Here is a 105,993-nt window from a genome sequence, read left to right as displayed (position 1 = left end):
CTTTGCACAATTTACTCTACTGTACTCTATATATTCTCATCTTTGAGCTTAGATTACAGGAAAACTGTAAGAGGTGACGCAGATATCTCACTGGATTATGACTCTGGGTGACCCCCACTCTGCACCCTGTGATCCACAGCAAAAATTACTGTACAGTTTTTGAGAAAATTGATAGTAAAATCTTCCCATTTTGCTTTACTGTACTCTACATATTGACATCTTTGAGCTCAGATTACAGGAAAACTATAAGAGGTGACGCAGATATTTCACTGGATTCTGAATCTAGGCTGTCGCCACTCTTCACCCTGTCATCCACAGCCAAAATTACTGTACAGTTTTTGAGAAAATTCATGGTAAAATCTTCCCATTTTGCTTTACTGTACTCTACATATTGACATCTTTGAGCTCCGATTACAGGAAAACTATAAGAGGTGACGCAGATATTTCACTGGATTATGAATCTAGGCCATCTCCACTCTTCACCCTGTGATCCACAGCCAAAATTACTGTACGGATTTTGAGAAAATTGATAGTAAACTTTGCACAATTTACTCTACTGTACTCTATATATTCTCATCTTTGAGCTTAGATTACAGGAAAACTGTAAGAGGTGACGCAGATATCTCACTGGATTATGACTCTGGGTGACCCCCACTCTTCACCCTGTGATCCACAGCCAAAATTACTGTACGGTTTTTGAGAAAATTGATAGTAAACTTTGCACAATTTACTCTACTGTACTTTTAATATCCTCGTCTTTAACCTCAGATTACAGGAAAACTGTAAGAGGTGACGCAGATATTTCACTGGATTATGACTCTGGGTGACCCCCACTCTGCACCCTGTGATCCACAGCAAAAATTACTGTACGGATTTTGAGAAAATTGATAGTAAACTTTGCACAATTTACTGTACTATACTCTATATATTCTCATCTTTGAGATTAGATTACAGGAAAACCATAAGAGGTGACGCAGATATTTCACTGGATTATGAATCTAGGCTGTCTCCACTCTGCACCCTGTGATCCACAGCAAAAATTACTGTATGGATTTTGAGAAAATTGATAGTAAAATCTTCCCATTTTGCTTCACTGTACTCTACATATTGACATCTTTGAGTTCCGATTACAGGAAAACTGTAAGAGGTGACGCAGATATTTCACTGGATTCTGACTCTAGGCTGTCTCCACTCTGCACCCTGTGATCCACAGCCAAAATTACTGTACAGTTTTTGAGAAAATTGATAGTAAAATCTTCCCATTTTGCTTTACTGTACTCTACATATTGACATCTTTGAGTTCCGATTACAGGAAAACTGTAAGAGGTGACGCAGATATTTCACTGGATTCTGACTCTAGGCTGTCGCCACTCTTCACCCTGTGATCCACAGCCAAAATTACTGTACGGTTTTTGAGAAAATTGATAGTAAACTTTGCACAATTTACTCTACTGTACTCTATATATTCTCATCTTTGAGCTCAGATTACAGGAAAACTATAAGAGGTGACACAGATATCTCACTGGATTATGACTCTGGGTGACCCCCACTCTGCACCCTGTGATTGCTAACCCAAATTCTGATTTCCCACCTTAAATAGCAGCATTCCTTGTCCTCAGCCAGAAGTTAGGGCTCCACTTGCCACTTTCCACCTCTGCCTTAGCCCAGCGGCTTTACCCTTGGGGTCCCATCTTCTTCACTTCATCTCACCCGTTAGTCTGAGCTCACCGGGACTGAGTGACGCCGAGTAATCGTGACTGTGCCTGCCTTAGGTTGTCCCAGGGTTTCGAGGTGGGATCTTACCCGTCATGGGCTATCCAGCCTTCCATACTCGCCTGATACGGGGGCCAAGTGGGCAGGGGTATGAGGGGAGGGAACACACTGGCTCTGGAGTGTAAGCTGCTTCCTTCATTGCATCTTATATTAAACTATCTCACTTCTGATTCTTTCCTAGAATAATTTCACATATGGCACTTTGTGTATGTGTGTTTTCTATTCATTAATGTAATTATCAGTTATTTTCTCTCTTCATTTTACTTTTTTATCTGTTTGTTTATAACGTTCTACTTTAGTTCTACTAAATCCTGATGTAAAAACAACACCCTTATTTCACGCACACACTCTGCAGTTTGCCTACGCACACACTTCTCTCTCAGACTTCCTTTTATGGGCATGTAACTTCCTGTCACACACACACAGGACGCAGCTTCTCAGAGCAGCTCAAGCTGCTTTTCTGTTTCTCCAGGCTAATCAAACTTATTTTGTATTTACAATCTACAAACCCTCTGTAATTCTACTAACTTTTGATCTAAAATGTAGCATCATTCACACAATGATTTCATAATCCTCTCACACACACACCTTTTTAAATAAACTAAACTCTTTGCATTTGTCAGCATTCACATCACAGCCTTCAACGTGCTCACTTTCACTCAGTACCAGACGCGGAGATGGACATCTCCTTCACCTAACATAAACTAAATTACCATATCAACATACAATTACTGCAATTCAAACTGAAATACACCGTCTGTTTTAATAAAGTCAAAGAGTAAACGGGTGTACCAAGTGTATGTACGTATGTGTTTTTAAACTGAAAGAAAAGAAACTCAAACTCTTATAACATCACTCATGCATCTCTTAAATTAAAAACACTTTCAAACTTTAAAACATCCTACTTTACATCACCAAAGAAATACCTCTCACACCTTTATTCATCATTCAAAACCTTCTAGTCACCGCCTTCACACACTTAAACTGTGACCAGAGTTGAGGAATATAACTCAAAACACACTTTCCTAAGAGTATTTTAGACATGCTTGTCATAATCAGAAAGAGCAAGTAAACAAAAACAAAGAAAAAACGATTGAATACCTCTATTAATTCTCACCGCACACACAAGAAATTAAAAAATAAAACACACCAGCAACTACTGCTGGAGAGAAGTAGTATGTTAGTTTTAAGTATATATAGTGCACTCAATATATTTATATATCTACATCCAAACTTAGTCAATTACTATACATCCACTACGGCAACTCAATACTTTATTTATAGTCCTCTAATGAACATAAATGGCATTTGAAACTCACACTCAACAATGTTTGCAGCAGTATTTGTAAAACCAACTGTGGTTTAAACAGTTCACTGCTTACTAATTTGCATTTTCACACTCACACACACTCCGTCTAAAAATAGCTCCAGCATTGCCTCAGACTCCTTTCACACAGAGATCCCTTATATTACAAAGACGTCTTATATTTACAATTACTGTCAGATCTGTCAGCTTTAGCGCCTAACCAATTTCGACAAATTTAAGTTAACGGTCCAACCGATAAAAGTCCAACTTTTTTGTAATCAATTAACCAGTATCTGTCCAACAGTTTCTGGCCTCATCTCTAAAGTCCCTAACTCAATTTAAAAGTGTCCAACACCCAAGGTCCAACCTTTGCTGCCCAAAAAAGCGCAGATTACCGTTCCAAACGGTAAAGTGGTCCAACCACTAGTTATTCTGGAGTGCCCCAAGCTCCACAGTGACCAACTGACTATCCCTCTTAGAGGACAATGCCTAAGCGTCCCTGGCATTGGCAAGCGTTACCTCTGAGCACTGCGCTTCCTAGAACCCCCACGGTTCCGTTCTAAGATAATTTATAATACTTTGAAACAACAATCAACACCCAAAACAAGTGTATGACTGAAGCAGGTCCAACCTTATAACCAAAAAATAACCAAATTCCCTAACATACTAAAATCATTGAGCAGTCCAACTGCTTTCCACAGTCCAACCGTATTAAATCCTTTTAGCGGTCCAACCGCATTCAATCATTACCAGCAGTCCAACTGCTTTTTACGGTCCAACCGTATTCAATCATTTTCAGCAGTCCAACTGCTTTTAAATCCTCAGTACTGTCATGAGATTCTCATCAAAATCAAAACAGACATCCACCAGTAATTTCAGTGAGTAGACTTAAATTTTATCATGTCCAATTTGGCACACTTTGGAAATAATTCAACAGGTAGTGCCTTACCTTTGGATAAGCCGGCTTATGCCCATTCACTTCGACCACTGGAATTCATGTCTGCCCGTCAGACCACCTAAAACCAAATTTCTCCATCTACACCTCCAATTCTCCCTCCTCAACCACCGGACGAAGCCCCCAAAATGTTAAGGTTCAAATATTGAGGAAGGAGAGTACAAACCACCATTGGTCCAGAAGATCTTGGTCAAACAATGATTTTTAATGAATACACATGTGTGGGAAGAACAGCTCTGTTCGCAGACAGGAACTGGTCTTCGACTTAATCAAAGCATACACAGATTTTTATAGCATCAGGGTTTGATTTACTGACGCCCCTTCATGCGTCACAGACAGGATATAGACATACGTCAATATCAAAACTACAATGACTTTTACCACCATTCGAAAGAACATCATCTTCTATTTTCATGGCTGGCACTTCCTGTCTACCTTTCAGTTCTTGTCTTGTTCCTCTTTTACCGAGACACTTTCGCAGTTCCAGCCAGACATGACTAACCTCTCCTCTAAATAAATCTAACTCATGTGTGTGTGTGTGTTGACCTCACATGCTCTTTGTGTCACCTCTTCACCTACTAACTGTCTGTGTCTCGTCCTCAAATGCTCTTTCTCAATTCACCTGTTGCACTTCTGACCTTTTACCAGAACAGAGGCTCATCCTTATGTGTTACAACCTAACTGAGACTATGTATATGTCATCTACTAAATAAATGTTTTAACCAAGAACCTCTACTAAAACCTTAATATAAAATGACCTGATATAAGTGTTTTGTAAGCATGTACGCAGTTTTAACCTTCTATAGCTCCAAGTCACTTACACAATAGATTGTCCGGACATCGCGCCGAACAAAGCTTACAACCTCCAATTAATTGACCGAGCTCCAACTCTTTAATAAGCACAGATATGCATTGTGTATAAAAAATACAAAGTTAACATCTTAAGGCCTTCTTAAAGCCATCTGTTACATTGTTACAGCCATGATCGTCTTAGCCTGCTGCTCAAAATAACTTTCTGCTTTCACTTCTGCAAACTCTCTGCAAGCCTGTTTCCTGTCAGCCTGTGACTTTTAGCCTTTCTGAAAGACACACTGTTTAAACCTCTGAATGCAATATCCATGCTGCAGATTATATTTATTATTTAACAATAGCAGTAAAATAATTTCCCTGCTCCACATATGTATAGGACAATTGGCCTCATCTAATATTTTGTATGAACCTGTCCAGCTGTGATTAAATGACAAGTAGATGGAGGCAGGACTCCACAGCAGGGGCATACTCCATAATGTGCTGTGCGTTATCATATGTATATTATATATATTGCTCACTTATTGTATTTACCAACATCAAGGAGTTATGAGCAAAGAAAGGCCACACCATAGTGCATGTTTAAATAGGGAAAGTTTATTGATCAAAATGTATTACGCAAATACGCATTACATTTTTTTCAGCCCCCCAGTCGAGAAAACAAAACCAATTACATGTTCAAAGCAATGGAACGGTGGCCCAATATCGGAGAGAACGCCACTCTTGAGTGAGCAGTGATGATTGAGCAGTCCGTTTTATTTTGCAGATTCAAGCTGCTCTTCAAAATTTTCACCACCAGATGTCACCGGAGAGGACTGTGTTGAAAAGCTTCGAGTAATGAACCGTTTTTCAATACAAGCTTCAGTGCTTCGGAAAGCTTCATTTGGCCATCACTATCGTAAACGGTCATGATGTGCCTGTTCACTGTACTCTGTACCCTATAAGAAATGTTGTAAGAGATTGAACAACTGACCTTCCGATTAGTGGAAGATGCACAGCCGCCCATAACAATCTTCTGTTTCTGCAAGTCCGAAAGTACAAAGATTTATTTCCTGGGAAGAGATAGCTAAAAGAGCAGAACTCTTTATGAAACTTCCCTTTGATGACATGTTTATTCCTTCACTTCACACGGGCCTGTGTCATGTCCCTGCTTGCCAAAATGTTAGTCAGAATATTCATGAATATGTTAATCAAATGAAGAAGCAATGAAATCAAATGAACAAGTAATGTTTTTTTGTTTACTGCAACTTTCCAGACATTATCAGCCTGTGTTTATGCACATGAGCACTATGTGTGAGTTAATGCATGTTCACCAGCGGATGTGGAGAAGGATCCCAGATGACGGAACTGGCCAAAATCTGAACTGTTGTTCTTTTCCTCCCCTGGCAGGAGACTTTTCAGCCGGCCAGTTAGTCAACTTTTCCACAGTAACTTGAAAGTTATTATCGCACATCTCAAAAAGAGGCATTTGTCTCAACTTTGCGAATCTCAACAACCTGACATGTTTGACAGGTTTGTGGAAGATAGATGTAAGCCAGAAATACTTTTTATTTTCTTTATTTTAACCCTCAAAAAGTCCAAAATTAACAAAATTCAAAAACATACTTTGCAGGCCCAGATCTCTACACTGTGTTCGGGGGGGGGGGGGGGGGGGGATTCAGGTCTCTATGGCAACAAAAGACAGCCTGTCTTTAGACATCTCCAGGCGAAAATGTGACTGAAATGATTCAGGCTTGAGGAATGGCAGGGTTTTTGTTACTTTTGATTTTCATGGAACACACACATGCAGGCTGCTGCAGTCTGCCAAGTGCTGCTCAGAATTATTTAATTGTGGTCCAGCTGACTGCAACAGATATTTGACTGATGTGGACACAGCATGATGGGACCACCCAGTAATTCCAACTACACAGACTATATTGATCCTTGGGGGAACAACCTATATATGGCATCAATCTCAATAAAATGTTGTAATAGAAACTGTACTGAATACCTCAATTTGTCATGCAAATCTTGCACCTATGGAATGGTTTGTGCGTGCTATTTTTAAGCTACAAGTTAATGCTACATCAGCATGGGTGCTCTTATCCAGTGTTAATTTCACTGACCAATTATTTTTGTCATAATTTTTGTCAGTTACCTTTGTTTTCATGATGAAAGGGAGACAATAACTAACTAAAAACTAGTGCACGAGACAAAAAAGTGCAATGGAATATATTGATACTTTGGTCTAAAAAAAAATAAAAAATGTGAGATCCAATCAGAAATATTTAAGCTGTGTACAAAGGCCCCAGGGCAGACCCAGGACACGCTGGAAAGATTATATCTCTCGGCTGGCCTGGAAACGCCTTGGTGTTCCCCCGGATAAGGGTCTGGGCCTCTCTGCTTAGGCTGCTGCCCCCGCAACCTGGCCTCGGATAAAGCGGATGAAGAAGATGATGATGATGATGATGATGATGATGATGATGACAAAGGCAGGACGAGTTTGGAAGTGACCCAATCAGATGTAATCGCCCTGTGCATAAAATGTAAAATGAAACCTGAGAGTGCTATCATGGTCAGGTTAAGAAACAATTATATCTTGCCATGTCTCCATGGTTGCTTTCGTTCACAAGTGGTCTCTGCTGGTGTGGGCAGGCCACGTGTAATTGTTGGCACCAGTGGTCAGTATTACATCCTGTCTTCACGACTCTGCTGCAGGGCTTGTCGCAGGAACTGGTTTGCTGACAATCCACGATGGCTGGAGAAACTGCCCAAAGGTTTACCAACCTTCTCCCTGCTTTTCTTACAAACAAAAAGGCCATCTGCAAGTCTGTTATGGATGAGCTCAGGAGGACTGGCAAATCTCCAACAGACATGGCAAACCAAATAAATGAACTCATGCACCTCAAGTACGAGCGAGCTCACCTGACGTACCTCCATGCCACAGGATCGGTCTGGGATTCTGAGGCAGGAGCTCATGCACAGAGGACCATTGGGCAGTTCCTGAGGAAGGAAAATAAGCCACAGGAGTTCAGGTCTTATGAAGACCCACATGCCTGGTGTGGCGTCTCTGTGTCCAGCCATTACCTGACTGACTGCCTGCTCGACGAATTCCGACGTCAACATCCAGCCATATCCAAACTCCTCCAGGGCACTTTTGGCCACATTTCCAGGTCTGACCACATCAGGAAGGTGGCACGAAAAGTCATGCTGGCATCTGGGGTCATGTCCAGTTATTCCATAATGAATGAAAACTGGCTGATTGTTTCGTGGGTCATGGTTCAGTCTGACACAGAAAGGTCCTTGGAGCCCATGTACCAGGGAATGGCCAAGAGGTACAGTGATGCAGGAGTGGAAAAGGCCGGCTACCACTGGGTGGACAGGTAAAAACCGTAATCATCGTTGTCATTCAAACTGCTAATCTGTCTGGAAAAACTGAGTTTTTCTTTTTCAGATCAATTTGATGCACACACATAATATTCCATATACTTACATGTATTTGTATTTCTTACATTTAGGGATTGCTGTGCTCCATTTAAGATCCCAGACTGCATCCCTGTCGAAAATCTATCGTGGGATGCCTGAAAAACCACTCCTGCTGTTGTTGCTGCGGCCACATCTGGACCAGTGGCAAACAGCTGTGCCTCTCGAACCCACTACAACAAGAACATTATTGTAAAACTGGACCTGTTCCACTGCCTGAGGCGATTTTTGTGGGAGTGTACCTCTGAGCATCTTCCTCTGTTCAGCACTTTCTGCCAGCTTCTCTCTGCGGCATTCTCAGTGGTTGATCAGGCAGACCTGAAGAGGCTCCAGGATGCTTATAAGTTCTGTGGCATCCATCCTGCTAATCCCACAAAGCAACACATAAGGGAGCACTGCAGGATCCAAATACCACAACCCACTGAGCTGCTGAACAGAGTGGAAAAGGTCCTGAACCATTTTCACCTGGCCACAGACCCCAACAACGTCCCACTCTTCAAGCCATCCATGCTGAAGACGTGACGCAGTGCACATTCTGCGTGGCTGCCTAAGTGACCCTGAACTCTCAGAGGGTGTAATGTTTAGGTACGGTGGGACTCTTCAGCTTAACCATGTCCCTGGTGAAGGTGCCAAGGTCCCCATCTGGATTCCTGTCCGAGGCACTTCACAGCAGGAGGGTTATCATTTCCACCAGGCCCAGTGGATCACCGGGACTCACGTTTCCACTGAACTATTCCAGGCCCAGGGCATCACAGGGGTGGCACGATGGAACTACCAACGACTGGTGGAGCTTAAGCAGCCAGGTGTCATGCTACCTTGTGTTTTTGATCCAGCTCTAGTGGTGGAGTTTAATGCAGCCTCCAGAAGAGTGACTGGTCAGGAGAAGTACACTGCACTTCACCTCTCTGACAGAGACACTGGAGAGCAATTTGGGCTTGAATACAGAGAGCCAGGCTGCCGTCCAGTCCCTCTGAACTGGGACAAACACAAAACTCTGAGAAAAGATGAACCAGCTGCCCTTCAGCCCCCACCCTCTGTTCCAAAACCTGTGGCTGCCCAGCAGCTGCTGTGGCAGTCTTTAACTGAAGGCAGTGAAACAACTAGTGTCCCTGTAGTCACCATAGAGCCCTGCCGTCTTTAACCCGCCTCCTCCTGCCCTGTCTACACCACTGACACAAGTCTCAATAGAGAAGATTGTGGAGGGCATCTTAGAAAGGCAACAGCAGCAGCAGCAGCCACAGCAGCCACTTGGCAGCTTATTTCTAAATCACTTCATGTAATGATAACAAGCCATCCGTTCTCTAGTGGGGTCTCACAGCTTTTATCTTCATAATCTTTCTGGTTGATTTGTAATATTAGAAACATGACTGCTGTCTTTTATCTGTGTGACTGTACAGCCTGTTTCAGACATGACAACCAGACAGTGTCTGAAGTTATCTTTAATACATGCAACGCAGCTGGAGATAGTCCAGACACTTTCTCACTTCTGATGATAATATTTTTGGTTTAGGTGTTGTTGCTTTCTGGCTTGAAGCTTATCTACAAAAGCAGTTCAATAAGGAGAGATCATGTGGAAAAACTGAGCATGATTTATTGAGGTACAGAAATAAATGTAACTGTTAGGCAGTTAAACTCCAATGACCCATCATAGCAGAAGAAATCTCAGCAGTGACAGGATGTGAGTAACACTTAAATCACTTACAAAATAACCAAAATGCTGTTATCAAACAATAAACTGCAATAAAGTTACAGAAAATGCCTTCAGTTTCAGTATTTTAGCTCTGAGACTTTGAATGGGGAGTTTTTAGACCTTGTGTCACTTTGAGGCAAATTGTGAAAAACCTGTAACTCGCACGATAATTATAGTGACACTGTCTTTTCAGCTCCTCCCGTAAATGAAGCAAGCCTCGATACGCGCATCGCGGAAACGCCCCCTCAATTACTCGACACAAGCTTTGAAGCCTCGACACAGAACGTCACATCACTAGTTCCTGGTACTGCTTTAGTACCTGCTCGGACGGGTTCCAAGCGATCCGAGCAGGTATTAAACTATTACGTCATCGGACAGCATGCCACTGATTGGCTGGTCAGTGGCATCACTCGATAGGTCATGAGAACATCTACTTCACAAAAAAATGAGAGAAATGTGTTCTGGGAATCCATGCGACCTCACAAACCATCCTACCTGTTGTTTCTGCGCATGTGCACAACACAAAATTAAGTGGCAACCCGCCCTATCTACTTAAATTTCTGCTGGAATTATTGTGTGACCGCAGGAATGTACACTATGACGGTTTGCTCCAAGAAACAACGCCATGCTCCCGGAATCTGACAAACAGCCCCCGCATTCATGTCACTGTGGCGGAGGAGTGGCCCCGGGCGCAGCTGCAGGGGAGGAGTGGAGCGGAAGGCTCAACAGGGCGGCGCTGCGAGGCCGGTAAGAACAGCTGATGTTGTTTATGCACTGATGATGGTCTCCCTCCGCTGTGTTTATAGTGAGACGAGGAGGAGCGGCCAGAGAGAGATCAGCTGGGCTCGTGAGCTGTCAGACTGTGTGACTGAGTCAGCTGTCAAAACAACATCACTTCAATAAATGTGGAAGTTGGCTGTACCTACCTGTGTGTGCGTCTGTGCCTGGTGTATTCCACAAGTGGTGCCGAAACCCAGGAAAGTGCCGGTGGGGAAATGTCCGACCCACAGGCCGCGCCACCCGCCCAGCCTCTGCAATTCTTGGCGCAGATGCTGGCGGAGATGGCGACGATGAGCCGGGATCAGGCGGCCGACCAGCGTGCCCACCTGGCCGCGCTGCGGGAGCAGACGGACCGACAGACGCAAGTTCTGGAGTTCGGGGCCGCTGCCACGCCGAAGCCCTCGCCACTGTCGGTGGCGGAGCCCCGGATGGGGGACGGGGACGACCCACAGGTTTTTTTGGAGACCTTCCGTGCCACGGCGGAGGCTTGCCAATGGCCGCGGGAGGAGTGGGCTCCGCGGCTGCTCCCCCTGCTGTCCGGGGAGGCACAAACAGTGGCCCTGAGTCTGCCTCCGGCGTCGAGGAGCAGCTTCACGGACGTGAGCCGGGCGGTGATGGACAGGCTGGGGCTCACCGCCGAAGACCATCGCCGGCGGTTCCGGGCCTGTCGGCTGGCTACAACGGACCGACCATTCGCCTGGGCCCGGCAGCTGCGCGACGCGGCGGTGCGCTGGCTGCAACCGGGAACATCGGAGGGGGAGACGAAGCTGGTGGACAAGGTGGTGCTGGAGCAGTTCACGGAGGGATTGCCAGCGGAGACGGCGAGATGGGTCCGGTGCCACCGGCCCGCAAGCTTGGAGGTAGCGGTGACGCTGGCGGAGGACCACCTTGCCGCTGGAGCAGGGGAACCCGGGGACGCCGGACGGAGGCCGAACAAACAGGCCCCAGTGCCGGCCCCGAGGCGCCGTGTGCCGGCACCAGGGCAGGCAGAGCGGCTGCCGGCGCTGAGCCCCACTAACCCTTTCGCGGCGTTGGTGCCGTCCAGGGCAGCCGAGCCAAGTGGAGCCGCCCCCGAGCCACGGAGAGCAGCACAGACGCCGGGGCCGGAGTGTTGGAAGTGCGGGCAGCCGGGGCACCTGAGGAGGGATTGTCCGCTTATGGAAGTGGGGCAGGTGTTTCGCGTTGCTGGCGCCCCAGCACCCTCCCCCGGTCCAGGAGGGACATACAGTATTCCGGTAAGGACTCGAGGGGACCAGGCGTTGGTGGACACGGGCTGCACGCAGACCCTCGTACACCAAAGCTTGGTTCGCCCCGGGGCATTGCTGGAGGCAGAATGGGTGGAGGTGAGGTGTGTGTGTGACACACTGTAATGTGTGGTCACATTATGTGATTTAAGCTTTTAGGTGTAGTTTTGTTAAGGAAGGGCCTTAATCTTGTGATTTTTGTTGGAGATCCAACATGTGGTGTGATCCCTAGTTACGCCACAAGGGGGCACTTCCGCCCCAGTGAGATGGTTTAGTGTGACGCTACTGCTCGTCTTCAGATCTGGCAGAAGCGAGAGAGGAAACACACTACCTGTCGTCCATCTCATAATTTATCTGTTTTTTTCAGGTTAGTAAGTAATAAGGCCACACATGTGGTCCACATAATTTACATGCCAAATAAGGGTAAAACCTGACCAGCAGTTTGTTTTGCTGGGATCTGTATTCGTCTGTTTTGCTCATTGAAATGTGTTACGATCGAGAGTAGGAGCTAGCTTAGCTCGCCACATCCTAGAGTAGCTGTTAGCTTTGTTGTTTTCTAAACTTAAGGCACCCTCTTGTAACAAAAGTACACCACGGCTCCTGTATATTTGAGTTAATGTGTTCGCAGAGACAGTTTGATATGTTGTCACTGTTATTGTCTAAAGTTAGTGTAATAACCTATAATAATTCTGATCGCTCTGCAATGTTGATGTGGAGATTTCCACTACACAGATACGCCATTAGTATATGGTACAATACTGGAATGTTTGCTTTATCAAACGATGTGTGAAAAAAAGTGTGATTTATAGCTCTTAGTAACAAACAACAGAGATGACTGTTTAGATTTTTGTTTATACTATTATTATACTATTTTAGTTTATTCTGATTTTGGGCTTTGGGAATGTGAGACAGAGATGTTAAGAAGTTTTTGCAACCTGTTGTGAACACATGAATGTGTTTAAATAAAGATCTGGCAGAAGCGAGAGAGGAAACACACTACCTGTCGTCCATCTCATAATTTATCTGTTTTTTTCAGAACCAGACATAATCTGTCAGCCGCCCTCTTGCTTGGGGTGTGTTACATGTGCATGGTGATGTTCACAGGTATCCCAGAGTGCCGCTGTTATTAAAGTATAAGGGCAAAACACATAGAGTAACGGCGGCGGTTAGCCCGCGCCTGTCGCACCCCCTGATTCTGGGTACCAATTGGCCGGGGTTTCATCGGCTACTGGGGCAGTACGCGGGGGTGCGATCACGACCGGAAGCGGGGTGTAGCGTGTGCGCGGCATGCAGCGGTGACGCGGGGTCGTCCGACACCGACTCCGGGGGGGAGGAGCCGGCGGGTCCCTCACGGGACGTCCCGCCGGCCCCGGAAGTGTCCCCCATGGGTGATTTCCCACTGGAGCAGTCTCGTGACGGCACCCTACACTCAGCCTTTGACCAAGTGATGGCTATTGATGGTCACGTGGTGCGCCCTGAGGCCGCGCAGACCTACGTTTCGTCTTATTAAATGACCGATTATATCGAGTGAGTCGTGACACTCAGACAGAGGAAACACACACCCAGTTGTTGGTGCCGCAGGGCCGCCGGGAAACGCTTTTCCAGGCGGCCCACTATAACCCCATGGCAGGGCATATGGGCTATGAGAAAACTCTGGAGCGAATAACGGCCCGATTTTATTGGCCGGGCATCCGAGCGGATGTGCGCCGCTGGTGCGCGTCCTGCCCGGACTGCCAACTTGTTAACCAGCCGGCCATACCGAAGGCGCCGCTGCGCCCTCTCCCCCTCATTGAGGTCCCGTTTGAGCGCATCGGCATGGACCTCATCGGGCCGTTTCACCGGAGTGCACGCAGCTACCGCTTTGTGTTAGTCCTGGTGGATTACGCAACGCGGTACCCGGAAGCAGTTCCGCTGCGCACCATCTCTGCAAAGAGTGTGGCGCAGACACTGTTTCAGGTCATCTCCTGAGTCGGAATCCCGAAAGAGATACTGACTGACCAGGGCACGTCGTTTATGTCTCGTACACTGCGGGAACTGTACGAATTACTGGGCATTAAATCTATTCGGACCAGCGTCTACCACCCTCAGACTGACGGGCTGGTGGAGCGGCTGAATAAGACTTTAAAGTCCATGATTCGGAAGTTCATTAACGAGGATGAACACAATTGGGATCACTGGCTAGACCCTCTGTTATTCGCAGTGCGGGAGGTGCCCCAGGTCTCCACGGGATTTTCTCCCTTTGAACTGCTGTTCGGCAGGAGGCCACGTGGGGTGCTCGACCTGATTAAAGAAAGCTGGGAGGACGGTCCGAGCCCCGCCAAAAATGAGATTCAGTACGTGTTGGACCTGAGAGCAAAACTCCACACTTTGGGGAGGTTGTCACGGGAGAATTTGCTCCAGGCTCAGCAGCGTCAGCAATGCCTGTATGACAGAGGGGCTAGGTTCAGGCAATTTTCACCGGGAGATAAAGTGCTTGTATTACTCCCTACTTCCAGCTCAAAGTTGCTCGCCAAGTGGCAAGGACCCTTTGTGGTCACACGGCGAGTCGGGGACGTGGACTATGAGGTCGCTCGGTCGGACAGGGGAGGAGCCACGCAGATTTATCACCTCAATCTCCTCAAACTGTGGCGAGAGGTTGAAACCGCTTCTCTGGTGAGCTTGGTGAAGGAGAGAGATGAGTTGGGGCCTGAGGTGCCAAATTCTATCATTCCCACCTCCCTCCCTTGTGATGACCATCTCACACAGGCCCAGAGAGCGGATGTTGTCGCGTTGCAACAGCGTTTTGCGGACGTGTTCTCTCCCCTGCCCGGCCGGACGTCCCTCATCGAGCACCATTTCGTGACGCAGCCCGGCGTGACGGTGCGTTCACGGCCCTACAGGCTCCCGGAGCATAAGCGAAAAATCGTGCAGAGGGAATTGGCGGAAATGCTGAGGATGGGAGTAATAGAAGAGTCGCACAGCGCCTGGTGTAGCCCCATCGTTCTGGTGGCGACAAAGGATGGGTCTATACGGTTCTGTGTCGACTATCGCAGGGTGAACGAAGTGTCACTTTGTCGCTTTGATGCCTACCCCATGCCTTGGGTCGACGAGCTCCTGGACCGGTTAGGCACGGCCCGCTTTTTCACGACACTGGACTTAACCAAGGGCTATTGGCAGATTCCCTTGTCTGCCGAGGCCAGGGAGAAAACGGCCTTCTCCACTCCGTACGGTTTGTACCAGTTCGTGACACTTCCGTTTGGCCTGTTCGGGGCCCCGGCCACTTTCCAGCGTCACGTCTAAGGACCTCAGTCCGTCTGCATTAAAGTTACAATGCTAATCTTACAAACATGTATGTACCACTTTCAACAAGGTACAAGTCAGAAATGTTAGCAGTTAGATTCACTAATAGTAATCCACAAGAAGGTATTTAGTTTGTTTATTCTGATACCTGAAACATTGGCCTCAGATGTGTTTTACAAGGAAGTTGTTTTATTATAACTAACTTTTTATAGGAATTTGATATTTTACATTTTGATTGGTTGTGTTTAACAGGCTTGACTGATAAGATGCGGGCTGATTTCAGCATCATGAAGGACTTGAGTACCCACACCAGACTGACCCCAGAGCAGAGGGAGGGACGCCTCAACAGATTTATCACTAATATACAGAGGTAGGTGACAGTCACTAGTATAATCACAATCAGAATAGAAATAAACGGATTGTTTTGAGTTATTGCCTAGGTGGTCTTTAATAGCTAGGCAATAATATATAAAACAATGATTTAGTGTTAACACTGGACTTGTCACATCTATACTGTGCTTAAGAGGAGAGGTGATTTTTGAGGCATATATTTTCAATTGATTATGACAATTAAAGCTCTGATTTTTTTTTTTTTTTTCCCCTAGAAGTTGTCTTCATCTCAGACACACTTTGGGTGTTCTGATAATATACTCAAAAGTTGACTGCAAATTTCTTCGTCATTATGTTCTGTCTGTAAGATTCCTGGCTTTGATTTACAGCTTAAATTATTCCACAGGAACGCTGACGCGCAAGCCGAGTTGGATAAGTGGGGACTCAGCTTTGATAACCAACTTCTAAATCTGGCTGGCAGAGTCCTCCCTGTGGAGAGGATTTACCAACGGTCAAGATCGGTATAATTTCTTCTTCTCAGTTAATTAAACAGATACATTTAAGGGCTCGTTTAATATGTTTAATACAATTATCACATAGTATGACTACAACCCCTGGGCCGCTGACTGGGCCAAAGAGATGCGTGGATTAGCTGTGATAAGCGCTCCTCCCTTGAACAACTGGCTCCTCTTTCACACCCGTCGTAACAGCAATGAAGCCAGTTCTCTTCTACAGAACCTCAGCAGAGTCTCAGGCCCACTGGGAATCACCATGGGAAAACCTGTCATGTGAGTTTAGCATTTTTAAGTATTTCTGCAACACATTTTTTTTTTATCACAATGGACTGTCATGTATGTAAAGTGAAATTTTTGACTGTAACACTTGTAGGTTTTTTTTTTCTTGTCTTTTAATTCACAAACGTTATCGTGCATCCTTGTTTTTCTGTAGGATACAGTATGAAGATCATCAGGAGTCTCTCCTCGCAGCCCTGCGGCACAGTGTCGGACCCCAGATAGAGATGGTTGGTGATGTGTGAAGTGCACACACTTGTACATTTACTTTTCAGTTTTCAGGTCTAAAATGTTTTTTATGAACCACATTTGCATTTAAATGCTCGAATTGTAGCCATTTTTTTTTATAACTGACAGAAACTGCAGGTCAGTGTATTGTAGTTATGTCACAATGCATTTTTGTCATCAGGGATCTTAATTTCGACGTTTCCCAAAGCGGTACCAGACCTCAGGGTGTTTCTGTTTGTTAGGTGGTGGTAGTCCTCCCCAACAACAGGAAGGATAGGTATGACAGCGTTAAGAAGTTCCTTTGTGTGGACCGCCCCACTCCCAGCCAGTGTGTGGTGGCCCGTACCCTCAGCCGACCTCAGGCACTCATGACTATAGCTACAAAGATTGCTCTGCAGATGGCTTGCAAGATGGGAGGGGAACTCTGGAGTGTGGAAATCCCTGTAAGTCCCGCACAAACTAAATACTTCAGATGTCAGAGATTAAAGTTTAAGGTGTTTTGGAAAGCAAAGAGTAGTAACTTTTGAATTGATTAAACTTTCTGGTGCTTTAGATGAGAATGTATTTTTTTTTCTCCTTTCATCCAAAACTGGTTTGATTGGGTTCACAATGCCTCTGACTGTCCTTGGGATGACTTCTTAAAAATAGATCCCCAGTTTGATCTCTGGAGGTGCAGAAATCATCTATGGTTCTGTAGCTGTCCAACATTAAGAAAAAGAAAGAAAATCTGCTAAGTCATACATCCGGAGCTACCTGCTGTGGCAACCCCTTGTGATATTGTCATGTTTGTGCAGCTCAAACAGCTGATGATCGTGGGCATCGACTGCTACCATGACACCGCTGCTGGGAAAAGGTCTATTGGTGCTCTAGTGGCCAGTCTCAACCAAAGCATGAGCAGGTTGGTTTCTGTAACTGAGGTGGGAATTCACACTGGGAGCAGTGCAATGCTCTCGGTTATGTTCAACATGTGCAAACAAGGCCTCACTTGGCGTTTTGTGTGTGTGTGTGTGTGTGTGTGTGTGTGTGTGTGGTTTCCCAGCCTTTAAATGCAATAGTACAGTTAATGATTCAAATGTTTTTCAAGGTGGTTCTCAAAGTGTGTGCTGCAACACAAAGGTCAGGAGATCATGGATGAGCTGAAGAAGACTTTGAGTGGCAAGTTTCTTTTGTCATTTCAAAAACTTTTACTTTTAAATACACAGAGGATCTCAGAAACTGTCTTAACACTTTGTTTTCCAGCTGCCCTGAAAGAGTATTTGAGGTTCAATGGCTGTCTGCCTTCACGCATCATCGTTTACCGAGACGGAGTGGGGGATGGGCAGTTGCACAGTGTGGTGAACTATGAGGTTCAGCAGATCATGGACTCCATCAAGTCAATGGGGCAAGACTACAAGTGAGTTTTTACATCTCCAACAGTTATGGTGTTTTTTAAATCTCTAAAAACCGTTGCCCTCAGAGGCAGTTAAATTTGCACTGTGGGGTTATTGATAATACAAATGGTCATACATGATTCCTTCCTTTGATTTGAGAATTGTAAGGACAGTAAAGTAAAATGACTGGTTGGAACATGGACGTTTTTGTAGTGCTGTTAGTATTTATTCCTGAGCATCTAAAGAACAAAGTTGAGATTATTTAGTAGAAGTGTCAGGTTTTCCCAGAGCCTCTGTCTTTTTGTTGTAGCCCAAAGCTGAGTGTGGTGGTGGTGAGGAAGCGCATAAGCAGCAGGTTTTTCGCCCACATAAATGGCAAGGTGTCCAATCCTCCTCCTGGCACCATCATTGACGCAGAGGTCACCCGGCCAGAGTGGTACGTCTTGTTTTGAGGGGGACGGGGTTTTTGTTGGTTTTTTGTTTTTAGCTGTTAACGGTCTTTTGATATTTACATAGGAGCAGTTGTATTGTGACAGTACTGTTGCACGTTTGTTTTCTAGGTATGACTTCTATATTGTGAGCCAGGCTGTTCGCAGTGGGAGTGTCTCACCAACCCACTACAATGTCGTGTATGACACCAGTGGACTCAAGCCAGATCACATGCAGCGGCTCACCTACAAGCTCTGCCACATGTACTACAACTGGCAGGTAGGCTGGCATCAGAGTGACCTTTTTGAGTAGAAATCTTTCTACACTGAAAATGTTGTCTTCATCTAAACCGGTCATAATCAGGCGTCTTTCTCCTCAGTGTTTTTAAGGAGTTTTCATTAAATGATGACGTTTTTGAATGATCGACTCTAATTTAAAAATTTACAAAGCAATACAATTTAATTTTAATGGAGGGAGAATATCAGTCAAAAATCAATGAGTGATATAATTATTTGATCCCCTACAACCCAGCCAGAATTCTGACTCAAATTGGCAAATTACAATCAATGAGTTGAAGAGTGTCTAATTATAAAGCACACCTGTCTACAGAATCAATTTCTTCAATTAATTATATTTTTCAGTAATTGAAAAAGAGCTGTCAAAGGACAAACGGGGAATGGGATGTAAGAAGGTGACAATTACTGGTGCAATTATCTGGAAATATAAAATGACCATCAGTTGCCCTCGGTTTGGAGCTCCACATACGATCTTTGCTCATGGGGTGCACAAGAAAGGTGGTCATCAGCACAAAACTACATGCCAGGAGCGTGTTAGAGATCTGAAGGCAGCTGGGACTACGGACACCAGGAAGGCACATGACACACCCATCTTAAGTTCGCCAGTGAACAACTAAATGATTTAGAGAAGGCTTGGAAAGTGCTGCGGTCAGATGAAACCAAAATTGAGCTCTTTGGCATCAGCTCAACCCGCTGTATTTGTAGGACAAGAAATGCAGAGTATTGCCAAAGAACATGATCTCTGCAGTCAAACATGAAGGTGGAAACTTTGTACTTTGGAGGTGTTTTTCCGATAAGAGCACAGAAGACTAAAGGTGGGTCCGAATTAGGGCTGCCACAAACAATTATTTTGATAGTCGACTAGTCACCGATTATTTTTGCGATTAGTCGACTAATCAGATCATGCATCCATTGGACGTAAAACGTACCGCTTATTGCACCAGCAGCATCTGCTCTTATATAACTATCATTAGTTTACAGCTTTAAGTGTTTATGGTATGTGCTAACTAAAAATAAAGACTAGATGATAGTTTATTAAAGTTTAATGAAATCTGCAGATTGTTTCGGTGGAGTATAATAAACTCAGCCGTTGCTCCTTGCTATCTAAAATATAACAGGACACCGGAGTATATTCTCGAGCATCTCACACTCCTGATAATCAGCTGTCTGCTTGATGTTTATTCAGCTGTGTAAAAACTATAACTTTAATCTCAGCCAAACCGATTTACTCAGGAACAAATAAAATACTAAAACAAAAAGCTAAACGATAACATTTTTAAGTTATCTAACTGATTTATATATGTTTAACCTGAGTAGTGAAAGACGGCATTGGGTTTGAAAACGATTTGCCGGGAGTCCGGTGTTCTCACCGGCTCTGGTGAGCCTTGAACCCCGGCTCGCTATCGAGCTGGTGGGTAACAGACTTCTCCGAAAACGTCGGAGCGCTTTTGAAAATACGTGGTGTCTTGATAAACTGAGCAGATATTTGAAGTTTACACAGCTACATTCTCGCCTGAAAATATGTTAAACGTTTATTTTGTGACCCAGAAAGAATAATAAGAGTAACATTAAAACTAACTAGCTGCCGCCATTGTTGGAAACTGAGCAGGGCTGCGCTACGAATTCTGGGACAAGGCTTCCTCTTCTTCAAGGTTTAACGGCAGCTGGCATCCTTGTACATGCAGTGCTGCCATCTTCTGCTTCAGTCCGTTATTACACCCTTAAATACTATTACTTATTCCTGCGTCTTTTGGGATCTTACAAAGCTTCAAACGACACATCAACTATTAAATTAGTCGTCGACGATTTTGATAGTCGACTAATCGTGGCAGCCCTAGTCCGAATCAGTCTTCCAGCATGATGATGACCTAAAACATACCGGCCAAAGAAGTAGTACATTAAGGTCATTGAGTGGTCTAGTCAGTTTCCAGACCTCAATTGTATAGAAAACCTGTGGAGGGAGCTTAAGCTTTGAGTTCCCAAGTGGCAACTGAGAAACCTAAAGGACTTAGTTTCTGTAAAAAGGACCGGGCCAAAATCACTCCAGAGATGTGTGCAAACCTGGTGACAGACTATACGGCTGTACTGGCCAAGAGTTCCTTCACAAAGTACCCACTTGTGTTTTACTTGTGTATCAAATACTTGTTTCACTCAGTGACATGTGAATCCATTCATAACTCTGATATAATGGGTTTTTTTCTGTATTTGTTAAAATAAAACTGCCATTAAAAATTAGACTTCATTTCTGTGTAAGTGAGCAAACGTATAAATTCAGCAGGGATCAAATAATTTTCCCCGACTGTGTAAATGTCACTGACTTTGGCATTGTGTTGGTCATGCCTGATTGTTTTTCTTTGTGCTTTAGGGGATCATCAGAGTGCCTGCTCCCTGCCAGTACGCCCACAAGTTGGCTTTCCTTGTTGGTCAGAGCATCCACAAAGAGCCCAATATGAAACTGGATGACCAGCTTTTCTACCTTTAATGGCTCATCTGTGAAACAGCTTATGAGGAGAAACAACTCGGTACAAAGATGACCGCAAAAGGCTGTAATTCTAAATCAAAATCATGTTTCCGCTGTCAGTAAATCTTCCTTAGGATGACAGAGTCATCGTAGATCCAACTAAATGCTTTTCCTGTCATTTTAAGAGCTGCTGCTTTTCTGTTCTACTTTGTGAAAACACAGAATACTCACATGTAGTATGAGGAAAACAATATTAAACCAGTAACACAACAGTGGGAACTTCTGTGCACCACACAAAAAAAACAAGTTAACTAGAAACACAGAACAACAAAGCAGTTAGTCCAGGTTTTTTTTTATTGCCCCGATTTACAACAACAGCCATCCCAAGTTGTTTTATATACTAAAGACCCTGCAATACAAGAGAGTTTGACTTTAACACTTTGTCTACTCAAGCTTGCTCTCTACTTAGTACTGAAATAAACAGACTTAGGTATTCTGTCATAAATGTAAGTAAGTTTGCATGTTTTTAGGAATACAGTAGATGTGATTTGCCTTAAAATACCATTTTTCAGGGAAATGTTGTTGTGTGAGTGCTGTCCATACTGAAGGCTTGATTTAAGTTTAGGTTAAGGTAAGCAACAGTATGTAAATGAATCTCAAGAAAGTAAATGGAAGTCAACATAAGAGTCCTTGGAAGTGAGAGAAACGCACTGTGGGTGATCATGTACAAACAGCTGGTCCTTTCAGCATTGCCCCTCCTCTGGTTACAGTGACTTCATCTTTGGGTTGTAGCCTGGTTGGCCAAGTGTATGTTTGCATATAGACCATATTAAAGAATGTTTGCTGTACATATCTGTGTGTGCAGTCTGTCTTCTGCCACCTACATGTACTGGGGGTTTCCTGACGTGATTGCTCATACACATTACACAGCAGAGAGTGGGCAAACCAGCCACCAAGAACTAGAGATGGACCGATCCGATATTACATATCGGTATCGGTCCGATACTGACCTAAATTACTGGATCGGAGAAAAATAAAAAATGTAATCCGATCCATTAAATATCACGAAAGCACCTCACAAAACTTGCAACACGCCGTAACTCACCTCAGAACGTTAGCACGTCGGAGCAGTATGCATCACGTGATAGAGCGGCTGTGGCATGCGGGACCTGTCGGTGGTCTGGATAGCATGTGGAGCTTCACTAGCAACCTGGCATTTCATCTCCGACAAAGTTATCCCCGAGAGAAGTAAAGCAAGTGTGTAAGTCCATCTCTGAATGTTTGTAAAGCATTCCTGCGTTAAGCTTAACAAGCGACTGCCTCTCGCTCTCCGGCTGCTACTTCAATCGTGAAATTGCTCAATGATCAGCTGATCTGCTTTTCTGTCGCGAGTCCATCTCTCGTTTGTTTTTGGCCCACTTTGCACCAGAAAGAGGAAACCAGCGGCTGAACAACAGCAGCACGTTTAAGCTTGATAAGCTGTTGTTAGAATTTATTTAATATTACTTTCTACACCAGGATCTTTTTCTACGTAGCTGACGCTGGTAACTGTGCAGGGGCAGATCTAGCAAATCAGAATCAGAATACTTTATTGATCCCTGGGGGAAATTATTTTTTGTTACAGTGCTCCATTTTAAACCAACATTAAGACAAGACAGACAATACACTAACTAAGAATAGTACAATATATACATATATATACATACATACATACATAAGTCACTCATAAATAAATAGTTGGAAAAGAAACGTGTAGCTGTAGCAGCAAACAGTGTGTTAAGTGGATGCGTTGTACAGGGAGATGGCCACAGGCAGGAATGATTTCCTGTGTCGTTCAGTGGTGCTTTTCGGTAATCTCAGTCTCTCACTGAACGTGCTCCTGTGACTGACCAGCATGTCATGGAGTGGGTGGGAGGTGTTATCCAACATTGTCTTTATCTTGGACAGCATCCGCCTCTCCGACACCACCTTGAGGGAGTCCAGCTCCATCCCCACAACATTGCTGGCCTTACGGATTAGTTTATTAAGTCTGTTGGCATCTGCGACCCTCAGCCTGCTCCCCCAGCATGCAACAGCATAGAGGATCGCACTGGCCACAACAGACTCATAGAAAATAGAAAATTTAGTAAATAAAAAGTTTAGCCAGGGGGGCCGATAGGGCATTAACTGGGAAAAGGGGGCACAAAGACATACTTTTCTTTCTTATTCTCATTTAAAATGTCGAGCTTTTAATAAATAATTATCTGACACCCAAAGTTTTAATTTGATGTAAAATGAATAGAAGTCAATTACTGTATATAGTGACTATTAAGTCTAATATATATACCAATACCCTAGTAAGCTATAGTACTTTTTACTTTGGGAAGGTACCATCTGTGCAGTCTGCAATTTTGTTGAAGAAAGATGTTGAATCTATTTAATATTTCTTGAAAAATAATTGATTTCTGTGCATTTTTTTTCACACTGCATCAAATTAAGGTTGATTACGTCGATTAAGCATCATGAGGTGGAGCGTGATGGAGGTTCCCTATTTTTTATTTATTTATGTTGTTGCTGGGAGTTGGAACCCTATTAGTTAGGTTGCTTAATATTTACGCTAAGTACTCTTTAAAATACCAGAATAGGGAGGATGGTGTAGGTTTAAGTTTATTAGATTGATCAGTATTGCTGAACTATGAATTATTTTTTTTTGCATACAGGTATAACAGAATAGCTTTAGTGTAGTTGTTGTTTTAAACTTGAGTATGAACTTGCAGACTTGCAAAATGCAGCAAGATATTTTAAAAAACAGTTTTGTTGATTAAAAAACACTATATCGGATTCATATCGGTATCGGCAGATATCCAAATTTATGATATCGGTATTGGACATAAAAAAGTGGTATCGTACCATCTCTACCAAGAACACACTGTTCTGTGGTCTGTATGTCATACACACACACACGGAAGGAGCTATGATTAAAGGCTTTGGTCTGCATAAACACCAGCTCCATTAGACTTCTGAGACATCCAACCCTTTTAGATCTCAGCTGCTGTCTGTCCAGTTTGTCCTGCATGCTTCAGTTCTGCTCTTCACTCAAGAGTCTAATTCTTAAACTTCTCAGACAAATTTGTTAAAGGAGCAGTTTTTTGAAATCAGCATAGATAACTAAACTAAAAGAGGAGTAAGCATATTAACTGGGAAACAATTGCTCTTCATTTTACGTTAAGAAATACGACTGTAATATGTCTTAAGCTGTTTTTGTATCTGCCCTGTACTTTTCTAGCCTTTTGAAGCCATAACCATTTGAATAATTGTCAGGAAAAAAAACCAAAAAAAACCCCAACATTCAGAAGACTCACTGTCACCAAGCAATCACTTGGTGACAGTGAGAAGAAGGGAAAAAAAAACTCCTTTTGAACAGGAAGAAACCTCAGGTTCAGTGAGAGGCAGCCATCTGCCGCAACCGACTGGCAGTGAGGGGAGGGAGACATGACAGAAGACAGATTAACCAATAGTGTGCAGTTTTCCTTCTTTCCCCAATTTTCCCAATCTGATATTCCGGGCAATATATTAGATTTACATTTGACTTTTGGACCATTTCACTAAGATTCCAAATACAATAAATGTTATGTTCCTTTGATTTTAACAGTTAATTGATATTCTTTAAAGGGGAAATTAGTACCCCCTTTAAAGTAGGAAAGTAGATATTGAATCATTCTAATGTGCCTTTATTTCTCCAGGGAATGACAAGCCTATGAAGGGCTTTCGTCAGGAAGACTTGGTGAACCAGCATCTGATCACAGAGCTGAGGAAAGAGTTTGGCATGACCTACGAGGAGTTCTACATGGTCCTCACAGACACTGACATGAGAGTCAAGGTAGAGACTTACTCTTTCTAAGCAGTATAGGAGGATTATGTGAAGGCTGTGGCTCTATAGTGTAGTGGTTTGCACATTTGCCTAACAGTGAAAGATCCCCATTTAAGTACCAGGAGGAGGAAAAAAAAATCCCTTGACAGCTGTGTCGGGAAGAGCATCAAATACGCCAAATTAAACACAAGTATACCTGTTGTAGTGACTTGTGAATAATTTAATTCAGGTTTAGGTAAATAGGGCCAGACCACAGTCACATCAAGGCATGTAAAATTGATAATAAAGGGGCAGCCAAAAGTAGCTAGTATGTGATGGGCAGCCCCATAACAGAATGGCCGTGCTGTGTAGATCAATTAACTTGTTGAATACTTAAATTAATGCGGTGTGAATTTGGAAAGCATGTAAGTCAAGCTGTTTTTTCACTCTAAAATGTAAAGATGTCCCCTAAATGAACCACACACACTCACGTCTTGATGCATTCTCAATCATCCAGGAGATGATTGGAGATTCACACACACTCACATTTTTGTTTTGAAAAGAAGAGTTATAAACATATACTCACTGAATGTGACGTTGTCAAGGAAGAAGGTGGTGTGGTGAGCTTTTTTGAGAACTGTGGTTTCACGCTGTGATGAAATTCTTAAACGTTACATGTTTTTGGGCAGCTCTTATATTTCACACCAATTTCAAGTCCTGTTGGAGGGACTTGGGAATGCATTACTGTCAATCAATATCCTCTCAAAGAGCCATATAAATATACAGTGGGGCAAAAAAGTATTTAGTCAGCCACCGATTGTGCAAGTTCCCCCACCTAAAATGATGACAGAGGTCAGTAATTTGCACCAGAGGTACACTTCAACTGTGAGAGACAGAATGTGAAAAAAAAATCCATGAATTCACATGGTAGGATTTGTAAAGAATTTATTCGTAAATCAGGGTGGATAATAAGTATTTGGTCAATAACAAAAATACAACTCAGTACTTTGTAACATAACCTTTGTTGGCAATAACAGAGGTCAAACGTTTACTATAGGTCTTTACCAGGTTTGCACACACAGTAGCTGGTATTTTGGCCCTAGTCTAGTCTAGTCTACCCTCTTCCTGACCAAGGATGGGATGTTTGCCTTCGTGCTTTTATGTTATATGACCCTTTTGACCACACACACACAGTATTCTTTGTTCACATGTATACCTATGTAAGATGCTATATGTTAATGACCCTATGCATATTCATGTAACCACAATAAAAGGAGTGCTATGGGGAGCCTGGCTGAGAGTCTGACAGAGGTCAAGTGGTGGGACGACACTTGGCTCCAGGCAGATCTCCCTCATGCATGAGTAAACCAGAGCCTTGTGTCTTGCTTTTTGCTGCGTAGCAGATTGTCTGCAAATTACCTGCAAATTAGGGGCATAATACTATAAATAAGACTTTGCCAGTGTGGTTCTTTATCACAACTGATCAAGATGGCAAAAGATTATCTGCTGTGAGGGCCATCCAATTGATTTTGGAAAAGAGAGGGGCTTCGGATGATGATGTTGACAAAGAGGTTTCAGAATATTTCACATTTCTGAAAATTCAGAGTCTGACAGGGACTTTGAAGAAGAGGATGAGGTTGAGCACCATTTAGTAACAAAACGAAGACGAGCACCCCATCTGCTGCCAGCTCCAGGACCAGAACAAGCCCACCAGACAGCAAGTGAAGAAATATGGATGTCAATAACTGGTGAAATTGAATGGTCTTCTTGCCCAAGAAATGAGCCACCCTGCAGAGCTGCTACTGGCCAGGGCCAACACGGCTGACAGTTACTCATGTGCAGGACATCAAGTCTTCATTTGAGCTTTTCATCCCAGATTCCATCCAGAAAATTATTCTGGATTGCAGTAATCTAGAAGGAAGGTGTGTTTTTGGAGAGAGGTGGAAGGAGATGGAACAAATTCATCTAAGAACCCCAAAGGCCTACTTTGGGGTTCTTATCCTTGCAGGAGTTTTCAGGTCCGAAGGGGAATCCACAGAACCCCTGTGGGATGCAGAAACTGGCAAGAACCTTTCCGTGCATCAATGTCTCTGGAAAACTTCCACAAAATTTCCAGGATTATCCGTTTTGATAACCGAGACGACAGACCAGCTCGACGGCAGAGAGACAAGCTAGCTGCCATCAGGACAGTGTGGGATAAGTGTGTGCACCACCTCCCCCTGTTTTACAACCCTGGGCCTAATGTCACCATTGATGAGCAGCTGATCCCATTTAGTTGTGAAACATATTGCTGCACGTGTAAATGTGTTGTGTCTTTCCACTCACTCCACTTGATTATAACTGATTTATTTTTTTTATAACATTTTATAAAAAAAACAAAAAAAAAACGAGAAGCACATTAATTCATAAATGTGATCTAACAAAGGGAAAGGGAAAAAAATTAACCATCTTTGCTGTTCATATGGCTTGTAATTGGGATGAAGTAAACATCTGTTGAGTAATTTAACATAAAATTGTTTGATAGTGTTAATTTGGAAAGCCAAAACTCTAGTGGGTCCACCAGACCCATGAACACTGGCTGAGTAACAAAAATATGAACACCACACAAGGGTTAAAGCTTAGACATCAGACTGCGTTACAGTCTCTTTTCTCTTGGATCTGTATAATGTTAGTGGGTGTGGAACACTGTTATTCAGCAGGTGGGTAAAATATCTAAGAGTTGGCTTAAAGGAACTGATAGGGAGCTAAAACAGCTATCAAGCATGTGCAAAGTAATAGAAGAAAAACATGGAGTTAGAGCAGCTAGTACCCTTTAGGTCTTCCTCCAGAAAACCTCAGTATTTAAATAAATGCACAAATTTATGACAAGACATCAGCGATTGTATTAAATTGCATTACTTGCACAGAAGTAAAACAACTTGCCATTTATTTTACAAGAAAATGCATTTACACGTGAGGATTTTAATGGCACAAACAACAATCTTTAGACAATGTTATTTTACAGTTTAACAAGAAAATATTCAAGCCCCAAGTAAGAGAGGCAGGGAGTTTGTGGTGCTGACAGAAAGTCAGGCATTAGTGGCAATTATGTCAATACCACTTATTCTGGCTCAGAAAATAAACAAATAAAAAAAATAAACTGCCTCTTCCACAGTACAATACAAACTGAATTCATCATAGTGTGGATAAAGATTCAAAATCACCACAATTTCAAACAAATCTATTATCAAAACAATCCTGAAACTGCAGTTTCTGGTCCTTAGACGTCCAGCACCAGCAAGCAGTCAAATAGCAGCATGTACAACAGGAATCATGTAAAGAAATACACTGTCCATAAAAGGAATCCATAATGAATCCAAAAGTATCACTTATTTTCCAACAAACAGCGTTGCTGGTACTTTCCCCCATATGAATGACAGCAGTCATCCACAGACAGGCACGTTTCCAAAATATACACATTTCGCTAATTCTGTTATTAAACACTTTGTTTTTAATTCTAGGAGTCTATCATATAATCTATCAACAGTATCTTTCACCGTTTACCTGCTTATCACTGTTCAAATAAATGCTTTCACAGACAATCTGTGACCATGTTCCATCCAGTCAATTGTCCAGTTCGATATCAGCAGCAGGAAAGATGCAGAGTATCCTCTGGATACTTGGGAGTGAGCTCTGTCATTACTACAAGGACTCTTCATCAGAAACACTGTCTGCATTTACCTTTGTCAGGAGATCGAGCTCCTCACTGTCCTGCAACACAAAAAAGAGACAAGGCATCAGAATGAATGAACAAGTGATCAAATCCAGTGGACAAATCTGCAGACATTGAGGCACTGTGCACATCTTTTTTCTGTTTTCAGAAAGTGGAGGGCAGTATTTACTCCCCGAAAAACACCGGGGAAGTACCGTGCATTTTAAAGCCACGGCTGCCAATGGAGAGGGTATTTTTGTTAGTGCTCTCGCAAAGAAACAAACACCTGAAACCTGGCATTTCACCTGAATTACAGGGTTTCTTCAATACAGAACAGGACGCTGGGGATGAAAAGAATTCCAGGATAGTATCCCCACAGACTACTGTATTGTTAAATAGCTTCTTCCATCAAAAAACACTTGACTACTAAAGGAATTCTATGACGTAAGGCTCCAGCATGAGCCTGGATGCTATTTTCATAGCTGGGAATCAGGTTTCCTCTTGCACTCAAGAAATGACATTACAGAGAAACAAGAGCCAAGTTTCCTGCAGAGCACTTGGTATGTGGGCGGGAGTAGAGGAAGTGGATATACATCGGGGTTAGGTGAGCGAAGTTGTGTGAGGAAAAGGAGTGTGTGGGCTTGTGTGCGTGACTACTGAGGATTTGTGGTTTGTCTCCTACCCCTCTTGACCTCTCAAACACCTCCCCGTTGATGACCCGTAGTTTCTCCCGCTGCAGGCTATATTCCAGGTCCTTGGGCCAGCTGGCATTGTAGATAAAGATGGCCAGCAGGACCGTGGGTGCCTGGAGGAAGAAGTCCAGCGAAGGGTGGAAGTCAAAGAGGAAGAGGGAGAGGCCTGTGACCAGAACAGTAGTGAACTGGCCAGTCAGCACATGGAACATGTTGTCTCTGAATTTTAAGATGAAGGCCACGGATAAGCCCAGGGCAGCTAGGGAGAACACAGAAGATTATGAGTTCTTCAAATGCATACTAGAGATAGATAAATGAACTAGTCCAGTTAATAACAAATTACACCCAGCAGCTGGATTAGTGTAACTTAGCACTGATGCCAGAAGCAGGACCAAATACCCACCAGGCTCTGTTGAAAGGCATAAAACAACTCAAGTACCAGCAGCTTACAAGATCACAAGTTAAGATGATTTTGTCTGTAGACGACAGAAATTGTACAAAGTAGTGGTTTTGCATGCTACAGTCTTTTGGAGCCCCCACCCCAACCCCTCCTCTATTTACGCCAGCTTTCATCTGATTGGCTGCCCCTACATCTGAGCTTCTACAAACAGAACCAGGTGCTGCACCACTTCCTCTGCTTATCAATTTGACAGACTTCCTTCAACCCAGCCATGCCTTCCAGCTCATCCTGGAGGACACAGTATTCCCCAAGCCCGCTGAGACCTCCTCCCAGTAGGACATGGCCAAAAACATCTCACCTACCAAGGAGTCCAGGAGGAATCCTGGTTAGATACCTCAACTGTCTTCTTTTGATGAACATATTTTCTCTTCCTCAAGCAACTTATATAATCCACATGGACATGTTTGCATATAATTCAAAGCAGCAAACTAATTAAATTAAATTAAATTAAATTAGAGTGGACATCTCCAGCAACAGAAATGACAGTAGGAGATCTCAGTTCAATCAACATCACACTTATGCCTGCTTGATATTCATCTTCCAGTCATATGCTGTATAAAACAGTATTCAAATGTCCCTCTGATGTGAGAATGATGCACTACAGTGCTGACTGAAGTTATCAATCTTGTGATAGGCAGAAACACCAAAAGTTAAAAATGGAACAGTCAGGTCACTAAACTGCTGAGACTGGAGTGGGGCTGGTGGAAACTGTGGCAGACCAGGGCACTGAAACATAGACAGACGGTTCTTTTGCAATGAAAACCATAAACACCCATGCTCCCGGTAGGTTTCCGCTGTGTCAGCTGTTTACATTATAGGTGCTTATGCAGTAACCATGGTAACCACGGACTCTGAGCGGCTGGATCGACGGAGGTCAGACAACAATTTTACATATATGATCTTCAAACAGGACACAGCCATTATCCGTCCTGGCCTCATATCAAATGTGAACGCAGACTGAGTCTATGTTTGACGTTTGCTTTATATCTAATCTTCCTCTCAAACATTTAAACAGTAGCGAGTCTGCAGCTGAGGGAACACAAACTCAAATTGTCGGAACAGGTTTGCTCGTTTCTTGCGTGTATTCATTTGGTGATTTATTAAATGTGTAACTGTTATTCTAATCTGCTGCTGAGTCTCTTACACTGATGAAAATGCAGAAAACACAGATCACGAACACCTGTTCAACCAATCACTTTCATTCCACTTTGATCTGCGACAAACTGACGGTTCATCTCTGTTACAGTGTTGCGTTAGACTGCTATATTTTTTTTGTTCTTTATGCTGTAGATTTTCACGTCTCTGGAATAGTTGGCAGTAATAAGGATGATCTTCTGTAAAATCATATTGATATGACCCATGACATATTCGTAGATGTCAGTTAGACTAGTCAGCTGGGAAACTGTTAACTCATAGAGCTGAAGATATCGTGGATATGCTGACCTCGCTCTGTGGTGTACAGGTCCGTTTACCCTCATGATTACTATTCACAATAAAAATATTAGCCGAACATCATGAAGTCTGTATGTGTTTCATAGTGTCGAACAACCTTTGTACAGTTAAAGCCAGCAGTTACTACATGACGGAAACACCAACATTATCTCATTTATACGTTTATACGCAGGTCACGCTGATTACTGAACAAAAACCCAAAGATCAGCTCTTAATCAAATTTATTTGCTCTCTCTCCTCCTTAAACATGTTTTTAATGTTAGTTATAATTCAGAATTGGCGACTGAACATCAGGAAATAAAACCCCGATAAATATAACCTCAGTAAAAGAAGTCAGTGTCAGCGGGGGTTATTACAGCTGTGTACCGGGGCCTGCGCTTTGTCAGTGGTAATAACAACTTGATTGCTTGCGAGGCAAACGGGTCTATCCTGGGCAGACATCTCCAAAATCATCGAAGCACTTTTGCAAAGAGGCTGTATCTTGACAAACCGACCAGACATATGAAGATTAAATCACTACATTCTCGCTAAAAAAAATATTAAAACGGTATTTGGTGGCACACAAACAGGGTTTTTCAAAGTTCAGTTCTGTGAGTTTCCACATGCTGGTTGTTGTGTGCTAAAAACAATGGCCACCAGGCCAAAGCAATGGTTTTGACTCGATCAGTGTTAACCCCGCCTCCTGAGTTTGATGGGTGAGGTTGACAGATAAAATTATTTCATGGTGAGACCTGAAGGAGTCAACTGTGCCAAAATGAATTAATTAAATACACAATTAAATAATTATTTAAATGTGGCAATAATTAATTAAAATGTGAAATAAATAAATAAATAAATAAATAATTAAATGTGTCAATAATTAATTAATTACATTTGTTGTAAATATTTATGTAATTAATTATTTCCGATAATTAATTAATTTGTGCATGTAAATGGAGAGTCCTCTTCACACACTGAGCTTAATTATGGAGTTCCACAGGGTTCAGTGCTAGGACCAATTCTGTTTACATTATACATGCTTCCCAGCAAGAGCAGCAGTCATCAGGAACAGAGGAGCTTTTAGACAGAACGCTCTTCCAGTGTAGCAGTAACAATGTGTGCCCTGATTCCCTTGGTAAGAGTTTTGATTGTTTGGACTTCTTTCATATATAATCATTTACTCCATCATGAACAAAACATATTTAATTTGTACCATAAACAGATGGTGAGCCCAGGTCAGGGTGAGGGTGCCGGTAGTGCCGGAGCCACAATAAGAGAAACTAAACAGGATTTGAAAAAGGAGGTGGAGCATCTACAAAAAGTGACATACCAGTTGCGCAAGAGAAAAGTATGTAATGTATGTTCTTGCACTTGTTTTTAGTGTTTTCACTGACCACTGGCCACGGAAAAGGTCAAAATTGTCCTCGGTTTCAATGCCTTGACCAAAATATGTATTCTTTTACATCAGATGGTCAGCTCATCTGAAATATGCAAGGAGTAAAGGTATTAAAGGTAAATGAGTTTAAATACCTGGGGTCATTTTAAGCAAATTGACTTCCATGTCTCCTCAGAAATATTAATATTTAGGTCATTTCTCCAAGATTATAACTTAGAAACTGATGTTTCTGGGGAGGCAGAGACAATCCAGTTATAGAATGTTGAAATTAAGCCTTTGTTACCACTTTTTTCCCCTCCACCATTAACTCCTCTAAATTAGTTAACTGGGGAAGGTTGGGAGACTGATTTTGCATGGAAGAAATGAAGCTTCAAATCTGTAAATGCTTAAAGAAGTGTTTTTGGAGGATTTGAAATTTTGAGGCTAAATCCTCAAATGGAACCATTATTCCATCACAAAAAAGATCACCCACTTTCCTAACACCTTTATCTGCCACATTTCCTGGTGCAAATAAGGCATTTTCCCCAAATAGGACTAAAATGAGAGAGATTATTCTTAATATTCAAAATTTCTTTTATTGTAAACCAAACTTCAATCATATTTCGGACTATAGGATTATTTGTTTCTTTCTTTAATTGTTTTGGCTGTGCAGAGTATAAGTACAAGTTTAATGGCATTTTAAGAGAATTTGCTTCCATGAAAAATAAAACATTATTGTCCTTAGATGAATAGCCAGATAGTACCAGTAAAAGTTGGGGCATTTCAACCCCCCTGTATCAAAGGCAAGATACAACAAAGACAAACAAATGCGGGGATGCTTCTTGTTCCAAATAAACTCTCTGATTAATGACGCTAGTTTGGTAAACAATCCAGCAGGAGGAGCCAGTGGGACATTCTGAAACATATACAAGAGTTTAGGTAATACATTTATTTTAAGAACACTTATAGATAGTGGTAAACTTATCCAACGCTCCAGATCTTTGGAAATTTTCTGTAGAATTGTATTATATTTAAGTACCACCACATCTTTTATTTTAATGCCTAGATGAGTGAATTCAGAATTAACAGTAAAGCCCTTGTTTAAGTAACATTAATGATGATTTTGTTACATTTACTTTATACCCTGAGAAGGCCCCAAACTGGTCTATTAAATCCTTTACAGCAGACACAGAAGTTTTTAGTTGCTTTAAAAATAATATGACATCATCAGCAAATAACGCAATTCTATGCTCCTTTCTACCAATCTTAACACCTTGTATTTGTCCACTGGTTCTAACCGCTATTGCCAGAGGTTCAATAGCTAAAGGGAATAAAAGTGGAGATAATGGTGAATCCTGCGGGCACCCTCATTGTTGCATTCTGAATTATATAGCGTTTCATAAAAAACTTTAAATGCATTGTTTATCTCGATTGGGTCTATTATGATATTTCCATTTGAAGTTTCAAGTTTGGTAATTGCCCTTTCAGATTGCTGCTGTTTTATACGCTAAGCCAGGAGTTTGCTGGGTTTTTCACCTTGGTCATAGGATTGTTACTTTAATCTCAATAAATGTACAGCTGCTTTTTCGCTTGTCATTTCGTTATATTGCGTTCTCAATAGTAATAATTCTTTGACATTGTCCTCCTTATTCTGGCCTGATTGAAAGCTGGTCTCTTCTAACATTTTTATTTTTTTATTCCAGATATTTTATCTTTTGGTTTCGTTCTCTTGTTTTCTTACTAGTATAGCTTATAATTTGCCCTCTTAAGTATGCCTTGAAGGCGTCCCATCTCACACTTGCCGATGTTTGATTTGAATTGTGCTCAAAGTATTCATTAATTTGCTTGCCTAAAACTCAAGAAACTGTTTGTCTTGCATCCACTTCAATTGAAACCTCCATTCAATTCGAGTTTTAATCAGTTTTGACTCTATGAAAGTCAAAGTAACGGCTGCATGGTCAGATATTATTATTTCCTTATACTGTATACTATATCTTTTGTATAAGGAGCCAGCTCAGTTGATACCAAAAAGTAGTCTATTCTGGAATACACTTTGTGTGTACCTGACCAGCAAGAATATTGTAATTTGGTTGGATTTTGATCGCGCCATATGTCGGTTATATTGAACTCCTTCATAAATTGTTTGATCACCTTTAGTGTTCTATTGTAAGTGTTATCCATGCCTGACGATTTATCCTTCTGTGGGTTCAAAGCAAATTGCAATCCCCAGCAATTATACATTTACCTTGTAAATCTGAAATTTTAAGAAATAAATTGCTATAAAAATGTGGATTATCTTCATTTGGGCCATAAGTATTAATTAAATTGAGTCTAGTAGATAGTAGGTTACCTTGTAGTATTAAAAACAAAACGTCCATTAGAATCTTGACGCACATGCTCAACATGAAAAGGTATGGATTTGTGTATCATTATCATAACGCCCCTAGAATTGGAGGAGTAAGGAGGTGATAAAATTTGACCTGGCCATCTGTGTTTGATTCTATTTGTCTCACTGCCTAGCATATGAGTTTCTTGTAGAAACACAATTTTGGCTTTCAATTTCTTGATCCTACTAATGGCTTGTTTTATTTTTACTAACTTGGGTTTCAACCCAGCCCACGACCACCACTGCGACTACTACAACAACCAGAGCAACTACAACGACAACCAGAAAACCCACCACAAAAAGGCCGCTGATCCATACTACTACAACCGCAGAGAGGGAACGGTACCCACCGAAAACCCGGAGATAACCGCACTTTTCATTGGAGCTTTTCAAATGAAATAGCTGTTTAGCAGCCAACATAACTCATTTCACCATCATTTTTTGTGTGTACAAAGAAAAGTTTACCACGACACCAGCTCAAGACCAAATCATTCTCACAATGTTTGAATCAGTGAAGAAAATGAAAAATAATATCTGCTTTTGTGCGCTGGTGTTGACTAACGAGTATGAAGACAAGTATGAGCCTAGCAAGCCAACAGCAAGCAATCCAGAGGAGTCAGAAGTCATCACTGTTATCACTCCTACCAGGAAGGGAAAGCACGATAAGCATGACAAGAAGAAGAAACCGAATGACAAGGGTGCCAAGAAAGCCGACAGAAGAGGAAAGCCAGGAAAGGAGGGAAAGATTGGGGGAAAGAAAAATGGAAAGAAGGCGTCAAAGTGGACTATCCAAAGCCCACTAAAAAGCCAACGCCACCACCAAAGGGTGCCCTTGCCTCCTTTCTGGATTACTTTGAAAACAGGAGGCGGCTGCTGGTGAGACGTAATAGCATGACATAATATTGACAGTTCATAAGAGGCTCTTTCACCTGGCAAAACTCCAGGCTTCGAGCTTTGGCCAGAGGGAAATGTCAGTACTCAGAGCACCATCGCTAAGTGTGAGGACAGGTTTAACATTTTGGCCAAAGTGCTTATTTGATTTCTTGCCAAAATACAGATGAATTCAAATGTCAGACTATGGGCATCTGGAACAGTTGCTTATTAGCCTATTATATTTCAAACACAGCCACTTCCTGATAAGCAGATAGCATGGACTTCTCTGCACCCAGCCAAAAAATGGCTCCAACAGATGAAGCATGATATGTGATTTAATTTCTGATTTAGCATTACCTCAGTAATTAATTGATGTTGCCTCCTTTCTGTAATAATCTAAATATCTCCTCAGTAATTAACTGAGTTTTCTGTCAAATACAACTATCAGCCAGCTTTATGCTAAGCTAACTGGCCAATAGCTGTAACTTAATATATTTCCCAAACAAACTCGAGAATGGGATCAATCTCTTCATCCTACTTGCAGCAAGGAAGCAAATAAGCAAAATTCCCTAAAATCTCAAACAGTTTCTTTAAAGAAAGACATCAGCACTACAGTAATGAATGCAGCTATAAGAGAAATTAAAAGACACAGCCATCAGTGATCCAACAGACGTGCCTGCCAAACTCATTAGTCAAACATGAAATTAGTGCTTTTTTTTCTGGACTTCAAATTTTGATCAACTGGATAGGTTTCGAGTTGGGAAGTTGAGCATTACACCATTCTGAATCACTGAGCAGCTGGCAGTGTGGAGCAGAAGGAAGTGACCTAAAGTTGGTGCGGCTCCAATAAGGAAAGACTTTGTTTTCCAAGACAGAGTACTGAAATGTTCTAAAGACTCACATCAGGACAAATAATTTATTGTTGATTAATTTTAAACTAGTCAACAAACAGGTAAGCACCTCTGTACAATTTATTGTACAGTGTCACTTTGTGATGGCATGCCACACATGGTAAGCTCCACACCTCACCACCCGCTGTTCACTTTAGTTTAATTTACAGTCACTACTTTAAAATATTCTACTTATTGTTCAATATCGTTTCTTTATTAAATGTATTCATTTTTCCATCACACCTTCCAATGTTTATATGGCGTGCACACATATTAACCTTGCAAGGTCAAAGTTCTGTTTTATGTTATATTAATACATCTTTCTTTGTTTGAGTTACCTGGGGGTTGGTGTCTCCTCCTGTCTGGCAAAAGGTGTGGCAAAGGGCTGGGAGACCTCAAGCACTACTGACAGCCTAATTGGATTGCACCACATGCTTCATTGCCTGGGGGGTGTTTCATGTTTGTTTAAATGTTTTGTATTAGTTGGTTATATGGCAGCCATCTTATTTTCCCCCGTGTGTGTCATTTGGTTTAGCTAAACCAGTATTTAAGTCCCCCTGTGTGTCATTTCAGCAGGTCAGTTTGTCATATGTTTGTTTGAGGTTCTGTTAATTATTATCTTGAGTTTATTGAGCTGACCTCTTTTATTGGTCTGCCTGTTTAAGTTTTGGCTTTGTTAAATATATATTTTCATATTTTTGGGTCAATAAAACCCATTTTTTGAATTAAAACCACCTGTGTCCTTTATGCTTTACTGCTTGGTCCCTGACAATTGGTGGCAGCAGTGGGATCATCCAGTATTGGACACAGGTAGTGATGGGCAGATGAAGCCTCATGAAGCACTGAAGCTTTTCATCCAATTGGTTCACCCCAACGCGAAGCTTCTTGAAGCTTCTTTTGCTCTAGCAGGACACCTACTGGACGTAAAAATATTAGTTGGCATGAATTTGAAGAGTGTGGCATTTTGCACACAGCCTGTAAATGTCAACAACAAAAGGAGTGTGTAAAACATCTATATTGTAGTGATGGCAGTATACTGTGTATATTTATGCTGGCAGTATGGAAAATGATTATTTGCGGCAAAGTTCGAACCGCTTCCTGAACCAGTCACGTGGTACAGCCGGGCAGCGAGGCTTCGGACGTCATCATTTTCAGCTCCTCCCATAAATGAAGCAAGCCTCGATACGCGCTTCGCGGAAACGCCCCCTCCATTACTCGACACACGCTTCGAAGCCTCGATACAGAACGTCACATCACTAGACACAGGTCTTTTTTTTTTTTCTTTCTTCTGTTTTCCCCATGAGGAAGAAGAATGCATCGTGGTGGCAAGAATGAAAAGAAAAAGGGATCTGCTCAGCAAACCTGCGAAGAGGAGGAAAATGGAGCCTCAGGAGTCACTGAAGTTGTGGAGAGAGTGGAAAAGGAGCCTACTTTGTCTGATCTAGTCAATATGCTACATGCTCACATGGAACAACAGGATGTCCGGGATGCAAAACAGAGTGAGTTAAATGCACGACAAGAACAGCGATTTAAAGCCTTTCAACATCAGTTTAGACTTCTGCAGTCAGAAATCCAAGTCAGAACATCACCATCAGATTCTGCAGAAGCTCGCTCTGAATCATTAGAGTTTGATATTCATCCTTCTTCCTCTGCTCAGCAGGCCCAGGCTGAACCAGTTATGACTAATTCCAATCCAGCCATTTCACCAGCATTTCAGTTTCCCCTACAAATAGAGGGCAGATTGGAAAGATTAACTGAAGCTGATGATATTGAACATTTCCTGATCACATTTGAACGTATGGCTACAGCTTATCGATGGCAGAAATCAGATTGGGTTTTTCATTTGATACCCTTGCTTACTGGTAAAGCTAGAGGTGCCTATGTTCACATGGACATTGATGATTCATTAGACTATGATAAAGTGAAATCAGCTATTCTGCCAAAATATGACATTAACCCTGAAACATATAGGCAAAGATTCAGATCCCTGGACGTTCAACCAGATGAAAGCCCTCGTGAGCTATATGCGAGACTGAAGGAGCTTTATGGGAAATGGATCCAGCCAAAGGGTAAAACTATTCATGACATTGGTGAAACTATAATCTTGGAGCAGTTTCTCAGAATGTTATCTCCTGAGCTTCAGGTTTGGATCAGAGAACACAACCCTGGTTCAGCAATGGAAGCGGCTCGGTTAGCTGATGTTTTTGTTGCTGCCAGAAAGAAGGGGCAAGCATGGAGCCATAATGCATGGAAGGCATCGAGGGACACCCGGAAGATATCTCAGCAAAACCATCTGGATTCAGCAAATACAAGCACCAGTAAGACCTCTCAGTCTATCACTAGACCACCAAAGGCCTCTGGTAAGAAGCTCATTTGTTATCTTTGTGGATTAGAGGGCCATACAAAACCTATGTGCCCAAGAAATTCTGCTAAAATGGTGCAAATGTGCTTTGCCCCTCGTTCTAATGCTGATCCTGAGCAGGAGAGTGACAAATCCATCAAAATGAGTCAGATTGAAGTGAATGGGGTTCTACTCAATGCCCTTCTTGACTCTGGCAGTTCTCGGTCTCTTATTCACTCAGATTTTGCCCCACCTAATATTGTTCGCACCAGTGATACAATTTCAATCTGTTTTGTCCATGGAGATGAGAAAAGATATCCGACAGCTGACATCTACATTAAAGTTCAGGACCAGATGTATCTGCTGAATGTGGGTGTTGTGAACAGTTTGCCTTACTCTGTCGTGTTAGGGCGTGACCTTCCTGTGCTTTTTGATTTGTTGGAGTCTGAGCAGACTGAGGAGTGTAATGTAGCTGTTACCAGAGCTCAGGCTAAGCAAGTCAGTACCCACTCTGAGATCCTGAGTGCCCTGCCTTTTTTTTAATGAGGAGTTTGAGACAACTGTGGTGAAGCCACGGAAGACCCGCAGACAAAGAAGGCAGGAGAAATTCAAATTTTCACCTGTGGATACACTAACAGACGCCGAGCCAACACCGTCACCCCTAGGGTTTAATATTCCAACTGAAATTGCTGAACTCCAAAAATCTGATCAATCTTTAATATCTCTTTTCCGGAAGGCCAAAGAAACGGAAGCTGGAGTGGAGCAGGTTCTTAACAGTGAGTACATCTTGCAAAATGACATTCTCTATCGTCAGCAGGGGTCTGTGCTGCAGCTGGTGGTTCCCCAGAAGGTTAGAAACGCCATTCTCACCTTAGGGCATTCTATTCCGTGGGCTGGCCACCTTGGTAAACACAAGACCACAGCTCGCATCAAACATCATTTCTACTGGCCAGGGGCCCGTTCTTCGTACCTCGCTAAGTAAGTTAGCTGGATTTGATTGTTGACGATTTCGCGTGATCTTGGATCGTTCGGTTCCCTGAAGCTCATCCGGGACTTGCTGTCATAGCAACAGAGCCGTAAGCGTAAACCTGCTCGGGAGCAGGTTTACTTTATGTAAACAGGATTAGCTCGCGGCCACTCGGGTATGTCCGCTTCATGTATACGAAAGCAACAGCGATATTCCACCACTGTTTCACCATAAATAAATAACATCAATGTAACTAAAGATAATGCAGCACTTGATCCTTGTATTGATGTCACACAGATACATACAGGTCATTTCCTACAAAAGGGAAATGTACTATTAACATTCTATTACATGTATGTGATTATTACAGATGTAATTCATATTTCAGAGTAGTAATTGTAAATTACTTCGTGTAATCAAGATGAGAGACCACGGCTATAAAAGCGAAGGTGGATTTGGGAAGCCTGTCGCAGCCATGTCCTGTCTGTTTACGCGAGCCACCCATTGCGGAAGGTGCAAATTAATAAGGAGAGTCCTCAGTATCCAGCGCATATTGCGGGACAGACAGGATCCTTTAGCTCAGCGCGACAGTGTGCTCATTGAGAGATATCAATTTTCCCGTGAGGGTATTATTTAACCAACTTGTTGACGAGGGGGTGCAGGACCACCACCTGTCTTTTGTTGCTCTGCCCTTTTCTTGGTTGCTGTTATGAACAAACAAACAGATTATTTCAGGGTCAAGAGACGAAAAGCAATATAAGTGATAAACATTACCGTTCTGTAGAATATTCTTATATTTCACTTTTACTTGTACCCATGTTCTAGTGGGTCCTGTTGTGGCTCTAATGTGAAAGGGGATATAATATAATATAATATAGTGTAATATAATAAATCTACCCTGCCGCCTACTGGTGTTGGCCAGAGGGGCCGATGGCGCGATATGGCAGCCTGGCTTCTGTCAGTCTGTCCCAGGGCAGCTGTGGCTACAACTGTAACTGCCTCCACCAGTGTGTGAATGTGAGAGTGAATGAATAGTGGTATTGTCATGCGCTTTGGGTGCCTTGAAAAGCGCTATATCAATCCACTCCATTATTATTGTTATTATTAAATTACTTACGAGTTTGATTTGTCAGTAACTTTCTGCCAGCCCTCTCTCCTTGCTTTTGCAGCCTTTGCAGTGTTCCCTTGCGTTCTGATTAAACTCCTGAAATCCCTCACTCAGGAGTTCTTGCTCTGCTGCCGAAAAATACCGATCGCTCTCCTTCGACATTTTCGCCGACCAATCAGAGGGTCGCCGATCAATGTTTCTACTATCGATGCGTAGCCCCTTTTACGACACCCAGTGATGTCACATTACTTCATCCAGCTGTACTAATCGTCAACAGCAGGTGTGTTCGGAGAACCGGATTAGCGAGCTCACGGTTAGCGCGATGATTTGATCTTGGATGTGTCATTTGATCTTGGATGTAGTAAGCGACGTACGAAGAACGGGCCCCTGGTCTTAGCAAAGATGTGGCTCAGTTTTGTAAAAGTTGCCCACAGTGTCAGATAACATCTGCTAAAATCCCCCATAGAGCTCCACTCCAACCTCTCCCTGTCATCGGCACTCCTTTTGAGCGTCTTGGAATGGATGAATAGGGCCTGTTGAGAGGAGCAAAGCAGGAAATCGTTACATGCTTGTTGTAACAGATTATGCCACAAAATATCCTGAGGTGTTCCCTTTAAAATCTATAAAGGCCAAGCCCATTGCATTTTGTTTAGTGCAGTTCTTTGCACGAGAAATACTAACTGATCAAGGCACTAACTTCATGTCTACTTTGTTAAAGCAAGTTTATCAGTTGTTGGGTATCCGGAGTCTGAGAACTTCACCATACCACCCTCAAACTGATGGGCTGACAGAACGGTTTAACCAGACATTGAAACAGATGCTCAGGAAGTTTGTCAACGACAGTGGTAACGATTGGGATCAATGGCTGCCATATCTACTCTTTGCTTATAGAGAAGTCCCCCAAGCCTCCACAGGTTTTTCACCTTTTGAGCTGTTGTATGGTTATGAGGTTTGCGGCCCTCTAACTCTGTTAAAGGAGATCTGGGAGGGAGACAAGGCGGAGGAGGGACCCAAGAACATTTTGTCTTATGTCATTCAGATGAGAGAACGGTTGGAGAAAATGAGTGAACTTGCTCAATCACATATGGTGGAGGCCCAGCAGCAGCAGAAGTCTTGGTATGATAAATCTGCTCGTCAGCGTGCGTTTGAGCCAGGACAAAAGGTGCTCGTGCTCCTCCCCAGTGACAACAACAAATTGTTGGCAAAGTGGCAGGGGCCATTTGAAGTCATGAGGAAGCTGGGACCCACCACATATGAGGTGTCCACCCCAGGGCAGTTGCGCTCAAGCAAGGTCTTGCATATAAACCTTCTGAAGGAGTGGGTGGAGCGTATTGAACACAAGGCAGATGCAATGCTCATACGGCGAGTGCCTGAAGAAGATGAAGCAGATGAGCAATATCTACCACCTGCTGGCTCTCTGGATTATGATCTCAGCCATCTCCCAGAGGACAAGCAGCAGCAGGTGAGAGAAATGTGTAAATCAGCAGTCTTTCAAGAGAATCCAGGGAGAACTGACATTGTCGAACATGATATTGTGGTACGAGAAGGTGCCTCTGTGAGACGATTAAGTTACAGGATCCCGGAACGTCTGCTGCCTTCATTGAAGAAGGAAATTGATTTGATGTTATCCCTAGGGATCATCGAAAGATCTAAGAGTGAATGGTGCAACCCTGTGGTCTTGGTACCCAAAAAGGATGAGAGTATGAGGTTCTGCATTGATTTCAGGTACCTGAACTCCATATCCATGTTTGACTCCTACCCGACACCAAGAATTGATGATCTACTTGAACGTCTGGGAAAAGCAAGGTACCTGACCACAATAGATCTGTGTAAGGGTTACTGGCAGGTCCCACTCACTCAACGGTCCAGAGAGTTCACAGCATTCAGAACACCATGGGGGCTTTTCCAATTTACAGTCTTACCATTTGGACTACATGGAGCTCCAGCAAATTTCCAACGGCTGATGGATCAGGTATTACATGACTGCTCTGACTTTGCTGCTGCTTACTTGGATGATATTGTTATCCACAGCAACACCTGGTGTCTCCTCCTGTCTGGCAAAAGGTGTGGCAAAGGGCTGGGAGACCTGAAGTACTACTGACAGCCTAATTGGATTGCACCACATGCTTCATTGCCTGGGAGGTCTTTGACCAACTCCACCATGAAAATCGACCACACATACGCACACACAGATAGGTGTGGGTGTGTTTGTCTCAGGTGTCCAACTCCAGGTTGTGATGGATCAGGCCACATCACTGGAAACTATGCTTCACATCGCAGGTGAGAGTTTGCCTCTCTAATCACATATTCGTTACAGACTACATCTGTTACTCAGTGTATTTATGTCACACTTTGGCAATAATAAAAAAAAAAAAAGTCTGTGTGTAGACTTATTTCCTTGGTCCCTACTGCTTACACAGTCCACCAGTCTCACTAAGACAGAAGCTGACATTGAGTGACAAACATTAAGCTAACAGAATATAATGTTCACATAAACTCACTGTAAATGTACTGAGTCCTTGTAAACTGTTAAAATGCACATTAAACAGAATCAGCCTCACCCATATTAGCTTACATGTTTCAAAATATACAAATGACTTTTTTACTTTTTGAGATCATTCTTTTAAAGAATTTTATTTAGCCTATGTTTAAGCAAAGCTTTGTCTTTTCTGTGTGGTCCACTTTCTTCCTCTGTGCCAGTTTGTCTGGATGCCCCCGAGCCAAGAAAAGTGGAGTCAAATCAACTCCTACCAAGGATGACAAAGAAGATTCTGAGCTGCTCAGGTTGGCAACAATAGCTCATTAGCACTGGGTGTGTGTTTGCCAGATTATAATTTGGTTTACTTTGGCTCAAAAGAAATGTATCATAGATATTAAGTATCAGAAGATGAATTATGATGATTCAGATGAATGATGGAGTTTTAGTTCTTACACCACCTTCAGGGCTGTCACAGGACAGCACACTGACCCTGTGAAGAGGACAATCCATCCATCTTCATCCGCTTTATCCGAGGCCGGGTCGTGGGGGCAGCAGCCTAAGCAAAGAGGCCCAGACCTCCCTCTCCCCAGCCACCTCCTCCAGCTTATCCAGGGGAACACCAAGGCGTTCCCAGGCCAGCCAAGAGATATAATCTCTCCAGCGTGTCCTGGGTCTGCCCCGGGGCCTCCTCCCGGTGGGACATGCCTGGAACACCTCACCCAGGAGGCGCCCAGGGGCATCCTTGTCAGATGCCCGAACCACCTCAGCTGGCTCCTTTCGATGTGGAGCAGTAGCTGCTCTACTCTGAGCCCCTCCCGGATGGCCGAACCTCTCACCCGATCTCTAAGGGAGAGGCCAGCCACCCTTCGGAGGAAGCTCATTTCTGCCGCTTGTATCCGCGATCTCATTCTTTGGGTCACTACCCACAGCTCGTGGCCATAGGTGAGGGTAGGGACGTAGATCGACCGGTAAATTGAGAGCTTCGCTTTTACACTCAGCTCCCTCTTCACCACGACGAACCGGTGCAGCGTCTGCATTACTGCAGCCCCAATCCGTCTGTCGATCTCCGGCTCCCTTCTCCCATCACTCGCGATAATACAAAGAATCTTGAGGTAACGGTTGTTATGATTTAGCACTGTATGATTAAAATTTAATTCAATTGAAAATACCAAGATGTACTGTCCCCACTGCTCTTCTGGGGCTACGTCCACACCTACGCGCGTATTTTTGAAACAGATATTTTCAGTTTTCTTTTTTTTTTTACTTTAAATCCCATCCACACATGCAGTTTTGAAAAATATCTCCATCTACATGTAAACGCAAAAAATAAAGTCAAACGCTGTCAAGAACATGGCAAATCCTAACCGTATAGAAATGTTGGCCAATCAGAAGTCTAGAAGCTTAAACAGGGTTTTGTGCCCTCACAAAACCTTAAGTACTTCTGAAAAGTTTTTGTGTTTTTTCTGGAAACACAGCTAATTTTGTGTTACTTTTCAAGCTTCTGTATCATTTCAAATGTTAAAAAGTAAAGACAGTATTTTGAATTTTGTCTCACTGGCTCTCTTGGCCAGAGTTTATTCAATTAAGAAAGAAACTGAAAATTTTACATTAGTCTGAGTGATTCATAATCATAAGTCACAGTGCTGTGAAATATGGCTAGTGTAGACTCAAAACTCAAAAATGGACAAAATCCATGCAGAATACATGATTTAATTATGTATTCAAACCCAACGACAGCGTTGGCATCAGGATTTGGGTTGTGAAAGTGTCTGTGCTGAATGTAGAAGCCACGTCCAAAGTTCACTCTGACGCCTCTGTCTTTGTAAATGGAGGGACAGTAACTGTGTTTTGATATGTAAGCGTGTAAAAACTGTAGATTGTAAGATTAACAGCAACAGTATTTTGTCTATATCCACCATTGTTGAAATTCATCTCATGTAAACAATAATGTGGCGCACACCTTTGACATTGCGTGACTAAATCTCAGTTTTCCTTGTCCACATGTAAATGCAAAAAATCTCCACCCTGGCAGGAGTTTTTAAAAATCTCAGTTTTCAGTGATCCAAAATGCTGTTTACGTGTGGACAAAAGGTCCAAACACATAGAAAAAGCTGCGTTTTAAAAAAAAAAAAAAAAAGGAAAAAAGAACCATCTACATGTGGACGTAGCCTGGATAGACCTCAACCTTCTAAGCCAGTTCATTAAGAGCGGATACAGATATCGTTTCAGGAGTGAAATGAGTGGAATAACCCTCAGCCACTCCTGTACAAGGATGTCATGAAACTATACACCAGGAGTGAGCAAGACATCAGTTAACTGTAGGTGATCCAAACCAAAGGGATGAAGTTCACAGAAGGTGCGATAGCATACGTGTAGCACAGCTCCAGGTACATAGGTACCCAACAGGCCAATGGGGACCATCATGAAGAAGCAAAAAGGTCAGTCACAGCCAAATATATCTATGCCCAGGATAGAGTCACAGTAAGATCCAAAAAGTAAGAGAGACACATTAAAAACAAGATCAATAGTAGGATTAAGGTTAGAGCTATTAATACATACATACGCTATGCAGATAACACCCAACTTTATCTATCATCCATAACACACACCAATTATTTAAACTGCAGGAAGGTCATAAAGACCTGGATGGCCTCTATTTTTCTGCTTCTAAATTCAGATAAAACTGAGGTTATTGTATTCAGCCCTGAACATTTTAGAAATACTGTATCTAACCAGATTCTTACTCTGGATGGCATTACCTTGGCCTCCAGTAACACTGTGAGGAACATTGGAGTCATTTTTGACCAGGATATGTCCTTCCATACCCATATTAAACAAATATGTAGGACTGCTTTATTTGTACTATATCTCTAAAATTAGAAATATCCTGTCTCAGAGTGATGCTGAAAAACTAATTCATGCATGTTTTACTTCCAGGCTGGACTACTGTAATTCATTATTATCAGGATGTCCTAAAAACTCCCTGAAAAGCCTTCAGTTAATCCAAAATGCTGCAGCAAGAGTACTGACAGGGACTAGAAAGAGAGAGCAGATTTATCCTATATTGGCTCCTCTTCATTGGCTCCTCACATAAAGGTCTTAAATAATCAGGCCCCATCTTATCTTAATGACCTTGTAGTACCATATCACCCATTTAGAGCCTCACCTTGAGGCAACAGTTGTTGCCTCAAGGTGAGGCAATCAGAGGCAATAGGTCTTATGAAGTAATGAGTTCAAATTTGGAATTATAAAAAAAATATTTTCAGAAAAGGTCAGGTGTAATAGTAGTTGTTTACAGGGAGTTGTATTTTTTTTTTTTTTTTTTTTTTTTTTTAAAAAACTGGAACTCTGTCATGGTTTAGTGGTACATTTCAGCCAGTAGGGTTGGAGATCTGGTCTCTTCCAAGTTAGATGTGCCTGGAACATTTCCAAAAGGAGGTGCCCAGGCTCTTTTTCACACGCAGAAACAGCTTTCTTCTGAAATCTTTCTGGATGTCTGAGCTCCCTAACCTTCTTCTAAAGCCGAACCCAGCCATCCTACAGAGAAAACTCTTGTGATGTAGAGGGACTGGTAAATTGAATGCTTTGCCTTTCAGCTCAGCTTCCTCTTCACTATGGCAATCCAGTACAATGCTCACATTACAGTTGATGCCACACCAATCTGCCAGTCCAACCTGTACTCCGTTACTCATTACTCATGAATAAGACACTTGAACTCCCTTGATTAAGGAGGCCTCTCACCTCTGACCCAGAGAGACCATTCCACTCTTTTTCTGGCAAAGAACCATGGCCTCAGACTCTTGGGTGTGCTGACTCTCATCCCAGACATTTCACACTCTGTTGCAAACTGCACCAGTGCATGCTGAAGATTGCGCTCTACTCTTCCACACCCTTCTCAACCTGGAAATGCCTTGCAATCCTGTCAATATAAATCAAGAATGTTAGAGACAAGGGGTTGAATCCAACACCTGCTGAAAACATGCTTAGATTTGTTACATTTGTTTGTTAAATTTGACAGCCCCACAATGTCAGTGTCAATGTTGAGATGCGAGGGTGAATCTCATCCAAACATGGTGCTCACACCCATGATTCTACAATTGCCAAAGCCACAGCCCTTTTGGTGCTCTGATACTGCTCTACTGCTTCACAACACCCCTGGTCCCACTGCCGTGACAGGTACAGATGAGCTGGATTCCTCCGAATTGGTCCTGAACATGGCCCATTATGACTTTATTTACCCCACCCTCCCCTGGGATGGGACTCACTCACTCACTCACTCACTGCACAGATTTCCAATAACATTGTGGGCACTGAAGTCTCTATAGAGAAACATTGCACCCAACCACAGTGCTTGCACCCATGGGTGGTGGATCCACAGGGTGGCAAAACTATGTTATTTTTGTGTGCTGTGCCCGAACAGGCCCCATGGACCCAGGGCTGGATCCAATGGTGGGCCACAATTTAAGGTTAACCAGCCCCAAGAACTCAGTTCCATGAGGGTTTTTTGAATTGTTCTTTGACAAATAATAAAGGTGGCCATGCAAAATATTTACAATAAAGCTCATTTGAAATGTACAAATTCTATTTTTGCTGTATTTTCATGTATGTTTGTACATTTAAATAAAAACCTATTTTCCATTTCCCTGGCAAAATCTGAAAAAGTGAGGGGTTGCTCAAGGTGTGTGTGTGTGTGTGTCTCCCTTCTCATCCATGTCCACTATTTCAGCCTTGTGTGAGAATGTAAGAGCTCTTGATCCTCATCAGCTGCTTCTCTCAGTCTGTCAGGTTGTCCCAGAGCATCAGCCAACAAGAAAAGAGCCAAGTTCCCTGGAGATGAGTATATCACTGCAAAGTTCAGAGCCAGTGATGGTAAGAAACCCTGATTATGCTGCCCTCACGACACGTGACCCTGTGAGGTTAGACAGCTAGCGAACAAATAGAAGAGGTCTTCCACACAAGGCTTGACTTTCTTGTTTTTATTGAAGATCCTTTTAAAGCCTTATGTCTCTCAAGGCTTCTCCTTGCTATTTCTTATTTGTAACTGAAACACAGAAAATAAAAATAAGTTGCTAGCTAATACACATCTTAATAACAACTTGCCGATTAGCCTAGCTTAACATGTACATTACATCAGCATACAGTTCGCTCCATGTAAACACATATAACGACTGTCTCTACACATGTCAATACTCACAAAGACGAACGTTTTCCGAGGTGCGAACGTGTAGAGCACTCTTAGTGTGAACATGAACTAGTCCCTATTTAATAACTGCCGGAGCACTTTTCACGACATCATAAACGAAAGGGTACATCAAAGATAGGTTAGTGAACAGGACGCTCCCTCGCTCCATTTCCGCACATAGGATACAAAGATCTCTTGTGGAAATGATGTCTCACTCTGAGCTTATTTATCACTCTGCTTATGTGGCTCAATCAGCACACACACCAACCGCTGACCTTTGACTCAAGGGCATAACACTGATGTTTCCTCTCTGCTCAAAATTATGCCTGTGTTACATTTGTTTTTCCTCCTATACTTCCCAATGAGAGTTACATTTTATTTATATAGCACTAAAGCAAAACAACAGTTGCCCCAAGGTACTTTATATTGTAAAACCACTACTATAACAGAGAGAAAACCCCAACAATCAGATTACAATTAGATAGTTTAAATGCTGAGTGTAATCCAAATAACAGGCTACCAACGCAGGACTATTAGTTGTCTTCACATTCATTTTGCTAATAGTGAATTTCTGATCTTGCTCAGTGCTGGACAATGATGAAGATATCAAGCAGCTCAATAAGGAAATCAACGAGCTGAATGAGTCCAACTCAGAGATGGAGGCCGACATGATAAACCTGCACACTCAGGTGAGTGCAGCTTTTCAGTCACTGCACAGCCAGCAGGACCCCATGTTCTATTCCAGATATTGCCATGTGACATTACACCCAGATGTGGTGTATTCCGACGCAGCTACCAACACTGGTAAAACATTCAACTCCATAACAACCAAGGAAACATAATTTATACAGTCCAAGTTCTTAAAAAGTTGAGCCACTGTGTAAAATATTAAAAAAAAAATAGGAATATCTGCAAATTTTACAGACCCGAACACAGAAAGCATATCAGATGTTTAAGCTGAGACATTTTACTATGTAAAGGCTGGAAAAGCAATTATTACTAAAAAGAAAAGAAAAGAAAAGAACAGCTGGAGGAACATTTTGCACTTAATTTGAATAGTTGGCCACAGGTTGGTAACATGACTGTGTGTAATCAGAGCATCTTAGAGACAGAGTGTCACCTTGTGCAAAAATCTGTTTTCAATTATGAAACAATTCCAGAATAATGTTCCTCTGTGTAAAATTGCAAATCTTTCAATATGTCATCATCTATATGTGAAAGACTGACCAACACAGCATTCTGTAACTGTTTGGTTACTGTTCTGTAACTATTGAGAGCATCCTCACTGGATTGAGAGCATCCTCACTGGATGCATCACCACCTGGTATGGCAACAGCACCGCCTACAACTGCAAAGCGCTCCAGCGAGTAGTGCGGTGCTCTGAACAGATAATTGGAGGTGAGCTTCCCTCCCTCCAAGACATCTACAGGAAGCGCTGCCTGAGGAAAGCGGGGAGGATCAGTTACAGGTGATAGGTCGTCATCTCTAGCGAGGGGGCAGCGCCTCAGTGTGTCAGTTTGAGCTCTCAGGTAGACACAGCAGCTGTAATGGGAAAAAAAAAATGCCTTCATTGATTTTAGTTTCCATGGAAACTAAGAAAATCAGAGTCAGCCTCCAAAGCTCTCAAATTTTCTGCTGCTATGAATCACACTCACCCCTAACCTGCACAGGTGAGAGTTTTGTCACTCCTTCTGAGGCTTAATAAAACGCCAGCGAATCCCAGAAAAGATTTCAAGGTCTTCAAGTTGGTTGGAATTGGCCAGGATTTCAAGGTGGCAACCTTTTCTGGGTCTGTCTCAACACCATTTTCTGAAACAATGTGGCCCAAGTATCGGACAGATGTCTGAAAGAATTAGCATTTTTCTGGAGAAAGTTTTAACCCAAATTCTTTCAAGCGATTCAACACTCTCAGCAAACGGTCTTCGTGCTCCTCAAGAGTGTTGGAGAATATGATCAAATCATCCAAAAACACCAGGACCTCTTTCAAGTGCAAGTCTCCCATGCACTTCTCCATGAGTCTTTGGAACGTTGAAGGTGCGTTAGTAACTCCTTGAGGCATTCGGTTGAACTCCCCAAACCCGATTGGTGTTACAAAAGCGGTTTTGGCTTTATCAGCTTCATCCATCTCTATCTGATAATAACCAGATTTGAGATCAAGCACAGAGAACCATTTCGATCCAGTGAGTGCTGTAAACGATTCCTCCAAGTTGGGCAATGCGTACGCATCCTTAATCGTTTGCAGGTTGAGTTTGCGGTACTCAATACATAGTCAAATGTCTCCATTTTTCTTCTTGACAACCACTATTGGTGATGAAAATGCTGCCGCTCCTGGGCCTGGTGCAAATTCTCTCAAAATGATCACCCCAAAGTATGCAGCTTTGCTCACAAGTCCAGGACATACTGAATCTCATTTTTAGCGGGACTCAGACCTTCCTCCCAGTTTTATTTGATTAGGTTGAGCAGCCCTGTAGCTTTCTGCAGAACAGTAACTTGAAGGGAGAAAATTCCATGGAGGCCCACAATCAGAGGGTCTAACCAGCGATCCCAACTATGTTCATTCTCATAAATGAACTTACAAATCATGGATTTTACAGACTGAAATGACCTGAAACAGCAGCACCTGCACCACTCTCTTTGCAGTGCACAGTGGCACTACTTCTGGGTATCACGTTGCATAAACCACTAGAACTAAGACAAAATGATAACTGCATCCAGTGAAATGGCCAGATCCATGCCAACAGGCTCAAACGGGACCTCCATTTATGGCAGTGGACGCAAAGACACTCCCCTGTGCAAGTGTCACAACTCACTCAATAAAGACTTGACTCCTTACGAGGATGCTGTATGTCCCTCAGGGACCGGGGAGGGTGCCGGAGCCCCAGTGATGCGGAACACCTGTCACACCTCAATCAGCAGACACTCCCACTTCAGGTGTCCTGGCTGCACTCACTCCCAGCACTCCTGCCCTGGTGCCCGTGCCATGGCTCAGAAACAGTGCCATTCGCTTCAGGACCCTCGGGGACAGAAAAAATGTTTTTTTTTCTCAGTACTCAGTGCCAGCTATGACGCCGTTTAAAATGCAGAAGGTTGCAGGGCCCTCCCATGGCTCGCTCATCCAATTATTTTCAACTCCTGTCACAAAGTCAAAGAAGAAGTGCAGACCACCCTAATTCATCACCTTGCTGCCAAGTGATTTCTTATGTTTATCTGTTCTGTGCCAATCCTTGTCACAGTTTTTACTTGTATACTAATCCCACTATGCATTTTGATGTCTTTAAAGCATAATCAAGCAAACAAGCGACAGAATGCTTTGGAGACCTTAACTTTTATAAAAATACAGTTTTGCTAATGTCCACTACACTGCCAACCTTGAAATCTTGACAAGGCTTTGTTTTTGTTTTTTTTAAATGAATCCATGCAGAATTCACTTATATGACCGTTGGGAAAACAATGGAATGTCTTGCCTTATCAAGACTTCTTTTTTCCGAGAGGTAAATTTACCAAAGCCTGCGTTGTTACTTCTGTCCTATTTTGGTTTATGAGTAATGTTGGTGAATGAGCTGAATACTACACTAGTTCACTCTGTTGTGTATATGGGTGTCCAGGTATTTGTATTCCTCCACCACATCACATTGGAGTATAGAGTGTGTTATACTTTTGTCACGATAATAGACACTGTAGCCGATTTGTATCTACAGGTATCAGAAAGAAGCCATAACCAAGGTACGTGGATTATTTCTTTTTATAACTTCAGGACATTACAGGTCTGCTAGTTATGTGACATACAATGCTGTTATGTCACACCCTCTGGTATTAAGTTCTAAATTCATGTAAGACTTCCAGAGTACTCTGATGACACTGAGAAGGGCCAGTTTAATAGTAAATGTTACATGGACTGATTCTTACATAGCGCTTTTCTACTCTCCCAGAGTACTCAAAGCGCTTTATACAACATGACACAAGCATGGCATCAAGTTTACTATAGGTCTTTACCAGGTTTGCAAACACAGTAGCTGGTATTTTGGCCCATTCCTCCATGCAGATCTTCTCGAGAGCAGTGATGTTTTGGGGCTGTCGCCGAGCAACACGGACTTTCAACTCCCGCCACAGATTTTCTATGGGGTTGAGGTCTGGAGACTGGCTAGGCCACTCCAGGACTTTCAAATGCTTCTTACGGAGCCACTCCTTTGTTGCCCGGGCGGTGTGTTTTGGATCATTGTCATGTTGGAAGACCCAGCCTCGTTTCATCTTCAAAGTTCTCACTGATGGAAGGAGGTTTTGGCTCAAAATCTCACGATACATGGCCCCATTCATTCTGTCCTTAACACGGATCAGTCGTCCTGTCCCCTTGGCAGAAAAACAGCCCCATTGCATGATGTTTCCACCCCCATGCTTCACAGTAGGTATGGTGTTCTTGGGATGCAACTCAGTATTCTTCGTCCTCCAAACACGACGAGTTGAGTTTATACCAAAAAGTTCTACTTTGGTTTCATCTGACCACATGACATTCTCCCAATCCTCTGCTGTATCATCCATGTGCTCTCTGGCAAACTTCAGACGGGTCTGGACATGCACTGGCTTCAGCAGCGGAACATGTCTGGCACTGCGGGATTTGATTCCCTGCCGTTGTAGTGTGTTACTGATGGTGACCTTTGTTACTTTGGTCCCAGCTCTCTGCAGGTCATTCACCAGGTCCCCCCGTGTGGTTCTGGGATCTTTGCTCACCGTTCTCATGATCATTTTGACCCCACGGGATGAGATCTTGCGTGGAGCCCCAGATCGTGGGAGATTATCAGTGGTCTTGTATGTCTTCCATTTTCTGATGATTGCTCCCACAGTTGATTTTTTCACACCAAGCTGCTTGCCTATTGTAGATTCACTCTTCACAGTCTGGTGCAGGTCTACAATACTTTTCCTGGTGTCCTTCGAAAGCTCTTTGGTCTTGGCCATGGCGGAGTTTGGAGTCTGACTGTTTGAGGCTGTGGACAGGTGTCTTTTATACAGATGATGAGTTCAAACAGGTGCCATTCATACAGGTAACGAGTGGGGGACAGAAAAGCGTCTTACAGAAGACGTTACAGGTCTGTGAGAGCCAGAGATTTTCCATGTTTGAGGTGACCAAATACTTATTTTCCACCCTAATTTACGAATAAATTCTTTACAAATCCTACCAAGTGAATTCATGGATTTTTTTTTTCACATTCTGGCTCTCACAGTTGAAGTGTACCTCTGGTGCAAATTACTGACCTCTGTCATCATTTTAAGTGGGGGAACTTGCACAATCGGTGGCTGACTAAATACTTTTTTGCCCCACCGTATAGACGCATCTTTGTTCCCTACAAGAATTATGAGGAAACACTACACAATGTGTTACTCTTCTATCACTCCCAGTTTCAACATTTTGCCCATTTTCTTCTGAACAATTTGCCTGTTGTGCTCGAGTCAGGCTATGAGTGCATTATCACCCCAGGCTGTGTTTCAAAATAGCGCTCTATAAGCAAAGTAAGTTTCTGGGGTGGCTGTAGCTCAGGTGGAGAGCAGGTCAGCCACTAATCCTGCTCGGTGGTTCGATCCCAGGCTGCCTCCTGGCTGCATGCCAAATATCCTTGGGCAAGATACTAACCCCATGTTTGCCTACTGGTGGTGGTCAGAGGGCCCGGTAGCGCCTGTGGCCAGCAGCCTCGCCTCTGTCAGTGCGCCCCAGGGCAGCTGTGGCTACAATGTAACTTGCTATCGCCAGTGTGTGAATGACTGAATGTAGTGTAAAGCACTTTGGGGTCCTTAAGGACTAGAAAAGCGCTATACAAATGCAGGCCATTTACCATTTAAAGTCAGGCAGGGGGGAGAACAAATCTGCAAACCGCTGCAAAATTGAGGTCACTTTTTCTTTTGTTAGATTAACAAGTTCAATGCGGCTCCCTATGTGGATGAGAGCAAGTGGTTCAGAAAATGTGGTAGATTGTGGTGCTTGGTCTTTCCCCCAGTGGTAGGACCTCTATGTACATTCTGATTAAGTTAAGAAGTTTATGTGAACTTATTAGCCTTATGATTTTACAACTGAAACTTGTGTAGATATAGGACCAAATGGCATCAAATGGTTTGACTGTATAGTACAACATACCCCAAAACTTCAACATTTACATACTGACATTATATCTTAGGCTTTGACTTTTACTTCTTCAAGAAGCATGTCTCCTTTCTTAATTTGACTGATCTCACATATGGTGGAATTATATAATGTCAAGTCTGAGAGCACCAGTGATTCCAGAAAATAAACGTGACAGTAACTCATTGGACACAGTATTAGATGATCACTTTTTATTAACAACTCTTTTATGTAATAAAAAAGTGGAATCTTCAAAAACAAATACATATATTATTTGATTATCATTCTATTTATATCATAGTGTTTTGGCCTGTGGAGTATTATGTACCTATACTGTGTTAAGGAATATCTTTTATTTATATTTATGTATTATTCACATTATTTTATTGTACAATGCTTTGGTGCCACGGGCTTTTAGCATGCCTCAATGTCTCACACATTCATGTTGCTAACGGAAGGTATCTCAGGAAGCTGGAAGCAGGCATTCACACGGGAAAAGTTCATCTTTTGTCTTCTCCACTGTAAGAGGAAGCAAGGGAGTGTGAACTTTTCTCTGGGGGAAGACCAAAGGTGTGAAAACAGCTGTGTACTGCCTTTTGGTTCTGTAGGAGGTGTTTATACCCAAGGCTCTGTTGGCTTTATTTAATGGAAAACTTTCACAACAACTGCAGTACATAAGTACATAACTCAGAATAAACTGTATCATCACAAACCAGACATCCAACTTTTAATACAAAGATTAAAGTTTAAACTATAATTCAGATACATTCTGTTGGCATAGAAAATGAAGCTTATGCATAATTTCAATAAGGAAGATGTGTAATAAGTCATTTGTCTGCTTCCCGGTGGCTGCCAGTTTATATCTATTCATTTTCCAGCACAAACTCAGCACTGACATCATTACTTTATTCCAGTTATGCTCTTGCCTGCCTTCACCGAGCATGCCAGCCTCCACTCTGCATGCTTTAAATCTGTTGCTCTTCTGCTTCTGCCATTCTGCGTTTCAGATCCTCAGCTATGCAGCCCGCCTCCTCTCCTTTCTCCTCCTCACCGTGGTCACTCAGAACCCTGTCCCAGCCTCCATCTTCATCACTACCAGCATTTTGACTCTGGGGTGTGGCTTGTGCAAAATCCTGTCACTGCTGAGATTTCTTCTGCTATGATGGGTCATTGGAGTTTAACTGCCTAACAGTTACATTTATTTCTGTACCTCAATAAATCATGCTCAGTTTTTCCACATGATCTCTCCTTATTGAACTGCTTTTGTAGATAAGCTTCAAGCCAGAAAGCAACAACACCTAAACCAAAAATATTATCATCAGAAGTGAGAAAGTGTCTGGACTATCTCCAGCTGCGTTGCATGTATTAAAGATAACTTCAGACACTGTCTGGTTGTCATGTCTGAAACAGGCTGTACAGTCACACAGATAAAAGACAGCAGTCATGTTTCTAATATTACAAATCAACCAGAAAGATTATGAAGATAAAAGCTGTGAGACCCCACTAGAGAACGGATGGCTTGTTATCATTACATTAAGTGATTTAGAAATAAGCTGCCAAGTGGCTGCTGTGGCTGCTGCTGCTGTTGCCTTTCTAAGATGCCCTCCACAATCTTCTCTATTGAGACTTGTGTCAGTGGTGTAGACAGGGCAGGAGGAGGCGGGTTAAAGACGGAAATGATAACCCTCCTGCTGTGAAGTGCCTCGGACAGGAATCCAGATGGGGACCTTGGCACCTTCACCAGGGACATGGTTAAGCTGAAGAGTCCCACCGTACCTAAACATTACACCCTCTGAGAGTTCAGGGTCACTTAGGCAGCCACGCAGAATGTGCACTGCGTCACGTCTTCAGCATGGATGGCTTGAAGAGTGGGACGTTGTTGGGGTCTGTGGCCAGGTGAAAATGGTTCAGGACCTTTTCCACTCTGTTCAGCAGCTCAGTGGGTTGTGGTATTTGGATCCTGCAGTGCTCCCTTATGTGTTGCTTTGTGGGATTAGCAGGATGGATGCCACAGAACTTATAAGCATCCTGGAGCCTCTTCAGGTCTGCCTGATCAACCACTGAGAATGCCGCAGAGAGAAGCTGGCAGAAAGTGCTGAACAGAGGAAGATGCTCAGAGGTACACTCCCGCAAAAATCGCCTCAGGCAGTGGAACAGGTCCAGTTTTACAATAATGTTCTTGTTGTAGTGGGTTCGAGAGGCACAGCTGTTTGCCACTGGTCCAGATGTGGCCGCAGCAACAACAGCAGGAGTGGTTTTTCAGGCATCCCACGATAGATTTTCGACAGGGATGCAGTCTGGGATCTTAAATGGAGCACAGCAATCCCTAAATGTAAGAAATACAAATACATGTAAGTATATGGAATATTATGTGTGTGCATCAAATTGATCTGAAAAAGAAAAACTCAGTTTTTCCAGACAGATTAGCAGTTTGAATGACAACGATGATTACGGTTTTTACCTGTCCACCCAGTGGTAGCCGGCCTTTTCCACTCCTGCATCACTGTACCTCTTGGCCATTCCCTGGTACATGGGCTCCAAGGACCTTTCTGTGTCAGACTGAACCATGACCCATGAAACAATCAGCCAGTTTTCATTCATTATGGAATAACTGGACATGACCCCAGATGCCAGCATGACTTTTCGTGCCACCTTCCTGATGTGGTCAGACCTGGAAATGTGGCCAAAAGTGCCCTGGAGGAGTTTGGATATGGCTGGATGTTGATGGTCCCGCAGTGAGAGCTCTGTACCAAGACAAGGAGTTTGTGCTTGTGTGCTACATATTCCCCCTATTACTGCCAGAGGGTGACAACCCGCAATTATGGTCAAAAACCTGCCAGATCTCTACACTGTGTTCGGGGGGGATTCAGGTCTCTATGGCAACAAAAGACAGCCTGTCTTTAGACATCTCCAGGAGAAAATGTGACTGAAATGATTCAGGCTTGAGGAATGGCAGGGTTTTTGTTACTTTTGATTTTCATGGAACACACACATGCAGGCTGCTGCAGTCTGCCAAGTGCTGCTCAGAATTATTTAATTGTGGTCCAGCTGACTGCAACAGATATTTGACTGATGTGGACACAGCATGATGGGACCACCCAGTAATTCCAACTACACAGACTATATCGATCCTTGGGGGAACAACCTATATATGGCATCAATCTCAATAAAATGTTGTAATAGAAACTGTACTGAATACCTCAATTTGTCATGCAAATCTTGCACCTAGTTCATGAATTCATTACATCTAGGCTGGTCTACTGTAATTCATTATTATCAGGATGTTCTAAAAACTGCCTGAAAAGCCTTCATTTAATCCAAAATGCTGCAGCAAGAGTACTGACGGGGACTAGAAAGAGAGAGCAGATTTCTCCAGTACTGACTTCTCTTCATCGACTCCCTGTTAAATCCAGAATTGAATTCAAAATCCTGCTCCTCACATACAAGGTCTTAAATAATCATCCCCACATCTTATCTTAATGACCTTGTAGTACCATATCACCCTATTAGAGCACTTTGCTCTCGCACTGCAGGCTTACTTGTTGCTCCTAGAGTATTTTACAAGTAGAATGGAAGAGCCATCACTTTTCAGGCCCCTCTTCTGTGGAACCAGTTTGGATTTTGGAGACAGACACTATCTCTACTTTAAAGTTTAGGCTCAAAACTTTCCTTTTTGCTAAAGCATATAGTTAAGGCTGGATCAGGTGACCCTGAATCCTCCCTTAGTCATGCTGCTGTAGGTGTAGGCTGCTGAGGGATTCCAATGAGGCATTGAGCATTTCTTCTTCAGTCACCTTTCTCACTCACTATGTATTAATAGACCTCTCTGCATTGAATCATATCTGTTATTAATCTCTTTCTCTCTTCTGTCTTTATCCTGTCTTCCTTCTCTCAGCCCAACCGGTCGCAGAAGATGGCCCCGCCCCTCCCTGAGCCTGGTTCAGCCAGAGGTTTCTTCCTGTCAAAAGAGTTTTTCCTTCCCACTTTCGCCACAGTGCTTGCTCATAGGGGGTCATATGATTGTTGGGTTTACATCTGTATGTATTATTGTAGGGTCTACCTTACAATATAAAGTGCCTTGAGGCGAATGTTGTGGTGATTTGCCGCTATATAAATAAAATTGATTTGAACCGAATTTTCTCCACAATAGATGTGTGTCGTTTGTCTTCAATGATGAGGTATCTGGAGACTGCTGTCTTCAAAAGTGTTTTGTCATGCTCAATGATGTTGTTTGACCACTGTCACTTTTCTGCAGCCATTGGTATAGCTAATTTGATTCCACCCCATGTTTTACAGGCAATCTCACTTTGGTTAAGTCACCCTAGCACTAGTGGTTTTAACTTAATCCAGATTAATTTAGTACAAGACTCAATAGTCCAGGTGGTAGTAATCACTGATTAGTCTGTGTTTCGGAAAGGGGATTATCAAGAACTGATTAACAATTATAGATTATATAGACGCATCTTTGTTCCCTACAAGAATTATGAGGAAACACTACACAATGTGTTACTCTTCTATCACTCCCAGTTTCAACATTTTGCCCATTTTCTTCTGAACAATTTGCCTGTTGTGCTCGAGTCAGGCTATGAGTGCATTATCACCCCAGGCTGTGTTTCAAAATAGCGCTCTATAAATGGTAAATGGCCTGCATTTGTATAGCGCTTTTCTAGTCCATAGGACCCCAGTCATTCACCCATTCACACACTGGCGATAGGAAGCTACATTGTAGCCACAGCTGCCCTGGGGCGCACTGACAGAGGCGAGGCTGCCGGACACAGGCGCCACCGGGCCCTCTGACCACCACCACTCTATAAGCAAAGTAAGTTTCTGGGGTGGCTGTAGCTCAGGTGGCAGAGCAGGTCAGCCACTAATCAGAAGGTCGGTGGTTCGATCCCAGGCTTCCTCCTGGCTGCATGCCAAATATCCTTAGGCAAGATACTAACCCCATGTTTGCCTACTGGTGGTGGTCAGAGGGCCCGGTAGCGCCTGTGGCCGGCAGCCTCGCTTCTGTCAGTGCGCCCCAGGGCAGCTGTGGCTACAATGTAGCTTGCTATCGCCAGTGTGTGAATGACTGAATGTAGTGTAAAGCACTTTGGGGTCCTTAAGGACTAGAAAAGCGCTATACAAATGCAGGCCATTTACCATTTAAAGTCAGGCAGGGGGGAGAACAAACCGCTGCAAAATTGAGGTCACTTTTTCTTTTATTAGATTAACAAGTTCAATGCGGCTCCCTATGTGGATGAGAGCAAGTGGTTCAGAAAATGTGGTAGATTGTGGTGCTTGGTCTTTCCCCCAGTGGTAGGACCTCTATGTACATTCTGATTAAGTTATGAAGTTTATGTGAACTTATTAGCCTTATGATTTTACAACTGAAACTTGTGTAGATATAGGACCAAATGGCATCAAATGGTTTGACTGTATAGTACAACATACCCCAAAACTTCAACATTTACATACTGACATTATATCTTAAGCTTTGACTTTTACTTCTTCAAGAAGCATGTCTCCTTTCTTAATTTGACTGATCTCACATATGGTGGAATTATATAATGTCAAGTCTGAGAGCACCAGTGATTCCAGAAAATAAACGTGACAGTAACTCATTGGACACAGTATTAGATGATCACTTTTTATTAACAACTCTTTTATGTAATAAAAAAAGTGGGATCTTCAAAAACAAATACAATGCAAAAGCCCTCAAATAAGGCATTTCTTGGGCTTACTGGGAGCAATGGAATAAATTGCACCTTATTTTCAGAGTCCTTTCCCCCTTCACTCATCTTCTCCAGAGGCTCCTGCTGTACTTTTTCTTTTCTCTTTCCTACTTTGGCTTCACTCTTCATCTTCTCCAGAGGCTCTGCCTGTATCTTTTCTTCCTTCCTTTGCCTTTTGCCGCTCATCTTCTCCAGAGGCTCTGCCTGTATCTTTTCTTCCTTCCTTTGCCTTTTGCCGCTCATCTTCTCCAGAGGCTCTGCCTGTATCTTTTCTTCCTTCCTTTGCCTTTTGCCGCTCATCTTCTCCAGAGGCTCCTGCTGTACTTTTTCTTTTCTCTTCCCTTCTTTGTCTTCACTCTTCATCTTCTCCAGAGACTCTTCTTGTATCTCTTTCTCCTCCAGTTGTTCTTTATTTTAAGAAAATAATCATTTACTTACTGATTAACTTAACATTGTTCATATTGTGCAATATAATGTTAATATTTACCTGAGGTTATTATTGCTGCAGATGACATTCCACTTTGGTCTTTCTTGTTGTTATCTAAGACCATATGAGAAATAAATAAATACCACTCCACCTTAAAGTTCTTTGAATTTGTGTATTTTTACTACAGCTGCTGGTTTCCAGTTACCAGATCTTGGTATCGTGTCTTCAAAGAGAGTTGACTGATGAAAAGTGAGCCTCTTCAAGCATCTGGTTTGGTGAATCACCCTTTTTTCTGAACTCTTATTCACAGTCATTGCTTTGTCTTGGCTTACATAGGCCTGCTGCATCTGAAAAATGATGATCGACAAAGAAAAACAAGGTTACTTTAGCTCATCTAGATGTAATGTTCAGATTTGTTATGTAACAACTGGAATTTGGTGTTGTAATCGTAATGAGCTCATCGCCGTTTCCCTGTCCTGTACATATAACACACAGAAATGCAAGAAGAAGAAAAAAATTATAAACCAGTTTCATGTTGGTATTTATGGTTTTAGAAACAAATCAAACGGGAAGGAATGAACTTTAGCCCACTATTTGTGAGTAAAAGCATTTTGTAATAGTGCACCACTATAAGTGCCTGTGCTGATTTGTTAGCAAATAGTTTTTGGACCGTCCAAGTCCTCAGAACTCACTGCTGGTATTATACATACACCAGCACGATCATTAGATTTACTGCAGCTTTCTACTCCTCCTCATGACCTCACTAAAAATGGACTGCAGCTAACTCACCTCTTCCTCAAACACATCTTTTCTGAATTGTCTTTGAATTTATCTGGTGGAGGTTTCCCATCATGTTCCATCCTCTTCGAATAAGCTGAGTTCTTCTTCTTCTTCTGGCTCCTCCCTTTAGAGGTCACTACAGTGGATCATCTGCCTCCATCTTATTCTATCCATAGCCGCCTCCTCGTTCATACCAACCCTATCTATATCCTCCATCACTACATCCACAAACTTCTTCTAAGGGCTTGCTCTTTCCCTCCTGCCTGGCAGCTCCATATGGAACAATATATTCACTATGCCTCTTCTACATATGTCCAAATCATGTCAGCTTTGCCTCTCTAACTTTGTCTCCAAACCACCCAACATGAGCTGTCTCTCTGATGCACTCATTTCTAATCTTCTCCATTCTGGTCACTCCCAAACAAAATCTTAGCATCTTGAGCCCTGCCATCCCCTGCCTGGCCTTGCACTGCTTGTTGCTTTGGATGCTTGACTCCAGGTATTTAAACTCATGTACCTTCAATACCTTTACTCCTTTCATATTTCATATGAGCTGACCATCTGACGTAGAAGAATACAAAGACATATTTTGTTGAATGCATTGAAACAGAGGACAAATTTTACCTTTTCCATGGCCACTTTGTGAATCATTTGTCCCAAATGTTCTGCTTCATCCTTTGAATCATCTTTAGATTCATCTTGTGTGGGTCTGCTATCATGTGTCCCATCCTCTTCAGATGCTGCCACCATCTGTTTTAAGAGAAGACAACAATATGTTTGGCTAATTTTTGATGGATTGATTGTGGAAGCAGTGAAACTGAGGATGAATTTCACCTCTCTTTGTGGCATAGGACACCCAGTTTTGTTTTTCATGGCTACCTTAGGAATCCTTTTACGTTCTTGTTCTTCCTCCTCTTCTGAATAGCCTTCAGATTCATCCTGTGTGGGTTTCCAGTCATCTGTCCCATCATCTTCAGATGAGCTCACAGACTGTTATTAGAGCAGAAAAATATATATTTTGCTCATTTTCCATGGATGTGTGAAAACAACATATTTACAGAAACTTAGCTGGATTTTTCTTGCCCACCTTAGGAACCCATTCTCTTGCTTCACTCTCCTCCACACCTGTCCTATCGCTTTTAGAAAAGATCACCATCTGTTTTTAGAAAAGTAACAAAACAAAACATAGAAAATAAAATAATTTCCAACAGTGCATTTTGAGATCTAAGCATCCCAGAAACTGCACAGACATATGTCAGACATAACTTAAAACCACCAGTATAGGTTCATCAAGGCCCTGAGGGGAAAAACTACGTTTCCCACAAAATATTATGTTACTTCCGGTTTTGGCAGGTAATGGCAGACATGCATCCTTTTTTTTTTTTTTTTAATTTTGTTTTTAAAATTTTGGTCGCCAACGGAGAGTGTTTGGTAGCGCTGTCCTCAGAAAACACCGTTTGTACTGTTTCGAATCATAACTCTGGTTTTACGTGGCCTATTAACACAATTAAGAGAATATCATTTGAAGTCCGCACTTTCAACACAAGTTGAAATGGAGACTGGGGCTGTGTCCCAATTCAGAGACCGCACGCTTGAAGTACGCATTTTGAGTGCGATTACGTCACCGCCACGTGACGACTGTCCCAACTCGAAGCGTACTTCAAATGCGCCGTCGATTTCCCCAAATATCAAGCGTGGTCCGGTGCACGCTTCGTGGTCCCATATATCCCACAATTCATAGCGCGGCGGTGGGTGTGGATAATTTTGCTGCAAAATCCACATAAAATGTAATAAATAAATCATATAATACAAAAATCAACTATTCACATTTCAACTTTTAACTATTTAAATTTTCAGCTTTTTCCTTTTACAAATTTAAAGTGAAAACAACACAAAACACTGCAAACCACAACACAATTAAATATAAATTATAATATGAAAACAAAAAGAACATGTATATTCTCTGTCATATGGGCCCGCATGAATAAACTTTCTGAATCCTTTATCATCTGCAACCGAAAATAGTTGTGGATGATTACTATACCTTTCTATCCACTGCGGTCAAGTGAGCCCTCACTTACGAAGTCGCAGTCAAGCTAGCCGCCCCGCCAGCCGCACCGAAAATGTGGTTGCACTACTCTTACGTATATTACGGTATGGGTGAAGACCGGCTTAGAAACGCAGTGTTTTGTGTCCTGACACTATTTTACTTCACAATCCACTCCCATTTTTAGTGTATCTCCACTTTCCCCCCTGTGATCCACAGCCCAAATTACTGTATGATTCAGAGAAAATTAACAATAAAATTTACCCAATTTACTCAACTATACTTTTAATGTCCTCATCTTTGAGCTCAGATTACAGGAAAACTATAAGAGGTGACGCAGATATTTCACTGGATTATGACTCTGGGTGACCCCCACTCTGCACCCTGTGATCCACAGCCAAAATTACTGTATGGATTTTGAGAAAATTCATAGCAAAATCTTCCCATTATGCTTTACTGTACTCCACATATTGACATCTTTGAGCTCTGATTACAGGAAAACTGTAAGAGGTGACACAGATATTTCACTGGATTCTGACTCTGGGGGACCCCCACTCTGCACCCTGTGATCCACAGCAAAAATTACTGTATGGATTTTGAGAAAATTCATAGCAAAATCTTCCCATTATGCTTTACTGTACTCCACATATTGACATCTTTGAGCTCTGATTACAGGAAAACTGTAAGAGGTGACGCAGATATCTCACTGGATTATGACTCTGGGTGACCCCCACTCTTCACCCTGTGATCCACAGCCAAAATTACTGTACGGATTTTTAGAAAATTGATAGTAAACTTTGCACAATTTACTGTACTATACTCTATATATTCTCATCTTTGAGCTTAGATTACAGGAAAACCATAAGAGGTGACGCAGATATTTCACTGGATTATGAATCTAGGCTGTCTCCACTCTGCACCCTGTGATCCACAGCCAAAATTACTGTACAGTTTTTGAGAAAATTGATAGTAAAATCTTCCCATTTTGCTTTACTGTACTCTACATATTGACATCTTTGAGTTCCGATTACAGGAAAACTGTAAGAGGTGACGCAGATATTTCACTGGATTATGACTCTAGGCTGTCGCCACTCTTCACCCTGTGATCCACAGCCCAAATTACTGTACGGATTTTTAGAAAATTGATAGTAAACTTTGCACAATTTACTGTACTATACTCTATATATTCTTATCTTTGAGCTCTGATTACAGGAAAACTGTAAGAGGTGACACAGATATTTCACTGGATTATGACTCTGGGGGACCCCCACTCTGCACCCTGTGATCCACAGCCAAAATTACTGTACGGATTTTGAGAAAATTGATAGTAAACTTTGCACAATTTACTCTACTGTACTCTATATATTCTCATCTTTAAGCTCAGATTACAGAAAAACTGTAAGAGGTGATGCAGATATTTCACTGGATTATGAATCTAGGCTGTCGCCACTCTGCACCCTGTCATCCACAGCCAAAATTACTGTACGGATTTTGAGAAAATTGATAGTAAACTTTGCACAATTTACTCTACTGTACTCTATATATTCTCATCTTTAAACTCAGATTACAGGGAAACTGTAAGAGGTGACGCAGATATTTCACTGGATTCTGACTCTAGGCTGTCGCCACTCTTCACCCTGTGATCCACAGCCAAAATTACTGTACGGATTTTGAGAAAATTGATAGTAAACTTTGCACAATTTACTGTACTATACTCTATATATTCTTATCTTTGAGCTCAGATTATAGGAAAACTGTAAGAGGTGACACAGATATTTCACTGGATTCTGACTCTGGGGGACCCCCACTCTGCACCCTGTGATCCACAGCAAAAATTACTGTATGGATTTTGAGAAAATTCATAGCAAAATCTTCCCATTATGCTTTACTGTACTCCACATATTGACATCTTTGAGCTCTGATTACAGGAAAACTGTAAGAGGTGACACAGATATTTCACTGGATTCTGACTCTGGGGGACCCCCACTCTGCACCCTGTGATCCACAGCAAAAATTACTGTATGGATTTTGAGAAAATTCATAGCAAAATCTTCCCATTATGCTTTACTGTACTCCACATATTGACATCTTTGAGCTCTGATTACAGGAAAACTGTAAGAGGTGACGCAGATATTTCACTGGATTATGAATCTAGGCCATCTCCACTCTTCACCCTGTGATCCACAGCCAAAATTACTGTACGGATTTTGAGAAAATTGATAGTAAACTTTGCACAATTTACTCTACTGTACTCTATATATTCTCATCTTTGAGCTTAGATTACAGGAAAACTGTAAGAGGTGACGCAGATATCTCACTGGATTATGACTCTGGGTGACCCCCACTCTTCACCCTGTGATCCACAGCCAAAATTACTGTACGGATTTTTAGAAAATTGATAGTAAACTTTGCACAATTTACTGTACTATACTCTATATATTCTTATCTTTGAGCTCAGATTACAGGAAAACTGTAAGAGGTGACACAGATATTTCACTGGATTATGACTCTGGGTGACCCCCACTCTGCACCCTGTGATCCACAGCAAAAATTACTGTACAGTTTTTGAGAAAATTCATGGTAAAATCTTCCCATTTTGCTTTACTGTACTCTACATATTGACATCTTTGAGTTCCGATTACAGGAAAACTGTAAGAGGTGACGCAGATATTTCACTGGATTCTGACTCTAGGCTGTCGCCACTCTTCACCCTGTGATCCACAGCCAAAATTACTGTACGGTTTTTGAGAAAATTGATAGTAAACTTTGCACAATTTACTCTACTGTACTCTATATATTCTCATCTTTGAGCTCAGATTACAGGAAAACTATAAGAGGTGACACAGATATCTCACTGGATTATGACTCTGGGTGACCCCCACTCTGCACCCTGTGATCCACAGCCCAAATTACTGTACGGATTTTTAGAAAATTGATAGTAAACTTTGCACAATTTACTGTACTATACTCTATATATTCTTATCTTTGAGCTCAGATTACAGGAAAACTGTAAGAGGTGACACAGATATTTCACTGGATTATGACTCTGGGTGACCCCCACTCTGCACCCTGTGATCCACAGCAAAAATTACTGTACAGTTTTTGAGAAAATTCATGGTAAAATCTTCCCATTTTGCTTTACTGTACTCTACATATTGACATCTTTGAGCTCCGATTACAGGAAAACTATAAGAGGTGACGCAGATATTTCACTGGATTATGACTCTGGGTGACCCCCACTCTGCACCCTGTGATCCACAGCCAAAATTACTGTATGGATTTTGAGAAAACTCATAGCAAAATCTTCCCATTATGCTTTACTGTACTCCACATATTGACATCTTTGAGCTCTGATTACAGGAAAACTGTAAGAGGTGACACAGATATTTCACTGGATTATGACTCTGGGGGACCCCCACTCTGCACCCTGTGATCCACAGCCAAAATTACTGTACGGATTTTGAGAAAATTGATAGTAAACTTTGCACAATTTACTCTACTGTACTCTATATATTCTCATCTTTAAGCTCAGATTACAGAAAAACTGTAAGACGTGATGCAGATATTTCACTGGATTATGAATCTAGGCTGTCGCCACTCTGCACCCTGTCATCCACAGCCAAAATTACTGTATGGATTTTGAGAAAATTGATAGTAAACTTTGCACAATTTACTCTACTGTACTCTATATATTCTCATCTTTAAGCTCAGATTACAGGGAAACTGTAAGAGGTGACGCAGATATCTCACTGGATTCTGACTCTAGGCTGTCGCCACTCTTCACCCTGTGATCCACAGCCAAAATTACTGTACAGATTTTGAGAAAATTGATAGTAAACTTTGCACAATTTACTGTACTATACTCTATATATTCTTATCTTTGAGCTCAGATTACAGGAAAACTGTAAGAGGTGACGCAGATATTTCACTGGATTATGAATCTAGGCTGTCGCCACTCTGCACCCTGTCATCCACAGCCAAAATTACTGTACGGTTTTTGAGAAAATTGATAGTAAACTTTGCACAATTTACTGTACTGTACTTTATATATTGACATCTTTGAGCTCAGATTACAGGAAAACTATAAGAGGTGACGCAGATATCTCACTGGATTATGACTCTGGGTGACCCCCACTCTGCACCCTGTGATCCACAGCCAAAATTACTGTACGGATTTCTGATAAAATTAAATCCTATTCCATTACCAAACAAAATGAGTTCATTGAAGTATTTGCTTAACTACAAGAAATGTCTTTCCACACACAATTTAAATTTTTCAAAATGTCATTCACACACCACCTCAAGTATCAACTTCAGTTTTAGACATTATTTATTCAGTGCTTAATCACAACAATAGTCAACTTAAGGCACTTACATAATAAGTTAAACCTTACAATAATACATACAGAGAAAAACCCAACAATCATATGACCCCCTATGAGCAACAGTGGGAAGGAAAAACTCCCTTTTAACAGGAAGAAACCTCTGGCAGAACCAGGCTCAGGGAGGGGCGGCCATCTGCCTCAACCGGTCAGGGTGAGAAATTACATTTCTCAGATTACTGATTTCTCATATTACTACTACACAGTTTAGATACACTCAACAAAAATATAAACGCAACACCTTTGTTACTGCTCCCATTCCCCATGGGATGGACGTAGAGACCGAAAATTCATTCCAGATACACAATATAACCATCCCTCCCAAACAGTGGTCACAAATCAGTCCAAATGTGTGGTAGTGGGCACATCTGCCATATTGAGATAATCCATCCCACCTCACAGGTGTGCCACATCAGGATGCTGATCTGACATCATGAGTAGTGCACAGGTGTACCTCAGACTGCCCACAACAAAAGGCCACCCTGGAATGTGCAGTTTTGTCTCACAGCAAAATGCCACAGATGCCACAAGCAATGAGGGAGCGTGCAATTGGCATGCTGACAGCAGGAATGTCAACCAGATCTGTCGCCCGTGCATTGAATGTTCATTTCTCAACCATAAGCCGTCTCCACAGGCGTTTCAGAGAATATGGCAGCACATCCAACCGGCCTCACAACCGCAGACCTCGTGTAACCACACCAGCCCAGGACCTCCACATCCAGCAGGTTCACCTCCAAGATCGTCTGAGACCAGCCACCCAGACAGCTGCTGGAACAATTGGTTTGCACAACCAAACAATTTCTGCACAAACTGTCAGAAACCGTCTCAGGGAAGCTCAACTGCATGCCCGTCGTCCTCATCGGGGTCTTGACCTGACTCCAGCTCGTCGCCGTAACAGACTTGTGTGGGCAAATGCTCACATTCGATGGCGTCTGGCACGTTGGAGAGGTGTGCGCTTCACGGATGAATCATGGTTCACATTGTTCAGGGCAGATGGCAGCTGAGAATGTCCCAGTTCTTGCATGGCCAGCATACTCACCGGACATGTCACCCATTGAGCATGTTCGGGATGTGCTTGACCGGCGTATACGACAGCGTGTACCAGTTCCCACGAATATCCAACAACCTCGCACAACCATTGAAGTGGAGTGGACCAACATTCCACAGGCCACAATTGACAATCTGATAGACTCCATGCGACGATGTGTTGCACTGCATGAGGCAAATGGTGGTCACACCAGATACTGACCGGTTCTGGGTCCCCAGACCCCCAATAGCGCAAAAAACTGCACATTCCAGGGTGGCCTTTTGTTGTGGGCAGTCTGAGGTACACCTGTGCACTACTCATGATGTCAGATCAGCATCCTGATGTGGCACACCTGTGAGGTGGGATGGATTATCTCAATATGGCAGATGTGCCCACTACCACACATTTGGACTGATTTGTGACCACTGTTTGGGAGGGATGGTTATATTGTGTATCTGGAATGAATTTTCGGTCTCTACGTCCATCCCATGGGGAATGGGAGCAGTAACAAAGGTGTTGCGTTTATATTTTTGTTGAGTGTATCTAAACTGTGTAGTAGTAATATGAGAAATCAGTAATCTGAGAAATGTAATTTCTCACCCTGACCGGTTGAGGCAGATGGCCGCCCCTCCCTGAGCCTGGTTCTGCCAGAGGTTTCTTCCTGTTAAAAGGGAGTTTTTCCTTCCCACTGTTGCTCATAGGGGGTCATATGATTGTTGGGTTTTTCTCTGTATGTATTATTGTAAGGTTTAACTTATTATGTAAGTGCCTTAAGTTGACTATTGTTGTGATTAAGCACTGAATAAATAATGTCTAAAACTGAAGTTGATACTTGAGGTGGTGTGTGAATGACATTTTGAAAAATTTAAATTGTGTGTGGAAAGACATTTCTTGTAGTTAAGCAAATACTTCAATGAACTCATTTTGTTTGGTAATGGAATAGGATTTAATTTTATCAGAAATCCGTACAGTAATTTTGGCTGTGGATCACAGGGTGCAGAGTGGGGGTCACCCAGAGTCATAATCCAGTGAGATATCTGCGTCACCTCTTATAGTTTTCCTGTAATCTGAGGTCAAAGATGAGAATATTAAAAGTACAGTAGAGTAAATTGTGGAAAGTTTACTATCAATTTTCTCAAAAACCGTACAGTAATTTTTTCTGTGGATCACAGGGTGAAGAGTGGCGACAGCCTAGAGTCATAATCCAGTGAGATATCTGCGTCACCTCTTACAGTTTTCCTGTAATCTGAGCTCAAAGATGTCAATATATAAAGTACAGTACAGTAAATTGTGCAAAGTTTACTATCAATTTTCTCAAAATCCGTACAGTAATTTTGGCTGTGGATCACAGGGTGCAGAGTGGAGACAGCCTAGAGTCAGAATCCAGTGAAATATCTGCGTCACCTCTTACAGTTTTCCTGTAATCTGAGCTCAAAGATGTCAATATATAAAGTACAGTACAGTAAATTGTGCAAAGTTTACTATCAATTTTCTCAAAATCCGTACAGTAATTTTGGCTGTGGATCACAGGGTGCAGAGTGGCGACAGCCTAGATTCATAATCCAGTGAAATATCTGCGTCACCTCTTACAGTTTTCCTGTAATCTGAGCTCAAAGATAAGAATATATAGAGTATAGTACAGTAAATTGTGCAAAGTTTACTATCAATTTTCTAAAAATCCGTACAGTAATTTGGGCTGTGGATCACAGGGTGCAGAGTGGGGGTCACCCAGAGTCATAATCCAGTGAGATATCTGTGTCACCTCTTATAGTTTTCCTGTAATCTGAGCTCAAAGATGAGAATATATAGAGTACAGTAGAGTAAATTGTGCAAAGTTTACTATCAATTTTCTCAAAAACCGTACAGTAATTTTGGCTGTGGATCACAGGGTGAAGAGTGGCGACAGCCTAGAGTCAGAATCCAGTGAAATATCTGCGTCACCTCTTACAGTTTTCCTGTAATCGGAACTCAAAGATGTCAATATGTAGAGTACAGTAAAGCAAAATGGGAAGATTTTACTATCAATTTTCTCAAAAACTGTACAGTAATTTTGGCTGTGGATCACAGGGTGCAGAGTGGAGACAGCCTAGAGTCAGAATCCAGTGAAATATCTGCGTCACCTCTTACAGTTTTCCTGTAATCGGAACTCAAAGATGTCAATATGTAGAGTACAGTGAAGCAAAATGGGAAGATTTTACTATCAATTTTCTCAAAATCCATACAGTAATTTTTGCTGTGGATCACAGGGTGCAGAGTGGAGACAGCCTAGATTCATAATCCAGTGAAATATCTGCGTCACCTCTTACAGTTTTCCTGTAATCTGAGGTTAAAGACGAGGATATTAAAAGTACAGTAGAGTAAATTGTGCAAAGTTTACTATCAATTTTCTCAAAAACCGTACAGTAATTTTGGCTGTGGATCACAGGGTGAAGAGTGGGGGTCACCCAGAGTCATAATCCAGTGAGATATCTGCGTCACCTCTTACAGTTTTCCTGTAATCTAAGCTCAAAGATGAGAATGTATAGAGTACAGTAGAGTAAATTGTGCAAAGTTTACTATCGATTTTCTCAAAATCCGTACAGTAATTTTGGCTGTGGATCACAGGGTGAAGAGTGGAGATGGCCTAGATTCATAATCCAGTGAAATATCTGCGTCACCTCTTATAGTTTTCCTGTAATCGGAGCTCAAAGATGTCAATATGTAGAGTACAGTAAAGCAAAATGGGAAGATTTTACCATGAATTTTCTCAAAAACTGTACAGTAATTTTGGCTGTGGATGACAGGGTGAAGAGTGGCGACAGCCTAGATTCAGAATCCAGTGAAATATCTGCGTCACCTCTTATAGTTTTCCTGTAATCTGAGCTCAAAGATGTCAATATGTAGAGTACAGTAAAGCAAAATGGGAAGATTTTACTATCAATTTTCTCAAAAACTGTACAGTAATTTTTGCTGTGGATCACAGGGTGCAGAGTGGAGACAGCCTAGATTCATAATCCAGTGAAATATCTGCGTCACCTCTTACAGTTTTCCTGTAATCTAAGCTCAAAGATGAGAATATATAGAGTACAGTAGAGTAAATTGTGCAAAGTTTACTATCAATTTTCTCAAAAACCGTACAGTAATTTTGGCTGTGGATCACAGGGTGCAGAGTGGAGACAGCCTAGATTCATAATCCAGTGAAATATCTGCGTCACCTCTTACAGTTTTCCTGTAATCGGAGATCAAAGATGTCAATATGTAGAGTACAGTAAAGCAAAATGGGAAGATTTTACTATCAATTTTCTCAAAAACTGTACAGTAATTTTGGCTGTGGATCACAGCATGCAGAGTGGGGGTCACCCAGAGTCAGAATCCAGTGAGATATCTGCGTCACCTCTTTCAGTTTTCCTGTAATCTGAGCTCAAAGATGAGGACATTAAAAGTATAGTTGAGTAAATTGGGTAAATTTTATTGTTAATTTTCTCTGAATCATACAGTAATTTGGGCTGTGGATCACAGGGGTGAAAGTGGAGATTAACCAAAACTGGGAGTGGATTGTGAAGTAAAATAGTGTCAGGACAGAAAACACTGCGTTTCTAAGCCAGTCGGCACCTATACCGTAATATGCGTAAGAGTAGTGCAACAACATTTTAGGTGCGGCTGGCGGGGCGGCTAGCTTGACTGCGACTTCGTAAGTGAGGGCTCACTTGACCGCAGTTTCTATCCCTGGCTCTCTTTCTCTCTCTCTCCCTCTGGCTGTTCCTGTGCTACTGAGAGTAACTACCGCCCCTCCCCCCCTCTGCCCACGTGCAGAGTGAAGCGGAAAAAACGTGCGGGAGAGAGAGAGAGAGAGAGCGAGAGAGAGAGAGAGAAAGAGAAAAAAACCCGCGTGACGGCTCGCGATAAGGAGCCGGCTCCCGTCGTTCACGTCAAAGAGACGGCTCTAAGAGCCATTTCGTTCGCGAACGACCCATCACTAACACACACACACAACAGCAGCCCCTCTCGCTTGGTTTTTGCATTTGCGCTCGCTAACAACGTGTTGCTGGCGCTCTCAACATTTCTGCCCGTGCGCGCTCAACTCTTTCTCTACACCGTTATATTTGTGCCACAAAAACAGCCAGACAGGACAGGGTTAAAAAAAAAACCCAACCATAAACAAGCAAACGAAAAAAACCCGACAAGGTACCTGTTTGTACTCATGTAACTTTTGAAAGTTAGCTTCATACCTGAGAGCTGGTACCTTCAAACTCTTTCTTCTTTCTTTCTTTCTTTCTGACAGTCGTATTGGCGGTTGGCAAACAATTGAAAGGTGCATTTACCTTCAAATTCATCATCCATGGTGCTTCTAAACTCTCACTAGAACAATCTGCTGCTGTACTCATGATCACATGACATAGATGATTCTGATTGGCTGCTCAAATGCTCATTAGGGGCGGAACATTTTTATAACATTAGTTACCATAGGGCATTGGAGCGTGATGTCACGGGGGTGGGCGTGGAAAGGATTTTGGCCTGATGCGCCATATTATTTTGACCCCGAAAATGGCGCATCAGGCCAAAATCCTTTCCACGCCCACCCCCGTGACATCACGCTCCAATGCCCTATGGTAACTAATGTTATAAAAATGTTCCGCCCCTAATGAGCATTTGAGCAGCCAATCAGAATCATCTATGTCATGTGATCATGAGTACAGCAGCAGATTGTTCTAGTGAGAGTTTAGAAGCACCATGGATGAAGGTAAATGCACCTTTCAATTGTTTGCCAACCGCCAATACGACTGTCAGAAAGAAAGAAAGAAGAAAGAGTTTGAAGGTACCAGCTCTCAGGTATGAAGCTAACTTTCAAAAGTTACATGAGTACAAACAGGTACCTTGTCGGGTTTTTTTCGTTTGCTTGTTTTTGGTTGGTTTTTTTTTTAACCCTGTCCTGTCTGGCTGTTTTTGTGGCACAAATATAACGGTGTAGAGAAAGAGTTGAGCGCGCACGGGCAGAAATGTTGAGAGCGCCAGCAACACGTTGTTAGCGAGCGCAAATGCAAAAACCGAGCGAGAGGGGCTGCTGTTGTGTGTGTGTTAGTGATGGGTCGTTCGCGAACGAAATGGCTCTTAGAGCCGTCTCTTTGACGTGAACGACGGGAGCCGGCTCCTTATCGCGAGCCGTCACGTGGTTTTTTTTCTCTCTCTCTCTCTCTCTCGCTCTCTCTCTCGCACGTTTTTCCGCTTCACTCTGCACGTGGGCAGAGGGGGGGAGGGGCGGTAGTTACTCTCAGTAGCACAGGAACAGCCAGAGGGAGAGAGAGAGAAAGAGAGCCAGGGATAGAAAGGTATAGTAATCATCCACAACTATTTTCGGTTGCAGATGATAAAGGATTCAGAAAGTTTATTCATGCGGGCCCATATGACAGAGAATATACATGTTCTTTTTGTTTTCATATTATAATTTATATTTAATTGTGTTGTGGTTTGCAGTGTTTTGTGTTGTTTTCACTTTAAATTTGTAAAAGGAAAAAGCTGAAAATTTAAATAGTTAAAAGTTGAAATGTGAATAGTTGATTTTTGTATTATATGATTTATTTATTACATTTTATGTGGATTTTGCAGCAAAATTATCCACACCCACCGCCGCGCTATGAATTGTGGGATATATGGGACCACGAAGCGTGCACCGGACCACGCTTGATATTTGGGGAAATCGACGGCGCATTTGAAGTACGCTTCGAGTTGGGACAGTCGTCACGTGGCGGTGACGTAATCGCACTCAAAATGCATACTTCAAGCGTGCGGTCTCTGAATTGGGACACAGCCCCAGTCTCCATTTCAACTTGTGTTGAAAGTGCGGACTTCAAATGATATTCTCTTAATTGTGTTAATAGGCCACGTAAAACCAGAGTTATGATTCGAAACAGTACAAACGGTGTTTTCTGAGGACAGCGCTACCAAACACTCTCCGTTGGCGACCAAAATTTTAAAAACAAAATTAAAAAAAAAAAAAAAAAGGATGCATGTCTGCCATTACCTGCCAAAACCGGAAGTAACATAATATTTTGTGGGAAACGTAGTTTTTCCCCTCAGGGCCTTGATGAACCTATACTGGTGGTTTTAAGTTATGTCTGACATATGTCTGTGCAGTTTCTGGGATGCTTAGACCTCAAAATGCACTGTTGGAAATTATTTTATTTTCTATGTTTTGTTCTGTTACTTTTCTAAAAACAGATGGTGATCTTTTCTAAAAGCGATAGGACAGGTGTGGAGGAGAGTGAAGCAAGAGAATGGGTTCCTAAGGTGGGCAAGAAAAATCCAGCTAAGTTTCTGTAAATATGTTGTTTTCACACATCCATGGAAAATGAGCAAAATATATATTTTTCTGCTCTAATAACAGTCTGTGAGCTCATCTGAAGATGATGGGACAGATGACTGGAAACCCACACAGGATGAATCTGAAGGCTATTCAGAAGAGGAGGAAGAACAAGAACGTAAAAGGATTCCTAAGGTAGCCATGAAAAACAAAACTGGGTGTCCTATGCCACAGAATTACTAACCGTACTGCAGATAATTTATTTTCATTGGCATTTGTAAATATTAAGTAAGAGTAAGACAAAAAATAAAACTTTTTTAGTAGTTGTATGCGTCTTCTTTTTGTGTACAGGGGGCGTTCGTGAGCAGTGAGTTGCCGCAGAGGACAGAGGAACGGCAACAGGTTGCTGTCGCCTCAAAGTCTCAAAGGCATCACTATGTCAGAAATGGACACAAGTGTCCCATATGTGGACGTGTATATGCTGACTTCATCTACAGTTCACAGGGTGAGTAACGTGATCCCGCTGTGACACGCCTCCCTGCAGCAGCCATGTTGGTGACTCTGTCTCACATTATTTCAGATCAGAGTTTCCAGACCTCCGGAGTTTACAGCGCCACTGAGACCTCCACCAATCAGGTAAGAGCTGACCTCTGCCTCTGTCTCCTGTTAGTGTGATGCAGGTCAGCATAATGTTGCACATGAAAATTGGTTTGAAATTTGCACGTGTGAAGAGGTCATGTGATCAGTGACCCCATGAAGCTGTAATCAGTCTGTTTCTATTTTATTTTGAAAGGATGAGCAGGAAGGAGGCGTGGCTGACTCTCCCACGAGATCAGACGTGAACTTCAGCTACAGCCAGCAGGTACGTCCCGCAGCGTAGCTTGAAGGTGACATCATCGCGTGTGTGACAGCGGTGCCAGGGTAGCTCAGTGGTTGGCGCTGCTGCCTCACAGTCTGAGCGTCTCGTTTCAGACCCGGGGAAGTTCAACTTCCTGCTTCAGACTTCAGGAGAATATTGTTGCGACCGCGCCACAGACTGCAGCTGCCATCTCTGCTCCGCCTCGTCTCGGTGGGCGGCGATAAGCTGGACAGAGAACAGCTCTAAACATTGTTCGTCCAATCAAAAACCTGTACAGCAGGCCTAAAGCGCCTGTCCAACGTCATCCTCCAGAGGTCGCAACCTCTGAAGGTAATGGTGCTTGGACTTTGAGCACTTCCTGTTCCTGTGACGCGCCGAGCTCTCTTCTTCTCTTGGTTTTGGTCTAACGGCAGTCGGGACAAAGTCTGAGTGTGTATTTCCTGTTTCTGTTCAAAAACATAAACGCATTCATTCCTTTCTTCATACGGGAACAGGGATATCTGCATCTGACTGAAAGGAGTATTCCTTTTTCTCTTATGTCCATCACACTTTTTCTAGGATAGACTACTTGACTAGTATTGCATGTGCCTGTGAATACCGTGCCATAGTTATATCAGACCATGCCCCTTTAATTCTGACTGGCTATGCCTGACTTACCTAGAACAGACAGGAGTTGGCGTTTTAACCCCACACTACTATCTGATCAGTGTGTTGAGCAGTATGTGTAGACTGCAGAGTCCTCCAGTATTACTTCAATTTGGGCATCCAGGTAAGAGACACCTGAACAGTAAACAGCAGTCTTTGAAGCGGCGCTGACAGGTGAAGGTGAGACGCCTGAATGAACTCACGGAGCATCACAGAATGTTGATTCTGTTCTGGACGTTTTCAGTGGGAGAAACCTTTCGTTATCATCCAGGTGATCCTTCAGTCTCAGCTGACTGCAGGTTTCCGACCTATAAACGGGACATAATGACTGAAACTAGCTCAGCTCCTCCACTGGCAGATCTGTTTTAGCAGCAGAAGTCTGAGTGCACCTGAGTCACTTGCAGGTGTGGTAAACATCTTCCAAGGGCACTCTGATCACCTGGGTCCTGTGGAGGTCATGTGACTGGTGTTCCTCTCCTTTAACCTGTGGCTGCCGTTTCAAAGAGACACACGTTTCCTTCAGGTTCTTTGAATGTTTATAGATGATTCTGCAGGTGTTTCAGGTTCAGGTGATGACATGATGCTGTGAATTTGTCATGTGACCGTCATGTGACCATCTGTCTCCTCAGTGGTACCATCAGAGCTGCTGGAAGCAACAGCAGCAGCTGTATCCCGCCTCCTCACCTGAGACTGCCTACCCCTACCAGCCCTACACGCCCTACCTGGGCCAGGAGCCCCCTCTGCACGGTAAGAGTGATCGGTTCCAGCAGGTGGTGCTGCACTTCCTCCACCTGTATACAAAAGATGCAAGTTTCATCTTTTAGCTGAGCCTTCACTTCCGTAGCGAAGCCTTTCACAATAAAACAGTGCGATCAGGTAGGAGGCAACTGTGGGGAACACATGACTAACAGGAAGATGTGTGCAGTGATGTCATTACAGCATGGATGGTCCCTCAGGTGTTTTAATTTAAGCTCCACCCCCTTTACTGTGACTTGATCTGTCCCATCTTCCGTCCCCAGCTGCCTCCCAGCCGTTCTCTGAGACTGGGCGGATCTCCCATCAGCCCGCCAGCTCCTACCCAGAATCCTCCAGGTCTGCAGATGGACAGACAGAGGGACGCAACGGCGGTCAGTACTTTACCTTTACCTTTGGAGTGCACACGCTGCCAAAACAGGAAGTGTTTGTCAATAAAACAGTGTAGAAGTGCCGGAGGTCAGCAGGTCTGTTGGTGAAGCTTTACAGCTGCATAATGGTGAGAGTGGCGCAATGAGGACGGAAGGGTGGGGCAAACCCTACACCATCCAGCTGTCACATTCCTGTACCCAATGACTACTGTATTGTTATTAAGGTGAAATTTGACCGGATGAACATAGCAAACAGGCGTGGCAACAGACAGGAAGTGCGGTGCAGTAATTCTGGAGTCAGATGAAGGCAGAAGCACAATGGGCCAATTGCAGGCGCTGTTAGTCATTGGTCAGGTCACATGATTAGTGTGCCTCCACATTAAAACCCAAATTTTCTGCATTATAAACGAATTTACTTTGAAAATAAAGGCATGTGGTTTGTCTCCTCAGGTGTCTCCATGGAAAGCTCCTCCTCCATCAGTCCTACTCCTCCAGGCTCCGCCCCCTCCTCTGCTCTCCTCTACCCAGATCAGTCGCCCCTCCCTCCTCTCCCACTGCTCCACCTGCCATATGAAGCTCCACCCCCAAGCACCTACCTGACTACAGCCCCTGCACCTCCTCTTCCACATCCCGCCCACCACCCTCACCACTCTTCCTACCACCCATACAGGCCAATATCGACTGGAGGCCACGCCCCACGACTCTACTGCCCTGCCCCCAACCCTTCTCATGTTGTTGGATACATTGCTGCCCCGCCCCCTCACCACACAGACACACTCTACATCCCACCCACTATGTAACGTGCATATTAGCTCAAGGCTAAAACCCCTTTTGTTTTGAATTAGTGGTAACATTATTATGAACACTTTTCCTGCAGCAAGACTTTCAAAATTAAAGTTAGGATTTAAAGGTAAATATTGGCTGGATGTTGCTGTTGGTTAAAATTCATGTTCAGCCAATGGTAGTGGTGGGTGGTGGGTGTGACCAGTCCCTATTTGTGGAGGGATCTTTGTGTTGATGTTTTGTTTTTTGGGTTTTGGGTGAATAAAGTTTGTTTCACCAGCAGATGGCGTTTTTGCTTCATCACATGACTATTGTCCAGCTAACAGTCCCAAACATCAACTTCCTGTTTTTTATGCTTTGAGCAAACAGGAAGTAAAATAATAAAGCCAGAAAGGTGCGATTCTCCACAGGACGTGAGAGATGGGGATCAGAGGGGAGTTACAGGTGATAGGTCGTCATCTCTGGCGAGGGGGCAGCGCCTCAGTGTGTCAGTTTGAGCTCTCAGGTAGAAAACTCTCACCTGTGCAGGTTAGGGGTGAGTGTGATTCATAGCAGCAGAAAATTTGAGAGCTTTGGAGGCTGACTCTGATTTTCTTAGTTTCCATGGAAACTAAAATCAATAAAGGCATTTTTTTCCATTACAGCTGCTGTGACACTGAAGTTCAGTAAGTAATCTGATTACACTGAGACAAAGGTTGATGGATGTTTGAACGACTACTTTGTCCAGACCTGTGATGAGCAGCGAAGCCTGAGACGACTCCCCCCACCCCCACTGAGTCGCCTGTTGTCATTTTTAAACCTTTATTGACACAGGAAGTGGCGTCACAGCCAAGAATAGAAACGCGGTGATGGAGGGACGTCCCTCAGCCCAGGAACTCTTTATCTGGATTTGCTTATGGTGACATCATCATTCGGGATGAGCTCACGTGGATGTAGCTGCTCCATCCACCGCCGCTTGTTTCATAGAGAAAAGCGCCACAGGTTGTATGAAAATCTGCAGATGGCGTGTTGACTCAGCCTGATACATGTTTAAATTATACTGTATGTGTATTGATCACTGTGGGTTTTTATAGATCTGATTGGTTAACGGGTGCTGGTTTCATACCTGCTGATAAGTTACCATGGTAACTTTTGATAGGAAGCACCTTCAGAAAAGCCTGAGTTACGTGCAGTTACCTGGATTAGAGGTCGGTTTGTGTGCTTATCCATTTGTTTTGTTGATGGAACCATGAATTCTGCAGTTTACCATCCTCTGGTTTAGTCAAAGTCCTGACGGCTTCATGCTCTAAAACCCTCCAGTGTGACTGAATTACAACAATTCTGCACAGACTGTTTTCTAAAACAGCGAGAGAACAATGAGCAGAACAGCAAGCATAGCAAAATATTACCTTTTAATTTCAGTGTAACATACAGCCGCCTGATAACAGCACCACAGGTAGGTTATTTACACAAACACTGGACGTTTGGAAGGTGCCCTTATTAACCCACCGGCAACAGTTGCCGTTTTAACCCCCACACATCAACAAAATTAAACATACAGTCAGTAGGACAAGTCTAAGGAGTGAAATGCATTCACTTATTTTGCTGCGAAAAATCTGGGATTAGACGGGTTCCATCATTTCAAAGAAACAAAGAACTGGACAGGTTGGACTTTTATCGAGCTGCTGTGAAGCCTCTGGTGCTCCGGGATGACGGCCCCAGGAGCTCAGATCATTGGTCTGACCCCCACCCCACCCTCAGAGATGGAAGACCTCGCTCGACCCCAAAAATCAGGTGTGCTGATGACATCACAGTGACCTGATCTGAGGTCAGCGCCACCGCTCTGATCACAGATCAATGATCAGCTGTAAAAACCAAAGTACTATGACAGAGAAGTAGCTCCAGCATCGGCCTCAGTGCCCGGGTAGGTTACGTATGTGTTGTCACGGGAACAGTTTTGCTGGGATCTCTATGGTCCAGAGGTCGCGACCTCCCAGAGCTCTCAGTGGGGCCTTCAGCCAGCGAGGGTTGGACAGGTTAGTCAGGTGCTTCTCCTGCAGACCAATCAGCACGGCCGACTGCTCCAGGCACTGTAGGTCCTTCCCCTGGAGGGAGGCGGGGCAAAGCCAGGTCTGGCCCACATCCACCAATCCTAAAAGAGACCACAGGGTTCGTTCAGGGATGTGTAAATGTGGCAGAGTAAATAGTGATTCTAACCTGCCACCACGCCGCGGCCGAACCGCTCCCCGGACTCCAGAAGTGCCTCAATCTGTCCATCCCCAGCAGGCCGCTTAGCACCGCCCACCACTCCAACCCCTCCCAGTCACGCTGAGCCACGTGGACCGCCAGCGTCTGGTTCTCCAGTGGAGCGAGCAGCGGCCTCCAGCGGCTCTCCACCGTCTTTACCCCGTCCAGAACCAGGCCGGCATACGGCTGCCGGTGTTCCAGATCTACTGGCGTTTAGATCAACTGGCGTTGGTCGAACAGATGTGTGGCAGTCTTGCGTTTCAGTAGCTCCTACCGACAAACCAGCAAAAAAAAAGCCAAATGTGTCATCTGTGACACTTGTGAGGTTGTCTCAAACACACTCCGTCAGTCTTGATGCTGTTGAACAACAAAATGTTTAAAAATGTGGCGAGTTTACCTGGTGATATCCTCGTGCGCCACGCGATCGCGAAAACAGCAAACAATTAACACCATGCCGTTGTTGTTCACGGGACAGCAAGAGTAAACGATCGGGAGACTCTTGTCGTCGTTATCGTTCCCCTCGCACGGTTTATTTCTCCGAATTCAGCGTTTTTGCTTCACAACTACAGCGTGCAGTTTACTTTGTGCACTAACATGGAGTCGAGTCAACCAGCGCCACCTCTGGCCAAGTGCCACAGCCTACAGCCAGATCAACCTGTGACACACATCTGCACCACGTTTGAATTCGTGTCATGCACATTTGTACCTTTCAATTGTGTCTGTTTGTGCGTCATGCAAATAAACCTTTGGAAAGAATGAAATGATATCATATATTCCTTATTGGCCTACATTTGTACAAAATTCCAAATTATATACACAAAGTCATAGAAATCACCACTCCAATTGGTCATCATGATTTTAATATTCTCTTTTTCCATAACAATGAAATACACCTTGGACAAATATGACACATCAATATTTCATTAGTGTTGTCACATCACATCCTGTAAGCATCGTCTGTCTGTGTCTTTTCCCTGAAAATGAATATTTCCAGCCAATATAGGCAATTCATCAACATGGCTGGAGTTATATACAGTCTGTATAAGTGTGGTTAATCTAATGAAGATTTGTAAGGAGACGGCAGTTACTGTGAATTCACAGCAGTTACACAGTGATTAGTAATAAACAGCCAGTGAGAGTGAGTGGATATGACTGTTCCCACCACTAACACATGACCATAGGCCACTACTAGATTAACTTGTGACACATCTGCACCTGCTGCTATGATCACATTGAGTAGAGGCTGAGTGGCTGCACTTACCCCTGGTACATCCAAATCTACCCACAAACATGTTGAAAGATGCAATGCCAGCAATGTGGATTGTCAACACTGAAAACAATCAGTAAGCAAAGACAACAGGGATCATTTGTTTCTGTTTATTTAGCACCCACAACATTTGTAGTCGCCTTCTGCACAGGGGAAGTCCACACACACCGTGTGGTACCACTTTCCACAGAAGGTGCAATCTGCAAGATTGAATGAGATTGTCAGGGTCATTGTCTGACTGTTTATTACTAATCACTGTGTAACTGCTGTACATTCACAGTAACTGCCATCTCCTTATAAATGTTTATTAGATTGACCACACTTATGCAGACTGTATATCACAACCAACTCTAACATGTTTGTTTGCAGAGGGCAGACACAGACAGACTACGCTAACGACATGTGATGTTACAACACTGGTGAAATATTAGTGTGTTCACGACATTTTTCGTATGGGCAAAAGTATTGATATCAGGATGGTGATTCTTATGTGTATGTCATTTGGCATTTTGTACAAATGTAGGCTGATAATAAATACATGATATCATTTCATTCATTTCAAAGGTTTATTTGCATGACGCACAAACAGACACAATTGAAAGGTACAAATGTGCATGACACGAATTCAAACGTGGTGCAGATGTGTGTCACAGGTTGATCTGGCTGTAGGCTGTGGCACTTGGCCAGAGGTGGCGCTGGTTGACTCGACTCCATGTTAGTGCACAAAGTAAACTGCACGCTGTAGTTGTGAAGCAAAAACGCTGAATTCGGAGAAATAAACCGTGCGAGGGGAACGATAACGACGACAAGAGTCTCCCGATCGTTTACTCTTGCTGTCCTGTGAACAACAACGGCATGGTGTTAATTGTTTGCTGTTTTCGCGATCGCATCACGCATGAGGATATCACCAGGTAAACTCGCCACATTTTTAAACATTTTGTTGTTCAACAGCATCAAGACTGACGGAGTGTGTTTGAGACAACCTCACAAGTGTCACAGATGACACATTTGGCGTTTTTTTGCTGGTTTGTCGGTAGCAGCTCCTGAAACGCAAGACTGCCACACATCTGTTCGACCAACGCCAGTTGATCTAAACGCCAGTAGATCTGGAACACCGGAACAACAGGCACGGCACCTACACCGCCATGTCTGCAAAACAAGCGCACCCAAACAGGACGCACTTTTCAGAGGTATGAAACATTTTCAGGGTTTTTTTTAGCCCCTTTTGCATTAGTGCCTGCTCGACTCGCCACAACTCGACTACACTGGGTTTCCACTATAACCAATACCATCTAATATGGGTGCTCGTTGTTATAGCAACGTGTAATCTTAATTAAAATGTGACATGAATGCGGGGGCTGTTTGTCAGATTCCGGGAGCATGGCGTTGTTTCTTGGAGCAAACCGTCCTAGTGTACATTCCTGCGGTCACACAATAATTCCAGCAGAAATTTAAGTAGATAGGGCGGGTTGCCACTTAATTTTGTGTTGTGCACATGCGCAGAAACAACAGGTAGGATGGTTTGTGAGGTCGCATGGATTCCCAGAACACATTTCTCTCATTTTTTTGTGAAGTAGATGTTCTCATGACCTATCGAGTGATGCCACTGACCAGCCAATCAGTGGCATGCTGTCCGATGACGTAATAGTTTAATACCTGCTCGGATCGCTTGGAACCCGTCCGAGCAGGTACTAAAGCAGTACCAGGAACTAGTGATGTGACGTTCTGTGTCGAGGCTTCAAAGCTTGTGTCGAGTAATTGAGGGGGCGTTTCCGCGATGCGCGTATCGAGGCTTGCTTCATTTACGGGAGGAGCTGAAAAGACAGTGTCACTATAATTATCGTGCGAGTTACAGGTTTTTCACAATTTGCCTCAAAGTGACACAAGGTCTAAAAACTCCCCATTCAAAGTCTCAGAGCTAAAATACTGAAACTGAAGGCATTTTCTGTAACTTTATTGCAGTTTATTGTTTGATAACAGCATTTTGGTTATTTTGTAAGTGATTTAAGTGTTACTCACATCCTGTCACTGCTGAGATTTCTTCTGCTATGATGGGTCATTGGAGTTTAACTGCCTAACAGTTACATTTATTTCTGTACCTCAATAAATCATGCTCAGTTTTTCCACATGATCTCTCCTTATTGAACTGCTTTTGTAGATAAGCTTCAAGCCAGAAAGCAACAACACCTAAACCAAAAATATTATCATCAGAAGTGAGAAAGTGTCTGGACTATCTCCAGCTGCGTTGCATGTATTAAAGATAACTTCAGACACTGTCTGGTTGTCATGTCTGAAACAGGCTGTACAGTCACACAGATAAAAGACAGCAGTCATGTTTCTAATATTACAAATCAACCAGAAAGATTATGAAGATAAAAGCTGTGAGACCCCACTAGAGAACGGATGGCTTGTTATCATTACATGAAGTGATTTAGAAATAAGCTGCCAAGTGTCTGCTGTGGCTGCTGCTGCTGCTGTTGCCTTTCTAAGATGCCCTCCACAATCTTCTCTATTGAGACTTGTGTCAGTGGTGTAGACAGGGCAGGAGGAGGCGGGTTAAAGACGGCAGGGCTCTATGGTGACTACAGGGACACTAGTTGTTTCACTGCCTTCAGTTAAAGACTGCCACAGCAGCTGCTGGGCAGCCACAGGTTTTGGAACAGAGGGTGGGGGCTGAAGGGCAGCTGGTTCATCTTTTCTCAGAGTTTTGTGTTTGTCCCAGTTCAGAGGGACTGGACGGCAGCCTGGCTCTCTGTATTCAAGCCCAAATTGCTCTCCAGTGTCTCTGTCAGAGAGGTGAAGTGCAGTGTACTTCTCCTGACCAGTCACTCTTCTGGAGGCTGCATTAAACTCCACCACTAGAGCTGGATCAAAAACACAAGGTAGCATGACACCTGGCTGCTTAAGCTCCACCAGTCGTTGGTAGTTCCATCGTGCCACCCCTGTGATGCCCTGGGCCTGGAATAGTTCAGTGGAAACGTGAGTCCCGGTGATCCACTGGGCCTGGTGGAAATGATAACCCTCCTGCTGTGAAGTGCCTCGGACAGGAATCCAGATGGGGACCTTGGCACCTTCACCAGGGACATGGTTAAGCTGAAGAGTCCCACCGTACCTAAACATTACACCCTCTGAGAGTTCAGGGTCACTTAGGCAGCCACGCAGAATGTGCACTGCGTCACGTCTTCAGCATGGATGGCTTGAAGAGTGGGACGTTGTTGGGGTCTGTGGCCAGGTGAAAATGGTTCAGGACCTTTTCCACTCTGTTCAGCAGCTCAGTGGGTTGTGGTATTTGGATCCTGCAGTGCTCCCTTATGTGTTGCTTTGTGGGATTAGCAGGATGGATGCCACAGAACTTATAAGCATCCTGGAGCCTCTTCAGGTCTGCCTGATCAACCACTGAGAATGCCGCAGAGAGAAGCTGGCAGAAAGTGCTGAACAGAGGAAGATGCTCAGAGGTACACTCCCACAAAAATCGCCTCAGGCAGTGGAACAGGTCCAGTTTTACAATAATGTTCTTGTTGTAGTGGGTTCGAGAGGCACAGCTGTTTGCCACTGGTCCAGATGTGGCCGCAGCAACAACAGCAGGAGTGGTTTTTCAGGCATCCCACGATAGATTTTCGACAGGGATGCAGTCTGAGATCTTAAATGGAGCACAGCAATCCCTAAATGTAAGAAATACAAATACATGTAAGTATATGGAATATTATGTGTGTGCATCAAATTGATCTGAAAAAGAAAAACTCAGTTTTTCCAGACAGATTAGCAGTTTGAATGACAACGATGATTACGGTTTTTACCTGTCCACCCAGTGGTAGCCGGCCTTTTCCACTCCTGCATCACTGTACCTCTTGGCCATTCCCTGGTACATGGGCTCCAAGGACCTTTCTGTGTCAGACTGAACCATGACCCACGAAACAATCAGCCAGTTTTCATTCATTATGGAATAACTGGACATGACCCCAGATGCCAGCATGACTTTTCGTGCCACCTTCCTGATGTGGTCAGACCTGGAAATGTGGCCAAAAGTGCCCTGGAGGAGTTTGGATATGGCTGGATGTTGACGTCGGAATTCGTCGAGCAGGCAGTCAGTCAGGTAATGGCTGGACACAGAGACGCCACACCAGGCATGTGGGTCTTCATAAGACCTGAACTCCTGTGGCTTATTTTCCTTCCTCAGGAACTGCCCAATGGTCCTCTGTGCATGAGCTCCTGCCTCAGAATCCCAGACCGATCCTGTGGCATGGAGGTACGTCAGGTGAGCTCGCTCGTACTTGAGGTGCATGAGTTCATTTATTTGGTTTGCCATGTCTGTTGGAGATTTGCCAGTCCTCCTGAGCTCATCCATAACAGACTTGCAGATGGCCTTTTTGTTTGTAAGAAAAGCAGGGAGAAGGTTGGTAAACCTTTGGGCAGTTTCTCCAGCCATCGTGGATTGTCAGCAAACCAGTTCCTGCGACAAGCCCTGCAGCAGAGTCGTGAAGACAGGATGTAATACTGACCACTGGTGCCAACAATTACACGTGGCCTGCCCACACCAGCAGAGACCACTTGTGAACGAAAGCAACCATGGAGACATGGCAAGATATAATTGTTTCTTAACCTGACCATGATAGCACTCTCAGGTTTCATTTTACATTTTATGCACAGGGCGATTACATCTGATTGGGTCACTTCCAAACTCGTCCTGCCTTTGTCATCATCATCATCTTCATCCGCTTTATCTGAGGCCAGGTCGCGGGGGCAGCAGCCTAAGCAGAGAAGCCCAGACCTCCCTCTCCCCAGCAGTGTTGCCACAGTTACTTTGAAAAAGTAATATATTACGGACTACTGATTACTCCTTCCAAAAGTAACTTAGTTACTTTACTGATTAGTTTATTTTTAAAGTAACTAAGTTAGATTACTAGTTACTTTATTAGTTACTTTCAGAAGCAGCCAATAACACTCCCCACTGCCTCAACATAAAAACATCAACCAATTTTGCCAATACTCACTTTATTGGAAGTGTATTTTAACAGTAATGTCAACAATATATCTCCTGACATTTGAAGTTGAACTTAAAACTTTTTTCCTGACAGAAATACTTGTTTGTATGAAAATAAAGACAGTCTTGTTACTTCACTTAACATAAATACTTTTTATAAAAAAACAAAAACAAACAAAGAGTCTTTCTTGACTTCCCTTAAGATACTTTTTATACCATCCACATGTAAACACTATTGTCCGCTTTTGTAACTTTGGACTAATCTTATGAAAAAAAAAAGAGACTGCAGGTCCAACTTAAATTGCCTTACTTCCTTGCAGGTAATTGATTTAAGTTAATCAACTTGAAAACTTTAATAAGTTTATTAAGTGACTTTGATAAACTTAATTTAATTACTTGTAAATAGTTATTTAAATTGGATTCCCCATTCTCTGTTTTTTCAGTATATGTTGTCATCGCATGTTATGGGGGAAACAGTAGAGTGGAGCGAGTAAACCAGTGGTTGTACCTCATTAACAGAAGCTTCTCAAACCTTTTGTCAGAAAGTCGATGTCTTTTAGGCGTGAGCACCAAACCTCCCAGACTAAAAAGCCGCTCCACAGGAGCACTTGATGGGGTTGGAGTGTTATACTTTAAAAAAATTGTCTTTATGCTTGAAAATTTATGCAGAATCTGAAGGTCGTAGCCTGACATCAGGTAGTCCATGACTTCTTTTTCTGCAGAATAGGTCTCCTCCTCTGGCTCTGCCTCAAAAGTGAAAAAGTCCATCTCACCTTGGCTGCTAGATGTAGTAGCACTGGGCACACTGGCAGGGTTTTTTGCCAGAGGAACAGTGGTGCAACACTCTGCTGTCAGAAGCTGTTTTACTCGCTCCCTCCTTCCTGCATCTCTCAGCCATCGGAGTTTGAATTTTGGACAACTGGCAGCTGCAAGAAGGGCATCTTTGTCGTCCAGCACACCGGCGAAATGAGTCTGAATAGCCTAAAAAACATAATTGATATTTTTTATGCCTACAATTTATTATGTTATTGAATTATTTGCAAACCATGCCTAATATGAGATCAGTATTATGGATTTATTTTGTTTTAGGTTACTTGTAAACATTTTAATTGTTTTAATCTTATTTTTCAATGATAATTAATATTCTGTTCCATGTTTGTGAATTGTATGAAGCAAAAAATCTGACTAATTTCAAGATAGAGCGTACCTGTACAATGGCATCTGGAAGGCCTGCAGTCATCCTGGAGAGGTCATCTTTCACAGCCTGGGTCTTCTGCATCAGAACTTCAAGTGTTGGTAGTAAAGTATGGACAGTCGCCTTGTAAAATGTCCAGTGCTGCAGTCAGAGGTTTCATGGACATGCAGTACTCATGCAGGAACTGGTATTCTTGATCTTTGAAGCACTTCAGTCCTAGCTTTGTGCACAGAGTATTCAGCTCACCCATGGGGATTTCTGCAATTCTCTTTACAGCATCAAAAAAGGAATTCCACCTTGTGGATGTTGGTATTAGGAGCTTTCTTTTGCTGATTTCTTCCACTGTTTCTGATGCAAGTGTAGATCTACTCGATTTGGTCCAAAGAGCTGTGCATTTTGCTGTGCTGCTCCTATACACAGCCCTGCTCTCTGCATTAGTTGTTAAATGTTTCTCCACATCACGTGTGCAAATTATGTTGATGGTGTGCGAAGCACACCTGCGGTGCGGGGGAAGAGACAGCTGACCATCACTTTCATTCTCAGCCGAGAGGATTTCTGACAGATCAGAAAAAGTGACATCGTCGTCTTTGGGGCTGGACTCTTCCTCCTCCATCTCATCATCGGACTCCGTGACAGGATGATAAACTTGAAACGCCTTAACAAAGTTGGATCCATTATCAGTAACTGTTGCAACTACTTTGTTGAGTAATCCATAAGAGGAGTGGATGTTTTCGATTTCTGTACCAATGACATCATACGTGTGTCTACCACGAATTCGCCTACATGCTAATGCAACCTTGTGGCGCTCTAATGTGGTTCTACTGATCCAGTGGAGCGTTACTCCCATATAGCTTCTGTTGTTAGCAGTCCAAATATCCACGGTAGTTGAAACAAAGTCAATCTCTTTCAGTGTGGCCTTCAAATTTCTCTCCATTTCTGTAAACTCCTTCTCCAAGTAAGAAGTAAAAGTCGTTCGGTGAGGCAGCTCGGCATTAACAGAAGTAGGGATCTTTTTTATTATGGCACGAAACGAGGGCGAGTCAACAGTGTTTATAGGTAGCATTTCTTCTACAATATACTGCGCGACCAACTTCTTCAATTCTTCATCACTTACTGGTTTTGCACCAAAGTCCAACTTTTGTTGTTTGGGGGGTGTAGGACCTTCTGCGGAAGTCACGGCTCTCTGCTTCGGACCACTTGGTGGGACTCTCTCTGTGAGTTTGACTGAGCTGTGCTGCGACTCCAAATGTTTCTTTAAGTTTGACGTAGTGTTTTTGAAGGTAGATAACACTTTTTCGCCAACACAGAGTGTACAACGAACCTTAATATTTAAATCTTTAGTTGACAGAAACTCAAAATAGTGACTATATTTCCAGCTAAAGAACGAACATCACTCTCCCTCCATTGTTGTTTACACTTTTTTACGTCGCTGGCTGCTTGTGAGCGGGAAACGTGACCTGTCGCTTATGTGACGTTTCACGACACGTATGCGTTTGTCATCCGCTGAGACGAAAAGAAGAAACCAAATCTTTTTGCTTAAAAAATAGTAACGCACAGTGGTTTGAACAAGTAACTTTAATCTGACTACTGTTATGGAAATAGTAACGCGTTAGATTAGTCGTTACTGAAAAAGTGGTCATATTTGGAGTAACGCGTTACTAAGCAACGCGTTACCGGCATCACTGCTCCCCAGCCACCTCCTCCAGCTTATCCGGGGGAACACCAAGGCGTTCCCAGGCCAGCCGAGAGATATAATCTTTCCAGCGTGTCCTGGGTCTGCCCTGGGGCCTTTGTACACAGCTTAAATATTTCTGATTGGATCTCACATTTTTTATTTTTTTTTAGACCAAAGTATCAATATATTCCATTGCACTTTTTTTTCTCGTGCACTAGTTTTTAGTTAGTTATTGTCTCCCTTTCATCATGAAAACAAAGGTAACTGACAAAAATTATGACAAAAATAATTGGTCAGTGAAATTAACACTGGATAAGAGCACCCATGCTGATGTAGCATTAACTTGTAGCTTAAAAATAGCACGCACAAACCATTCCATAGGTGCAAGATTTGCATGACAAATTGAGGTATTCAGTACAGTTTCTATTACAACATTTTATTGAGATTGATGCCATATATAGGTTGTTCCCCCAAGGATCGATATAGTCTGTGTAGTTGGAATTACTGGGTGGTCCCATCATGCTGTGTCCACATCAGTCAAATATCTGTTGCAGTCAGCTGGACCACAATTAAATAATTCTGAGCAGCACTTGGCAGACTGCAGCAGCCTGCATGTGTGTGTTCCATGAAAATCAAAAGTAACAAAAACCCTGCCATTCCTCAAGCCTGAATCATTTCAGTCACATTTTCTCCTGGAGATGTCTAAAGACAGGCTGTCTTTTGTTGCCATAGAGACCTGAATCCCCCCCGAACACAGTGTAGAGATCTGGCAGGTTTTTGACCATAATTGCGGGTTGTCACCCTCTGGCAGTAATAGGGGGAATATGTAGCACACAAGCACAAACTCCTTGTCTTGGTACAGAGCTCTCACTGCGGGACCAAAGTGCCACTTAAATCCAGACTCAAATTTTCTGTGATTGCAGGTTCCGATGGAGACATCGCCTGTTCATCATCTCCGCTCCCAACGACGAGGAGTGGGCCTATCAGCAGCAGCCTTACGCCCTCAACAGCCAAGCCTGCAATCTGGGTGAGTCACCAGAAGTCAACCAGTTTCACTTTTCAGAGGTCACTTCAGTTGCTAAAAGCTCAAATATGCTCGCCACCCAAGCTCTAATTGTGTCTCTCTGCTGCTAGGTGCTGTTTAGGTGATGTAGGTTTTTTTCTCCAAAATCTGCTGCCTGCTGCAACCAAAAAACAAATCTATAAGAAACACAGTTGCAGGCTCAATGAACCGATTGTTAGTGTGATTAACACTTCTTAGTTCTTAGTATTAGTTCTTAGTTCTTCTTAGTATTAATAAAATAAACATAAAACAAATAAATTAAAATGGGAAATGAACCCACAAGACCTGAATTAACCGCTGATGAGCAGTGGATGGAGAAAATCCATCCAGGTGCCGGCCAAAATAAGCGCAAATAGGTGGAGAAATCCAAAGAAACTAAATTGTCCTACGTGGAGACCCTCCAAACAGAACTAAATAATGTAATATACTTGGCATGACGATCATGCCCAGATTGTATAAAATAAATAAAAGGAAATCATTCACATGAAAACCTTTTCTATAAAAAGAGAGATGCATAAGGTAGATTATGGCTGTGTCATTGTTCAGCCGAGGAAAGTGTGTGAAAAGATAAATGTCTCCAGCTTGGAAATGGGTGAGAACTGCAGCTCTCCCACAGTCCTTGATGGATACAAAATAAAATATAATAATAAACTACTTGGTTCGACATGCAACAGAGAGAATGAATGTGAATGAAGGTTGGATCTGAGATGAGGCAAACAGAAGACCAGTCTAAAAATAGGAATAAGGAAATTTGTACAGATTGGATGAATTCTAAATCATCTGTTTGCTGAGTAAGATGATCCTAACTATTAATAATATTAATAATGGTATAAAATTAATAACAGGAAGTATCCTAGTCAGTATGATGTGAGATGGACAACTGTTATGAAGTCGTCTGCATCAAGCTTAAGGTTTGCTCAAACTCAGTATAATGACATATGAGATGAAGAAAATAAAGGCAATATCTAAACCAATTAGGTGCATAGAGGCACTTAACCTGTTTGAAAACCTGTAATTTATCCTAGATAAAATATTACTGAGATGTGGAGCACGTTTATAATAACAACTAATAAGCCAAACCCTGTAGATAATAACTAAACCTACAGGATTGAGAAGCTGAATTAAATATGTGGACACCGCTAAGTTGATGAGCATGTTACACATTTTCTTTTATCTTTATTTATTTTATTATTTTTTAGATCAGAGGCTGCATGCTATTAAAAGCCCACACATGCAGCTGTCTGTGAGCTCAGTTTTCCCCTGACACTTCTGCTTTGTTTCTGACAGCATTTTTCTTTGTCTTTTTGTGTCCTGACTCAATACAAGCAGCGCTACAACCAGTGTATGAGAGAATTAGAACCATACTAGCCCCAAGACCTGATTATGCAAAAATAGGAGAGACTAAACAGAAATAAAATGAGACAGCCTCTGATTTTCTGGATAGACTGCGCCCAGTCTTCCGACAAAATTCAGGTTTAGAATATACTGAAGGCCCGGAGACACCCTACCAACAACAGCTAAAAAATGCATTTTTGAAGGGCCTCCTCCCAAAAGTTAGAGCTCATGTAGATAAACATTGGGTCACCCAAAATACTGGGAACCTACCCGATGCTTTGCAGTATGCAGAACATGCAGTGAAAGTCCAAAAGAATAAAGCAGCCCAAAGTGGAGTTTTTGTAGTAACCACTGAAGGAGGTATCGTTGCATACACAGGCAGAAATCCACAAAAAGGGAAAGGCAAGAAACAGAATAGAGATGATAAAGAACGACATAGAAGGTGTTATAATTGTGATAAAGAAGGACATTTTGCCAGGGCAGAGACAATAGGGACAGTGAAGATGAAATGTGACTAGGCCCTAGCCCAAACACCCCACACGAACAGCTAGAGTGCGAGGGTGAAATTTTCAACATCCACCAGTTGCTTTTAGGCTCTGAACACAAATCAGAAGTAACTGTGTACATAAATGTCAAACCCAGCACTCATTTAACCACCTCTCCAACCTCATGCCTTGTAACTGAGAAAGAAAAGTGACTGATGTTAACCACTGTACATGACACAGAGATTGAGGCCTTGCCAAAATCTTTGTGGTCAAATGGGCCAACCGATGTAGGATTAATAAAACACGTTGATCCAATAAAAGTAAAAGTAACCTCTGACCGCAGACCAATGAAGCCACAATACCCACTATCTGCAGAAGCAAGAGACGGGATTCGCCCGGTCATAGCCAGTGTTGGGACTAACGCGTTATTAAGTAACGCGTTACAGTAACTACGTTATTATTGTGGTAACGAGCACGGTAACTAGTTATTATGCCAAAATCAGGAACGCGTTACTCGTTACTGGGATTTAGATAGGGTCGTTACTCGTTACTTCGTGTGGTGGCATCGCGGAGTTTCCACAGATTCAGTAACATTAGCAAGTGGTGGAGGCAGCAGGTGGATGAGGGAAAAGGGACGCAGAAGGAAAAGAGACCCGAGGCGGCCGCCGGTCCAAGTGTGAACTGAACTTCAGGTAAGAAGTTATGACCTGCAGTCTCTCTGGGTCAGATATAAACCAAGCTTAGGTGGAGTTTATTTTCGTTATTCTGACTTTTTCCGTACTGCGTGCTAGCTAGCATGACGGAGTTTCTACACAGCTGGGTGGTGCTATGAAGTTAATGATGTTGAACCTTAATTTGTTCATAAGTTATTAGAGTTGCCAACCGTCCCGTCTGGTATTCAGAGAAAATATTACGCGTTTCTTATTGAGGTGAAAAGGAACAGTTTGTCCCGTAATTCAGCTACAATGAAAAAGGCACAAAGCTGGAGTTATTCTGTGTCTTTACGCTGCACAGCTGCCTCTTCTTCTCTCATTCTCCCCCCTCCCTCTCCCGTTTCTACTTCAATCATGAAACTGATCAATGATCAGCTGATCGGCTCTCTTGTTTGTTTATCGCCCACTTTGCGCCGAAAGAGGAAACCAGCGGATGTCGCGCTAAACAACAGCAGCACGTTTAAGCTTGATCAGCTGTTGTTAGAATTTATTTAATATTAATTTCTAGTATCAGCTGATGTTTGCTGGAGCCACAGCTGTAAAAAAAAAAGCTGCTGGTCATGATATGGTTTGGTTATCTGGTGAGAGGGAAACATGAAGATGAAACCAGGAGATGTCCTTACTGGATCATCAGAGCTGAGCAGGTGATGGAGAAACAGGTTTACCTTTTAGATGACATGAATGAGTTGAAGGGAAGTTATGAACTGTTTCTGAGAGACAAATAACCCCAGGATCCTTTTTTAGGTAGCTGACAGCTGGTAACTGTGCAGGTGCGGATCTAGCAAAGTGTGGCCAAGGGGGCATGTAGGGCATTAACAGGGAATGGGGGGCACAAAGAAATACTTTTCTTTCTTATTCTCATTTAAAATGTCTAGCTTTTAAAAAATAATTATCTGAATCTTACAACAAACGATTGATAGATTGATGCATATATACCATCAAAACAGTGAACATCACTGTCACAACAGTGTTTGTTTTCATTCAAAGGCTTTATGATTTTTCCTATAATGGTGGGCCAGTTTCTAGTCAAAATGCCCGGGCCAATTTTCTGTCCCAGTCCAGCCCTGTATGCAGCTCATCTGCAGTCTGGTGTTACCTACATCTTCCTATTCAGAAGGCAGAATTTCTGAGTTCTGAGTACAATCGAAAGCACTACGACTGCAGTTTTTGTGTTGGATGTAAAAGGCGCACATGACTCTGTGACGTAGGCTAGAATCATGGCAGCAGTCAATGACGGTCCAGGCGTGGGATTTCTCTCGTGGAAATATGCACGTTATCATATCCTTTCTATTGGTAGGTGGCACAGTGCACTTGTGGCAAGTAAGCAAGCTAGAAGACTGGCAAAGTTATGGAAGAAACACATTAACAAGAGAATTCTGAGTAAAACCAAAGTTACTTTCCCTAGTAACTAGTTACTTTGAAAGTAACGAGTAACTTGAAGTAACTGAGTTACTTTTGAGAGAAGTAACTAGTAATGTAACTAAGTTACTATTTTAAAGTAACTTACCCAACACTGGTCATAGCAGACATGGAAAAAGCAGGGATTCTGATAAAAACAACAAAAACAACATGTAACACGCCTATATTTCCAGTAAAGAAAGCAAGCACAGGAAAATATAGACTTGTACATGATTTGAGAGCAATTAATGACATTACAGAACAAATCCCTCCTGTTGTGGCAAACCCACACACAATATTGAACCAAGTGTCACCCAGAGAACAGTGGTTTTCAGTAATTGATTTATCTAATGCTTTTTTCTCTGTGCCTCTGCACCCAGAGTCACAGAAACTGTTTGGCTTCACGTTTGATAACCAGAAATACACATACACACGCTTACCACAAGGTTTTCAAAATAGTCCAACACTATATGCAGAAGCGCTTAAGCACTCAATGTCCACTTGCAGTCTGCCCGCTCCAGGACAGTTCCTGCTCTACGTAGATGACATTCTGGTAACCGGAAACACGCAGGCAGACCGCAAGGAAAACACCCTAACTGTGTTGCTACACCTAGCACAGCAGGGTCACAAAGTGTCACAACACAAGCTGCAATTGTGGCAATCAAAGGTCATATATCTAGGTCATGAGTTGACAGGACAGGGCAAGAAATTGCTAGACAGCCGGAAAGCAGCTGTACAAGATGCTCCAAAACCATTAACAAAACAACAAATGATGAGCTTCCTTGGTCTCTGCAACTTTTGCAGAAGTTGGATTCCAGAATATGCCCTCAGGGTCCAACCCCTGCAAGACTTAATTTATGGAAAAAATCTAGCTTTGAGAGATAAGTTGACATGGACGCCTGAAGCAGAACAGTCATTTCAGAATTTAAAATCAGCTCTGCAAACTAGCACTGTCCTAGCATTACCAGACTATGACAAGCCATTTTACTTGCACGTGGATGGCAGCTCTGGATACATGAAAGCCGTACTGACACAAGCTTTTGGGGATAGACAGCGGCCATTGGCATTTTATTCATGTAAACTTGATTCTGTGGTTGCTGGCCTTCCTACCTGCGTGCAGGCCTGTGCGGCTGCAGCAGAGGCAGTTAAAAAGTCAGCTGATATCATTTTAGGACACCCTTTAATTGTTAAAGTGCCACACGCTGTTACCTCGATACTGCTGCAAGCGAACCTCTCATATCTAACACATGCAAGACAGCTATCATATGTAGGCATCCTGCTTTCACAGTCACACATAATACTATAGAGAAGTGTAACCAGCTAAATCCGAGTACTCTGCTTCCTGTGGAAACAGATGGTGATGCACATAGCTGTTTGCACAAGCTAGATGAGGAAACGAAACCGCGACCTGACATATATAGCACACCACAAATATCCTTTGTAGACATCTTTGTAGATGGTTCCGCAAGCAAGGACAAAACTGGACGAAACTGTGTTGGTTATGCTGTGACCACAATAGATACAGTTATTGAAGCACGGCCATTAACCTCTTCACACTCAGGCCAAAGTGCAGAGTTAACAGCAGTCATCAGAGCCTGTGAATTATACAAAGACAAAGATATAAACATACACACAGACAGCCAGTACGTCTACGCTGCAGTACACCATTTTGCGAAGATATGGCAGAACAGAGGTATGATAACATCAACTGGCGCACCAGTACAACACGGTGGTCTTTTGAAAAGACTGCTGGAAGTCATCACATTGCCCAGACATTTAGCCTTATGTAAATGTGCTGCACATCAGAAAGATGACTCAGACATCACTAAAGGAAATGACTTTGCAAGATAAGGCAGCAAAAGAGGCAGCAGGAAAAGAAGCAGACGCTTTTACATTAACCCCCTGCCCTCTGATATCAATAGATGTTTTGAAAGACGAACAAAAAGCAGCATCACAAAATGAAAAATCCTCCTGGTTAAAAGACGGAGCAATATTACAAGACGATATCATGACATGACCTAAATCTTTGCACAAAGCGGCAGCGTTGGTGACCCGTGGGAAAACCCACGTGTCAACAGCGGGGAGGCTACTTATACAAATTAAACAATTCTACACAAAAAATTTTGAAAGTTCAGCAAAAGAATTTATCAGAACATGTATGGTTTGCCAAAGACACAACGCACAGGGAAATTTACGACCAAAGCGAGGGCATTTCCCTAAACCACCACATCCATTTCACACTATCCACATGGATTTCATAGAATTAAATGAATCACAATCCTCCAAATATGCACTTGTGATAATAGATGTATTTTCTAAATGGCCAGAAATATACCCAGTGAAAAAAGCAGATGCAATTTCAGTAGCAAAATGTTTGTGTAACCATTTTATACCCACGTATGGCATTCCAAGTTTAATACGATCTGACAATGGCACACATTTTGTAAATGAAGTAATAAGCAAAGTCTCTGAAGCTTTAGGTTTTAGCATAAAACACCATTGTGCCTATCACCCAAGCAGTGCAGGATTAGTCGAGAGAACTAATGGCACAATTAAACAGAGATTAAGAAAATGTATGGAAGAAACTAAAAGACCATGGCCTGAATGTTTGAGTTTAGTTAAACTATGGATGAGAATAACTCAAGGAGCAAGAGGTCTGACCCCATTTGAAATTATACATGGCAGGGCATTCCCACTGCCCATTACCAGTGAACCAATTAATAAAGCTGCAGCAGAAACAACAATGGCAGAATGGATGATAAAACTATTTGAGAATAAAGAAGTGAGACTAAGCAATCAACTGCCGAGTGATCTCTCTCCAGTCTCTTGCAGGTTGAACCCCGGTGATTGGATTCTGATTAAAGTCCTCCAGCGGAAAAACTGGAGTGCTCCGAAGTGGGAAGGTCCCTTCCAGGTGTTACTTACCACACCCACAGCTTGTAAGATAGCCGAACGACCTTCGTGGATACATCAAACCCACGTGAAGAAAGTGTTTGCACCACAATAAGACGCCGGTTCCCCTGGCTTCTGAGTGATCTGCCGGTGGAGGAAGGGCTGATTGGGTATATCCCGCCTCTTCGCTTCGCACGGGGTCTACTCACCAGAAGTTTTAGGGGTTCCAGGTCATCACTGAAGAACAGACACTAATAAAGACTGACCTATCCCACCGAAGAGCAGAACCAATAATAACACCAGGGACGCCTGAATAAAATCTCAACAAGATGACTGAGGAAAACAATCTGATAAATCCAGAAGAAGAACCAGCCCCAGGATCAATGCCAGCACCAGCTCCAGCCCCAAAGCTGTGTTTGGGCGCTTGTGACATCAAAGGAAAGCAACTCATGTGCCGCATATTCTGTCTGATGGCCGTCCTCCTGATGACGGCGCTCTTTTGGTTGATGCCCAGCGGTACCCACAGGACAGAACCAACTATTCCCCGACCTAAGAGGTGGACCCACGACAATTCCCACCTCTCTGAGATGACTCAAGACCATGTTCACCCTTGGATGAATAACGCCTGGTATCGATACATACACAACAGAGTGGAGGAAAAAGAATGTTATGTCTGTTCTCACATGCCTTCAATTTCAGTCTACCCCACCATCTATGGTCGCATGATGAACAGTCACTGGCAAAGTGAATGTGCAGCAAGTTTTGCCAGCATTGGAAGACAACACTTTGCAATCAGCATGAAAGCTTCACTCCCAGAGAAGTGGCATCCTCTATGCTTCTACCAAGCGGCAGGGCAAGGACGCCACCCCCTGGGCCATACCAGCAACTGCAACGCAACCTATGGAGGAGTAAGGTAATGCCAAAAACATGCTCAGGATAGAGACACTCGACTACCGTTTTGGACTGTTTCTGAATGCTTCAACAGAAGATTGGCTGACCTGGCTACTTAGCAGGTCATGGAAGACATTGCTTATTAAAGGACTAATGCTCATTGGAGTACTTCTCATACTCCTTTGCTTATTCTCAACATGTGTGCTACCCTGTATCCGAAACATGATAAGCAGAATGTTCACTGTAAGAATGCAAGCTTATGTCGCATTATCCCAAAGCAAACAACAAGAAGAAATGCAATTTGAAGAAGATGACTTCTAATCATTAACTATGTATACCTAATAAAGCTGATCATGTATGTTTTTACAAAATGATACACTAGTTGAAAATGCACACGCAAGTGACTAGTAGTTGAAGTACATAAACATATATGAACAACAGCAGGGAATGTTATGAGATTTTACTATTTTGCTTATTTCTATTGTTTTACTGTATTATCTGTTTATTTACTCATGTAATGCAAAGCTTAAAGGAGCACATAGTGTTCACATATTTTTATGCCTTTGACACGTGTGCATAGACACATGAACTCTGCTTTAACTGCTGAATAGAGGAAAAGGCTCCTTGGTAACAGGAAAAAACCGTCTTCTCTGAAAGAGAGCGACTACACACACACATACATTCACACATACATCTTTACTATCTTTAGATATACTCAAGTCTGAAAAAGAGGAAATGTCATGAAACTGCTTCTGTGTATAAATAAAGCCTGACTGCAGCACTTCGGTGTGAGTATCCATTCTCTCTCACCCGTGCACGTAGTTCTTTGAAAACTCTCTGACTGTCTTGTATTCCTTCTTAGTATATAATGTCAACAAACTACTGACAATCGTAAACGGTCATGATGTGCCTGTTCACTGTACTCTGTACCCTATAAGAAATGTTGTAAGAGATTGAACAACTGACCTTCCGATTAGTGGAAGATGCACAGCCGCCCATAACAATCTTCTGTTTCTGCAAGTCCGAAAGTACAAAGATTCATTTACTGGGAAGAGATAGCTAAAAGAGCAGAACTCTTTATGAAACTTCCCTTTGATGACATGTTTATTCCTTCACTTCACACGGGCCTGTGTCATGTCCCTGCTTGCCAAAATGTTAGTCAGAATATTCATGAATATGTTAATCAAATGAAGAAGCAATGAAATCAAATGAACAAGTAATGTTTTTTTGTTTACTGCAACTTTCCAGACATTATCAGCCTGTGTTTATGCACATGAGCACTATGTGTGAGTTAATGCATGTTCACCAGCGGATGTGGAGAAGGATCCCAGATGACGGAACTGGCAAAAATCTGAACTGTTGTTCTTTTCCTCCCCTGGCAGGAGACTTTTCAGCCGGCCAGTTAGTCAACTTTTCCACAGTAACTTGAAAGTTATTATCGCACATCTCAAAAAGAGGCATTTGTCTCAACTTTGCAAATCTCAACAACCTGACATGTTTGACAGGTTTGTGGAAGATACATGTAAACTTTAAATAGCCCACGGTGAACTTTCCTTCTCTGTGAAACCAAATAACTGCTGTCAGCAGGACTTTCTGCCCAAGATAAACCTCACGTTTTTGTTTTGTTTGCACAAGCTGAAGATTTTGGACATTTCTTCCTGGCTCCCTTCAGACTTTTGTTGCTTCTGCATATTCATACAGGTCAACATAGTCTGTAAAAAACACTAAATGGTCTTTCACGCGTATGAGCTTGACCTTGAGTCAGATGTTTTATTGGTAACAATCAGCCAATAAATCTACAATTACATTATATCAGTTTCTGACCGACAAGTAACCTTTCACTTTTTTTCTTTTTTCTTTTTTGCCTGTCCCATTTGTTTCTTTAGCCATCAGAATTGTTGTCTGAAGACCAACAAGGATACCCAATGGATTTATTTTGCCAAAAGGATCATTGTGGCATTGCCGTATTGGTCCATTTGATCGACCTTTGTTTTTATTATTTATTTTATTTTATTTTCAGTTGTTACAGACGGGACAGACATGAGTGAGGGATAGGAAAGGGAGAAAGAAAGAGGAAGGAAAAGAAAAACAAAAGGGGAGAGGGACAGTGAGAAAGGGGGGGGAGAAAAAAATCTCCTGGATCACCTGTTGAGAGAAAAAGAATAGAAAACAAGCAAAAAAAACCAAAGCAACATACTAAACACAACACCATCGCAATAATCTAGCTAAGTGTAAACAGCAGTAAATACTATTTATTCAATGTTGTTGTGCAGCACGCAGGACAGACAGCGCACAATGTGCTTTGAAGTAGCAGCCAAGAAAGGTGTAATTTAAGTCTACGAGCAGTGAACACCCGTGTGCACACCTGTGTGGATCAGCGCGCTTGTATTCAAATGGTTTCCACATGTAATGGTCTGCAAGAGGATGTAGAGAGCCATAGCCCAGTCCCCCAGGGCATGAAGCAGGCATGGAGGAGATCCAGGCCCCAGACATCCAGAGGCCCCAGAGTGCGAGAGCCCAAGGAGGACCACTGGAGGGGCATCCGTGCCACACTCATGGGAAGGGCTGAGGATCCCCAGACGAAGCGTCACCCAGTAGCCACCGAGCAGAAGCTAGAGGGGGCTGCACCGGCGTGCCCGCCGGCTCTGCCAGCAGCCAGCTGTGCCAGAGTGAACTGAGCTGCAGGCCCAGAGGCCGGAGGCCCGAGGGCCCCCCGCACCCCGGAGGAGGCCTGACCAAGCAACAGGCGCCAGGCCCCGCCAGGTAGCCACCGGGAGTGAGCCGGTACATACCTGAGCGCCCAGCCCCGGACACCAAGAACCACCAATGCACCGACCCCTGAGGGCATCAGTCACCGACAGGGAGTGTGGTGAGGGGAGATAGGCCTTGGAGGACCTGGGAGTTCCCAGAGAGGTGGAGTCTAAGACCCGACCTGACATATAGACACAGACAAACAGGCACACACAGACACAAACATGCATTCCCACCCTCATGCACACATATACAAACACTCAGCACTCACCCAACGTAAGGATTGACATAAATGGACATGTACACACAATCACACTCCCCAAACATACTCTATACCCCGGGTCCAGGTACCCTCGCCCCCAGAGGGGGAAACAGAACCCAGACCCAAGAGATGTTACCCTTCCCCCCGGGGTGGAGGCAAGCAGATCGTCCCAGGCTCCGCAGCAGTAGGGAGGCCAATCGGACAGCCAACATCTCCTCCCAGCCCCCCCGCCCCGATGGTTAGCAGAGAACGGGGATGTGTGAAGACCCCATACCTCCCTCCTCCCGCTCATGTGTAGTGTTGCTGCGTGTTGTTCTAAAGTGCATTTAAAACAAGGGAGAGCATGGTGCTGCTGCCAGAGAGCAGCAGGTGTTAGCACGGCCCCTCCCTGCCTGCCCTCTCTTTTTGAATGTTTCATGCCTGTTTCACCTTCAAACACACATACACTGTGTGTACACAGGGGCATTAAATAGGGGTTTATATTTAAGCCAAAGCAAATTTTTACAACCTTGCAATGATAAAAAATATTTTTAGCTTACTGTTGATCTGTGAAGCATTAACAGATTATCTATCATTTGTCCTAGCTTATAAAGCTCTCATGAAATATAACTTCCTAGAAAGTAACCTCAGTTTTATCTGAAATAAGAAGCAGAAAGTTAGCGGCCATCCAGGTCTTTATGTCTTTAAGACATTCCTGCAGTTTGGTGTGTATTATCTGGCTTCATGGACAGATAGAGCTGGGTGTCATCTGCATAGCAGTGAAAATTTATGCTATGTCTTCTAATGATGCTGCCTAAGGGAAGCATGTATAATGTAAACAGAATTGGTCCTAGCACTGAACCCTGTGGAACTCCATAATTAACCTCAGTGTGTGAAGAGGACTCACCATTTACATGCACAAATTAATTAATTATCGGAAATAATTAATTACATAAATATTTACAACAAATGTAATTAATTAATTAATTATTGACACATTTAATTATTTATTTATTTATTTCACATTTTAATTAATTATTGCCACATTTAAATAATTATTTAATTGTGTATTTAATTAATTCATTTTGGCACAGTTGACTCCTTCAGGTCTCACCATGAAATAATTTTATCTGTCAACCTCACCCATCAAACTCAGGAGGCGGGGTTAACACTGATCGAGTCAAAACCATTGCTTTGGCCTGGTGGCCATTGTTTTTAGCACACAACTGTTAGGATGCCTGGGTCGTCGACCCAGGGTTTTTGAGTTTATAATATTATGTATACTTTCTAGTTTTTGGTTTCTTTGAGTTCTGTCTTATGGCTTATGTCTCTGTCTTCTTTAGTTGCTCTGTCTCCCCTATCACCTGCATCGCCTTGTCTAGTTCGCGTCTATGTGTATCTTAAGTTCCTATATCCCCGTGTTCAGTCAGTGTTTGTGTCTGCCCTGTTCCCACGTCTCTGTTCCCTTTGTAGTGCCTGCTTATGAGCCTGTGTCTTTGTTCAGTCTGTGTTATGCGTTTCCTGTTTTACTTTGAAGGTCTGTGTCTTATCTCAGTGTGTTCAGTTTACGCTTCTTTGGTCTCGTCAGTTCTGATTTGCCCCAGCTGTGTTTCCCTCCTGTTACTCATTTCCTGATTGCTCCCTCTGTGTATTTAAGCCCTGTGTTTCTCTGTGTCCGTGTCGCAATCTACCGTTTATTTTGCTGTGTGTTTTGCCTGTCCACCGGTGTTAGTTTATTTTTGACATTTTCCAGTTATGCCATGTTTGCGTTCAGCATTAAAGCTGTTTTTGTTTAAGTTCTGTCTCCGGAGTCTGTGTCACGGTCTGGCTGGGGCAGACCGTATGTGTTGCAGAGGAGGACTCAAACACAGACCAAAACGTGGTGTGGATTAACAAAACAAGCCGTTTATTGAGACTAGAAATGAGGGTACAAAATAACAGGGCATCGGTAAAAACTAAACAATAACCTAAACTGGGTGAACTAATAACAAAACATGAAAAACCTTAACCATAGTGAACTGACATGGGTACCTGGAGCTGAGACATGGATGAGCAGACGACCTGACCCTGGCATGCAGAAAACAAAGGGCTTAAATACATACATGAGGTGATCAGGGGAAGTGGAGACACATGGGGGAAACAGCTGACAGACATGAACCTAATGACAGGACCAGGAGAGGAAAGCTAAATACAATAAACAAAGAACACATGACATTGTCAGAATAAAACAGGAAATACTAAAACTAAAACATGACAACACAACTTAACAGACCTAATATGTGATGAATAAATACAAAACCCCAAAACATAGAAAACCCAGGAACAATAACTGCCTAAACTAAAGGCAGATAGGAAATAACACAAACTAAATCACATAACAAAATGAGACAAATACAAACATGAACTCAGAGCGCTGGGTCAGAGACCCAGCCTGTGACAGTCTGCACCTTGGGTCCTATTCCTGTCTGCACACAGCCACACCTAACAACAACAACCAGCATGTGGAAACTCACAGAACTGAACTTTGAAAAACCCTGTTTGTGTGCCACCAAATACCGTTTTAATATTTTTTTTAGCGAGAATGTAGTGATTTAATCTTCATATGTCTGGTCGGTTTGTCAAGATACAGCCTCTTTGCAAAAGTGCTTCGATGATTTTGGAGATGTCTGCCCAGGATAGACCCGTTTGCCTCGCAAGCAATCAAGTTGTTATTACCACTGACAAAGCGCAGGCCCCGGTACACAGCTGTAATAACCCCCGCTGACACTGACTTCTTTTACTGAGGTTATATTTATCGGGGTTTTATTTCCTGATGTTCAGTCGCCAATTCTGAATTATAACTAACATTAAAAACATGTTTAAGGAGGAGAGAGAGCAAATAAATTTGATTAACAGCTGATCTTTGGGTTTTTGTTCAGTAATCAGCGTGACCTGCGTATAAACGTATAAATGAGATAATGTTGGTGTTTCCGTCATGTAGTAACTGCTGGCTTTAACTGTACAAAGGTTGTTCGACACTATGAAACACATACAGACTTCATGATGTTCGGCTAATATTTTTATTGTGAATAGTAATCATGAGGGTAAACGGACCTGTACACCACGGAGCGAGGTCAGCATATCCACGATATCTTCAGCTCTGAGTTAACAGTTTCCCAGCTGACTAGTCTAACTGACATCTACGAATATGTCACGGGTCATATCAATATGATTTTACAGAAGATCATCCTTATTACTGCCAACTATTCCAGAGACGTGAAAATCTACAGCATAAAGAACAAAAAAATATAGCAGTCTAACGCAACACTGTAACAGAGATGAACCGTCAGTTTGTCGCAGATCAAAGTGGAATGAAAGTGATTGGTTGAACAGGTGTTCGTGATCTGTGTTTTCTGCATTTTCATCAGCGTAAGAGACTCAGCAGCAGATTAGAATAACAGTTACACATTTAATAAATCACCAAATGAATACACGCAAGAAACGAGCAAACCTGTTCCGACAATTTGAGTTTGTGTTCCCTCAGCTGCAGACTCGCTGCTGTTTAAATGTTTGAGAGGAAGATTAGATATAAAGCAAACGTCAAACATAGACTCAGTCTGCGTTCACATTTGATATGAGGCCAGGACGGATAATGGCTGTGTCCTGTTTGAAGATCATATATGTAAAATTGTTGTCTGACCTTCGTCGAGCCAGCCGCTCAGAGTCCGTGGTTACCATGGTTACTGTATAAGCACCTATAATGTAAACAGCTGACACAGGGGAAACCTACCGGGAGCATGGGTGTTTATGGTTTTCATTGCAAAA

General features: G+C 42.9%; 2 protein-coding genes, 1 long non-coding RNA gene and 4 pseudogenes across 3 annotated transcripts; 2 read left to right on the top strand and 5 right to left on the bottom strand.

Annotated features, from left to right (window-relative positions):
• The first annotated feature begins 7,318 nt into the window (after positions 1 to 7,318).
• LOC146693305 (uncharacterized) lies at positions 7,319 to 10,562 on the top strand (annotated as a pseudogene).
• A 17,347-nt stretch (positions 10,563 to 27,909) lies between these two features.
• Positions 27,910 to 48,458, bottom strand: LOC146693304 (UDP-sugar transporter protein SLC35A5-like). Its single transcript, XM_085479114.1, has 3 exons — positions 47,465 to 48,458; positions 29,404 to 29,672; positions 27,910 to 28,780 (listed from the first exon to the last, which is right to left on the bottom strand). The coding sequence occupies exons 1-3, from the start codon at positions 47,550 to 47,552 to the stop codon at positions 28,712 to 28,714; spliced, it is 426 nt and encodes a 141-aa protein (XP_085335240.1). The 5' UTR covers positions 47,553 to 48,458; the 3' UTR covers positions 27,910 to 28,711.
• Positions 48,459 to 56,675: 8,217 nt separating this feature from the next.
• On the bottom strand, positions 56,676 to 57,579 carry LOC146693303 (uncharacterized; annotated as a pseudogene).
• A 3,077-nt stretch (positions 57,580 to 60,656) lies between these two features.
• Positions 60,657 to 73,641, bottom strand: LOC146693302 (uncharacterized). The gene is made up of 7 exons (XM_085429607.1): positions 73,597 to 73,641; positions 63,020 to 63,088; positions 62,767 to 62,922; positions 62,557 to 62,682; positions 61,358 to 61,499; positions 61,213 to 61,266; positions 60,657 to 61,132 (listed from the first exon to the last, which is right to left on the bottom strand). The coding sequence occupies exons 2-7, from the start codon at positions 63,086 to 63,088 to the stop codon at positions 60,657 to 60,659; spliced, it is 1,023 nt and encodes a 340-aa protein (XP_085285733.1). The 5' UTR covers positions 73,597 to 73,641.
• Positions 73,642 to 74,107: 466 nt separating this feature from the next.
• Positions 74,108 to 75,858, top strand: LOC146693301 (uncharacterized). Its single transcript, XR_014923963.1, has 3 exons — positions 74,108 to 74,197; positions 75,584 to 75,652; positions 75,750 to 75,858. It is a non-coding gene; the product is annotated as an uncharacterized LOC146693301 (long non-coding RNA).
• Positions 75,859 to 80,448: 4,590 nt separating this feature from the next.
• Positions 80,449 to 82,594, bottom strand: LOC146693300 (EOLA-like protein; annotated as a pseudogene).
• A 1,097-nt stretch (positions 82,595 to 83,691) lies between these two features.
• On the bottom strand, positions 83,692 to 87,272 carry LOC146693299 (uncharacterized; annotated as a pseudogene).
• Between the last annotated feature and the right edge of the window lie 18,721 nt (positions 87,273 to 105,993).

Source organism: Copadichromis virginalis, linkage group LG14 (genome assembly GCF_057382275.1).
Source record: "Copadichromis virginalis isolate Kocher_CV1m ecotype Utaka linkage group LG14, C_Virginalis_male_GT1.1, whole genome shotgun sequence".
Classification (NCBI taxonomy): domain Eukaryota; kingdom Metazoa; phylum Chordata; class Actinopteri; order Cichliformes; family Cichlidae; genus Copadichromis; species Copadichromis virginalis.
This window is presented reverse-complemented; position numbering and strand designations above follow the sequence as displayed.

Excerpts from the sequence above, each read along its gene's own strand:
- LOC146693304 (XM_085479114.1), bottom strand. The coding sequence starts at position 47,552 with ATGTCTGGGATGAGAGTCAGCACACCCAAGAGTCTGAGGCCATGGTTC. Across the intron at positions 29,673-47,464 it reads ATGGTCTCTCTGGGTCAGAG|CTGCCCTGGGCTTATCCGTG; the intron begins GTGAGAGGCCTC and ends TGTTCTCCCTAG. Across the intron at positions 28,781-29,403 it reads TGTTTGAGAGGTCAAGAGGG|GACAGTGAGGAGCTCGATCT; the intron begins GTAGGAGACAAA and ends TTTGTGTTGCAG.
- LOC146693302 (XM_085429607.1), bottom strand. The coding sequence starts at position 63,088 with ATGGTGATCTTTTCTAAAAGCGATAGGACAGGTGTGGAGGAGAGTGAA. Across the intron at positions 62,683-62,766 it reads GTCCTATGCCACAAAGAGAG|ATGGTGGCAGCATCTGAAGA; the intron begins GTGAAATTCATC and ends CTCTTAAAACAG. Across the intron at positions 61,500-62,556 it reads ACAAAGTGGCCATGGAAAAG|ATGCAGCAGGCCTATGTAAG; the intron begins GTAAAATTTGTC and ends ATCATTTTTCAG.